At 37.7% G+C, this 144,179-nt stretch overlaps 2 protein-coding genes and 1 long non-coding RNA gene across 4 annotated transcripts; 1 reads left to right on the top strand and 2 right to left on the bottom strand.

Annotated features, from left to right (window-relative positions):
• Positions 1 to 33,007: 33,007 nt before the first annotated feature.
• LOC112444478 (uncharacterized) lies at positions 33,008 to 81,441 on the bottom strand. 2 transcript variants are annotated; one of them, XR_003032765.2, is made up of 4 exons: positions 80,788 to 81,441; positions 64,724 to 64,858; positions 38,503 to 38,640; positions 33,008 to 36,621 (listed from the first exon to the last, which is right to left on the bottom strand). It is a non-coding gene; the product is annotated as an uncharacterized lncRNA (long non-coding RNA). The 2 variants fall into 2 exon arrangements; XR_009492949.1 differs by lacking the exon at positions 64,724 to 64,858.
• A 123-nt stretch (positions 81,442 to 81,564) lies between these two features.
• On the top strand, positions 81,565 to 86,425 carry ZWINT (ZW10 interacting kinetochore protein). Its single transcript, NM_001040529.2, is given in 9 exon segments — positions 81,565 to 81,642; positions 82,776 to 82,866; positions 83,033 to 83,156; positions 83,317 to 83,483; positions 83,989 to 84,045; positions 84,581 to 84,723; positions 84,804 to 84,963; positions 85,071 to 85,153; positions 85,767 to 86,425. Coding segments are annotated over 8 exon segments (861 nt in total). The 5' UTR covers positions 81,565 to 81,601; the 3' UTR covers positions 85,149 to 85,153; positions 85,767 to 86,425.
• Positions 86,426 to 130,513: 44,088 nt separating this feature from the next.
• On the bottom strand, positions 130,514 to 132,168 carry LOC785617 (S-phase kinase-associated protein 2-like). Its single transcript, XM_059882154.1, is given in 2 exon segments — positions 130,514 to 131,429; positions 131,431 to 132,168. Coding segments are annotated over 2 exon segments (1,311 nt in total). The 5' UTR covers positions 131,881 to 132,168; the 3' UTR covers positions 130,514 to 130,568.
• Positions 132,169 to 144,179: the final 12,011 nt, after the last annotated feature.

A 144,179-nucleotide genomic window follows, 5' to 3' on the forward strand; every position in this document is an offset into this window, starting at 1 on the left:
GAAAAACAGACAAGCAAGACAAAACAATAATAGCTTAGCCATAAAACAAGGGCAAGGATTTTTAGTTCCCCCTCAAGGTCTATAGATAATATAATGAGCCATATCATTGAGTTGCTTTGCAGATAATACATTCCTCACCAGGTAGAAGTTAACTGCATGCTGACCCCCAGCACATAGACCCTAGGATTAAGTGAAGCCAGCAAACTGATAACTGAGATTCCAGAAACATCATCCTGTCACCTCACCATCAGTCAGAGACTTGTGCACAAGTTGATCACACACCCTGCAACTCTTTCCCTAAAACTAACTTAAAAAACCCTTCCCTGAAAGTGATCAAGGAATCTGTTCTTTTGAGTCTGGATTGTTGTTCCCCCACATTGGCACCCTCCAATGCTGTCCTTTCCTTCTCCATAATTGGATGTCAATATATTGACTTTGCTCTGAGTCAGATGAAGGAACCAAAGTTGGGTTAGGAAACATTATTAGTGATGTTTATGTTTGAACCAGTTTGAACCATTTATAAGAACAAGCAGTGCTCATATCATCTCATCCCAAATCTATATTCAACAATGTCATGCTTCTGAAACTACATGTTAGAAGTATTCAAGACCTCAGAAATTAGCAAGGTAAAAATGTGACACTTTTTCTTAGAGAACCAGCTGTTGAATATTAATATTTGCTAAAACACTCCTAGAAAATTGCCTTTAAAATGCTCAGTAAATGTAATATTAATTATTAGAGATAGCAACAATTGTTTTCTAGAAAGGATTATTCAAATAGTAGTGCTAACTGAAGAAACAATAATCACTAGGTATCAGTTTAAGTACTTTAAGTCAGACTGATATCAGAATCCTCTAATAATACAGTAAATATCGACTAGTTCAGTTTACTACTTCACTTCAGTTGCTCAGTCATATCCAAATCTTTGCAACCCCATGGACTGCACCACACCAGGCCTCCCTGCTCATCACCAACTCCCAAAGTTTACTCAAACTCATGTCCATTGAGTTGGTGATGCCATCCAACCATTTCACCCTGTCATTCCCGTTTCCTCCTGCCTTAAATCTTTCCCAGCATCAGGAAAGATACTTGGCATGTATGTTATATTCTTTTGGATAGAAGAAGCAATACGGACCAGATAATAGAATAATTTCACAAATTATTACATGATTGGCAGATACACTCATAAATTACTAAATGAATAACAAAGTTTTTACCTGAAAAACTCACTTTTGTCCATGTTCTGGTAATATTTTATCTATGACTTGATTTGTTTATCTGCCAAACAAATATGAGAATGACACAGAATATGTTGACTAGTTAGTAGATTGCATAATACAATAAAAAACTTAAATAAATGTTAGTGAATTGCAATTACCAATCACGTTTAAGTCAATGAAATGGAATAGGAAAGATATTTAAATATCTTATACTCACACATAATGTACAATTCAAGTATGGGCATGATGTATTTCAAAAGCCAGATATCACTATAACAAGTACCATGTAGCTGCTGCTGCTGCTAAGTCACTTCAGTCATGTCCAACTCTGCACGACTCCATACACAGCAGCCCATCAGACTCCCCCATCCCTGGGATTCTCCAGACAAGAACACTGGAGTGGGTTGCCATTTCCTTCTCCAATGCATGAAAGTGAAAAGTGAAAGTGAAATCGCTCAGTCGTGTCTGACTCTTAGCGACCGCATGGACTGCAGCCTACCAGGCTCCTCTGTCCATGAGATTTTCCAGGCAAGAGTACTGGAGTGGGGAGCACATAGCTAGCTAGGCCTTAAATCAAGAGTCAGCAAAATACAGCCTAGACAGCAAATCCAACCCACAGCCACTTTGTAAGTAAAGTTTTATTGATATATGGACATATCCTTTCATTTTTGTATTGTCTACAGGTGCTTTCTCACAGCAAAAGCAGAATTAAATAGCTGCAAATGAGACAATCTGACCCGCCCCCAAAAAACTAAAATATTTTGGCCCTGACCCTTTATAGTAAATATTTATTAGCCCTGCCTGTGTTAGATGCATGAATCAAGTTAAATTGCACAGTATGAACATTATGAAACAGTATGAAAAGGCAAAAAGATAGGACATTGAAAGATCCCCAGGTCGATAGGTGCCCAATACAATACTGGAGATCAGTGGAGAAATAACTCTAGAAAGACTGAAGAGATGGAGCCAAAGCAAAAACAACACAGAATTGTGGATGTGACTGGTGATGGAAGTAAAGTCCAATGCTATAAAGTGCAATATGCATAGGAACCTGGAATGTTAGGTCGATTCAATTCAGTTCAGTTCAGTTCAGTCGCTCAGTCGTGTCCAACTCTTCGCGATCCCATGAATCGCAGCATGCCAGGCCTCCCTGTCCATCACCAACTCCCGGAGTTCACTCAAACTTACATCCATCGAGTTGATGATGCCATCCAGCCATCTCATCCTCTGTCGTCCCCTTTTCCTCCTGCCCCTAATCCCTCCCAGCAATGGTTAGGTCCATTAATTAATGCAAGTTGGAAGTGCTCAGACAGGAAATGGCAAAAGTGAATATTAACATTTTAGGAATCAGAGAGCTAAAATGGACTGGAATGGGTGAATTTAACTCAGATGACCATTGTATCTTCTACAATGGGCAAGAATCCCTTAGAAGAAATGGAGTAGCCCTCATAGTCAACAAAAGAATAATTGCAGTACTTGCATGCAATCTCAAAAAGACTGATTTCTGTTCATTTCCAAGGCAAACCATTCACTACCACAGTACTCCAAGTCTATGCCCCAGCCAATAATGCTGAAGAAGCTGATGTTGAATGGCTCTATGGAGACCTACAAGACCTTCTAGAACTAAAAAGATGTCCTTTTCATTTTACGGGACTGGAATGTAAAAGTAGGAATTCAAGAAACACCTGGAGTAACCGGCAAATTGGGCCTTGGAGTACAGAATGAAGCAGGGCAAATGCTAATAGAGTTTTGCTAAGGGAACCCACTGGTCATAGCAAACACCCTCTTCCAACAACACAAGAGAAGACTCTACACATGGACATCACCAGATGGTCAACACCGAAATCAGATTGATTATATTCTTTGTAGCCAGAGATGGAGAAGCTCTATACAGTCAGCAAAAACAAGACCGGGAGCTGACCGTGGCTCAGATCATGAACTCCTTATTGCCAAATTCCGACTTAAATCGAAGAGTGTAGGGAAAACTACTAGATCATTCAGGTACGACCTAAATCAAATCCCTTAGGACTGTACAGTTCAGTCCAGTTCAGTTGCTCAGGCATGTCCAACTGTTTGTGACTGCATGGACTTCAGGACACCAGGCTTCCCTGTCTGTCACCAACTCTTGGAGTCAACTTAAACTCATGTCCTCTAGGTCAGTGATGCCATACAATCATCTCATCCTCTGTCATCCCCTTCTCCTTCCGCCTTCAATCTTTTCAAGCACCAGGGTCTTTTCCAATGAGTCAGTTCTTCGCATTAAGTGGCCACAGTATTGGACTTTCGGATTCAGCATCAGTCCTCCCAGTTAATATTCAGGACTGATTTCCTTGGGGTTGGACTGGTTGAATCTCATTGCAGTCTAAGGGACTCTCAAGAGTCTTCTCAAACACCACAGTTCAAAATCAGCAGTTCTTTGGCACTCAGCTTTCTTTATACTCCAACTCTCACATCCATACAGGACTACTGTAAAAACCATAGCTTTGACTAGATGGACCTTTGTTAGCAAAGTAATGTCTCTGCTTTTTAATATACTGTCTAGGTTGGACACAGCTTTTCTTCCATAGAGCAAGCATCTTTTAATGTTATAGCTGCAGTCACCGTCTGCAGTGATTTTGCAGCCCCCCAAAATAAAGTTTGTCACTGTTTCCCCATCTATTTTCCATGAAGTGATGGAACCAGATGCCATGCAATTAGTTTTCTGAAACTTGGGTTTTAACCCAACCTTCTCATTCTCCTCTTTCACTTTCATCAAGAGGCTCTTTAGTTCTTCACTTTCTGCCATAAGAATGGTGTCATCTGCCTATCTGAGGTTACTGATGTTTTCCCGGTAATCTTGATTCCAGCTTGTGCTTCATCCAGCCCAGCTTTTCTCATGATGAACGCTGCATATAAGTTAAATAAGCAGGGTGACAATATACAAACATTACATACTTATTTCCCTATTTGGAACCAGTCTGCTGTTCCATATCCAGTTCTAACTGTTGCCTCCTGACCTGCATACAGATTTCTCAGGATGCAGTTAGGTCGTCTGGTATTCCCATATCTTTAATAATTTTCCACAGTTTGTGGTGATCCAAACAGTCAAAAACTTTGGCATAGTCAATAAAGCAGAAATAGATGTTTTCCTGGAACTCTCTTGCTTTTTCCATGATCCAGCAGAAGTTGGCAATTTGATCTCTGGTACCTCTGCCTTTTCTAAATCCAGCTTGAATATCTGGAAGTTCGCAGTTCACATACTGTTTAAGCCTGGCTTGGAGAATTTTGAGCATTACTTTACTAGCGTGTGAGATGAGTGCAATTGTGTGGTAGTTTGAGCATTCTTTGGCATTGCCTTTCTTTGGGATTGTAATGAAAACTGACCTTTTCCAGTCCTGTGGCCACTGCTGAGTTTTCCAAATGTGCTGGCATATTGAGTGCAGCACTTTCACAGCATCATCTTTCAGGATTTGAAATAGCTCAACTGGAATTCCATCACCTCCACTAGCTTTGTTTGTAGTGATGCTTCCTAAGGCCTACTTGACTTCACATTCCAGGATGTCTGGCTCTAGGTGAGTGATCACACCGTCGTGGTTATCTGGGTCATAAAGATCTTTTTTGTATAGGATTTTCCAGGCAAAAGTACTGGAGTGGGGTGCCATTGCCTTCTCCGTATTCTTGCCACCTCTTCTTAATATCTTCTGTTAGGTCCATACTGTTTCTATCCTTTATTGTGCCCATTTTTGCATGGAATGTTCCCTTGATATCTCTGATTTTCTTGAAGAAATCTCTAGTCTTTCTCAGTCTATTGTTTTCTTCTATTTCTTTGCATTGATCACTGAGGAAGGCTTTCTGATCTCTCCTTGCTATTCTTTGGAACTCTGCATTCAAATTGGTATATCTTTCTTTTTCTCCTTTTCCTTTCACTTCTCTTCTTCTCTCAGCTATTTGTAAGGCCTCCTCAAACAACCATGTTGCCTTTTTGCACTTCTTGTTCTTGTGTATGGTCTTGACCCCTGCCTTCTGTATGATGTCATGAATCTCCATCCATAATTCTTCAGATATTTTGTCTATCATATTTAATTCCTTTGAATCTATTTTTTGCTTCCACAGTATAATCATAAGGGATTAGATCTGATGTGAGAATTGGACTATAAAGAAAGCTGAGCACCAAAGAATTGATGCTTTTGAACTGTGGTGTTGGAGAAGACTCTTGAGAGTCTCTTGGACTGCAAGGAGATCCAACCAATCCATTCTAAAGGAGATCAGCCCCGAATATTCTTTGGAAGGACTGATGCTGAAGCTGAAACTTCAATACTTTGGCCACCTGATGTGAAGAACTGACTCATTGGAGAAGACCCTGATGCTGGGAAAGATTGAAGGAGAGAGGAGAATGGGATGACTGAGTATAAGATGGTTGGATGACATCACTGACTCGATGGACATGAGTTTGAGAAAGCTCCAGAAGTTGGTGATGGACAGGGAAGCCTGGCATGCTGCATTCCATGGTTTCACAAAGAGTTGGACAGGACTGAATGCCTGATAAATGACTGAACTGAGCTGAAACCAAGTTAGCAGAGTGATTTGGTTGCAAGGAAAATGGTGATTTTCTCTTATAAATTTAGTATCTGGATAGGTAGTAAGAGCCCCACTTTTCTCTAGTGAAATCACACTAGAAGCATAGATTTCATGCATATTTTAGCAGGAAGATACCAGAAGGTGTGCAAATACAAGATAACAGAATGATAAAGAGGTTCAAAATAATTTTTCCAAGTGTAGCTAAAAAAGCTTGAGGTGTTTTTTTTTTTTCCTAAACAGTAGTGGGGGGAATTGTTAAATAGGATAATTTTGGCAAATAAATTGCATCAAATTTGGTGCAGTCTATCACCAAATGATAGATTGGTAAATAAATGATTCGTTTCAATCTTATATAACTTAAAGTGTAAAGCCAGAGATTATGAATTTTTATAGTAAGGTATATTTTGAGTTGAATCAGCAAGAATGTTCAAATACTTAGAACTATCTGAAAATGGAAAAGGTTGGTTCTGCAAAAAGTAAGTTTCTTCCCAGAGAAAATCCATGCAGATAGATTACCTGGCAGGTTATAATCAGGAGATTTACAAACATGATAATGATAACATAGCCATATCTGCAGTTGAGTTTTTAGAGGTTCAGATTAAAATAAATATTAATATGTACTATACTGCAAAAACCTTCTAGAAATTGAAAAGAAACTTGGCCTTGGGCTATGCATAGATAAAATTATTCCTAGTTAAATTTTAAACTCCTAGTTAAAATTTTGGAGCTATTATTATTTTTTAATGACCAAAATAATGATATTCCCTTTTTTGATAATGTAATTTTAAAGTAGCCTTTTTCCCCTCATTACTTAAAATTTTATTTCAGATTTTTTTCAACTTTTAATTTCAACTTGTCATCTCAAATGTGGCTCATCAGATGGATAATCTGCTCATTTGGTACACACAGTAAATGTAAATAAGGAACTTTTAATGAATAGTATGTGTGATGGACAGGGAAGCCTGGCATGTTGCAGTCCATGGGGTTGCAAAGATTTGGACATGACTGAGTGACTGAACTCAACTGAACTGAACTGAGGGAAATGACCACTATATTGACACATGTGTATAAAATAACCTTAATAACTATAAAACATAGCCTTAATAACTGGATATATAACTTGATTTTTTTTGTTTGTCTTTGCTGTGACGGTGCAAATAGCACTCATGCCATTGCTCAGCTTTGTCATGGGCACAAACATAATTAATTAAAAAAAATCACTTATACAGATGTTATTGATAAGGCCCATGTAAAAACTGAGTGAAAATAGAACACAAAAGCTAAAACACTCTGTAATAAATTTAAATACAATGGAAAATGATAAACTTTACTTTTAAAGTCAGTTTGAGAGAAGGAAAAATATTACATTAAATAAAGTAACATTTACATCTAGAAACAAAGCAATTCAGCATTTGGTACAATCACCATCCTAACATAAGTATATTAAATACCATAAGTGGCAACAATTGACTGTGCTGCAGCTTGTTTCTTTTTTTTTTTCCCTAAAAATAAAAGAATGCATTGAATTTAAAGCTGGGTTTCTAGGAGTTTTTGAGTATCACTAGGAATAGTATTCAGAGAAGGCAATGGCAACCCACTCCAGTACTCTTGCCTGGAAAATCCCATGGATGGAGGAGCCTGGTGGGCTGCAGTCCATGGGGTTGCACAGAGTCGGACACAACTGAAGCGACTTAGCAGCAGCAGCAGTAGGAATAGTATTATGCAAAGGATAACAAGAAGGCTTATTTGAAATGATTTGTTGATCAGAAGGGTTTCCTAGTGGCTTCTCCCAATGCAAGAGACATAGGAGACACAGAGTTCAATCTGTGGATCAGGAAGATACCTTGAAGTGGGAAATGGCAAGCCACTCCACTATATTCTTCCATGGAAAATTCTATGCACAGAGGAGCCTGGCGGGCTATAGTCCATGGCACCAGAAAGTGTCAGACACAACTGAGTGACTAAGCATGCACACACACAGTTGGTTGATCAGAAAGCCCATTGAGGGAACTCCCCCAAAGTGTGTGTGAGAAATGGCCCATTTGTTTTCCTTTTATTAGTTCAGAAGAGGAAATAGTTTTCTTGCCTATATCTCCAAGGAAGGCACTAAGCCCCACAAAGTAAACACAGGAGAACATCAGAAAAACTTCATGAATCTGTCATTATGTAAAAACACACTGTTTTTGAAAATTTGTAATTCATGGGCTAGATGTTTCTTGATAGGTATATTTTTTAAGTTCAGAGATTTAAAAAAAAACTGCCATGAACTTTTTTTTTTTTTTTCATTTTTACTTAAGTCTTTAGGTTTTGTAAAAATGAGCAGTCTCTATTTCTTTCCTGAAAATTTGTCTCCAGTGCTGACATGAGCACAAAGACCTTATATGCTGTCTTAGGAAATATTTTGTGTCTTAAGAATAAAAATTTTCATTAGAGTTAGTCAATGTATCACAGATATTATCCTTCCTGGCAAGAGGAACACAGAAGCACAGATACTGTTGGGCTATTGTTCTCAATGGAAAAATAAAGGTTTTCAAAATGTTAGTCACTGCCATAGTGGATGTTTAAGTCATTTTTACAGTCTGTTTTGATGGATTCTGAGAATCTGTATTATATTATTTATTCCTATGGCTTTTTGTTAAAATCATATTCATAATTTTAACTATCATTCATTGAATACTATGTACCAATGTTATGAACCAGAAAGTAATCTATATTTAACCCTCATAATAATCCTGCAAAGTAGAAATTATTATCCCATATTGTAGATGAAAAACAGACTCAGAAAGGATATAAATTGCCTGTATCACAAAATTAGTAAGTGGTGCAGTCAGAATGCAAACAAGATCTCCCTGGTTGCAAACAAGATCTCCCTGGTTACAAAGTCAGTGATTTTTCTTCTATAACATGCTGAGGTTATAAACCTTTTTGGTTTGGGATAAAATGCACTATGTGCAAGCATGTTAAGTCAGTTCAGTCCAACTCTTTTGGACCTTATGACTGTAGCCTGTCAGGTTCCTCTGTCCTAGGTATTCTCAGGCAAGAATACTGGAATGGGTTGCCATGACTTACTCCAGGGCATCTTTTCAACCCAGGGATTGAACCCTCATCTTTTATGTCTCCTTCATTGGCAAGTGGGTTGTTTACCACTAGTGCCACCTGGGAAGCCCAAAATGCACTAAATTTCACATTAATAAGTATACCTATAAAGTGGACATGACTATTAGCGTGATAATAATTATAAGTGAGTCTGCCTTGAAGACTGTGAAAGTAAGACAGAGCAGTGACCCATGAGAGACAGAATTGCATGTACAAAAGGGACATGTGCCATCTACCTGGGCTCAGTAGGGGGCTTTCAAATGGTTTCTACGTAACAATCCCTGTGTTACACACATTTGTATTTCTTAAGGTTTTCCTTGATAACTTTTGATCAGCTTCTGATGATGAAGAGTTTTTTATGAAACCTAAGCCTAGAAACAATGTCAGCTTAAAGCAAAATTGTGAGTTTCCAGTTAACAAAATTAGCTAATATTTTAACTAAATGCCCTAGAATTAAACTAAATGCCAATCACTGCATTTCACATATATTAATTAATATAAAATACAAAATAATACATATAAAATTCTATGTCATAGATATGATCATTATTCCTATTTTTTAATCAAAACCAAGGCACAAAAAGTTAAATATCTTACCAAAGGTGACATTACTTGTAGGGGAGTCAGAATTCATACCTCAGCTTTCTTGATCTAGAGTCAATATTTAACCACTATTTTTATTTATTTATTTATTTATTTTTGTGCATGCTACACAGCTCATGAGATCTCAGATCCCTGAATAAGAATTGAACCCAGCCCCCAGCAGTGAAAATGTCCAATCCTAACCACTGGACAACCAGGGAGTTCCCTAAACCAGCATTTTAGATTGCTATATATTTATGGCATGTTCAATGCTCTTCCAGTCCTTCTGTTGCTTAGTGATGTCACCATGCACCTTACTTTTCAAGACTCCTCCTCTTAGATACTTTTCCATATTCCAGAACTAATCCTGTTTCCTCTTCTCTTCCTATCACAGAAAAGGTGATGTTGGCACAGAAGCTGAGATAAATGAATCCACACTAATACAGTTACATGCTCAACTTGTAAAATATTCTGGACTTACATAGATAAGTGGAGGGGTTTAATTTCTTCTTTTAAAGAAGCAATGCTGAATTTTAACTTTGTTGTTGCCCTGCCACTATATCATGCTCAGCTCTTTGCAACCCCATGAACTGCAGCTTTCCAGGCTTCCCTGTCCTTCACTACATCCCAGTGTTTGCTCAGATTCATATGCATTGGGTTGGTGATGCTATCTAACCATTTCATCCTCTGCTGCACCTTTTGACTTCAATCTTTCACAGCATCAGGGTATTTTCCAATGAGTCAGCTCTTCACAGCAGGTGGCAAAGTATTGGAACTTCAGCTTCAGTATCTGTCCTTCCAATGAATATTCAGGGTTGGTTTCTTTTAGGATTGACTGTTTTAATCTCCTTGCTATCCCAGGGATTCTCAAGAGTCTTCTCCAGCATCACAGTTTGAAAGCATCAATTCTTTGGCACTCTGCCTCCTTCGTGATCCAATTCTCACATCTGTACATGACTACTGGAAAAACCATATATTTGATTATACAGACTTATGTCAACAAAGTGATGTCTCTACTTTTTAATACGCTAAGTTTGTCATACCTTTTCTTCCAAGAAAAGAGCATATTTTAATTTTATGGATTTTGGAGTCCAAGAAAATAAAGTCTGTCATTGTTTCCATTTTTGCCCCATCTATTTGCCATGAAGTGATGAGATGGGATGCCATGATCTTAGTCTTTTTAATGTTGAGTGTTAAGCCAGCTTTTTCACTCTCCTCTTTCACATTTATCAAGAGGCTCTTTTGTTCCCTCTTTGCTTTCTGCCATTAAGATGGTATCATCTGTATATCTGAGGTTGCTGATATTTTCTGGAAATCTTGATTGTGGGTTGTGATTCATCTAGCCTGGCATTTCTCATGATGTACTCTGCATATAAGTTAAATAAGCAGGGTGGCAATATACAGCCGTGATATACTCCTTTCCCAATTTTGAACCAGTCCTTTGTACCATGTCGGGTTCTAACTGGTGCTTCTTGACCTGCATACAGATTTCTTAGGAGGCAGGTAAGGTAATGATATTTCCATTTCTTTAAGAATTTTCCAGTTTGTTGTGATCCACACAGGCAAAGGCTTTAGCATAGTCACTGAAGCAGATTTTTTTTTCTTCTGAAATTCCTTGCTTTTTCTGTGATCCAACAGATGTTTTCAATTTGATCTCTGGTTTCTCTGTCTTTTTAAAATCCAGCTTGCATATACGCGAGTTCTCCATTCACGTACTGTTGAAGCCTAGCTTGAAGAATTTTGAGCATTGCCTTGCTAACAACATGAAATGAGTACAATTGTACAGTAGTTTGAACATTCTTTAGCATTGACCTTCTTTGGAAATGGAATGAAAACTGAACTCCAGTCGTATGGCCATTGCTGAGTTTTTGAAATTTTGTGGCATATTGAATGCAGGACTTTAAAAGTATCATATTTTAGGATTTGAAATAGCTCAGCTGGAATTCCATCACCTCCACTAGCTTTTTTTGTTGTAGTGTTTCCTAAGGCCCACTCGACTTCACACTCCAGAATGTCTGGCTCTAGAAGAGTGACAACACCATCATGGTTATCCAGGTTATTAAGACCTTTTTTTTGTACAGTTCTGTGTATTCTTGCCACCTCTTTTTAATCTCTTCTTCTTATGTGAGGTTATTACCATTTCTTCCTTTATTGTGCTTGCATTAAATGCTCCCTTGGTATGTCTACTTTCTTGAAGAGACCTCTAGTCTTTTCTATTCTATTGTTTTTCTCTGTTGAGATCCTTTAATGGACCAGAACCTGGTAGTCCGGAGTCGATGATAAGAAAGTAAAGGAGAGAAAGAGGCTGATATTCCTTGGTTTATGCAGAAAACCAATAAAGTCCCTGATACAGGGCTTGCTCTGTTCACGGAGGCCTCAGGCACCCTCTTAATGGGGTGAAGGCTCAGAGCGCTTTCTCGAGAGGGTCTTAGAAGCCCAGGCAGGAAAGTGAACTCAGAGGGCCTCTGCACTCCAAAGAAATAGCCTGAGAGAGAGAGAGAGAGAGAGAGAGAGAGAGAGAGAGAGAAAGACACGAGGACCAAAGCTCTGATGGAGCAAAGGTGTTTTATTCAACATTGTGTAGGTATTTATACTGTCTTACAAGATAGCTATTTTCAACAGAGATAAAAATAAAAACTTACAAGTTATCAAGGAAACATGAGGTCATCCATATGAAAGAGAGAGGGTTGTAAATAATCACTTTTACCATATGGTTCATAAAAAGGAAGAGGGTACTTATCACCCTATAGAAAAACTAATGAAGGAAATGCCTGGATTCTTCAGCCCCCTGAAAAGGCTTGCCTCTCCTCTTAATTAATTCAGGAATTAATTCCTGAATATTCAGGAATTAATAAGGAACAGAGAATTCCTGACAGATCCAAAACAGCACTCCTGTTAAATGCTTCCTGACATTTTCTATTTCTTTTCATTGTTAACTTAAAAAGGCTTTCTTATCTCTCCCTGCTAGTCTCTGGATCTCTGCATTTACTTGGGTATATCTTCCCCTTTCTCCTTTGCCTTTCACTTCTCTTTTTTCTCAGCTATTTGTAAGACCTCCTCATTCAATCATTTTGCCTTCTTGTATTTCTTGTTCTTTGGGATGGTTTTGGCCACTGCTTCCTGTACAATGTTACAAACCTCTGACCATAGTTCTTCAGGCACTCTGTTTACTAGATCTAATCCCTTGAATCTATTTGTCACATTCACTGTATAATCATAAAGGATTTGATTTAGGTCATATCTGAATGTTCTACTGATTTTCTCTACTTTCTTCAATTAAAGTCTGAATTTTGCAATAACAGCCTAATGATCCAAGCTACATTCAGCTCCAGGTCTTGTTTTTGTTGACTCTATAGAGCTTCTCCATCTTCAGCTGCAAATAATACAATCAATCTGATTTCAGAGTTGACCATCTGGTGATGTCCTTATGTAGAGTCGTCTTTTGTGTTGCTGAAAGAGTGTGTTCGCTATGAGCAGTGTGTTCCCTATGAGCAGTGTGTTCTGTTGCAAAACTCTGTTAGACTTTGCCCTGCTTCATTTTGTATTCCAAGGCCAAACTTTCCTTTTACACCAGGTACTCTTTACTTATTACTTTTGCATTCCAATCCCCTAAGAAGAAAAAGGACATCTTTTCTTGGTGTTAGTTTTAGAAAGTCTTATAGGTCTTCATAGTATCATTCAACTACAGTACACCTTAAATACTATTTAAGTGCACATTTCCTTATATTCAGGTAATTTGTAAGGAATCTATATAAACATGCTCAGAGTACCTGTTTAAGATGTGCTGTAGGTCTTCACAGAACCATTCAACTTCAGCTTCTTCAGCGTCAGTGGTTGGGGCATAAACTTGGATTACTGTGATACTGAATGGTTTGCCCTGGAAACAAACTGAGATCATTCTGTCATTTTTGAGGCTGTCCCCAAGTACTGCATTTTGGGCTCTTTTGTTAAGTATAATGGATACTTCATTTCTTCTAAGGGATTCTTGCCCACAGTAATAGATATAATGGTCATCTGAATTAAATTCACCCATTACAGTCCATTTTAGTTCACTGATTCTTAAAATGTCCATGTTCACTCTTGCTATCTCCTGTTTGACCACATTAAATTTACTTTGATTCATGGAGCTACCATTCTAGGTCCTATGTAGTATTGTTCTTTATAGCATGGGTTTTTGTTCACCACCAGACACATCCACAATTTGACATCATTTCCACTTTGGTTCAACTGCTTCATTCTTCATGGAGCTATTAGTAATTGCCCTTTGCTCTTCCCTAGAAGCATATTGGACACATTCTGACCTGGGGGGCTCACCTCCCGGTGTCATAACTTTTGGCCTTTTCATACTGTTCATGGGATTCTTGAGGCAAGAATACTGGAGAGGGTTGCCAGTACATCCTCCAGTGAACTATATTTTGTCAGAACTCTTCACTATGACCACTCTATCTTGAGTGGCCCTGCAGCGCATGGCTCATAGCTTCATTGAGTTATGCAAGCCACCTTGGCACAACAAGGCTATGATCCATGACATAGATCACAAGCTATGCTTCAAGCTAGGCTTTAGCAGTACATGAACCAAGAACTTCCAGGGGTACTAATGTGTTTAGCAAAGGCAGCAGAACAAGAGATCAAATTGCCAACATTTATTGAATCTTGGAGAAAGCAAAGGAATTCCAGAAAAAAAAAAAAAAAAAACATTTACTTATTCTTCATTGACTACATTAAAGCCTTTGACTGTGTGTATTACAACAAACTGTGGAAAATTCTTAAAGAGATGGGAGTAGCAGACCACACTGCCTGTCTCCTTAGAAATCTGTATCAGGTCAAGAAGCAACAGTTAGAACTAGACACGGAGCAACTGACTGGTTCAAAATTGGGAAAGGAGTATGTCAAGGCTGTATCTTGTCACCCTGCTTATTCAACTTATGTGCAGAGTACATTATGCAAAATGTTGGGCTGGATGCATCACAAGCTGGAATCAAGATTACAGGAGAAATAAAAACCTCAGATATGCAGATGATACCACTCTAATGGCAGAAAATAAAGAGAAACTAAAGAGCCTTTTGATAAATGTGAAAGAGGAGAGTCAAAAAGCTGGCTTGAAACTCAACATTTAAAAAACTAAGATCATGGCATCATGTCCCATCACTTCATGGCAAGCAGATGGGGAAAAAAGTGAAAGCAGTGACAGGTTTTATTTTCTTTGGCTCCAAAATCACTCCAGATGGTGACTGCAGCCACGAAATTCAGACGCTTGCTCCTTGGAAGGAAAGCTGTGACAAATATGTACAGTGTATTAAAAAGCAGCATCATTTTGCAACAGAGATCCATATAGCCAAAGCTATGTTTTTTCCAGTAGTCATATATATATGTGAGAGTTAGACCATAAAGAAGGCTGAGGGCTGAAGACTTGATGCTTTCAAACTGTGGTTCTGGAGAAGACTGTTAAGAATCCCTTGGACAGCAAGGAGATCAAATCAGTCAATCCTAAAGGAAATCAGTCCTGAATATTCATTGGAAGGATTGATCCTGAAGTTGAAACTCCAGTATTTTGGCCACCTGATGCAAAATGCTGACACATTGGAAAAGACCCTGTTGCTGGAAAGATTGAAGTCAGGAGAAGGGGGCAGCAGAACATGAGATCATTAGATAGCATCACCAACTCAATGAACATTAATTTGAGCAACCTCCAGGAGATAGTGGGGGACAGAGGGGCCTGGCATGCCCATGGGATCACAAAGAGTTGGACAAGACTTAATGACTGAACAACAAGAATAAATTTAACAGATATTTCCAAGGCTAAAAAACAAAATGCTGTTAATATTTTATGGAAATAGTCATAGATTGTTTTTTCAGAAGGACTTCTTTTCCTTGGAGATTATTGCTGCATGAGAGATTCTGCTTATATGAAGCAAATGTGTAGATTTTTAACTAGTTCTGTGTTATAATATGTGTTCTGCAAAAGAAAAACTTGTTTCTGAACTAAAATAAAATAACAAAATCCTAATTAAACCTTCAAAATTGGCATTTGAGTCAGAGACAACTTTTTATTGTTTCCTAAATGTTTTGTTTTTTGCTGTTATTTAAGAATTCATCCTTTGACCAGGGGACTTAAGACCTTCCAACAACAAATGCAAAATCAAATGAGTTGAGTCCACATGGAGGGTAAGACCTCAGTGAGATATTGAAGTTTTGACCAAATCTTCAAAGATCTTGCAATCTGTGGATTTCCAATTTGGCTTTCCACAGATAGACCTTAATTTACTTACTCTTTCCATCATTCATTCATTTTTAATACTTTATTCTTTGGGTGATTAAGTGATTGGTTCTCAGGTCTATTGCCATTTAAATATATTAAGTATTGACCCTTGAGCTTTAGGATGATACTTTCTACTTCTTTGCTCAATTACCAAGATAGCTGTAGAGATTTGTTTTTCTCCTAAAGATAATTACTAAAATCTGGAGATCTTGAGTCAGTTTCTTTACTACTTTAGTAGCACATTCAGATATACTAGCCAAGGCCTGTTGGATTAAACTGTTAGATTTATTGTCTAGATAACATTCCTTTAGAATCAGACAATTCAAAAAGATTGAAATTTAAAAATTATTTCAAAAGATAAATAGTTATAGGTTGGAAATAAACTACAAAAACTAGGAAACTTCAGTAACTGGATCTCCTAGAACACATTTACATCAGATGGTAAAATATCTAATCTTGTTTTTATAAACGAATTTCAAAGATACAGAGCTGCTTTGTAAAGTTTTACTATAACAACCAGCAGCAACCAACCTTTGTGGTGGACACAAAATTATCTACTACCATTTACACTTCCTTAAATTAAGCCCATTTCTACTTAAACAAAAATAATCCATCTGTGGTAAAACACAGTTTAATATATGAAAATACATTAATCTAGAAACCACAAGAGATATTTCCTTTGGGAAACTTCATAATACTTTCCTGTGAATTATACTCTTTATGGTTTTCAGTTTATAATATTACCAAATTGTAATAATGTCCTTTTTCAGTCCCAAAGCATAAGACTTTAGTTGTTGCTGGAACCCATGCATTGTCTAACTTTGTGTTTGCAGTCTTCCACAGTGACTTTGGAAGCATACATATAAGATCAATGCTGTCAGGTATCTAGAATCAAAACCCAACCCCTCTGCTCACTGGCCATCTAATACAGATAGATACATTACTCAAATCCTCTGAGGATAGCTGATTCAACTGTAAAATGGATATAGAATTACCACATCAACTATGTGAAAGGATTAGCTGATAAAACATATGCTGAGAATACTTTCTGACTCATAATAAATTATTTTTGAAGCAATATTTATAAGTATGCAATTTTAAACCAATAATACGAATCCACGTCCTCAGTTCAGTTCAGCTTAGTCGCTTAGTTGTATCCGACTCTTTGGGACCCCGTGAATAACAGCACGCCAGGCCTCCCTGTCCATCACCAACTCCTGGAGTTCACTCAAACTCACGTCCATTGAGTCGGTGGTGCCATTCAGCCATCTCATCCTCTGTCGTCCCCTTCTCCTCCTGCCCCCAATCCCTCCCAGCATCAGGGCCTTTTAAAATGAGTCAGCTCTTCGCATCAGGTGGCCAAAGTACTGGAGTTTCAGCTTCAACATCAGTCCTTCCAAATAAAACCCAGGACTGATCTCCTTTAGAATGGACTGCTTGGATCTCCTTGCAGTCCAAGGGGACTCTCAAGAGTCTTCTCCAACAGCACAGTTCAAAAGCATCAATTCTTTGGCACTCAGCTTTCTTCACAGTCCAACTCTCACATCCATACATGACTACTGGAAAAACCATAGCCTTGACTAGACGGACCTTTGTTGACAAAATGATGTCTCTAATTTTGAATATGCTATCTAGGTTGGTCATAGCTTTCCTCCCAAGGAGTAAACATCTTTTAATTTCACGGCTGCAACCATCTACAGTGGTTTTGGAGCCCAAAACAATAAAGTCTGACACTGTTTCCACTGTTTCCACATCTATTTCCCATGAAGTGATGGGACGGATGCCATGATCTTCGTTTTCTGAATGTTGAGCTTTAAGCCAACTTTTTCCCTCTCCACTTTCACTTTCATCAAGAGGCTTTTTAGTTCCTCTTCACTTTCTGCCATAAGGATGGTGTCATCTGCATATCTGAGGTTATTGATATTTCTCCCAGCAATCTTGATTCCAGCCAGCGTTTCTCATGATGTACTCTGCATATGAGTTAAATAAGCAGGGTGACAATATACAGCCTGGACGTGCTCCTTTTCCTATTTGGAACCAGTCTGTTGTTCCATGTCCACTTTTAACTGTTGCTTCCTGACCTGCATATAGGTTTCTCAAGAGGCAGGTCAGGTGGTCTGGTATTCCCATCTCTTTCAGTATTTTCCACAGTTTATTGTGATCCACACAGTCCAAGGTTTTGACATAGTCAATAAAGAAGAAATAGATGTTTTTCTGGAACTCTTGTTTTTTTGATGATCCAGTGGATGTTGGCAATTTGATCTCTGGTTCCTCTTCCTTTTCTAAATCCAGCATGAACATCAGGAAGTTCATGGTTCATGTATTGCTGAAGCCTGGCTTGAAGAATTTGAGTATTACCTGACTAGCATGTGAGATGAGTGCAATTGTGTGGTAGTTTGAGTATTCTTTGGCATTTCCTTTCTTTGGAATTGGGATGAAAACTGATCTTTTCCAGTCCTGTGGCCACTGGTGAGTTTTCCAAATTTGCTGGCATATTGAGTGCAGCACTTTCACAGCATCATCTTTCAGGATTTGAAACAGCTCCACTGGAATTCCATCACCTCCACTAGCTTTGTTCGTAGTGATGCTTTCTAAGGCGCACTTGACTTCACATTCCAGGATGTCTGGCTCTAGGTCAGTGATCACACCATCGTGATTATCTTGGTTGAAGATTTTTTATGTACAGTTCTTCTGTGTATTCTTGCCACCTCTTCTTAATATCTTCTGCTTCTGTTAGGTCCATACCATTTCTGTCTTTTATCGAGCCCATATTTGCATGAAATGTTCCCTTGGTATCTCGAATTTTCTTAAAGAGATCTCTAATCTTTCCCATTCTTTTATTTTCCTCTATTTCTTTGCATTGATTGATGAGGAAGGCTTTCTCATCTCATCTTGCTATTCTTTGAACTCTGCATTAAGATGCTTATATTTTTCCTTTTCTCCTTTGCTTTTCGCTTCTCTTCTTTTCACAGCTATTTGTAAGGCCTCCCCAGACAGCCATTTTGCCTTTCTGCATTTCTTTTCCATGGGAATGGTCTTGATCCCTGTCTCCTGTACAATGTCACGAACCTCAGTCCATAGTTCATCAGGCACTCTATCAGATCTAGCCCCTTAAATCTATTTCTCATTTCCACTGTATAATCATAAGGGATTTTATTTAGGTCATACCTGAATGGTCTAGTGGTTTTCCCTACACTCTTTGATTTAAGTCTGAATTTGACAATAAGGAGTTCATGATCTGAGCCACAGTCTGCTCCTGGTCTTGTTTTTGCTGACTGTATAGGGCTTCTCCATCTTTGGCTGCAAAGAATATAATCAATCTGATTGTGGTGTTGACCATCTGGTGTTGTCCATGTGTAGCGTCTTCTCTTAAGTTGTTGGAAAAGGATGCTTGCTATGACCAGTGTGTTCTCTTGGCAAAACTCTATTAGCCTTTGCCCTGCTTCATTCCGTATTCCAAGGCTAAATTTGCCTGTTACGCCAGGTGTTTCTTGACTTCCTACTTTTGCATTCCAGTCCCCCATAATGAAAAGGACATCTTTTTGGGGTGTTCATTCTAAAAGGTCTTGTAGGTCTTCATAGAACCATTCATCTTCAGCTTCTTCAGCATTACTGTTTGGGGTATAGACTTGGATTACTGTGATATTGAATGGTTTGCCTTGGAAATGAACAGAGATGATTCTGTCATTTTTGAGATTGCATCCATGTCCTAAGATAATTTAAATGCCAGAATTATTGTCTCATGAAGTCACTTTGTATCAAAATCAACTGAAAAATTAGCCCTATAATCATTCCTTGTATTACTAAGTCACAGCATAAAGAAAGGATCTATTCTTGAATTAACATGTATATTTATTTATACAATTAATAATAAGATCTTTCATTCAGATTTATATATGAATCTCAGGTGTACTGCTTAGCAGCTGTGTGTTCTTGTATAGGTGGCTTAATCTCCCTGTAACTCAGTTTCCTCATCTGTGTTTCAGTTTTATTAGCATCAAATATAAATGTACATATCTCAGAGTAATAAGGTTAATTTTATGGGATATAATACACAAAAAATGCTTAGCACACTTTCTGGCAGTCAGCACACATAGCAGTACTCAGGAAATTTTAGTTCTCTTTACATGATTAATATATAAATCCCTAAACTGTAGTCTCTAAAAATGCTTGTCTTTGTACTTCTCATTGCATTTTGTACTATATCATGAATATATTGGGCATTTGTACATATTTCTTAACTACTTTTCCCCTCCCCACTCCAATGAACAGAGTATCATGTTGGAAAACAGCTGAATGCTTGTTTTTGTTTTACTGAATTTATATAGTGCTAAGTTGATATTTCCTCACTTTCCAAATGCTAGCACTCATCTGCTGCCTTTATGTTCTTTGGGATTCTATCCAAGACCCTGTCCTCCACACATGCCCAGCAACACTCTCCCAAACCTAGTCCTAGTCACAGCCTGTACCTTTGGAAAAAACTTTCTGAAATATACCTCTAATTCACTCTACAAATATTTCCCTTCTACTGAAACTCTGACCTCAGCTAACTTAATGGAACAATATAGGATCTGAAGTTAGTTCATATTAAAGTAATGACAAGATTGCTTTGTCATTACTTTAATATGAACTAACTTCAGATCCTATATTGTTCCATTAAGTGATTGCTTTGAATTCTTTGTGGTGGATCTTTTTAAAGTATAAAGCTTTTCTCTATAACAAATAAAATTATATTGTGGAATTTAAAACAGTATGACTAATTAACTACTGATCCTTTTCTAAAAGTAATAATATATAAATTGTTTGGGTGTACAAGAAAGGCATGGAGAAGGGCAGGGCCACCTGCTCCAGTATTCTTGCCTGAAGAATCTCGTTGATAGGGGTGCCTGTCGACAGAGCTATGGGCCATAAGGTCACAAAGAATTGAACATGACTGAAACAACTGACCACTGCACAGTACATAAGAAAGGCAATTGTCATATCTTTTTTTTTTTCTTAATATATATTCCCTTTGAACTTCTGGAATTTAGTATTTTTAATAATAACAGCTGGGAGATTTAAGGCTATAATAACATATTCCTATTTCTAATTTCATTTTCTATTCATAACTCAAAGTAACTTGGTAACGTATACTGTGAGTTTTCTCCATGTGTCAGACAGTTTAAAAATATGTTTGGAACAAATCAAAGATATATTTTATTAATAAGTAACTGAGTTGACTTGTGGGCAATAGATCTAATTTTTTTCTTCTTTCATTCAGTGATATTTTTGAATATTCATAGAATATATCAAATTAGAAAATGAAAACACTATTTTTTAATAGCTTGTTGTTATTGCTTTGTTTCTTCAATTTGCCTCTTAGTTTTTAAGGTAAGTTTAATATGTAGATGGTACAATGTTTGCAAGTCAACTTCTAGAAACAAATTGATTGAGGTTAAAAGCCAGAGTCAAGATACTTGGCTTCCTTTGCATCACTTTTGTCCCTTGTAAAACTGGAATTAAATGGTGAAAAAAACATGGTGTACTTTTTTTAGGGTTGTCATGCTGGCATATAGTTTATAACACAGCTTGAAACTTTGCTGTGCCAAATAATATTAGCTATCATCAATAGGATCATTATTTTCCCCCAAACCTAAGTCATTTGCTGGCAATCAGATTATTCATCATTTCCTTCCAGGTAAAAATAAATATTTAAAACTTGAGAACAAATTTTAAACATTTAGTTTTCAGACCTAATATAAAAAGTCTAAGGGACAGAGGTGGTAACTGAATACAGATAGGCATAGAAAACATGAATGTTCTAAATGTGTGAGAACCTGGAACATAATGGGATATAATATTAGTGCTTTAATTGTGGAATAAAGGTGAAAATTATACTTATTATGCAATAAAATAAAACCACTTAGGTATTCTTACTTTGAGAATCCCATGAACAGTGTGGACAGACTAAAAGATATCATAATGGAAGATGAGCCCCTCAAGTCAGAATGTGTCCAATATGCTTCTGGGGAGGACTGAAGAAATAGCTCCAGAGAGAATGAAGAGGTTGAGCCAAAGTGAAAATGATGCCCAGTATGGATGTGCCTGGTGCTAAACAAAGTCCCATGCTATAAAGAACAATACTACATAGGAACCTGGAATGTTAGGTCCATGAATCAAAGTAAATTGAATGTGATCAAACAGGAAATTGCAAGAGTGAACATGGACTTTTTAAGAATCAGTGAACTAAAATGGACTGTAATGGGTGAATTTAATTCAGATGCTCATTATATCTACTACTGTGGGCAAGAATCCCTTAGAAGAAATGAAGTACCCATTATACTTAACAAAGAGCCCAAAATGCAGTACTTGGGGACAGCCTCAAAAATGACAGAATGATCCCAGTTTGTTTCCATGGCAAACCATTCAGTATTACAGTAATCCAAGTTTATGTCCCAACCACTGATGCTGAAGAAGCTGAAGTTGAATGGTTCTATGAAGACCTACAGCACATCTTAAACAGGTACTCTGAACGTGTTTATATAGACTCCTTACAGGTTATCTGAATATAAGGAAATGTGCATTTAATAATGTTTAAGCTGTACTGTAGCATTGTACTACTGCTTTCAGAAACACATAGTTCAACTAGATGCTGTGGCAGTAATTCATGTTCACAGGAAAACTGGTGCATAGGTTTTGACAAGTTTGAGGGAGGAAAGGAAATAAAATTTTTATTTTGTACTGTAAGTCACTTCTTCTAAATTGTATTTCTTAAAAATCAGCTCCCAAGGTACCATAGTTTTAGCAGGCCTCTACATGAGCCTTAGTTGTCTGTTCTTTTAACTTTATTAATTATTTTATTCCTTCCTCCTTTCTATTGTGTCTTATATCACCACATTTTGAATCTCCCTGCCTCTTCTTTTAATCTCTCCTTTTAATACCCTGATGCAGCCACAGAGTGTGTTTATATATGTTTTATTCAAGTTCGCAAGGCAGTAAGAGTTCCAGCTGAGTTCATGTAGTATCTGATATAACAAGGTTAAAATTAAAGAAAGAGCTCAACTATATTCCTTTTAGTGAAGGACAACAGAGATGGATTTTACTATTTCCTTGTAAAATACTGCACATAATAATAGCAATTATTAGGATCCAATCCCAAAAGATCCCCCCCCGCAAAAAAAAAAAAAAAATCCTAAAGAAAGGTAATGCCAAAGAATGCTCAAACTACCGCACAATTGCGCTCATCTCACACGCTAGTCAAGTAATGCTCAAAATTATCCAAGCCAGGCTTCAGCAATACATGAACCATGAACTTTCAGATGCTCAAGCTGGTTTTAGAAAAGGCAGAGGAACCAGAGACCAAATTGCCAACATCCATTGGATCATCGAAAAAGCAAGACAGTTCCAGAAAAACATCTATTTCTGCTTTATTAACTATGCCAAAGCCTTGACTGTGTGGATCACAATAAACTGTGGAAAATTCTGAAAGAGATGGGAATACCAGACCACCTGACCTGCCTCTTGAGAAATCTGTATGCAGATCAGGAGGCATAAGTTAGAACTGGACATGGGACAACAGACTTATTCCAAACAGGAAAAGGAGTATATCAAGGCTGTATATTATCACCTTGCTTATTTAACACATATGCAGAGTACATCATGAGAAACGCTGGGCTGGATGAAGCACAAGCTGGAATCAAGATTGCTGGGAGAAATATCAATAACCTCAGATATGCAGATGACACCTCCCTTATGGCAAAAAAGTTAAGAGGAACTAAAAAGTCTCTTGATGAAAATAAAAGTGGAGAGTGAAAAAGTTGGCTTAAAGCTCAACACTCAGAAAACTAAGATCATGGCATCTGGTCCCATCACTTCATGACAAATAGATAGGGAAAGAGTGGAAACAGTGGCTGACTTTATTTTTCTGGGCTCCAAAATCACTGTAGATGGTGATTGCAGTCATGACATTTAGTTCAGTTCAGTTCAGTCGCTCAGTCGTGTCCGACTCTTTGATCCCATGAATCACAGCACGCCAGGCCTCCCTGTCCATCACCAACTCCCGGAGTTCACTCAGACTCACGCCCATCGAGTCACTGATGCCATCCAGCCATCTCATCCTCTGTCGTCCCCTTGTTCTCCTGTCCCTAATCCCTCCCAATGTCAGAGACTTTTCCAATAAGTCATTTCTTCGCATGAGGTGGCCAAAGTACTGGAGTTTCAGCTTTAGCATCCTTCCTTCCAAAGAAATCCCAGGGCTGATCTCCTTCAGAATGGACTGGTTGGAACTCCTTGCAGTCCAAGGGACTCTCAAGAGTCTTCTCCAACACCACAGTTCAAAAGCGTCAATTCTTTGGCGCTCAGCTTTCTTCATAGTCCAATTCTCACATCCATGCATGACCACTAGAAAAACCATAGCCTTGACTAGATGGACGTTTGTTGGCAAAGTAATGTCTCTGCTTTTGAATATGCTATCTAGATTGGTCATAACTTTTCTTCCAAGGAGTGTCTTTTAATTTCATGGTTGCAGTCACCATCTGCCGTGATTTTGGAGCCCCAAAGAATAAAGTCTGACACTGTTTCCACTGTTTTCCCTTCTATTTCACATGAAGTTTTGGGACCAGATGCCATGATCTTCGTTTTCTGAATGTTGAGTTTTAAGCCCACTTTTTCAATCACCTCTTTCACCTTCATCAAGAGGAGTTTTCGTTCCTCTTCACTTTCTGCCATAAGGGTGGTGTCCTCTGCATATCTGAGGTTATTGATATTTCTCCCAGCAATCTTGATTCCAGCTTCTGCTTCTTCCAGCCCAGCATTTCTCATGATGTACTCTGCATATAAGTTAAATAACCAGGGTGACAATATACAGCCTGGACGTACTCCTTTTCCTATTTGGAACCAGTCTGTTGTTTGGAACCAGTCTGTTTTCCGTGTCCAGTTCTAACTATTGCTTCCTGACCTGCCTACAAATTTCTCAAGAGGCAGGTCAGGTGATCTGGTATTCCCATCTCTTTCAGAATTTTCCACAGTTTATTGTGATCCACACAGCCAAAGGCTTTGGCATAGTCAATAACGCAGAAATAGATGTTTTTCTGGAACTCTCTTGCTTTTTCAATGATCCATCAGATGTTGGCAATTTGGTCTCTGGTTCCTCTGCCTTTTCTAAAACCAGCTTGAACAACTGGAAGTTCACGTATTGCTGAAGCCTGGCTTTGAGAATTTTGAGCATTATTTTACTAGCGTGTGAGATGAGTGCAATTGTGCAGTAGTTTAAGCATTCTTTGGCATTGCCTTTCTTTGGGATTGGAATGAAAACTGACCTTTTCCAGTCCTGTGGCCACTGCTGAGTTTTCTAAATTTGCTGGCATATTGAGTGCAGCACTTTCACAGCATCATCTTTCATGATTTGAAATAGCTTAACTAGAATTCCATCACCTCCACTAGCTTTGTTCGTAGTGATGCTTTGACACTTTAACTCTTTCGAAGGAAAGCTATGACCAACCTCGACAGCATATTAAAAAGCAGAGATATTACTTTGCCAGCAAAGGTCCATCTAGTCAAGGCTATGGTTTTTCCAGTGGTCGGGTATGGATGTGACAGTTGGACTATAAAGAACGCTGAGTGGTGATGAATTCATGCTTTTGAACTGTGGTATTGGAGAAGACTCTTTAGAGTCCCTTGGACTGCAAGGAGATACAATGAGTCCATCCTACAGGAGATCAGTCCTGGGTGTTCATTGGAAGGACTGATGCTGAAGCTGAAATTCCAATACTTTGGCCACCTGATGCATAGAACTGACTCATTTGAAAAGACCCTGATGCTGGGAAAGATTGGGGGCAGGAGGAGAAGGGGACGACAGAGGATGAGATGGTTGGATGGCATCACTGACTCGATGGACATGGGTTTGGGTGGACTCCAGGTGTTGGTGATGGACAGGGAGGCCTGGCGTGCTGCAGTTCATGCGGTTGCAAAGAGTTGGACGTGACTGCGTGACTGAACTGAACTGAACTAAATAATAGCTAACAGTGAACCATGTCGGATTCGTGATCTCTGAAGAAGATTTAGTTTAGGGACCAGGAACAAGGTTTGATAACTCAAGAGATTTTGTGTAGCAGAGTTTTGTTAAAGTGAAAAAGGGACAGAGAAAGCTTCTGACATAGACATCCGAAGGGGAATGGAGAGTGCCCCCCTCACTAGTCTTTAGCAAGGGAGCTATATACTTTTTAAATTAGTTATTACAATAAATCAAAAGAATGTCTCAACATTGTAAAAATTTTACCAGACCCATTCCCGCAATTTATATTTTAAGATAACAGGATTAAACCTGATCAATTAACAGACTCATTCCAGTAATATAAATTCTAAAATGTCAGGATTCAGTAGAGTTCAGTTCAGTCATTCAGTGCAATCCAACTCTTTGCGACCCCATGGACTGCAGCACGCCAGGCCTCCCTGTCTATCACCAACTCCCAGAATTTACTCAAACTAGTGTCTATTGAGTTGGTGATGTCATCTAACCATTTCATCTTCTGTTGTCCCCTTCTTCTTCCACTTTCAATCTTTCTCTGCATCAGGGTCTTTTCCAATGAGTCAGTTCATTGTATCCGGTGGCCAAAGTACTGGAATTTCAGCTTCAGGATCAGTCCTTCCAATTAATACTCAGGACTGATTTCCTTTATGATGGAATGGTTGGATCTCCTTGCAGTTCAAGGACTCTCAAGAGTCTTCTCCAACACCACAGTTCAAAAACATCAGTTCTTTGGTGCTCAGCTTTCTTTATAGTCCAACTCTCACATCCATATAGGACTACTGGAAAAACCATAGCTTTGACTATATGAAACTTTGTTGGCAATGTAAGCCCTCTGCTTTGAATATGCTATCTAGGTTGGTCATAACTTTTCTTCCAAGGAGCAAGTGTCTTTTAATTTCATGTCTGCAGTCACCATCTACAGTGACTTTGGAACCTCTCAAAATAAAGTCTGTCACTGTTTCCTCTGTTTCCCCATCAATTTGCCATGAAGTGATAGGACCAGATGCCATGATCTTGGTGTTCTCAATGTGGAGCTTTAAGCCAACTTTTTCACTCTCCTCTTTCACTTTTGTCAAGAGGACCTGTAGTTCTTCTTCACCTTCTGCCAAAAGGGTGGCGTTATCTACATATCTGAGATTATTGATATTTTTCCCGGCAATCTTGATCCAGCTTGTGCTTCCTCCAGTCCAGCGTTTCTTTTGATGTACTCTGCATGTAAGTTAAAGAAGCAGAGTGATAATATACAAACGTGATATCCTCTTTCTCTATTTGGAACTGGTCTGTTGTTCCATGTCCACTTCTAACTGTTGCTTCCTGACCTGCTTACAGATTTCTCAAGAGGCAGGTCAGGTGGTCTGGCATTCCCATCACTTTAAGAATTTTCCACAGTTTCTTGTGATCCACACAGTTAAAGGCTTTGCATATTCAATAAAGCAGAAATAGATGTTTTTCTGGAATCCTCTTGATTTTGTGATGATCCAATGGATGTTAGCAATTTGATCTCCTCTGCCTTTTCTAAAACCAGCTTGAACATCTGGAAGTTCATGGTTCATGCACTGTTGAAGCCTGGCTTGGAGAATTTTGAGCATTATTTTACTAGCATGTGAGATGAGCGCATTTGTGCAGTAGTTTGAGCATTCTTTGGCATTGCCTTTCTTTGGGATTGGAATGAAAACTGATTTTTTGCAGTCTTGTGGCCACTGCTGAGTTTTCCAAATTTACTGGCATATTGAGTGCAGCACTTTAACAACATCATATTTTAAGATTTGAAATAGCTCCACTGGAATTCCATAACCTCCACTAGCTTTGTTCTTCGTGATGCTTTCTAAGGCCCACTTGACTTCACATTCCAGCATGTCTGGCTCTAGGTGAGTGAATCTACCATCCTGGTTACCTGACCCACTCCCATAATATACATTCAAAGATATTAGAATTAGTCAGAAGATTTTCAAGAAGGAGAAACTGTCCTTATGCAGGATACATTGTTGTTATATAATCCTTAGCACAGAATTTGGAGAAGGCAATGGCACCCCACTCCAGTACTCTTGCCTGGAACATCACATGGACAGAGGAGCCTGGTGGGCTGCAATCCATGGGGTCGCTAAGAGTCGGACACTACTGAGCAACTGAACTGAACTGAACTGAACCCTTCCCAACATAAAGGAGCTTTTAAATTTAAATGCCCATAGCCTGGTGTTAAACATGTAGATCCACCCCATAATTGTGGGATTTTTCCTTTTAATAGATTTTTCCTTTTAATTTTTTTTTTTTTTTTAAATTGAGACTTAGCTCATCACTCTGAGTGAGTTTGAATGACCCTAAGATAAAACTTAAATCTATGGCCAGCATCAGACCAGGTATTATTAATTGGCCAGGTGAGAGGATCCCATCTAGTAATATCATGAAGATAGAACAGGAGTGAACACTCTTCTAAAATAAGTTTCCTAGGGGGTATCCAATCAGAGCCCTAGAGAACAGAAATCCACCAAGGTTACCCAAAAGTACTAGACACAGGTAATCGGCCATAACTAAACAATTGGATTGAGTTTTAAACTAGCATAGAATTGTGTCTATGATAGAAAACATTTGATTGATAGGCATGCTATGCTATGCTAAGTCACTTCAGTCGTGTCTGACTCTGTGCAACACCATAGACGGCAGCCCACCAGGCTCCCTGGTCCCTGGGATTCTCCAGGCAAGAACACTGGAGTGGGTTGCCATTTCCTTCTCCAGTCCGTGAAAGTGAAGTCGCTCAGTCGTGTCCGAATCCTAGAGACCCCATGGACTGCAGCCTACCCGGCTCCTCAGTCCATGGGATTTTCCAGGCAAGAGTACTGGAGTGGGGTGCCATTGCCTTCTCCGACTGATAGGCATAGGTCCATGGAATCAAGAACATAAATGATCATACAAATCAAATCAGCATCTTCGGCAAGATGTCTACTTCTTCTTTTTTTTGTTTGTTTAATTTTATTTATTTTTTAAATTTACAATATTGTATTGGTTTTGCCATATATTTGTCATCTTCTTCTCATCCTGGTGTAGTTTCCTGTGTTTGAGCATTGTTTTAAGATGAGTTTTAGGTCAGTAGGCCTCTCTATAGACCAGTCCAGCTTAGGGGCCTTTGGAAGTGTGAGTTAATCCAAGAGTCAATTTACCTTCAATTTCACTAGGCATGAGCTAGTTAAGAGTACCTGATAGAAAGGTCCTTCCACCCAGCTTGGAGACAGTTCATTAAATTATGTCTTCTTCCAGTCTTGGTTGTGTGTGAGGCATCTGATCTTCAACCAAAGACAGATTACTGAGATAAGTTTCAGAAACAACCCTACAGTGTCCTTTAATAATTAAATTAAATTTTACCATAATATACCCTAACAGCACAGAGAACCCGCTGTTCTCCATGTACTGAGTACTGGCAACCCGCTCCAGTACTCTTGACTGGAAAATCCCATGGATGGAGGAGCCTGGTAGGCTGAAGTCCATGGGGTCGCTAAGAGTCGGACGTGACTGAGGGACTTCACTTTCACTTTTCACTTTCATGCATTAGAGAAGGAAATGTCAACCCACTCCAGTATTCTTGCCTGGAGAATACCAGGGATGGGGGAGCCTGGTGGGCTGCCATCTATGGGCTCCCACAGAGTCAGACACGACGGAAGCGACTTAGCAGCAGCAGCAGCAGCAGCAATCCTAATAGCAAAGAACTATTCAGGAAATGAGTGTTAGTAGATACTGACCTCCATTAATAAACAGGGATTTAACATTCATTGAAACATCTCTTTCTCCTTAAAATCACCGTCATTTTTACCAAATATAATCAAATTAAGATCTGCTTGTAATATAGGTCTGGTCTCAATAAACTTGGCCTAATGATTTATATAACCATAATTGATCATAGACATTTTAGCTTTGCTGAGACTTTTATCGAGTCTTCAGACTTGACTTCAGACTGAACTTTTAAAATAAAAACTTTCAGGGCTAGGAAAGTCATGCCAAAGTCTTATCACAGATTTTGCTAACATATCTAAAAAAAAACATATCTAAAAAAAATTCCTCCTTTCTCATTTCATTTCAGTTCACACACTCAGTCATGTCAAACTCTTTGTGACGCCATGAACTGCAGCACAACAGGCCTCCCTGTATATCACCAACTCTCAGAGTTTACTCAAACTCATGTCCACTGAGTCAGTGATGCCATCCAACAATCTCATCCTCTGTCATCCCCTTCTCCTCCTGCCTTTAATGTTTCCCAGCATCAGAGTCTTTTCAAGTGAGTCAATTCTTTGCATCAGGTGGCCAAAGTATTGGACTAGTTGGATCTCTTTGCAGTCCAAGGGACTCTCAAGAGTCTTCTCCAGCACCACAGCTCAAAAGTATCAATTCTTCAGTGCTCAGCTTATAGTCCAACTCTCACATACATACATGACTACTGAAAAAACAATAGTTTGGCTAGACAGACCTTTGTTGGCCAAGTAATGTTTCTGCTTTTTAATATGCTGTCTAGAGTGATCGTAACTTTTCTTCCAAAGAGTAAGCATCTTTTAATTTCATGGCTGCAGTCAGCATCTGCTGTTACTTTCGTGCCCCCCAAAATAAAGTATGTCACTGTTTCCACTGTTTCCCCATCTATTTGGCATGAAGTGATGGGACCAGATGTCCATCAAGAAGCTTCCATAACCCTCTTATCCTTCTCCACCAGAGGGCAGAAAGAATGAAAACTAGAATAACAGAAAACTAAGCAATCTGATCACATGGACCACAGCCTTGTTTAACTCAGTGAAAATATGAGATATGTTGTGTAGGGCCACCCAAAATGGATGGATTGTGGTGGAGAGTTCTAACAAAATGTGGTCCACTGGAGAAGGGAATGGCAAACCACTTCAGTATTCTTGCCTTGAGAACCCCATGAACAGTATGAAAAGGCAAAAATATAGAACACAGAAAGATGAACTCCCCAGGTCAGTAGGTGCCCAATATGCTACTGGAGATCAGTGGAGCTATAACTCCAGAAAGACTGAAGAGATGGAGCCAAAGCAAAAATAAAACCCAGTTATGGATATGACTGGTGATGGAAGTAAAGTCTGATGCTATAAAGAGCAATACTGCGTAGGAACCTGGAATGTTAGGTCCATCAATCATGGCAAATTGGAAGTGGTCAAACAGAAGATGGCAAGAGTGGATGGAGATCGACATTTTAGGAATTAGAATTAAAATGGACTGGAATGGATGAATTTAACTCAGATAACCCTTATATCTATTACTGTGGGCAAGAATCCCTTAGAAGAAATGGAGTAGTCATCATAGTCAACAAAAGAGTCCGTGCAGTACTTGCATGGAATCTCAAAAATGACAGAATGGTCTCTGTTAGTTTCCAAGGCAAACCATTCAATATCACAGTAATCCAAGTCTATGTCCTGACCAGTAATGCAGAAGAAGCTGAAGTTGAATGGTTCTATGGAGACCTACAAGACCTTCTAGAACTAACACCCAAAAAGATGTCCTTTTCATTGTAGGGGACTGGAATGCAAAAGTAGGAAGTCAAGAAACACCAGGAGTAACAGGCAAATTGGGCCTTGGAGTACAGAATGAAGCAGGGCAAATGCTCATACAGTTTTGCTAAGGGAATCCACTGGTCATAGCAAACACCTTCTTCCAACAACACAAGAGAAGACTCTACACATGGACATCACCAGATGGTCAATACCAATTTCGCATTGATTATATTCTTTGTAGCCAAAAATGGAGAAGCTCTGTACAGTCAGCAAAAACAAGACAGGGAGCTTACTGTGGCTCAGATCATGAACTCCTTATTGCCAAATTCAGACTTAAATTGAAGAAAGAATGGAAAACCACTAGACCATTCTGGTATGACCTAAATCAAATCCCTTAGGATTATACAGTGGAAGTAAAAAATAGATTCAAAGGATTATATCTGATAGACAGAGTGCCTGAAGAAATATGGACAAAGGTTTGTGACATTGTACAGGAGATAGGGATCAAGACCATCACCAAGAAAAAGAAATGCAAAAAAGCAACATGGCTGTCTGAGGAGGCCTTATTAATAGCTGTGAAAAAAAGAGAAGCAAAAAGCAAAGGAGAAAAGGAAAGATATAAACATATGAATGCAGAGTTCCAAGGAATAGCAAGGAGAGATAAGAAAGCCTTCCTCAATGATCAGTGCAAAGAAATAGAGGCAAATAATAGAATGGGAAAGACTAGAGATCTCTTCAAGAAAATTAGAGATACTAAAGAGATGGGAATACCAGGCCACCTTACCTGTCTCCTGAGAAATCCATATGCAGATCAAGAAGCAACAGTTAGAACTGAACATGGAACAAGACTGGTTCCAAATTGGGAAAGGAGTACATCAAGGCTGTATATTGTCATCTGCTTACTTAACATAGTGAAGAGTACATCATGCAAAATGCCGGGCTGGATGAAGCACAAGCTGGAATCAAGATTGCCTGGAGAAATATCAAAAACCTCAGATATGCAGATGACACCACCCTTTTGACAGAAAGCGAAGAACTAAAGAACCTCTTGATGAAAGTGAAAGAGGAGAGTGAAAAAGTTGGCTTAAAACTCAACATTCAGAAAACTAAGATCATGGCATCTGGTCCCATCATTTCCTCGCAAATAGATGGGGAAACAATGGAAACAGTGAGAGACTTTATTTTCTTGGGTTCCAAAATCACTGCAGATGGTGACTGCAACCATGAAATTAAAAGACACTTGTTCCTTGGAAGAAAAGCTATGACTAACCTAGACAGCATATTAAAAAGCAGAGACATTACTTTGCCAACAATGGTCCATCTAGTCAAAGCTATGGTTTTTCCAGTAGTCATGTATGGATGTGAGAGTTGGACTATAAAGAAAGCTGAGCACCAAAGAACTGATGCTTTTGAACTATGGTGTTGGAGAAGACTCTTGAGAGTCCCTTGGACTGCAAGGAGATCCAACCAGTCCATCCTAAAGGAAATCAGTCCTGAATATTCACTGAAAGGTCTGATGCTGAAGCTGAAACTCCAATACTTTGGCCACCTGATATGACGAGCTGACTCCTTTGAAAAGACCCTGATGCTGGGAAAGATTGAAGGCAGGAGGAGAAGGGGGCAAGAGAGGATGAGATGGTTGGATGGCACCACCGAATTGATGGACATGAGTTTGAGTAAGCTCTGGTAGTTGGCGATAGTCAGGGAAGCCTGGTGTGCTGCAGTCCTTGGGGTTGCAAGGAGTTGGACACTACTGAGCAACTGAACTGAACTGTTGTCATTTCAGTGTTTATCCCATTAGCCTTTTTTGGTCTATGGGCTATGTTTCATTTTTGATGCTTTTGAACTGTGGTGTTGGAGAAGACTCTTGAGAGTCCCTTGAACTGCAAGGAGAACCAACCAGTCCATTTGAAGGAGATCAGCCCAGGGATTTCTTTGGAAGGAATGATGCTAAAGCTGAAACTCCCATACTTTGCCCACCTCATGCGAAGAGTTGACTCATTGGAAAAAACTCTGACGCTGGGAGGGATTGGGGGCAAAAGAAGAAGGGGACGACAGAGGATGAGATGGGGGGATGGCATCACTGACTCGATGGATGTGAGTCTGAGTGAACTCCAGGAGTTTGTGATGGACAGGGAGGCCTGGCGTGCTGTGATTCATGGGGTCACAAAGAGTCGGACATGACTGAGCGACTGATCTGATCTGATCTGAAGGGAATATTTCATGCAAACATGGGCTCAATAAAGGACAGAAATGCTATGGGCCTAACAAAAGCAGAAGATATTAAGAAGAGGTCGCAAGAATGAACAGAAGAACTGTACAAAAAAATCTTCACGACCAAGATAATCACAATGGTGTGATCACTCACCTAGAGCCAGACATCCTGGAATGGGAAGTCAAGTGGGCCTTAGGATGCATCGCTATGAACAAAGCTAGTGGAGGTGATGGAATTCCAGTGGAGCTATTTCAAATCCTAAAAGATGACACTTTGAAAGTGCTGCACTCAATATGCCAGCAAATTTGGAAAACTTAGCTGTGGCCATAGGACTGGAAGAGGTAAGTTTTCATCCCAATCCCAAAAAAAGGCAATGCTAAAGAATGCTCAAACTACTGCATAAATGCACTCATCTCACACACTAGGAAAGTAATGCTCAAAATTCTTAAAGTCAGGCTTCAATAGTACATGATCTCTGAACTTCCAGATGTTCAAGCTGGATTTATAAAAGGCAGAGGAACCAGAGATCAAATTGTCAACAGCCATTAGATCATCAAAAAAGCAAGAGAGTTCCAGGAAAACATCTTACCCAAACATATCAATTTTAGGAACTCCATACAGTTTCTAGGATATCTATATTAGTAACATTTACCATACAATATAACCTGAGACTTATACTCACTTGAGAATATTCCCCATGTAATTCTGTAAACAAAATGAATGTAATTAGTATAATATCTCTCTTTGGGATCTTTCAGGGGTTCTCTGAAGCATCTCAAAGTTAGCTAGAAATCTTCTTCATTAGAATGATTTAGAAAGCTTTGTCAACAAAATCAAAAAGGTTTAGAATACTCAGTCAGGTAGGATCATAGGTCATTGTGAAACAATAGCTATTCAGTTAGCCAAAGTAGCAATAAATGATTTCAGAACAGCTCATTTAAGAGAAACTTAAATCTATTATCAAAGGCATTCAATATTTGAAGAACAGGTGTTCTCTTAGAGAGAAAATCTAAATTCAAGTTTTTGCACCAGCTTACTTTACTTAAAAGGTAAACTTGATTAACTCTATTTTAAACTTGAAATAAAGTGAAAGTGAAGTCGCTCAGTCGTGTCCAACTCTTTGAGACCCATGGGCTGTAGCCCACCAAGCTCCTCTGTCCATGGGATTCTCCAGGCAAGAATACTGGAGTGGGTTGCCATTTCCTTCTCCAGGGGATCTTCCCGAACCAGGGATCGAACCCTGGTGTCCCACATTGCAGGTAGACACTTTAACCTCTGCACCACCTTAGTCCTAATCAAATACAAAACTCTTTCCTCATGGTTCACTTTTCACAAATCTTGTCACTTTCTGTACCCATTACTGTGTTTTCCATCCTAAAAAGCCACCTGTAATTCAGGCTTACTTCCTTTTCCCTTCACAAAATGCAATTCCATTCCTCAAACCTTCTTCACTGAAAACACACTTCCTACTTCCCTTAAGCAACCAATAAATGACTTTTATATTAGAATTTTATTACTCCTTGGAAGGAAAGTTATGACCAACCTAGATAGCATATTCAAAAGCAGAGACATTACTTTGCCAACAAAGGTTCATCTAGTCAAGGATATGGTTTTTCCTGTGGTCATGTATGGATGTGAGAGTTGGACTGTGAAGAAGGCTGAGCGCCGAAGAACTGATGCTTTTGAACTGTGGTGTTGGAGAAGACTCTTGAGAGTTCCTTGGACTGCAAGGAGATCCAACCAGTCCATTATGAAGGAGATCAGCCCTGGGTGTTCTTTGGAAGGAATGATGCTAAAGCTGAAACTCCGGTACTTTGGCCACCTCATGTGAAGAGTTGACTCATTGGAAAAGACTCTGATGCTGGGAGGGATTGTGGGCAGGAGGAGAAGGGGACGAACAGAGGATGAGATGGCTGGATGGCATCACTGACTCGATGGGCGTGAGTCTGAGTGAACTCCTGGAGTTGGTGATGGACAGGGAGTCCTGGCGTGCTGCAATTCATGAGGTCACAAAGAGTCGGACACGACTGAGTGACTGATCTGATCTGAAATACCAGTGATAATTTCTAAAACCTTTGTTTTCTTAGAGAAAACATTTTAGGATGGCACCAAATATCATTTATTTTTAATCCCAGATCTCTTTTGTTTCTCCATAAGAGGAAATTAGTGTTTAGTAGTAAATGTTTCAAAATCTTATTTTATTTGGAAATGACATAGCCATCCAATAGACTTCCAACACTTAGTTTAGCACAACCCTTAGAAGTTCAAGTTACCCCAATCTGGAGAGACTATTTTAGACACATAGTCCTAAAGAGCATAATTATTTTTAATAGAATCTATCTAAAGACTCATCTCATTTACATTTTTAGAAGTTTCTTCACTCGAGGTAATTTCCTTACTGACAAACTTGTACCAGATATAGTAATATTTAACTAATATTAAACCTAGGTACAATGAAAATATTCTGCTTAACGTTAATTACTCTTAGACATGTCTACATTATTTAGATCAACAAACATTAATATCAGATATTGACTATTTCCGAGTTCACATGAACCTGAAATTCGTTTACATTAATTTCTCTTGTATTTAGAATTATTTGATTTTTAAGGGCTTACTTTTTTTTTAAAGCCAATTGGATTACAGCTTATTTACAAACTGATCTCAGCAATCAGCAATATTATCAAAAAAACAAAGACACACACTGAGACATACATATATTCAAATAGAAGAGATTCTATAGCTTTGCTTTACAAACTTAGTTATGAATAAAAAATGGTTGGAATAAGATTTTAAAAGGCTTTGTTCCCCTTTTTCCCCCTTTTGGTTTCAGGAATTAGAGATGGTCTAGATAAGTGATCCAGAGAGCTCTGGTCTAAAGGTATAAGAGGACTTATTTTCTCAGGACAAGAATTCTTAAACAGATAACTTTTTTTTTTTCCTTCAAGCTTCTTCTGGAGTCTAAAGAATATTGTGACCACATTGTCAAAAATCATATTTTCTTTGTGTGTGTGTGACCATAGTTTTATAGCCAAAATTTAGACCAGATAGTGCTCAACTTGGCCCTGATAACAAGGGCAGATTGGTCCCAGCAGAGATTGTCCCTCTGGGGAAGTAGGGGTCTTAGTTTGATCAGTTCCAGTCTGTTGATTACAGGAGGAAGTCCTGGATGAAGGGGAACTTCGGTCCATTTTCTTATCCTATGTCAATAAAGATATAACACTTTTAGGCCATTTTTCTTGTCATTGGATCATAGCTATAGATTCACTAGTCCAAAAAAAAAAAAAGTTTTCCCCCACCCAAGGGGTTCCCAGGTGAAGTGTGTAACTTTACAGTGAGCAATTCCCATATTAGCTCCAGCAGTTTGTACCAGATGTCTGTGCACTCAAACCAATTCAACAAAACCAATCTGAACTAGAACTTCACCAGCCAGGAGTCACACTCCAAAGGAAACAAAAGATGCTCAGAAATCAAAAGCCAAGTGGCAAGAGTGCCCCCAAAAGATTACCAGAAATCAAAAACCCAATGGCATAAATCCAAACATGACTTCCCAGTTTGACTAGACCTGCAACCTGGCAAAGTCAGTGCTAACAGCCTTTTTTTTTAGTTTTGACATAGTTTCAAGCAATTTCTTGTTGATTTTCTGTGAAGAAGTTACTTTATCATTTCCTGTTTTAGAAGTTTCTAGATACCAGTCAAAGCATGGCTGGCCTTTTCTAATTGTGTATGCAAAAATATCAGTTTTAGAATATCAAAAGAACCCCAATTTGGCCATTTTAGGTTGAGATCTCTTTCAGTATAATTTCTCCAATTAACTAGGTACTTGCAACCAGTCCATTCTGAAGGAGATCAGCCCTGGGATTTCTTTGGAAGGAATGATGCTAAAGCTGAAACTCCACTACTTTGGCCACCTCATGCGAAGAGTTGACTCATTGGAAAAGACTCTGATGCTGGGAGGGATTGAGGGCAATCGGAGAAGGGGATGACAGAGGATGAGATGGCTGGATGGCATCACTGACTCGATGGATGTGAGTCTGAGTGAACTCTAGGAGTTGGTGATGGACAGGGAGGCCTGGCGTGCTGCGATTCATGGGGTTGCAAAGAGTCGGACACAACTGAGCGACTGATCTGATCTGATCTGCAAGTATGAGCTTCATACTTACTGTACACGAATCTGGCTAGAGTGTTAGTCAGAGGCTGGCTTTCTGACACCCCTTTGTTTCTGTTTTCGAGAGATTCTGTTTCCCATTTTAAGCTAAATTCGTCAGGGATAAAAATCACTAATGAACTTGTGTAGTGGGCCCATGCGCTGCTTGTGAGCTTAACTCTTCCAGGAGTCACCCCAGATCCATTTCAGCTCCTCTTACGTGTCTTGGGTTCTGCCTCTGGCAATCTAAGACCACCGTGGCTGCTCAGGTTGCTGAATGGCCAGTTCTTATGTGTGACCCCTAAACATGCAAGTATTTTAATTAATGAGTGGGTTTCCCTATGGGACCATTGCACAGTATAAGGAACTAGGCCTCCACCACTCCCATAAATTTCTCAGTCACCAGAGAAAATCAAAACCAGCCAAGAGGCGTCTTCTCCCTTTTCTCCAGAGCAAAGCTCTCATTTATTTTCCTCACTTTTATCCTGACAAATTCTATAATGGCAATCAAATTGAGGAAAACTGTCAGATCAGCCTCTTACTTAACTACTCGGCCAAGACCACTCAATCCCCTACAACGGAGCAACCTCAGCATTTTTCAGCTGAGCCCAGGGTTTTCCTTGATTTTTTTCCCAATTGAGCCCTCCTACCCAGTACCTTTCCACTGGGTGGGCAATTCTTCTGGCATCTTTCAGTCAGCCCCTCACCCTGTATCTTTTGACTGGGTGGGAATTTCTCTGTATCTTTCAACCGAGCCCTACTCATTGTCTAGATCATGAGTGGGTATGCCCCGAATATTTAACCTGACCGCCCCCCACCCCCAACACACACCAGTATCCTTTCTACTGGGAGGGGGCAGGTAACCTGCTCCACCACCAAATAAAACTCAGAATCTCAACCAATATGGGAGATTTGAAAACCAGGAGAGACTTACCCAAATTCGTCTGCACTCCCCAAGAAGGAAGATGCGTGCAAGGGGCCACTGCTGGTACCAAAGTTCCAGTTCCTCATGGAGTCCAGTCGAAGGAAGGAAGTCTACTCTGGGTCCCTTTGTGGTCACCATAATTGTCAACTAAAAAAAGATGTACAACTTGAGAGTTGTGAGTTAAGTTTTATTTGAGGCAAAATGAGGACTGCACCCTGGGAGGCAGCATCTCGGATAGCTCTGAGAGACTGCTCTAAAGTGGCAGTGGGGGGAAAGTCAAAATATAAGGTTTTGGTGAAGGGGGAGTTCAGTGCCATAAAGCACTCATTTTACAAAAGGTTTTTGTTAGTCATGAGGACCTGATATCACCATGAAGGGATTTAGTGCTTCTCTAGATATTAGGAAATGTAAGGATTGAGATCATAAAATCTATTCCTAAAAACATCCAACTATCTAAAGACCTGTCCCATCAGATTCCCTGGAGCACAAAGTACCTCACTACACCCTGAACTCCCTCAGGGGTTGTTGAAGGTCAATAGCTATAGCAGCATGAGGTTCAATCTCTGTAGAGGCAGATGGTAAATGCCTTTGTTGTTCAGTCATTGGCAATGCTCTTGGTAAGTGCCAATTTATAGTTGACCCTTCAAAAGCACTAAGAGCAAAAAAGACATTGAGAACTTCTCTACAATGTACAGAATATGTACATATTATCTGGATAATGTACATAATAATGTACATCTTATCTGGATGACTACAATAATTTTAATTGTGGTTAGGCTGAAGTCCATGGGGTTTCAAAGAGTTGGACATCACTGAGTGACTGATGGGAGGCAGTCACTGAGTTTCTGATGTTCATCATCACTGAGTTTCCTGATGTTCAAGCTGGTTTTAGAAAAGGCAGAGGAACCAGAGATCAAATTGCCAACACCCGCTGGATCATGGAAAAAGCAAGAGAGTTCCAGAAAAACATCTATTTCTGCTTTATTGACTATGCCAAAGTCTTTGACTGTGTGGATCGCAATAAACTGTGGAAAATTCTGAAAGAGATGGGAATACTAGAACACCTGATCTGCCTCTTGAGAAATTTGTATGCAGGTCAGGAAGCAACAGTTAGAACTGGACATGGAACAACAGACTGGTTCCAAATAGGAAAAGGAGTATGTCAAGGCTGTATATTGTCACCCTGTTTATTTAACTTATATGCAGAGTACATTATGAGAAACGCTGGACTGGAAGAAACACAAGCTGGAATCAAGATTGCCGGGAGAAATATCAATAACCTCAGATATGCAGAGGACACCACCCTTATGGCAGAAAGTGAAGAGGAACTCAAAAGCCTCTTGATGAAAGTGAAAGGGGAGAGTGAAAAAGTTGGCTTAAAGCTCAACATTCAGAAAACGAAGATCATGGCATCCGGTCCCACCACTTCATGGGAAATTGATGGGAAAACAGTGGAAACACTGTCAGACTTTATTTTTCTGGGCTCCAAAATCACTACAGATGGTGATTGCAGCAATGAAATTAAAAGATGCTTACTCCTTGGAAGGAAAGTTATGACCAACCTAGATAGCATATTCAAAAGTAGAGACATTACTTTGCCAACAAAGGTTCATCTAGTCAAGGCTATGGTTTTTCCTGTGGTCATGTATGGATGTGAGAGTTGGACTGTGAAGAAGGCTGAGCACCAAAGAATTGATGCTCTTGAACCGCGGTGTTGGAGAACTCTTGAGAGTCCCTTGGACTGCAAGGAGATCCAACCAGTCCATTCTGAAGGAGATCAGCCCTGGGATTTCTTTGGAAGGAATGATGCTAAAGCTGAAACTCCAGTACTTTGGCCACCTCATGCGAAGAGTTGACTCATTGGAAAAGACTCTGATACTGGGAGGGATTGGGGGCAGGAGGAGAAGGGGATGACAGAGGATGAGATGGCTGGAGGGCATCACTGACTCGATGGACATGAGTCTGAGTGAACTCCAGGAGTTGGTGATGGACAGGGAGGCCTGGCGTGCTGAGATTCATGGGATCGCAAAGAGTCGGACATGACTGAATGACTGATCTGATCTGATGGAGAGAATAAGAAATTATTTTTAAAAACCCAATCAGAAATAATTTTCAAATCCAAAACACCATGCATCCCCAAAGACTAACCCTTCAATTCCCTTTAATCTCATCTTAAAAGCAGCATACCATCACTTCTGGCATGTGTTACTGATCACACAGATCGACTTGATACATGGTGGGAGGGGATTATACAAGTGCATGGATAATGATCACTGGGAGCCATTTTAGGAGCCAGCTACCTCTGTCTGCTCTCTAGACAACAATTGTTCACTAATTGTATCACAAATTCCTAAAAACTCATCCCATTATAGCATCAGCTTTAAGTTCAAAATCTTGTGATTTAAATTAGGGGTAGCTACATATGTGCTTTAAGCTGCATTCCTTAAACACAGCTACTTGAGTATAGTTTCCTCAATCTGAAAACTGGTGAAAGTAGATAAATGAGTTATCTGCCTCTCCCATACCCATAACAAATGATAAAATAGCATAGAATAATCTTCATAGGCACTCCCATTCAATAAGGGACAATGAGAGGCTAGTAGAAGTCATTATCTCATGAGAGTTCTGAAACCCAGTCTGGGAAATATTTCCTTGGATTAGGAATTTCCCTGATCAGGATTTAATCATATATGTCCTCAGAGATGACACTCCGCAGTTCTTAGTTCCACTCTCTGGACAATTTTTCTATTCTTTAAGTCATCCCTCTTTCTTTATAAAGGTTGTCACATGTTTGAGTCTGAGTTGTCTACTAAGCCTACTCCCGGTTTAAAGAATTTGGAGATCCATCTTGAACTGTCTCTGTCTCTTTCAGTCCAAATTGTCAGTATTTGTACATATGTGATTTTCTTTAAAACTTTATGAATTATTGTGTCTCAACTCTATTAAAGAAACATGAACCCTTTAACTGCTTCAAAATAAGCTCTACTTTACCTTGTGCATCTGTTGAGAAGGGACAGTATCCAGCATAGGCTCTATTGTTTGGTTGACTGGATCAGTTGTAGAATAACTGTATATTTTAGAGGAACTTTTATCTAACTGAATAGCACTTCAAAGCATCACCTTTGAGCTTTCTGAAATCTAATCAAATAATTTTATGGTTACATCTTTGGCTTCACCTTTGGGCCATAATTTCCTGGCAGTGCCTTGGACTTGACCAGTAGTCAAAAGCCATTTCTGAATTTTAGCTTAATTTACCATCTATAGAGACAGAGGAGCTTTCCCAGTGGCTCAGATGGTAAAGAAACTGCCTGTAATGTAGGAGACCCAGTTTTGATCCCTGGGTTGGGAAGATCCTCTGGAGAAGGGCATAGCTACCCACTCCAGTATTCTTGCCTGGAGAATTCCATGAACAGAGGAGCCTGGAGAACCTCAGTCCATGGTGTCAAAAAGAGTCAGACACGACTGAGTGATTAACATGTTCACTTCACTTAAGGGCTTCCCTGGTTCAGATGGAAACAAATATGCCTACAATGCAAGAGATTCAGAATTTTAAAAGCCATGGAGTCCATTATTCTTTCATGGAGTCCATTATTTTTTCATTTATTTTATTTTTATGTGTGTGTGAGCTGGCACAACTGATAAACCTTTCGAGTCTCCTGAATATCTTAGCCAAAACTTTTTCAAAGCTAATTCTTGAACACAGCTTTGTTAATACCATCTGCTCTCTGATGTGGAAAAAAAGAAAAAAAAAAAGGCGAAGTATTTACTCTCATAGTATTCACATTTTATTGGATGTAGACAGATAATAAGCAAAGAAATACATGTCTTGAAAATTTTAGCAAGTAAAAAAAAGTATTGAATCAGAGAAATAAGATAGTAATAGGTAGTATTCATTATTTCAGCTGGGATAGTCAGGGAATGGATATTATGACTTAGAGTAATTAGGAAAGGCCTATTTTTGAAGAGGTATCTTTGAACTAAATGATAAAGAGAAGGCAGTCTTGTAATGGTTTATAATGTTTCAAATATATAAAAGTATGTCCAAAAACACTGAGGTAGGAAGGAGATTGGCATATTTTTAAAAAGAAAAAGGTTCATATATAGTTTTCCTATATAGATGTGGCTTTGATGCAGGGTTTAAAAAAAATAATAATAAGTCTTTCACCCAAGAGGACAAATTCAACTGATAATTTAATAAAATTTGCAATTTTAAGTATAGAAACTTTGATTTCCCTAGTATTCATCTCTGCTATAAAATCATTTTAGTTTGTCTTAATATATTTTTCTTTGTTTCACTGAATCTCAAAGCATATGAGTTTGTTTATATATTGCCGCAACTGGTATCACGAAGATTGCAGTCAACTGTCATTATATCATATTCTTTCCTAGTTTTGTCATTTTCCAAAATTTTATCTTCTAACAGCATAGAATCTGTATAGATTTGACAAGGCAAAGACTGAAAAATAGAAAGTAGAATTGTCATAATGATAATTTCTAGAATGGCTGTTTTAACTTTTCTTTTGTGATAATTTGTAAACATATGTGCACTAGAAGTATCTTCCCCAGAGAAAAGACTGACCTTCTATGTTCAAACTTAAAAAGATATACATATATACATCTTTCATCATCTTAGATTTTATTACCCTCTTGCATCCACTAGACAACATAATGATCATACTCACAAAAAAAGACTCAAACCAAAAATAATACTGTTTGCTATTTGAAGGAGAGCACAGAGAACCACATAGTTGTGATGGGAAGATTCTCACAGGTGTCTAAAAGGAAATAATAGTATGGATTTGCATTTTTCTCATTCTTTATTTCCAAATATTTGCTTCTGCTTGATCAACGTTAGCTTTCTCTTATTTCTGCACCCAGACACGTGCAAATACCTACACATGTGAATATTAAAAAATCTCCTTAAATATGTGAGTTATTAAGGGTAAGCAGATGGTCCTTCATGGCTTTTATAATGTTTAAATTCTATTTTGATTCATTCACATAACTATAAACTTCTCTATTAAAGCTAGATACTCCCCCCACCAAAGAAAAGCCATTAGCTATACTTACTAAGTCCATAAAAATTAACACGCTAACATTGAAAACATAATTGCTAAATTATTTATGGAACTCTCCTTAGCATAAATATTTTTAAGGTTGCCTATATATTTTCAGGTGAATTGGGCAGCAGATGAATCAATCCAATTAGAAAATATAAAAACCATTTACCAAGTCCCAGATCACTTATCAATAATATAGCAAGATGAGTGCAAAACAAGCTATTAATGTAGATTTGGACTTACTGGGAGTTGATGCAGAAGACAAGCTTGTAGATATTGAGATTTAGAAAGAAGCAAAAGTTTAGACATATTTGAATATAACCAAGGTTGAAGTTTATATAGTTATCACTTTCTGGAATAAAAACTTAAAATTCCAGGTCAAGAAAAAAAAGTAGCAGAAAATATTTGGCTTTTAAAAATGTTTTGATAATCTAGGGGGAGGATGTCATTCATGGGTACACTGCAAAAGTAAAATCAGACATTCAGGGAAGGATGGGAAACTTTGACTAGCTCAAAGTTCTTTTTGGGTACTGTTTACAAAGCTTGTAACTGGAGTCAGCATATAGAAACCTGAAAGTGTGAACCATAAAGTGAAAGCTATTTTTGCTGGTTGGAAGCCTGGAACACTTTTTTTTTTTTTTTTTTTATAGTAGTAATATGACTAGAGAAAATTTTAGGAGAGAAAAGGGTTGAATAATGGGTCTATGAACATCATTTTAGCAAAGAGCATCTGTGTCCAAAAGAGGAAAAATCCATATTATTTTCTATTTTGAGTTGACCAATGAAACAATCTCTAAAGTACAATTTAGTTATCCTTCGTTCTATCTTTTGAAATTAAATAACACAAGATGCTGTCCAACTTGTTATTTTCAAAGTATCCTTGATTTGGGAGCAATATTCAAAAAAGGCCAATTTTAGTTTCTATATTTAGGAGTACTTAAAGCCAGAGTATCAAATTTTAGGGCTAAAAAAATCATAGCTACTGGTGTCAAGTTATTAAGTTGTTTCTTAAATCATTATATATAATTAGAGTGGCAATATAAGTTATTGCCTAAACTGGGATTCTTTAAAAGTGAAAGTGTGAGTAATACATACTGAGCCAGAGTCAGGACATCTGGCATCCAGACAACACAGGTAAATAAAAACTGCCCACAGTAAATCACACATAAGGGTACCCTATACAGAATCAATTGCTTCCTCGTTGTGTATTTATTCTTCTGTCCTAATGCTTATGGCATGTCATTTTAAATGGCATCTCAATCTGAAATCTATTTGTAACTCAGTAGCTTCTCTTACTGTCTGTGTTTTTCCCTTCAGGTAAGTATATCAGTTCAGTTGCTCAGTCCTGTCTGACTCTTTGCAACCCCATGAACCACAGCACACCAGGCTTCCTTGTCCATCACCAACTCCCGGAGTCCACACAAACCCATATCCACTGAGTCGGTGATGCCATCCAACCATTCCATCCTCTGTCATCCCCTTCTCCTCCTGCCTTTAATCTTTCCCAGCATCAGGATCTTTTCAAATGATTCAGCTCTTCACACCAGGTGGCCAAAGTATTGGAGTTTCAGCTTCAACATCATTCCTACCAATGAACACCCAGGACTGATCTCCTTTAGGATGGACTGGTTGGATCTCCTTGCAGTGCAAGGGACTCTCAAGCGTCTTCTCCAATACCACAGTTCAAAAGCATCAATTCTTTGGTGCTCAGCTCTCTTTATAGTCCAACTCTCACATCCATACAGGACTATTAGAAGAAATAGCTTTTTCTAGACAGACCTTTGTTGGCAAAGCAATGCCTCAGTTTTTTAATATGCTGTCTAGGTTGGTCATAACTTTCCTTTCAATTAATTTCCTTTCCTTTAATTTCATGACTACAATCACCATCTGCAGTGATTTTGGAGCCCAGAAAAATAAATTCAGCCACTGTTTCCAGGTAAGCATATAATAGAACCATAATAACCATTCACAAGCACTTTCAACTTTCTCTCTGTCTTTGATTAGAAAACAGATGTATTTTCTATCAGACTAAGCTTGTTTGTTTTCACTTACTGGAAAAGAAAAGACACTGAGAAATACTTGGTTGCTTATTTCTTTCATTTGCAAAGGGCTAGAAATAGAACCGGAGAAGGAAATGGCAACCCACTCCAGTGTCAACCCATTCTAATGTTCTTGCCTGCAGAATCCCAGGGACAGAAGAGCCTAGTGGGGTGCCATCTATGGTGTTGGACAGGGTTGGACACGACTGAAGTGACTTAGCAGCAACAGCAGAAGAAACTGAACATTACTGGAGTCTCTATAAGAAGATAAAAGCAAATATTTCTATTTCTACATATCTGAAATTTTGTCACCATTCTCCTAGAAGCAATTCTCAAGAATGTCTTTTTGCCCTTAAAAGTCAATAATATAAAAATTTAGTCTCAGCTTTGCCAGAGAGAGAAATAATTCATTCAAAAATTTATGTTGATCTCTCATTCAAATATACTCCCAATGATAAAATTTATTTCTCTTTCTTCTACAAATGTATTATTCAGTAAAAAGAAATTCCTTGACATGTTAATGGTGACTTCCTGCAGTCTGCTTGAATATGATTGCTAAAATAATAATTTGTTAATAACAGATATACTTATTTGTGTATTTCCTTTTGATAAGTGCTCCACTATGTCCCACCCCAGTACTCTTGCCTGGAAAATCCCATGGACGGAGGAGCCTGGTAGGCTGCAGTCCATGAGGTTGCTAAAAGTCAGACACGACTGAGCGACTTCACTTTCACTTTTCACTTTCCTGCATTGGAGAAGGAAATGGCAACCCACTCCAGTGTTCTTGCTTGGAGAAACCCAGGGACGGGGGAGGCTGGTGGGTTGCCGTCTATGGGGTCGCACAAAGTTGGACATGACTGACGTGACTTAGCAGCCACTATGTTTGCTGTAGTTTTAAGAAGGAAAGTTTAAAAGTTTTAAGAATGAAAAAAAGAACTAAATAGCCTCTTAATGGAACTGATAGAGGAAAGTGAAAGACCTGGCTTAAAACAACATTCAAAAAATGAAGATCATGGCATCTGGTCCCATCACTTCATGGCAAGTAGATGGAGAAACAATGTAAACAGTGACAGACTTTAGTTGTTTGGGCTCCAAAATCACTGCAGATGGTAACTGCAGCCATGAAATTAAACGACGCTTGCTCTTTGGAAGAGAAATTATGACCAACCTAGACAGCATATTAAAAAGCAGAGATATTACTTTGCCAACAAAAGTCCATCTAGTCAAGCTATGGCTTTTCCAGTAGCCACGTAGGGACGTGAGATTTGGACCATAAAGAAAGCTGAGCACCAAAGAACTGATGTATTTGAACTGTGGTGTTGGAGAATACTCTTGAGAGTCCCTTGTAAGTGAATATTACAATATTCTAACCCCTCTCCAAATTTAAGCAATGAAATATTTAGAAAAACTAGAGGCCAGTTAAACACATACATTTAATTTGTAGCTGTAAATAAATATACATAAAAGAATTATATGAAATATGAATTTAAGTCAGAGTAATTATTTCCCAAAATATCTATCTCATTTTGAATTAGCAGTTTGTTCATTAGAAGAGATATGAATATAATAAAAACTCTTCAAAGAAATCTGCATAGAAACTCTTTATAGAAATGAAATCAAATAGATGTATAGAACATGGGGAGAGACACAATGGACAGTGAGAGAGGATTTGGACATGGTTCCTTCTGGAAAAAGGAAGAAATATCAGCTTTTACCCAAGTTGAAGAAAAAAAAAATCTCAGGGAGATATAGATTTAACACAAACTACTATTTTTTTGTACAGGTGTGTTATGGAAAGGAAATATGAAGAGCCTGTGTACTTTGCACATGGATGAGGAAATATAATTTCCATCTGGCATAGTCCCCAGAGACTATACCAAATGTCCTTTGATTCAGAAAAACATTATTTAGAGGAATTACAAATCTAAACATTCTTTTCCCTCTCCCCATTAATTCACTGTGTCACTCAGAATCAGGGTGATACTTGCTACTATTGAGTCCAATCTATCTGATCATCATACCTAAGGATCTTCCTCACACCCTTCTCTGCAATTTTTAACCAAATACCTTTTTCATATTACAGGTTAAAATTATTTCCTAAAATATATATCTGACCATGGCACTTCCTACTTAAAATCATTTAGTGGATCCTGATCATCTATGATTTTGAACTCATTATGATGAACTGCTGCATCTAAAAAACCTTCTAGGTCAAAATTCCTGCCATTCCCCCTAATGTTCGGTTCCTTTCATATCCAATTTGTTAGTATTGGGTATATTCTAAGCAATAAGCATACTCTAGAAATCCACTTACATGCCATTTTGTTTATTCATTCATTCACTGAATATTTCTTAGTTACATTCATTGTGTACAGAGAAATGGTGGGACAGGGTAAAGAAAAATGAATAAGGTAGTCACAATCTTTGTCCTTAAGAAACTAGGTAATCAACCAGGTACTTTTCCCCACACTGGATTGATGCTTCTCTTCTGGGTTCCCACAACATTCTAAGTATGTCTCTACCTTGCTGCTGCTGCTGCTAAGTTACTTCAGTCATGTCCGCCTCTGTGAGACCCCGTAGAGGGCAGCCCACCAGGCTCCGCCGTCCCTGGGATTCTCCAGGCAAGAACACTGGAGTGGGTCGCCATTTCCTTCTCCAATGCATGAAAGTGAAAAGGGAAAGTGAAGTTGCTCAGTCGTGTCTGACTCTTTGTGACCCAATGGAGCCTACCAGGCTCCTCCGTCCATGGGATTTTCCAGGCAAGGGCACTGGAGTGGGTTGCCATTGCCTTCTCCATTTCTCTACCTTAAGTCACATCAAAATACAGAGAAATAACCTATTTAATTTTGTATAATCCCAACAGACCATGAGTTCCTTGATGGAAGCATAAATGTTATTTGTATCTTCATCCCCTGCATATGACTTGGTTTTATAAAGTTTGTTAAATTTAGAAGTGCTTATATCATGGTTTGAAGGTATATACTATATTATTATATGTATTACATGTAATATATAGTATAATTTCAGCCTGCATTAAAAGTGTAGATTATAAAACAACAGATCATAGTTAGGATTTCACATTAAAAACTAAAATTAAATATAAAATTTGAAAAATCTTAGAGAAGAATGAAAGCATAAATTATACTGGAGAAGAGAAAACTATACTAAGGATCTATACAAACACACAGACAGAGTAAGATCAGAGAGAAATAACATGACACGTAGATAACATTAAGGAAGAGAGATAAAATAATTGGAATACAAACTACACTAAGAATTTAATTATCACATGCACCAACTTGAAGTATAGAATTGAAGTGTTATAGGATGGAAGAATGCTGATGAGAAAAAGTGTATCATCAGTCAGTGAGAGAAAAATAATGATAATTTAATATAGAAAATTAAGGCTAAGAAATGGCTACATGAAAATATGGAGACTTGAATTTGCTTGAGGATACAGAAGACAAGGAGGATATTGAAAATAAAAATGGATTTTTGAAGTAAATTAATAAATTATGGACAAAAGCTAATAAAAAAGATCTGTGATGATGAAACAGAATGGCTGGTGACTACACACCATTTGGGTTCTGAAGGGATTGAAAGTTATTAAGAGTAAAGCTAGAGGGGAGCAGCATAAAGATCAGCATAAACAAGGAGTGGATGTTATGCAGGCAGAAGTGTTAGAGCATCTTGTGGATCAAAACTATTCAGGTAGTATGCAGAAGCAGGGATGTGTACCATTAAGATGTCAGATACAAGGAGAGAGCCCTGAAGCCAGTGAGAGACAGAAGACAGAAGGCATTTACACAGGAGGCAGTCAGTCCAAAGTCAAGGAAAGATGCTGGGAAATGGCAGCTAAGTCAGGTGACTTGCAGAACTGAGGCAGGCTTCTAGGAGGATTCAATAGGGAGCATTTGGCTGCAGGGAGAATGAAAAATTGTATCATCTGCTCACCCTTAGTTGATGGTTGGCTTTTGAATTTTATAATTGCTACTGAGTATATAAAAAAAGAAAGAGCCTCTATGGGAATGGAAACATTTATTACTTTCAAGGCAGAATGCATCTGAGTAAGTAAGAAAGGGATTAAAAGAGTAACCAACAATGCAGTTTGAAGAAACTCCCCATAAAATAACCACAGGCCTCCCAAATGACAAGGTAGAACTTCTACTTGTGTCAAATGACTATACAGGGTTGGAACTAGTTTAAAGATGTAACTTTTCACTACCACCAGTAATTACGCAGAAGAAAGAAGGGATAATAAATATTACTCAAAAAGTAATATATTGTCACCAACAGTACAAAATTATGCAAAGTTTTAAAAAACAAAACCTTTCACTCATATATGAGGATACCAATTAATTAATAAAACAACTGTTGAATATTACAAATTGGCTTTTGTCTATCTTCCTATTGTCATCAATTTGAAAATCGATAAGGAAAAGGCTAAGAAAAATACTGCATCTCAGCATGTAACCTCTAGTAGAGAGTTAGAGGGTACAGATAAAACTGTGAAAACAACAACTAGTAACATTTTAATGTGCAGATTAAATGATCCTGAATAGAAATAACAATGACAAGAAAACAGCCCTGAGCTCATGTGACAATATACACAATAAAACTTTAAGAAAAAGTGACAACTGTGATAATGAATGTACTTTCCAAGAAGAATTAAACATATTTTCAAGTGACTAGACTTCAAAAAAAAAAAAAAAATCACTTCCTTAATATACTTACCTATTATTCTTAAAATATCTATGGGAAAAACTATAATTGTTATGTATAGGCATTTAGAAAATATATGGTGTCATTTTTGTATGCAATTTGGGATCATTCTTCAATGAAAAACAATTTCTGACAATCAGCTTTTAGGCCTTTGTTCAGGGGAAGCCACATTATCACATTAAAATCCAAAGGTCAGACATCTGTAAAGTATTGTGTTCAAAGCCAAGAAGCTGAGGAAGAAAAATTCTCTCTGCTTCAACTCAATATAAATTGCAGATTAAACAGTGTTTTAGATTGACATTGGTCATCCAATTTGAAATGTATTGTATTATATTTAGCATCTAAAATATCATACTCAGCACTGCATATGGTTTTAATTTTCAACTGCCCACCCTTGTACTTGGTATTGTACTTTCCAAATGGGCTTTTTGATCTTCAGATGATACGATTTTATACCTAGAAAAAACAAGCAAAAGTTTTGCAAAATTCATTGGAGCCAGTGGTTACTTATTTGCTTATTCATTTATATTTTAAAATATAGCTCATTTTGTGAGTAAACAATAATAAATGTAATTTTAACTAATTTATTTTTAGCAGATGGTAACTTACAAAGAAAAACACCTTTAGCATTCTGTGAGAACACTATTATTCGATGAGAACTATTTGAAAATGGAAACTTGAAAACCATTTCTCAGCAGAAGGGGCATATCAGAAAAGTTTCAGAGACCAATTTGAAGAGCCTTCCCTTGGATACAACTGAGACAATTAGACCATAATTAGCATGATAACTGCAATAACTGAAATTCATCAAATGTATTCATATCTAGGTGTACATAATGATATCAGAACATAGCCAAAACCAACAAATTAAAGAAACAAACCAAAATGAAATGAAAGGTTCAATGGTCAGTATTAGAGAATGATAGTTAACTAACTTATTTTGTTTAAAACTGAGAAATAAAGGAAATGGAGAAGGAAATGGCAGCCCACTCCAGTGTTCTTGCCTGGAGAATCCCAGGGACAGCCTGGTGGGCTGCCATCTATGGGGCTGCACAGAGTCAGACACAACTGAAGTGACTTAGTATATAGCATATAGCATAGCAATAAAGGAAAATAATTAAGAGTTTACCTTTCCTTAGTATAAAAACTATTCCTCACTGCAAACAAATAGTTGATAGAAAAGTTATTTTTATAAATTTATGACAATTACTTTTTATTTATTTAAATTTTATTTTATTTTTAAACTTTACAATATTGTATTGGTTTTGCCAAATATCAAAATGAATCCACCACAGGTATACATGTGTTCCCCATCCTGAACCCTCCTCCCTCCTCCCTCCCTATACCATCCCTCTGGGTCGTCCCAGTGCACCAGCCCCAAACATCCAGTATCCTGCATCGAACCTGGACTGGCGACTCGTTCCATATATGATATTATATGTATTTCAATGCCATTCTCCCAAATCATCCCACCCTCTCCCTCTCCCACAGAGTCCAAAAGACTGTTCTATACATCACTTTTTAATTAAGAAATGATCAAAATTGAACATCATTATTATCCAACTTCTAGACTCCTAGAAACATTCATCAATGACTGTCAATGACATATAGATACAATCAGACACCATATACCTCCTGATAGATACATCTGCCACCTAAGAAATATTCTTGCCAAAAAAGTGGACTTGTTTACTTGAATTTTCTTCCTCAGAAATACAGGAGACAATGTAAAGCATTTTCAAGGACTATGATTCCTGTTTGCTGTGTCTTCCACTATGATTTATCAGAAGAACTTGGATTCATGGCATGTGGGATGAATTTCTCCCTGTCATTTATTAAAAATAGAAAATTTTGAGCAGGTTGCAACTTCAATGAAGCACAATTTCCTCTAAGAAAGTAAATGAACACTTAGCCATTCCTTGTATTATGAAATGACAGGAAAATTAGAGGAGAAAAATATGAGTAGAGAGTGATCACACTTCCTCTGTGATTAATGCAAAAAAATAGAGGAAAATAATATAATGGAAAAGACTAGAGATCTCTCCAAGAAAATTAGAGATTCCAAGGGAATATTTCATGCAAAGATGGGCTCAATAAAGGACAGAAATGGTATGGACCTAACAGAAGATATTAAGAAGAGGTGGCAAGAATATACAGAAGAACTATACAAAAAAGACCTTCATGATCCAGATAACCACAATGAGTCATCACTCACCTACAGCCAGACATCCTGGAATGTGAAGTTAAGTGGGCCTTAGGAAGCATCACTACAAACAAAGCTAGTGGAAGTGATGGAATTCCAGTTGAACTATTTCAAATCCTAAAAGGTGATGCTGTGAAAGTGCTGCACTCAATATGCCAGCAAATTTGGAAAATTCAAAAGTGGGCACAGGACTGAAAAGGTCAGTTTTCATTCCAATCCCAAAGAAAGGCAATGCCAAAGAAGGCTCAAACTACTGCACAAATGCACTCACCTCACACTCTAGCAAAGTAATGCTAAAAATTCACCAAGCCAGATATCAATAATACATCAACCATGAACTTCCATATGTTCAAGCTGGACTTCTAAAAGGCAGAGGAACCAGAGATCAAATTGCCAACATCTGCTGGATCACTGAAAAAGCAAGAGAGTCCCAGAAAAACATCTGCTTCTGCTTTATTGACTATACCAAGGCCTTTGACTGTGTGGATCACAACAAACTGGAAAATTCTTAAAAAGAAGGGAATACCAGATCACCTGACCTGCCTCTTGAGAAATCTGTATGCAGATCAGGAAGCAATAGCTAGAATTGGACAGGGAACAATAGACTGGTTCCAAATAGGGAAAGGAGTCCGTCAAGGTTGTATATTGTCACCCTGCTTATTTAATTTATATGCAGAGTATATCATGAGAAATGCTGGGCTGGATGAAGCAGAAGCTGGAATCAAGATTGCCAGGAGAAATATCAATAATCTCAGATATGCAGATGACACCACACTTATGGCAGAAAGCAAAGAACTAAAGAGCCTCTTGATGAAAGAGGAGAGTGAAAAAGTTGGCTTAAAACTCAACATTCAGAAAACTAAGATCATGGCATCTGATCCCATAACTTCAAGGCAAATAGATGGGGAAACAATGGAAACAGTGACAGACTTTATTTTTCTGGGCTCCAAAATCACTGCAGATGGTGACTGCAGGTATAAAATTAAAAGACACTTGCTCCTTGGAAGAACAGTTATGACCAACCTAGACAGCATATTAAAAAGCAGAGATATTTTGTCCAGAGACATCTTTGTCCAGAGACGGACAAAGGTCTGTCTTTGGTTTTTCCAGTAGTCATGTATGAATGTGAGAGTTGGACTATAAAGAAAGCTGAGCACTGAAGAATTGATGCTTTTGAACTGTGGTGTTGGAGAAGATGCTTGAAAGTCCCTTGGACAGCGAGGAATTCCAACCAGTCCATCCTAAAGGAAATCAGTCCTGAATATTCACTAGAAGAACTGATGCTGAAGCTTAAACTCCAATACTCTGGCACCTGATGTGAAGAACTGACTCATTGGAAAAGACCCTGATGCTGGGAAAGATTGAAGGCAGGAGGAGAAGGGGACGACAGAAGATGAAATGGTTGGATGGCATCACTGACTCTATGGACATGGGTTTGAGTAAGCTCTGGAAGTTGGTGAGACAGGGAAGACTGGTGTGCTGTGGTCCAGGGAGTCTCTAAGAGTTGGACACGAGTGAATGACTGAACTGAACTAAACTGAGAGAGTGAAATTCTGTTAACTAAATTAGAGAAAATCACAGATCAAAAATTGGAAGGAAAGTGATGTTTAGTTATTAAAACTGCACTGCTTAGAGTTTAGCTTTAATAACCTACTAGATGCAACCAAATATTTCCATTGAGTTTAGAAGTTTAAAGATACTTTCTCATTCATTTCCCCAGCTGATCATCACAAAGTCCTTTAATTAAAAAAAAAAAAAGCCATTTTTCCTTCTACAAAAATAGATGAGGAAACTAAAACTCAAATGTTAAGTAATTAGTCCAATACTCACAAAACTACAGTTCACATTATTTCATTTAATTCATTTAATTTGTGCAAATTCATTTAGTATTTTTCATATTCCAGGAAGTATACTAGATATTATATATAAGATAGTGAGCAAAAAAAGTAATCTACTTTCATAGGATTTTATCTCACATTCTAGAGGGAGACATGGACAGGACAAATGTAAACAGAAAAATACACAAAAATTGTTACTTGCAAATATAAATTCTTTTCAAATAAAAAAATAAGTGCTATATGAATTAGCGAAGGAAATGCAACCCACTCCAGTATTTTTGCCTGAAGAATACCAGTAGACAGAAGAGCCTGGTCGGCTACAATCCATGGAGTCACTGGGAGTCAGACACAACAGAAACAACTTAGCACTCACTCACGCTATATGAATAGCTTATGAAAACTTTTATAAAGGTCTTATTTCGAGACTGAAGAGGTAAAGAAGAGCCAGAAGAAGAAGAGTGCTCGAGGCAGGAAGAACATCATGTTTCAAAGCCTCTCACTTCCTAACCATGTCTGCCACATTTGGTGGGGTATTGCTCCAGTACCTTGTTTCAGATGTGTTAAGATCCTCCTATCCATTAAACTATTGATGTCTCTGTTTCTGGGAAAACAAAAAGACTCTCATCTCCTATTTACTAGTCTAACCCAGCGCTATTAGTGGCACTGTATGTGTGTGTTTACAGGGGACAAGGTAAGTTGGAGAGTCATCCCTCTCTCTATCATAGGTCTCACTTTCTTGGACCATAACCTTTTAGTTAAGTTTACTGTGAAGTTTTGCATGAGACTATAACATGGGAAAGATTGAAAAGGAGAAAGGTGAAAATGGTCATGTCTAATACTTTTGGATACATGGTCAGGAAATCTAAGCTCCAGGAAACTTCCACTTGCACATGGATTTGCTGGACCAAATTGCCTAGACTGAAGGGACAGAGGCCACATCAATAACACTTTCCACATAAGGTGGCTCAATTCCATTTTGCAAAATGTGGCACTCAGTAAGTTCTTTTAATTATAGCAACAAACCTCTGTGAGGTTTCCTGATATTTGGCATTACTGAAACGAATTAGATGTTTCATAAAACTCACTGGAAACCTGTATAAGTTCTTTGAGATTTCTTTCTCTATATAACAGTTTCTTCCACCCCTGTCACAGGATAGATATTAAGGCATTTTGTATGAAAGTGGGAGAAATGGAAAAATGAGAGCAGCTGCTCAAAAAATGCTGCCTCCTTCTCATGGCACTCAAACAATATTTCCACAAGTGTTATATTTCAAAGGAATTTATATCTAAAGGAAATTTATTAAAATGTTTATGTGTTTCCAGTAAGCCTCATCTTCATAAGCCTCCATAAGCCTCAACTGAAGCTAAATGTAGCTTGTTGGAATTATAAGCACAACAGTACTTTATATATTACTGAGACTGAGTTTGAGATTTGAAACTCCAGTGTGGCAAACCTAGGGGAAATGACTTAAGGCAATCATAGATGGGACAAGTATCTCTTATTTATTGCATATAATCAGTTTTGCATACAGACCCTCAAATCTAATGACTGAAAACAAATTTGGCTAATTCCAGAATCTAGCCTCACAACGATTATGTTGAACATTCCTAGAATAGAAAAATGTTAAATAGGAAAGTGTTAGAGTCATGAACAAGCAGTTTGTAACACAAACCTAGAAGTTGGAAGGATCTGTGCTTTTGCCTCTGCCTAGAAATTATTGCCTCTTGTCTAGGTATTCTCATGAGATACCTTGTCTATGTAACAAATATTTATTCATCTTTCAAGAATCAGTTTTAGCATCACCCATATTTTGACACTAAAATATTTCTGCAATTATTTGAACAAAGGACTGGTGATGGTTAATTATGTGTTAAGTTGGAAAATGTTTTGGGATGAGAAATATTTAAATCAGCTATATTTGAGTAATCAGATGACCCTCCATAATTTGGGTGGGCCTTATCTAGTCAGCAGAATGACTGAATAGAACAAAAAGACTGGCCTGCTAGATTGTTTGTGAATTGATCCTGAACTTGACTATTCTGGGTCTTTACCTGCTGGCCTTCAGACTAGAACTACACCATCGACTCTCCTGAATCTGGAGCTTCTCAGCCCACCCTGCAGATTTTGTACTTCCTTGCCTCGATAATTTTGTAGCATGGAGACGCACTAACAAAAAAAAAATACTAACCATGCCCTTTGTAAACATGCGGGAAGTAAATGGGATGGACTGGGGAATCATCTCTCCTTCACTCTTACATTATTATCAGTAGCATTAGTATAGTACTGTATTGGAACGAACACTTTTATTATTATATTAAGGTAATTTTTATAATATTTTTAATATTTTTCTTTATATTTCTGTAACATTTTCAAATGACTATGTTTATGTTAATTTAAATTTGCAATTAAATAAAACTTGTAAAATGCTAACTCTAACATTTATTCCTATGGAAATTACTTCCCATATATGACAGGATATGATAGGCTATATATATATACACATATGCACATACACACATTACTTGGATACATTTATAACCCAAAAAATTAGGGGCCAACTATAAAATATGGTTTTATTAACATTCTTATTATGAACCTGACACTTTACAAGGTCCTACTGGTTAGGATTATGTTTGGTTGTGAGTAGCAAAGATTTGAAAAGTAGTGTTTTAGCCAAAATAGATATTCATTCTTTTATAAAAGAAAGGAACTAAGAATTTAGTTTAGAGTGAATATTGTCTGGTAGCTCAAATAGTAAAGAATCTGTCCGCAATGCAAGAGACATGGGTGTGATCCCTGGGTTGGGAAGTTCCTCTTGAGAAAGAAATGGCAACTTACTCTAGTATCTTTGACAGGAGAATTCCATAGACAGAGGAACCTGGCAGGCTCCAGTCTATGGAGTTGCAAGAGTCTGACACGACTGACACTTTCACTTTGTCAGGATAGCAGGCTTTTTTTCTCTTGTTCCCTGGAAAAGTCTCCACATGATCAAAGATGGCTTTTAGAGCTTTAGCCATCACATCAACATTCTAAGCAATAGGTAAAAGGGATGGTTCCTCTTCCCTTTTAAGGAAACTTTATGGAACTCTAAAAAATTTCTCTTTATACCTCAACAGCCAACCACTGCAAGAGATGCTAAGAAATACATCCTTTTATTGTGGTGGCAGTGTCTCTAATATTTGTTAAGTTAAAAGCAGAGATAAAATACTTAGAAGAATTGAGTAGGTTCTGCCATACCATTGAGAGAATTCAAAGAAGTAAATTCCGTACTATTATAGAGCAGTTCAAACCTGGTCAAGAACTCAAAACTATAATATATGAATCCACTTTAAAAGTTAAAGCATAAATCTTATAATATGGACCATGAAGGATGGATGACTTCAAGAAATAAAGAGCAAGCAGCCTGATATAAAACAGAAACTGCACAATTTAGGCCCTGAATAAATATTTGTTGAATAACTGAATTAGCAATCGAAGAGATAATTCTCAATATCCTGTTGAAAGGAAGTGCAGTTCAATGTGATACAAATCTGCGAAAAAACAGAGATTGGCAATTCATCTTGATACACTGAATCACCTTTAGTATGAGAATCCTGGCTCTCAGAACTGTGAGAGGCCTCAAAAGAATATCTAGTATAACCTTTACCTTTAGTCTAATAAAGAATTACAATTCTCATTTTAGAGGTAAAACCCAAATATATTAAATGACTCAGATATGAGAATACAGTTAATAAATCATCACTTGAGATCTAGAATACTTGCTTGTTTTTTCCATTTTATTGCTTATTCAGTGAGCTATATTTTCTACTTTTTTATTCTGATGTGTTAATCCTATTTGAGAATTTTGGGGAATAATCATGTACTAAAAAGACACTTAGCAAAGTTGTATTAATCATCATTTTTGAAGTGTGTGTTCTATTCTTTCTAAAAGATAATAATGGTAAGTTATTAATGAGTAAGAAATTTCCTAATGAACAAGATCCTTCCTTTTCCTATATACAACATTATTTCTATTTGACAAAGCTTATAGCATCTCCAGAGATAAGTCCAGCAACCCAACAAGTAGGAAAATAAATACACTTCATTAATCTTTATTACATATCTGTGAGGGAGGTTACTATTGGCATAAATTGCGTGTAGGGTAAAAAACAGAAAAAAAAAAAAGAAAGGTGAAATAATGACTAAAAAGCTTTTTGTTTTTTTTTTTTTGTCTCTGTTCTTCGTCTCAGGACTAGTAGGAGACAATGGAATGGAGAGCAAAAGAAAAGATAAACAAAATAACATGCACAGTGTTCGTATTTTTGGAAATGTTCTAAGTTTACTTATGGTATCTCCAGCATAGTTAACTCATTATCCATGTTCTTTTGTGTTGATGGTTTTATTTTTTACAGATGACTAGTAATTACAGTGTTAGTTGAAGGACAAATCATTAGACTTCCCTGAGCTTTTCATTGATATAATGGGAATAATTTATTTTGAGGACAAATAACAAAATTTCTTTAGCACAAAGGTGAAAATTAGAAGCACTATAAATTTTACTTGGCATTGTTTTTCTGGTAGACAAACTTTTCAGCAGACAATTCTGTATTGTCCTGTTCAAGTTTTATAGCAACTCCACTAAAGTTTCAGGATGTGTTTCTCATTGCACTCACTAGGTACCACTGTGAAATTTTAAAGAGGAAACACTAGCAGAAGATAAATGAACAGTAATAACATTATCAGTTGTTAAGAGTCTAAAGTTATTTAAAGGTCATAGAGCCTGTTTCCTTCCTTTCATACTTTAAGGCGTTTCAATCTGTGGAGGTGCAGTTCATTCAAAATCATGAAGCTGAGTTAAAGTGGATCCAGGCCTAGATAGTAGCCTCTTAATTAAGCATCCAGTTCTCCTTCTGGTTAAGGAAAAGATGTATATAATTTTAAAAATCACGAAGGTTATAAAAAATATCAGTAGAGGTATTACACTCTTGCTTTTCATTCCTTGCTACAAAGTGTTATTTGCCCCAAAGCAAAAGACCTTCTTCTCCTCTGTTATTTGAATTCTAACACATATTACCTGTGTTTTTCTTTTTCTTTACTCTGCTTATATTTTCATTGTGTTTCCATTAACCTCAGAACCTACAATTATGACACGTTAGAATGTAACCCACTCTCAAGAAAAAGAGATACAAGACAGCTATGGCAGGGATATAACTTCATTAGTGACAAGTAAAAAATTACATACTGAAGTTCAGCTTGAAAATTGTTCAAGTGAGAGAAATGCACACAAACACTCTTTGTCCTATTTCTTCATTAATTTGGGGATAATTACATTCATTTTTGCACACTTGCATTTATTTTCATGAGAAACAGAATACTGTTTCATATGTATTAAATGTACCATTACATATTTTTAAAATTTAAATTAAAATATGTTCTGATATCTGCTTTTTCCACTTAAATAAATCCCTTACATGTAAAAACATACATCCAATTGTCCTTTCTTCTTCATTATTGAGGAACTGAATGTGTATGTATTTACTAAAAAGAAGTAGTGATTAAGTAGAGGAAAGTTTTAAATTCAAGTTAAATCCACAGTCTTAAAACACTATTCTTTGTCTATATTATTGTTTACTTTTAATGTCCTTCCATGATCTATTTCTCTGTACAGGCAGTAAGGTAAAAGCATTCCAATTATGCATACACAGTGAGGAAACCAGAATTGAAAGAGACACGTGTACCCCAATGTTCATCACAGCACTGTTTATAATAGCCAGGACATGGAAGCAACCTAGATGCCCATCAGCAGATGAATGGATAAGAAAGCTGTGGTAGATATACACAATGGAGTATTACTCAGCCATTAAAAAGAATGCATTTGAGTCAGTTCTAATGAGGTGGATGAAATGGGAGCCTATTATACAGAGTAAAGTAAGCCAGAAAGAAAAACACCAATACAGTATACTAACGCACATATATGGAATTTAGAAAGATGGTAACAATAACCCTGTATACGAGACAGCAAAAGAGACACTGATGTATAGAACAGTCTTTTGGTCTCTGTGGGAGAGGGAGAGGGTGGGATGATTTGGGAGAATGGCATTGAAACATGTATAATACCATATATGAAATGAGTCGCCAGTCCAGGTTCGATGCATGATGCTGGATGCTTGGGGCTGGTGCACTGGGACGACCCAGAGGGATGGTATGGGGAGGGTGGTGGGAGGAGGGTTCAGGATGGGGAACACATGTATACCTGTGGCGGATTCATTTTGATATATGGCAAAACCAATACAATATTTTAAAGTTAAAAAATTAAATTAAATTAAATTAAAAAAAAAGAAAATGCAATTTTATTCCCAAATAACAAATAAAGCATGATACTTAAAAGGCTATAGGAAGATTAAAACTGACCTACTACTACTACTACTAAGTTGCTTCAGTCGTGTCCGACTCTGTGCGACCCCACAGACGGCAGCCCACCAGGCTCCCCCATCCCTGGGATTCTCCAGGCAAGAACACTGGAGAGGGCTGCCATTTCCTTCTCCAATAAACTGACCTAATCAATTATTAAATAGTTAAAGAACTGTGGCCTTCAGAGCCATGGTTAGATAACTGTAGATGGTTAAAAGCCATGGAAACACATTCCATTTCAAATTGATAAAGTAATGTGTTGTTCAACTTGGGTTGCCATAATAAAGTACCACAGACTTGGGTGGCTTAAATAAAAGAAATTTATTCTCATAGTTCTGGAACCTGGAAATCTAAGATTAAGGTACCAGCAAGACCATTCTTTTGTGAGGCCTCTTTTCTGGGCTTGCAGAAAGTCACCTTCCTTCTGTATCCTCACATGTCCTTTTCTCTGTATGTGACACTCAAAGAAAGGGTAAGGACAACAGTCCTATTAGATCAGGGCCTAACTTTATGATCTCATTTAAGCTTAATTGCCATATCTCCAAATCGTCACATTGACAGGTTAGGTCTTAACATATAAAATCTAGAGGAGACACAATGGAGTCCATAACAGAATAGACTTAAGAAACCATTATAAAGTATAACAATGGATCCCATTAATCAGTAGCAGTGATTACAGTTTGCATTTGGAGCCAGTAATCTTGGCTATCCAGATGTCATGGTATTGTCATTGTTCAGAATTGCCATGACATCCTAGGTATATGAAGAGTATAATGTGAAGCAATCTGAACTGTTCTTATTGTACAATTGATATACAAATAATAACATTGGTATCTAAAATTAAGGATTAAGGGACTTCCCTGGTGGCCCAGTGGTTAAGAATCCACCTTCTAAAGAAGGGGATGTGATATTGATCCCTGGTCACAGAATATCACATATGCAACAAGTGGACCCATGTACCCATCCTAGATCCCACGCACTGCAAGAGAAGCCACTGCAATGAGAAGCCTGTGTACCACAGCTAGAGAAAGACTGGGCACAGCAGTGAAGATTAAGTGTAGCCATTAATTAATAAATACATAAATACGAAAAAAATTAAGAACTCACTATATGCCAGGCACTCCACTAATTTATTTTTCTTTATTATCTTATTTAATCTTCCTAACAAGTCTATGAATTCTAAGAAGTAGAATTATTTTCAGTGATTTACATAAGAAAACTTAATGCTTAGAGAAATTAGGTCATTTGTCAAAAGTAGTACCTCTGCCTCCCTAAGGCCTAACTCTTCCTGTTACAGTTTGCCCAGACCCTAACACTTTGCTAAAGCCCTCAACCCCTATTTAACTGATGAAAATCCAAAATGTAAAGGTCAGTTTCTATAAGATTAGCTACTTATTTGTTGCTAAAGCCATCATAAGTTAAATCTAAGCTTTACAGTTTAAATTATCTTGCCAGATTCAACCATTAAAAATCAAATACATATGGTGTGACATATTTCTCCATAAGCATTAATAGTGCCCTCCCCGCTTACTAAAATTCAAAATCCAAGTCACAGACCCTGGACAAAAGGACTCCTCAATTCTATATGTGTTCTTCCCCAAATGTGAATATTTATCCCCTAAAACTATGAAAGTCGCTCAGTCGTATCCAAATCTTTGCAACCCCAACAGGCCAGATTAGTGGAATGGGTAGCTATTTCCTTCTCCAGGGGATCTTTCCAACCCAGGGATCGAACCCATGTCTCCCGCATTGCAGGTGGATTCTTTACCAGCTGAGCCACCAGGACATCTCCCCTATTTTGTAGGGGTAGGGCCTTGGAATCATAAACCAAACAGCATGGAGGTCATTCCATGAGCAAGTTCATTCTTATTGTGAAGTGAGAGTGAGGGGCAGGGCCAAATCTTCTCTGTTCTTCCCTCCAAATTCACCAATCAGATATTACTCCTTTCTCCTCTAGAATGAAATATGTGAGAAACGTAGTATTCACATGAAAGGGAGCATCAGGGCATTTACTCTTCAAAATTCTGCCTCAGTAGTAAATATAATTTACAGAGACTTATTCATATAAATGCCAAAATTTTATTTAACCAGAATTATGAAGAAATTGCATTAGAGAAATGGGAAAGGGATATGTCCTGTGTGTGTGTGTGTTTTCAGATCAAGTCATACAAGAGAGCTGCATCCTCATCTGCCGTAAATGGATAAAGGATGACATAGAAAAGAGAAAACTTAATTTTAAGCATATTTTATATATCTGAAGAGCTTCCTTTGTGGCTCAGATGGTGAAGAATATGCCTGCAATGCAAGAGGCCCAGGTTCAATCCTTGGGTTGGGAAGATTTCCTGGAGAAGGAAATGGAAACCCATTCCAGTATTCTTGCCTGCAGAATTCCACAGACAGAGGAGTCTGGTGGGCTACAGCCCATGGAATAACAGAGTCAGATATGACTAAGCAACTAACACTACTACCCTCATAAAGCTCTTTGAAAACCACTAGTTCCATGATTGTTTTATATGTATGAAAGGAAATATCAGAAAAAATACCTGAAGAGTTCAAAGTACTTTTTTCAAAGGAACTAAGTCAAGGGGGGGGGGGGGCAAAGTACTTACTAGGAAAATGTTTTTTAAGTTTTGTAGTATTATTTGACCCAAGTATATATGTATATATATCTCTGGTTTGATATAAAATTAAATACCATGGAATAATAGCAACGGAAATATCAAAATTTTGCCTGTTATTCTAATGATTGATTTAGCCAAGAAAAGGAAAGAATGAAGGAAACAAAAAGTAATTTAAAAATGACTGGTTCTGGTAGCAGATAGAAACTTATGTTCAAAATGAAGACAATGACATTGCATCTCTTTTTTATAAGGAAAAAACAGGAAATTTTGCAGCATAAATATTTTCAAAATGCATTTTTAAAGACCTAGGCCAGCTCTTAAGTCCTCCAGAGCTGCACTGTCCAATATGGTAACCATTGGCTACACATGGTTATTTAAAATTAGGTGTAAATAAGATTTTAAGTTCTATCCCTCACATTAGCCACAGTTCATATGCTAAAAAGCCACATCTGGCTTATGGCAATCTTTTGGATAGCAGAAATAAATATTTTCATTACTGCATACATTTCTATTGGAAAGCACTGCTCTAGGTCTTGCTGTTTACATGCTGAATTTGTACTAAGTCTTTCATGTGGTGCCTCAGATGGTAAAGAATCTTCTTACAATGCAGGGGACCTGGGTTCAACCCCTGGGTCGCAAAGATCCCCTGGAGAAGCGAATGGCTATCCACTCCAGTATTCTTGCCTGGGGAATTCTATGGACAGAGAAGCCTAGCAAGCTACAGCCCATAGGGTCACAAAAAGTCAGACGTGACTAAGCAAGTAACCTTCCATACTCTGAAACCCATTGTCTTGAGGAGAAATGAACAAACCTGCCAAGATATCAATGCCTTTAGAAAACCAAATATTTTCATATCATTTAGAAACAAGTTTGATATTCTAGCCCTGAACTGGAACTACTTCATTCATATTCTACAGATATTTATTAATATCTGTATAATCATGTGCCAGGCAGTTTGCTGGATATTGAGAAAACAGTGTTACTCAAGAACCTCAATATCCATCAGCAAAATGATGGTACAGGAAGCCCCAGAACCTGGTGCACCACAGAAGCATCAACTTAACAACATACAGCCCCAGAAACTTCTATGAGAAATTCAGAAATCAGTTAGGAAGATGTAGCACTAAGGCAAGTTCAAATCCAAGAAGAGTCACAATGAAACAGATAAGAAAAGCTATTTAATTCCAGCCATGCTACTCAAAGCTAGCACAGTTTGTAATTGGGAAGAAAAGCCCAGCTGTGGCTTCTCCTTTGGGAAGGAAAGAGAATGGTAGAATGTGTATTTAAAGTTCCAGATTTTAGAGGGACTGCTTTCTGTTTAACCTGACTCAAGGCACTGACAGGTAACTGGCATACCTTGGATGCCAGAGACTGCAGAGATTAAAAAAGAATTCAGCAGACTGTGGCAGCACTAGAGAGTTGTAAAACTGTAGACAGAAATAGCCTCAGTTCACCATGATCAGGAGTAAGCATCCAGTTTGTGTCTTCTCCCTAGTGAGAGAAAGAAAAGAGTAGAGCATGGGTCCAACGTTCTCACTTTTGCAGGTATGTGCAGTCTGAGACTGGTTTCTGTTTCATCTGACATGAAGTGCCGACAGAATAGTTACACCTTGACACCTGGGGGATACAGAGAGACTGGTGGCTTCAGGCAAAACCAGAGAAAAACAATAAACCTTTCAAACTGGAAAATGATATACACAAGTCCAGAGAAGGTGCATCCTTAGAAAAAGCTGGAAAGACCCAAAAATCTGTAGCTGGATTGATTGGTGAAAGTCTTTCCCTGTATGAAGCCAGTAGATAAGATTGGAAGAGTTGTCTTTTTGTGTTCAAATGTGTGGATTCCAACACAGCATTATAAGGCATATGAAGAAACAGGAAAATATGACCCAATCAGAGGAATAAAGAACATCTCCAGAAACTGACCTTAAAGAAAGTAGCACAGTATTGTTAACTATATTCACCATTGTTGTAAAGCACATCTCTAAAACTTATTTATCTTCCTAAAATAAATCTTTATACCATTGATCATCTCCCAGTTTCCCCCTCTTCCCACTCCCTGGCAAACAACATTCTGCTTTTTGTTTCTAAGTGATTGGTTACTTCATTGGTTTCATATAAGATATCTAAAGTTAGATTTCATATTATATGCTTTTTACCGCAATAAAAAAGAGATGTAAAAAAAGATGATCAGCATCTATCCAGGCTTTGAACAATTAAATAAGACTATGCATTACTGTCTAAAACAATGTCATAAGAGCTATTATAGAACAGTATAGGGTGATAAGGGAGAATAGAAGAGAGGCACTTAGCTAATGTCTAAGGCTAACAGGATCATCAAGAAAGGCCTTCCAGAAGAACTGGTATCAAAACTACAGATGAGAAACTAGTGACACTTTCTACACAAACATGCAGTTTAGAAGATGACCTAGTATTTATTTCAGTCAAAAGGAAGAGCATGTAAGAAAGGTTAAGAGCAACAGAAAGTATGTTTTAATTTGCAGTGGGGAGGTAAGGGGTTGGGGAGAATGGTGAAGTGATAAGGAGAGAATAAAGAGAAAAAACAATAAGTTATAATCAGGGACCATATCATATAGGGACTAGTAAAATATTTAAAGAGTATGGTCTCCCAAGTGTTCATCCAATAGACTGTACTTTTCATATTTGTTTTATTCACACTTTGAACAATACTCTCCACATTATATACAGTGTGTTGAATGTATTAAATATTCATTCAGTATGCACCAAAAGATTTAATAATGTAAATATATGCTTGGATTTGCATTTTATGACGTTCTACTTACATTTCAGAAAAGGGATTATAAAAGGCTACTGTAATATTAATTATGAACAGTCTCTGTGCTTGCATCTGAAAAGAACAATCATAATTCCATATATATTATGAAACATACTATATACCCATTAAGGCTAATTTATTTATATATAATTAGAGTTAAATGCCTGCATGTGTGTGTATAAATTTGTTTATGATGTGAGAATAATAATATTTTACTGATGCATTTATATATTTCTCCTTGGTTTATAGTTTTATTCTCACTTCCAAAATTTGTATAAGACCATTAGTGACTTGGGGCCAAGAGAGTAAACATACGCACTCTCAGCACATTCCTAGTTACTTCTTGCATTAAAAGTTTAGGTGCTAATTGTATACCAACAAGGCACAGTTATCAGTTAAATCAAATATCCACTAGATTGAGAACAGAAGTTCCAACAAAGGCACAGACTGCATTAACAGTTGGATGGGCATTATCCATGATATGTTTGTCCTTCATATTCAAAGATAATAGCCAGTGGATGTTTTTCTCTCAATATGTGAACGTATTTGGAAAACCACAAGTATGTGACCACCTGCTCACAGGTGAAAGCACTATTGAGACCTTCAGTTTTGGCAGCTCAACTCCTTTGACTCATGTCCTACAAATGCCATTGATTGGGAAAATATACAGAATCACCTATTGTTTTACATCAATTCAGTCAACTTGCTGCTGTTCCCCACTATTGCACAGCTGTATCAAAGGGTTTGCATGCTGCCTCAGGGGTTACAACTATAAGCTCTATAGCAGACAACTTTCAGGCTGTAATCAATTATGACTTTCAGAAAAAAAAATGTTTGAGAGTCACAGCATACATAACTGAAAGGGATGATAAATTTTAAGGAAAGCCTTTAATTTTATAAATAAGAAAACATAATTTTATAGAATTTAAATTGATAGTCAATAATGCTATGTTTTCTAGTTACACAGTTGAGGCTAGTGTTTTTTTCTAATATACAGTGCTGTTATTAAAGTAGTCCATTGACAACAGCATTCTTCCTTTCCTTTTTTCTTCCTTTATTATTTTTTATTTCTTTTCTTTTTCCTTCCCTTTCTCCTTTATCCCTCTCTCCTTCCTTCCTTCATTTTATTTAGGCAATCATTCACTTGGGCTTCCCAGGTGGCACTAGTGGTAAAGAACCTGCCTGCCAATGCAGGAGACACAGGAGATGCTGGTTCAACCCCTGGGTTGGGAAGACAGATCCCCTGGAGAAGGGCATGGCAATCCACTCCAGTATTCTTGCCTGGAGAATCCCATGGACTGAGGAGCCTGCTGGGCTACAGTCCATAGGGTCATAGAGAGTCAGACACAACAAGCATCTTATGACTCACTTGCTAATTCACTTAATTATATATATATATATATATATATATATATATATATTTTTGCCAAACAACTAGTGTTTTTCAAGATCAATGCTAATTGCTAAGCATACAAAACTGTAAGTTAAAACCACAGCTAAAAATATTAGCTAAGACTTCAGGAATATGAGAAAGTATAGACTCACTTTTCCCTGTTTCTTCCAAGTATAATTATATAACTTTAAAAGTACTTTATAGACAACAGTAAGATAAATCTGAAAGCTAGAAAGAAGAATGTGTACCAGCTAGAGGGTACAGGAGTTGAGAAATAACAACATGGTGAGTTACCTGTTTTTTTTTTTCCTCTCCCATACACCTTGGACTGGCAATGGAGAGACCTGCCACAAGAAATGATTAGGCATAAAGGGAAAAAAAAAAAAAGAAAGAAAGAAAGATAGAAAGAAAAAGAAGTAAGAAAGACAAATCTGTTCTTTCTCACCAAAGGACTGGGAAAGTAGAAACCCAAAAGAGACCTAGTAGGGAACCTCAAGCAGATTTCCACAGAGCCTCTGTTGATTATCCAACTTACCAACAGCAGTGGCAACAGCAAAGTCTCAGCCATCCCAGCTTCTGTTCCATACCTTATGGCAGGTGAGTGATGTTATCTCCCAGCACGGAAGAAACAAACTCTTAATGTTCTTATCCCCTGTCCAGAAGCAGGGCCCAGAGACTGGTCCCATCAGCTCATTTCTACTGCAATAGTAAAGCTCTGTGACTCCCTGGCTTCCATCCAATGGTATAAGGGAACTAGGGCCAGTGGTTTTTTGCCTCACACATAATATTGCTCAGTACCCCCACAGATGGCACCAATAGGGCTTACACAGGAGTCCTAGCAGCACCAGAAATCAAACAAGACAAAATATCACTGCAAGGGATCACAAACTAAATATTCAAGGGAATTACAACTCAGAGAAGTAGACTATAACTTATATACTATATAACTTAAATAGAACAACTAACTGCCTGCTAAAATAGAATACTTGGATAGGAAGAGGAATCCACTAATAAAATAAATGTTCAGGATACAATAAAAAAAATCATTATACCAAGAATTTGGAAAATCAGAATTTAATGAGAAAAGATAACCAATATGGAGATTAAGCTGATATTGAAATTATCTGACAAGCATTTTAAAAGCAACTGCCTTAAAAATTACAAATTGTCTCAAAACATATGAAAACAGAAAATCTCAGCACAGAAATAGAAATTATATAAAATAACTGAAAAGATTATAGAATCAAAAACTATTATTAAAAAAATTTAACTGAAATTAAAAAAAAAACTCAATTGTACACAACAGAGTGTAAATGGAAATGATAAAATCAACTGAAGATAAAGACAGATCAACAGAAATTTCTGTAGAAAAATTTAAGAAGAGCAAAAATTTATTTTATCACAGTACAGAAGAGAAAGAGTGTGGTACTGGGAAAGTATTTGAAGAAACAATGGCTGAAAACTTGCCAAAGTTGGCAAAAGACACAAATCTACATATGTAAACATGCAAAAACCTCAAATAACTCCAAAGAAATCCACACCAAGATATAACAAAATTAAAATTTTAAGTATGAAATAAAAAGAAAAAAAATTTTAAAATAGCCAGAGGAAAAGAATACATTACCTGTAAAAGAATAACAATTCATATTATAGTGGATTTCCTATCTGAAACCACGCACGCCAGAAGGAAGCACAACTGTGTGCTTTTTGTTTTTGTTTTTTTTTAAGGTGCTGAAAGAAAAGAGCTGTCAATTCTAAAAGGAACCAGAAATTCTATATCCATTGGTGAAACTATCCATCAGGAATAAAGAAGACATAAACATATTCTCAGTCAAAAGAATGCTAAAATAATTTGTGCTAGCAAATCTACACTTAAACAATTACTAACAAAAGCTCTCTAAACCTTCAAAAAAAGAAGGTGATAACAGAAGACAGTGATCTTTAGAAAGGAAAGAAGAACAATAGACAATAGTAAATATAATAGGCTATTCTTCATCACATAAACTTCTTTTAGCAAATAGTTTGATTACAATACAAGTTATAACTGTGAAAGTGTTAGTTGCTCAGTTGTGTCTAACTCTTTGTGACCCCATGGGCTATAGCCCGCCAGGCTCCTCTGTCCATGGAATTCTCCAGGTAAGAATACTGGAGTGGGCAGCCATTCCCTTCTCCAGGGGATCTTCACACCCCAGAGATCAAACTTGGATTTCCTGCTTTGCAGACAGATTCTTTACCCTCTGAGCCACCAGGGAGGCCCAATAACTATCTGACATGATAAATGTATATAGACAAGTATATTATTAAGATGGAGAAGGTAAAGGGACCTAAGGAGAAGCAAAAGTTTTATTTTTCACTCATAAAATTTTTTTCAAGCTGTTGTATTATTTTAATTATATAACCAAATGTATCTTATAAGATTAATCATAATTCTATTAATGATTTGTATACAGAGTATGGTTGAGACGTGAGTTGGATATATTCTGTTAATCTCTGTCTTTTAATTTGTGTATTTAGACATTTTAACATATAAAGTAATTATATGTATGTTGGGGTTTAATTTTGTCATTATTGTTTCTGTTTCTGTGTCTTTTGATGTAACTTCATTTGATATAAAATGTTAATACAGGCAATCAATATCTTTGTACATGTTAATTAAAATATTTTTATTTGGATATTTAAGACTGTCATACTAAGTGACAAAAATACTAGTAAATCATTACTTTTAAAATGGCATTGTACATTGTGACACCAAAATAATGAAAGCCTATATTATAGTCATACAATTAAAAACAAAATTTTACTTGCTTGGACACTAAAGTAACTATGTAAATTACTGGTTTTGAACCTGTGTATCTATGTGATATAAAGGGACATGCTTACTAGGATTGAGTGTTATTTTTTAATGCATTTCATTTAGTTGGAAATATAAATTTACCTAAGGATTTATGACTTTTCCACTAATATTCAACAAAAGAGTCCAAAATTGCAGTACCTGGCTATAATCTCAAAAACAACAGAATAATCTTCGTTCATTTCCAAGGCAAACCATTCAATATCACCATAATCCAAGTCTGTGCCCCAACCACTAATGCCAAAGAGGTTGAACGGTTCTGTGAAGACCTACAAGACTTTCTAGAACTAACATCAAAAACAGACGTCTTTTTCATCATAGAGGACTGAAATGCAAAAGTAGGTAGTCAAGAGAAACCTGGAGTAACAGGCAAGTTTGGCCTTGGGGTACAAAATGAAGCAAGGAAAAGGCTAACAGAGTGTTGCCAAGAGAACGCACTGATCATAGCAAATACTCTCTTCCAACAACACAAGAGACAACTCTATACATGGACATCACAAAATGGTCAATACTGAAATCAGATTGATTACATTCTTTGCAGCCAAAGATGGAGAAGCTCTATAGTCAGGAAAAATAAGACCGGGAGTTGACTGCAGCTTATGTCATGAACTCCTTAGTGCTAAATTCAGACTTATATTGATGCTAAGTCACTTCAGTCATGTCCGACTCTGTGCGACCCCATAGACGGCAGCCCAACAGGCTCCCCCGTCCCTGGGATTCTCCAGGCAAGAATCCTGGAGTGGGTTACCATTTCCTTCTCCAATGCATGAAAGTGAAAAGTGAAAGTGAAGTCGCTCAGTCGTGTCCGACCCTCAGCGACCCCATGGACTGCAGCCCTCCAGGCTCCTCCACCCATGGGATTTTCCAGGCAAGAGTACTGGAGTGGGTGTCATTGCCTTCTCCAAGACTTATACTGAAGAAAGTAGCAAAAACCATTTGACCATTCAGGTATGATCTAAATCAAATCCCTTGAAATTATACAGTGGAAGTGAAAAATAAATTTAAGGGATTAGATCTCATAGAATGCCTGAAGAACTATGGACAGAGGTTTGCAACATTGTACAGGAGGCTGTGATCTAAACCATCCCCAAGAAAAAGAAATGCAAAAAGGCAAAATAAGGAGGTTTTCAAATAGCTGAGAAAAGAAGAGGAGCAAAAGAAGAGATACCAAGGGAACATTTCATGCAAAGATGGGCTCAATAAATGACAGAAACTGTATGGAAATAACAGAAGCAGAAGATATTAAGAGGTAGCAATAAAACACAGAAGAATTATAGAAAAAGATCTTTATGACCCAGGTAACCACAATGGGTGTAATCACTCACCTAGAGCCAGACATCCTGGAGTGTGAAGTCAAGTGGGCCTCATAATCATATTTAAACAGAATTAAAAATTTCAAAGGGATGAATAATTTCTTTAGCAATATTGTAGAATAGATGTATAAGGATAAAATGGCAGGGGGCGGGGAGTAAAATCCCTAGATTATGTCTTTGTTCCTCTTGCTTTTCCAAGCCACCCACTTTGGTTTCCTTGGTGGCTCAGACCTTAAAGAATCTGCCTGCAATACAGGAGGATCTGAGTTGGATTCCTGGGTTGGGAAGATCCCCCAGAGAAGGGAATGGCTACCCACTCCAGGAGAATTCCATGGATAGAGGAGCCTGGCAGGGACTACAATTCAAGGGATCGCGAAGAGTTGGGCATGACTGAGCCACTAACATTTTCCAGTTCCACTGTGTGCACCTATGAAATACTAGCTATCCCTGGATGAATCTCCTTGGCTGTGGAGTGATTAAAAAATATATATATATATATATTTAGGACTTATCTTAATCTATGAAGAGAAACATATAACGCTTTTTGAACTGAAAGGGAAAGATATATATAGATAAAATGAAATTATCTCCCTTCAAAATTAGAGGAAAGCAATGGGAATTATCAAAACATGATTATAAGTGCAACAGATACATAAAAATGAGTTTGAGAATTAAAAATAATCCCTTTAGCTTTCAGGCTTCCATCATGTTGTTTTGTTTCATTACTGTCAGAAAACAAAGAGTAAGAAGCTGGAGGGTTAGACAGTGATTAGAAAAGATTCAATATGCTTTCATGGGCATTTACTCCTAGGGAGATATCTTTCCCAGGAGGGTGTTGCAATTTACTTCTGATGATCTGTATCCAAATTGCATGTTTGCTAAGCATCATTAGAAGAATGAGGTTGAAATAGGGAATTGAACAGGGTGTAAGAAAGAATCTATCCATCTGTAACTAGCAAACCAAGGCAAGAATTATCTTATGATCTGAAATTCAGATGCCCAACATGGAGATTCTTCCTAAGAGAAGTAGTGTGTTTATCTGAAAATTCCAGCAAAGCACAGTTGTAGCTAACACTAAACTGTCAGTGACTCAGAATTATAGTTCATGGAAAAGAAGTAATAGCTTTATGAGCTCATGTTAAGTCTTTGGAAGGGTATCTCTGAGTTGTTTTAGTGAAACTTCAAATTTGAGTTTACATATAAAGACCAAGTTGATGTTGAAAAACGAACAATAGGAAATAGTGAAAGGTAAAAATTGTAAATTATGTTAAACACTCATGGAATGGGAGTAGATAGTTTATTGGAAAATAAGCATTTACTGAGTAGTTATATGACAGACTATTTCTAAATAATTTCTGCAGTTATGCATGCTTTGGCTTTATTTAAATATGACTCCTAAAATTGTAATTATGTCCACTATGTCTTGGACATAGATTAAGATGATTCCTCAAAATTCTTTTACTCGTTTTTTCACACACACACACACACAAAAAAATAACCCTGCTCATAATTATCCCTATTTAATAAAAGAGAAGATAGAATTCAATATTTCATTTAAATTACCCAAGGTCACAAATGTAGTTGGTAGTTGGACTGAAATTGAACTTGAATCTCTTTATTACAAAGACCGTATTCTTTGCCTTTTGTCATGTATTGTGCTATAAGAAACCTGATTTTCAGCATCTTCAGGGGACAAATAATTTTCTCTGATGAAATATGACTCTCAACTAAGTTCAGGATTTGATCATCTAAAATGCATGACCTAGTCCACCCACCTTTCCTGCAAAACATTTACAGAAAATACAGTTGAAAATGTACAATTTTGAAAATGCTGGTCATTGAAATGCTATAATTGAAGAGAGTCTGTTTGGTAGGAAGTTAGTCATAAGCAAGGAAGGATGAAGGCAATGCCAAAGAATGCTCAAACTACCACACAATTGCACTCATCTCATACGCTAGTAAAGTAATGCTCAAAATTCTCCAAGCCAGGCTTCAACAATACGTGAACTGTGAACTTCCAGATGTTCAAGCTGGTTTTAGAAAAGGCAGAGGAACCAGAGATCAAATTGTTGACATCTGCTAGATCATCAAAAAAGCAATTGAGTTCTTAATTCTGCTTTTTTGACTATGCCAAAGCCTTTGACTGTGTGGATCACAATAAACTGGGGAAAATTCTGAAGGAGATGGGAATACCAGACCACCTGACCTGCCTCTTGAGAAACCTATATGCAGGTCAGGAAGCAAGAGTTAGAACTGGACATGGAACAACAGACTGGTTCCCAATAGGGAAAGGAGTATGTCAAGGCTGTATACTGTCACTCTGCTTATTTAACTTCTATGCAGAGTACATCAAGAGAAATGCTGGGCTGGAGGAAGCACAAGCTGGAATCAAGATTGTCAAGAGAAATATCAATAACCTCAGATATGCAAATGACACCACCCTTATGGCAGAAAGTGAAGAAGAACTAAAGAGCCTCTTGATGAAAGTTAAAGAGGAGAGTGAAAAAGTTGGCTTAAAGTTCAACATTCAGAAAACTAAGATCATGGAATCCGGTCCCATCACTTCATGGCAAATAGATGGGGAAACAGTGGCTGACTTTATTTCTCTGGGCTCCAAAATCACTACAGATGGTGATTGCAGCCATGAAATTAAAAGATGATTTAACTCCTTGGAAGGAAAGTTAAGACCAAAATAGACAGCATATTAAAAATCAGAGACATTACTTTGTCAACAAAGGTCCGTCTAGTCAAGGCTATGGTTTTTCCAGTAGTCATGTATGAATGTGAGAGTTGGGCTATAAAGAAAGCTGAGCACCAAAGAATTAATGCTTTTGAACTGTGGTGTTGGAGAAGACTCTTGAGAGTCCCTTGGACTGCAAGGAGATCCAACCATCCTAAAGGAGATCAGTTCTGGGTGTTCACTGAAAGGACTGTTGATGAAGCTGAAACTCCAATACTTTGGCCAACTGATGCGAAGAGCTGACTCACTTCAAAAGACCCTGATGCTGGGAAAGATTGAGGGCAGGAGGAGAAGGGGATGACAGAGGATGAGATGGTTGAATGGCATCACCAACTCAATGGACATGAGTCTGGGTAAACTCCGGGCGTTGGTGATGGACAGGGAGGTCTGGCATGCTGTGGTTCATGGGGTTGCAAAGAGTCAGACAAGACTGAGCAACTGAACTGAACTGAACTGACGGAAGGATGGCTTGGCTGAAAGATATGCAAGCTGTTTCTAAAACCCATCCCAGACACACCCAGGAGAGCTGACAGATAAGTTAAAAAAATAATCACAAGTACTTTTCCAACTCCTGCAGGTGCAACCTAGGCACACAGTGGATACAAAGTAACCACAGGGGCTTCTCCAATAACCTTAGGCATCTAAGAGCCCATTTAGGGTGCATACATATTCTACACCTGATTATAAGAGACTGAATTATGGGAATACATAAACAACACAAGCTACTTTTATGTATCTTGCAATTGTCAATCTGCCTTTTGCATTCCCTGTCATTGACTGGTGGTAGGTAGAAGCCCTATTTTGCACAGGGCTTTAACCAAAGTCTCCTTTAACCAAAGGAGACTGGAAGTGTAAAAAGGGGAAAACCAAGAGAAAAAAGACTGTTCCTTTAGGGTTAGCCTGCTCCCAAACCTTGGGAGTGTGTGTCTAATAAAGGATCTGTCTGCTTGAGCTGCACTGAGCTGTAATTTGTGTTTCAAAGTTCTTAGTCTGTGTTTCTAAATTTTTATTGCAATAAGGCAAGAAATAAGGCAGAAAACTAAACCAAACTGACAAATCTAAAAAACTATTTGTACTGAAATATGCCCTCTCTCAACTGAAATTTTTAATAAATAAGGTTTTTTAAGTTTCAGAAATCATAAGCAAAGCATATAATTTGGAGGATAAAGCATTGCTACCACATGTAAGTAGAACAGGACAAAAACAAAGTAATAAAGCAATTTAGAATCAATTTTAAAAACATTCACTGAGAATCAGGCAGAGAATAAATATAATTACCAGGTGGCACTAGTGGTAAAGAACTCACCGACAATGCAGGAGATCTAAGAGACATGGATTTGACCCCTGGGTCAGGAAGATCCCTTGTAAGAGAGAGCATGGCAATCTACTCCTCTGTTCTTGCCTGGAGAATCATATGAACAGAGAAGCAGGGGGTGGGGAGGGACGGCTACAGTTTATAGGTTTGCAGACTCACACAAGTGAAGTGACTTGGCACACAGGTAGAGAATAAGATGCTGATGACTTAAGGAAAACAAACCTTCAACAAAGGCTGAATTTTATTGATGACAATCTCTCAGGTCTAACTCCAATTAGTTCACTAGCTAACTTTAGTGTCAGATATATTTCAGATTTAGGTCTGCAACTTACTACAACAGTTGTGTGGCCATGGTAAATTTACTTCAATTAAGTTTCTTTTCTATTAATCTAGAGTAATAAAAGTTCAGAGTTTCTGTGTGGCCATTAAATGAGGTTTTTTTTTAAGTCCAGCTTAGTGCCTTGGGTTAATAAATGTGAATTTCACCCATTCATAACAAAATTCCCACAGATGCCAGGTTTAAGGAGGACTTAATCCATTTTTCTTTTCCAAATTTCAAAATTTACACATCAGTTTAGAAGTTGTGATTGCTTTTAAAACACAAAGATGATTAGCTCCTGCAGTATTAAGAATGAGTAGCTTTCTTACACTTTTATGAAGGAAAAATTACCTAATTGTGAAGGAGCAAATTATCTAGTTTTGTCAAGGAAATATTATTGTGTCCTGGTAATGAAGTATTTAAACTTCTTGCCTGTTTTCTTTTAAACAAGGTGAAGTTATGGTGTTAAATACTTTAATTTGAATGTTAAATGCTTTAAAAAGTCTAACTAGTCCACTTCTGTGTTTGTGTTTAATTACCTAGAGAGAGAAGTGTTTACCTAAAGTTCAGTCTCACCAGTCCAGAGAAATACTGGAGACATTGTTGATTCATGCTCTTATGCAATAACTATATTAAGTATTCTCTGAAAATTATTGGCAGCCAACCTTTGAAATAACACACAGTTGTAAAAATAAAAATAAATTAAGAAAAAAAAAGAGAAATCAAAATGACCATTCGTAACTTCCAACCTAATACAATGTAAATCTTAGGAAATCCCAGCAGGCCTTTTGTTAGATTTTGATCAGCGATTCCTAAAATGTATATGGAAATGAAAAAGATCTAGAATAGTCAAGAGGAACTAAGATCCCACAAGATGCACAATGTGGCAAAAAAAGAAAAAAAAAAAAAAACAGACCAACAGAATAGTCAAGTCATATTTGTAAAAGAAGAAATATTTGAAAGACATACACTTCTCAACTTCTAAAGGTATTATAAAAAGGTGCAATAATCAAAACAATGCAGTTCTGCTATAAGAATAATATTGATCAATGAAATAGAATTGAGACTCCATGAAACACAAATACATTTTTAGCAAATTAATTTTCTGTGCCAAGAAGTGCCAAGACAATTAAATGAGGAAAGACTAATTTTTTGACAAGTACTGCAGTAACAACTGAATTTCCATGTACAGAAAGATGAATTTAGACTCATATCTCACATTTGAGTTTAATGTCAGTGCTATTTTCAGAACCATTTCACATGCACTACACACAAAAACAAAACTTTAAGGCAAATGAGGAAATTTTTTATTACTAGGAACATATGCTTTAACATTTTTTTCCACTTGTTAAGTGACCAAAAGATGTTTCTATCTTAATAATGAAAATATAATGCTCCTATCAATTATATGCTTAAGGGAATTTGCTTTACATCCTTGCTTGTTGTGCTATTACTTTCTGCAATTGGGGAGATGAGTTGAGCAACATAAAATTTTTATATATAATTTATGGAGGGCATTAGAGTTTGATAAACAGCAAATACCTCTTTAAATTCATAAACAGCTTATACACTTGCAACTTCTTTACTGCAAATGTGACTTTTTTAAGCCTTGGAAAATTTTTTATCCTGTTTGGTAAAATTAATGTCAATGTAAACTTTTGTACATAAATTACAAAATTGAAATTAATGTAAATGAAAAATTTTGGTACATAATTTACAGGATACATTTATCTATTGATGGAATTGTTCTAAAATTTCCATTATCCAGTATGGTAGTCATTAGGCATACATTGCTATTGAAAACTTAAATGTGGCTAATGTGACTTAGAAAATTATTGAACTGTAAGTTAAATTTAAATAGGTACACATGGCTGTGGCTACTGTATTAGACAACACAGAAAGAGAAGAAAACTTAGAATCATATGTTTTTTATTGACCTATAGTAATTTTCATTTGGAGAAGGAAATGGCAAATTAGGTCAGATCTCTGTACTTCCCTGGCAGCTCAGATGGTAAAGACTCAGCCTGCAATGTAGGAGAGCTGGGTTTGATCCCTGGGTTGGGAAGATCCCCTGTAGAAGGAAATGGCAACCCACTCCAGTATTCTTGCCTGGAAAATCCCATGGACAGAGGAGCCTGGCAGGCTACATACAGTCCATGGGGTCGCAAAGAGTTGGATACCCCGGAGCGACCAACAGTTTAACACTTTCTAGAAATCAGAGCCAAGTGGAGGGTTAAACAGAGCTGCAAATTTAGGTTTTGTTTGCTTGTTTGGGGCCACACCATGCTATTTACAGGATTTTAGTTCCAGATCAGAGGTAGAATCTGGGCTCTTGGCAGTACAAGCATAGAGTTCTAAACACAGGAAACCCAGGGAGTGCCCCAGAGCTGGGAAATTTGCATTATGCAGAGTCCAAAGTCAACTTACACTCAAATTCAATTTGCAGTATGTCATTTTGATTTGCTATTTATCTTTTAATGATTTTGTCTTCAGTTTACAGTACAATATTTAAATATAGATATGAAGTGAGGTCATTTCAAATATTTGAAAAGGATTTTATTCAACAGGCAGTATTTTCATGGGAATTTTAGTTTAGGTAGGTAGTTAGGCATGAGTAACTGGGGCGGCCAAGCCAAAAAAGATTCAAGTAGGTCTCTAAACCCCACCCCAGAGAGGCCCCACTGCAGCCCAGGAGAGCTCACAGATACACTATTAATACAAAATAACAACACTTTTCCAACTCTAGTGCATTGGCCCTAGGCACATATTGGCTCTGGCACATGGGTCTGGATGCACAGGTGTGTCCTCAAGTGACCTTAGGCAAGTGGGAGCCTGTTAGAGGTTCATAAATATGCTATGCATACATAGATTATATGTATATTACATATATAATCTTCTTAGACTGAATTATGGGAAAGACATGCTCAATAAAGCCTGCTGTTACATAACTTGTACCTGTCAATCAAAACTGTCATCTGCCTAGATGAATATGCAAAAACTCTGTCTTGAAAAACTCTGTACCACATCATTCCTGCACCAGTGCCTCTCTTGGCTTGTTCCACCTCTCCCTTGAAATGTTCTTTCTGTTCTTTCTTCAATAAACTTCTTTTTGTCATGGCTAAGACCTCAGATTTGCCTTTATGTCTTTACCAAAGCATAAGGTTGTTAGAAATTATACCACAGCTCAGGGTCTAATCTATTAATTCCATTTAATTTCATCGGTCACATGGCAGTTTTCACTTCTACAAGTTTAAGTCTTACTATATGTTTCGTGTTTTTGATTAACTTTTTAAGAACTCTGAGACCCATTTAAAGTGTAATTTTTATATATCAAATTATGCAAACTTCCCTATAATCTAACTTTAGAACATTTTTATTTACTCACTAAAAGAAACCCCACATTCATCCCTCTTCCCCTGCCAGCCCCTAGACAACCACTAATCTGTTTCTTTATATATGGTTATTCTAGACATTTCACATAAACAAAATCATACAATATATGCCCTTTTTTCTCACTTGGCGCTTGGCTTTCAGGTACTTTCTAGCTTGTTTCAGGTGAATGCATGCATGCTAAGTCGCTCTCGTCGTTTCTCTTTGGGACCCTATGGATTGTAGTCCACCAGGCTCTTCTGTTCATGGGATTCTTCAAGCAAGAATACTGGAGTAGGTTGCCATTCCCTTCTTCAGGGAATGTTCCTCACCCAGGGATGGAACCCCCATCTCTTAGGTGTCCTGCATTGGCAAGCAGGTTCTTTACCTCTAGAGTCACCTGGGAAGCCCAAATACGTGCTCTTTTTTGACTAGCACTTGGTAAGTTTAACATTTTGAGGAACTTCTAAACTGTTTTCCAAAAGCAGATACATCATTTTACATTTCTACTAGCAACATGAGCAGTCCACTTTTTTCACATCCTTCCCTCTTGCCATCTTTTTGAACATAACTTTTAATACTCTTGATTCTAAGAGCTAGTTCTATTCTGATCAGTGATTTCCTCCTAAATATGGGTTTTCTTTTCCTGATTTTTTGCAAGCTTGGTAGTTTTTGATGCCAGACATTGTCAACTGTACCTTATTGGCTGCTGGACATTTTTGTATTCCTATAAATATTATTGAACTTTGGTCTGCTATATACTTAAATGATTTGTTAACCATTTGATCCATGGGGACGTGCTTTTAAGATTTGTTAGGTGGCCCTAGACAAGTGAAGGCTTCCCCAGTGGCTCAGTAGTAAAGAATCATCCTGCCAATGCAGGAGGCAAAAGAGAGGCCAGTTCGATCCCTGTGTAGGTAAGATCCCCTAGAGGAAACAGCAATCCATTCCAGTATTACCTGAGAAATCGCGTGTACAGAGGAGCTTGGACGGCTGCAGTCCATAGGATCCCAAAGAGCGGGAAACAACTGTGAACACATGCACTAGAGGAGTGAGGTGTCTAGGGCGAATGCTCTACTTACTATTAAGGCAAAACCTGTCTGTGTACTCTAATAACCAATGCCCCATGGATTAGGAAGTTTTCCAGCGAGATCGGTGAAACGAATTACTATTTCTGTGCCTAAGTGAATCCTTAAATCCCCTTCTGGGTAGTTTCCTCAGCCAAAAGATGCTCAAAATTCAGTAGAATCCTGGAGAAAATTCTACAGAACTCCAAGTTCTCTGAACAACTCTCGCCTTTATGTTATACTATGAAAAGAACATTACCTGTCCTGCTGCTGCTGTTGCCAAGTGGCTTCAGTTGTGTCCGACTCTGTGCGACCCCATACACGGCAGCCAACTAGGCTCGCCTGTCCCTGGGATTCTCCAGGCAAGAACACTGGAGTGGGTTGCCATTTCCTTCTCCAATGCATGAAAGTGAAAAGTGAAAGTGAAGTCGCTCAGTCGTGTCCAACTCTTCGCGACCTGGTCTCCCCCAAACTTGCAGCTCCTTCCTGTCAAAGCAGGCAATTCGCTGGGCTCTGCTTAAGTGTTCTCTCCCTGCACTGCAGTCTGGAAAACCTTGTAAACACAGTAAGCTTTTTGAACTGATAGCATTTGTTTCCTCAGTCTTCAGGGTCACTGTTACTCGTTACTGACTCCAACTGTCTTGGAAACAGACCCAGCGTTCTCCTTCAACAGCAGTAGAATTTTTTTTTTTTTTTTTTTCCTTTTTCAATAAAGGAACTGTTGAAAGGTACCCCTAAAAGCCATACAGAGAAATGTTTTCCTCTGCCGCTTAGTCTGAGGAGAACTGGGCCGCGCGCCGCGGAACGAACTCAAGCCACACCTCCCCCACCTCAGCTCCGCCTACGGGTTACTGCGCAGGCGTAGAACTGCGCGCCTGCAGCGCTCAGCAACAACTGCGCCTGCGCCAAACAACAGGGCCCGCCAATGCGTCAATCTGAGCCTGCCAATGAAAGCGCTTAAAGGTCCTTGAATCCCGCCCACTGACCGGATATCCAATCGCCTGTTCCGGCGCGCAGCCTGCGGTGGATTCAAAGTAGTTCCAGAGTAGAGCTGGAGCGCAGCCTGGAGCAAAATGGGGGCTGCAGAGTCTGAAGTGGAGACTGCAGCCCGAGAGTAAGTGTCTCCCGCCCGGGGGGTGGAGGGGGGACAGCTGGGGGCGGGCTGGGACGGTCCTTGCGCACCCCCGAGTAAAATCAGTTAATGCCCCTCGACCCATTATAGCTGTTGGGATTCGGCTCTCCCGTGAAGTGATAGTGACCTCAGACTCCCTTAGGTTGGCTCTCTCCAGGAGTAAGGCATATGAGAGACTGTTCCCCACCACGAACGCACACTCCCCAGAGATGTGTACTTAAAGGGGACGGTTACATCCCTGTCAAGCCCCCACATCCCTTCGCAGGTCGACCATCCTAACAGGGGACTTTCCACCCCGGGAGATACCCTGTGAAATCCGTTTAATTTCTGCCACTCTTGTCCCAACATACACTGTTGCTATGAGTTATTTTATCCTGGTTACCGCTTCCTAATGGAGTGCTCCAGCCCCCAACAAGGAAGAACTCTGGAGAGCCTAAACCCAGGGATCCAGCTCTCTGTCCTTAGCTCCTGCTCCAGTATTCTGAGACGTTGCTCCAAGGCTGTGTTTCTGCGCTGGGCGCTGTCCCATCCCCTGTATATTTCTTTGATTTCAGAAACTCAAATGTCTTCTTTCTTGCTTTGCGCTGACTTTCTCTAGCTTCAATGAGTGGTTCTGCTATCTAGCTGCGGTGCCCGGCTTCTCATTGCAGTGGTTTCTCCTTGCAGAGCACTGGCTCTAGAGCGATGGCTTCAGGAGCTGTGGTGCCCGGGCTTAGTTGCTCCGTGGCATGCAGAATCTAACAGGACCAGGGATGGACTCTGTAACATCTGGGTTGGCAGGCGGATTCTTATCACTGAACCACTAGGGAAGTCCCTTCAAAAGGTTTCTATTCGGTGAAACAGACCCTATTTAAAATCACAGCTCTTTCCCCACGCTTATTATTCCCCTTGCTTTGCTTATTTTTCCTCACTTATTATTTCACTTATTACTTCCATGTGTCTTCCATGCACACACATTCCTGGTCTCAGGTGGCCCTTCAAGCCTGTGTGTAGCTGCTAGTCAGGACAAGACTCAGCATTGATACACATAATCACATATGTGCAATGTGCACACAAATTCACTAGAACTAGCACCTTAGGAGTCTGCAGTTTTTCCTGTTTTCTTGCCCCTTCAGGGTCCTGGCCAAGGTAGCAGACATCCTGGAGCCTGTTGGTTTTCAGGAGGAAGCTGAACTGCCTGCCCAGATCCTGGCTGAGTTTGTGATGGTATGTGCAAGATGGGAGCTATCCTTTCACCAGCCAGGGGCTGCTCCTGAATCCTCTTGTTGAGATACTGGGCAGCATTAATGGTGAGCAGACTGTAAGGTAACCTTGTTGGCCTGCAGTACAAGGAGGTAAGAATGTTCCCTGCCGATACCCTCCTTCTGAACAGGACTCTCGGAAGAAAGACAAGCTCCTTTGCAGCCAGCTTCAAGTAGTAGACTTCCTGCAGAATTTCTTGGTTCAGGAAGGCACTGCCCAGGACCAGAACCCCTTGGCTTCTGAAGACACAAGCCGTGAGTGGGCTCAGGGTTTGGATAGGGGCTTCCCTGAGTGAAGAAGAAAGGGAGGCATCAGTCAGGTCAGCTGTTTGGCTGATGTGATGACTGAAGCCCCAGTGCTGCAGGCAAGTGGGTCTACCTCACTTATATACTAATTTTTGATGGCTCTCCACAGGGCAGAAGGCACTTGAAGCCAAAGAGCAATGGAAAGAGCTGAAGGCCACATATCAAGAACATGTGGAGGTTATCACAAATTCCCTGACCGAGGCACTGCCCAAGGTGGAGGAGGCCCAAATAAAGCAGGCACAGCTCCAGGAGGCCCTTAAACAGCTCCAGGCCAAGGTGAACCAGTGATGAGAGGAGGGAAGGTCAAGCAGAGAGGAGGAGGAAAAGGGTGAATGTGCTAGGTTGGACCCACTGGTTATCTTTTAAATTTCAACTATATGACTGAGTGTACCACATCTTCTTTATCCATTCATCAGTATTATTCAGCCATTAAAATAATATAATGCCATTTGCAGTAACATGGATAGACTTAGAGATGATCATACTTAAGTAAGTCAGACAAAGGAAAATATATGATGACATTTATATGTGGAATCTAAAAAAAAGATACAAATGAACTTACTGTAAAACAGAAATACACTCACAGACTTAGAGCAAGAACTTATGGTTACCAGAGAGGAAGGAGGCTGGGGACAGATTGGGAATTTGACATGGACACACTGCTATATTTAAAATAGATAACCAACAAGGACATGCTATAAGAGAAAACTAATTTAAAAAAATGAAATGTAACAATAAAAACACACTCCTCCTCTCATTCACTTCCTTCACTTACCTGCAGAAGCAAATGGCCATGGAAAAACTCAGAATAGCCCAGAAGCAGTGGCAGCTGGAACAGGTAGGTCCATTTCCCTAGGAAAATATCTCTTCCCACCACCATGATATTGCATGGGCCAAGTCCTCTGCCTAGAAAATTTTCATCTCATTTCCTCCTGTGTGGCATTATATTATGGGACCCACATGGACTTTGATCCTAGCATCACCACTTACCACTGCATGATTTTGAACTGTCACCTTACTTTCTCTGCTTCTGTATCTTCATCTGTGAAATGAAGAAAATAATAGCATCTACCCTGTAGAGTTGTTAGGATGATTGAGTAATTGGTACAGCAAGTGTTTAAAGTAGTGCCTGGCACATAGCAAACTAAATAAGTCTTATCATTCTTTGTGCCACTTTCCTCCAGAATGCCTCACCTTGGAACAACTCACTTTGATCCTTTTTTTCTAAGCTCCTGGTCCTGCCTAAAATGAGTGGAGTCCCTCTATTCATCTATGTATCTGAAACCCCAGCTAGGTCTAATCTGGAGGGTTGGGAAAATGGCTCCAAGACCTCAGGATCTGAGGAACCATATCTGCATTCTCACTCTTGGTAGGAGAAGCATTTGCAGAATCTGGCGGAGGCTTCATCAGAAGTGAGGGAGCGTCAGACAGGAGCTCAACAGGAACTTCAACGACTATATCAGGAACTTGGAACCCTGAAGCAGCAGGCAGGGCAGGAGAAGGACAAGCTGCAGAGGTGAGGCTGGGAGCATGGGCTGCAGACCTAGGGTTGTCCAGCAGAAGTTCCCTCTCTTCATAACCACATCCTCCTTCTAGGCACCAGACCTTCCTCCAGCTGCTATACACCCTGCAGGGTAAGCAGCTATTCAATGAGGCAGAGGCAGAGATACCACAGGAGTTGGATCTTCCTAAGGATAAGCTCCAACAGGTGACCCAGCCCCAGGAACAGAACACTCAGGACACCATGGGAAGAGAGGTCGGTGTGTCCTCCAACATGAGTGAGAGATGGAATAGTTGGGCAGGGAGATAGAGAAAAAAACGGAAAGATAGACCTTACTCACTGCCCATACCTTTTTTCCCAAGGCTGACAACCCACAGCCTGTTGGAGATGCAGGCTTACCATGGCTTCCTGGCAGACAGCAACATAAGGAAGAATCCTAGAGCAGGTCAGACTCCAACTCAGGCCGTGGTTTCCGCGGACTGCAGTATGGCAGGAGGGAGGGTCTCTGGTCTATCTATCTCTGTTTCCTAGCTCCACTGTTCATGGAAAGAATGGGATGTGGGAAGGAACAAGGAGTTTATTTTATGGTTGAAGTTTAGTACTTTATCCCCATGCCCAGCCTACCCTAGACTAGTCTGGCTCTTCCTCTTCTCCAGCCCTCTGACCTTACCCTCACGGCAGGATGGACTTAAATTCTTTGAGTGCAGTTTGATTTTTGACTACACACCTGGTCAGGGCAGGCCCTGGATTCTGTTTATTAAAAACCCTGGAGCTCTCTGAGCTGCCTGTTGGTCGGCTTATCTTCACATGTTGGTTGGAAGAGCCACACTCAAAGGCCAACAACATGATAGATACTTGGACAGGTGTGAGTGGAGAGAATATAGATCGGGAAAGGGCCCTGGCCTGGGGCATCAGAGGTTGCTTACCCAAGTGGATACGCCACAAATATGCTGAGCTTAATTCAGGGAGAAGGTGAATGCTTTATGCAGGTGATTAGATTTGGAAAGCTAACTTTAATTACTGATCATAATGTTTACTGAGTCTCTGATTTGTGCCAGGCCCTGATTTGCTATGAACTGAAGTTGCAGAAGTGGACTTAACTGACCAGTCACTGGCCACTTGGAGCATAATGATAATGAACAAGTCAATAGGATGGTTTCAGTATGTGTGACAACAGGGTTGCAAACTGAAACAGTAATAAAGAGCAATAGTGAAAAAGTATAGAGACCCGCCCCCCCAACCTCTATATTGGTCTATGATATGTGAGTTGGTATTTCTATTTGTGCTGGTATGTTTGTGTTTCTATATTTTTGTTTGTTGCTTTCATTCTCCATTCCTCTATGTGTCTCACTGAATGTATGAACAGTGGGATCACTACTGTGTTTGAGGAAGTGATTACATCCCTGATCTGTAGCCTATTCTAGGATGTCCTAATGTTATATTCCTGATACATTTTTTGTGTTCTACTGTTTTTTTTCCTTGACTCATCCTTTCGGATTGTCATTCATCTTCAAATATTCGCATGCTGAAAGACTGGCTTTTGTGATTCTCTGTTGTATGTTTTGTTCTGGTTCATTGATTTGTAGTAGTATCTTGATCATTTTCTGGCTTCTGTTTTTAGGTCAAGAATATGTTTTTTTTTGGTAAACTTTTTATCAGGTAATAAACTTCTGTATTTGGACCTTTATTTGTTTTCTCAAATAAACATTTAAAGTTATCATTTTCTTCTGGCTTCCTATTAGTATTTTCACAATCATTCAATTCATAGAATTTTCTATTAAAATTATTTCTTTGATTCATGAGTTTCTTAGAAAAATAATTTTCAAATTTTTTACTCTATGTGAGAGGATAATCTTTCTAGGTTTATTCTAATTTAGTCAGAAAATGTCAAATCTATAATAAAAACTTTGAAATTTAGTGACGGAAGCAGTTGTAGCCTTGAATGTGATTTCTTTAATGTTTCATGTTGTTTTTTTTTCTTTTTTTTTTTTTCATGTTGATTTTTTAAAAGAATGTCTTTTAGAACTGTCGTTTCAATATATTGCAGAACCAATACAATATTGTAAAGTTTAAAAATAAAATTTAAAAAAATTAAAAAAGTAAAAAAAAAGAACTGTCATGTATGATGTTTTTTGTATGTTTATTAGATTATGCTTCTTAGGTTTTTCAATTTGTATCATCTATATACTTAATTTTTTATTTTCCAAATATCATCTTCTGAGAGAGATGTATTCAGATTTCCAAATGATAGTGGATTTGCTTATTTCTCTTATAAACATCTGGATAATTTCAACAAAGCTAATCCCTATCATTCTATCTTTATAATTTTAAATTCATAAAATTAAATTTGCTTCAAATATTCTACCCTATTTTGAAAAGAAAACTATCTTCCCATTTTAGAATCTTTCTGTCCTTAATAAGCCCCATCCTGTCTTATAAAATTATGCAACTTGTATTACAATTTTTATGTCTCCTCTTTGGGCCAAATACGTGTAAGTTTTGAAATATAAACAATGTGAAATTAAGTCAACTAGTTTCATTATTGTTGTTAGCGCGGTATTTCAATGAACTTTTTGGTACTTTTTGGAAAGACTGAGAAATTTAGTGAGTTTTGATACACTTTGCTTTTGAAAGCCCGAATAACCTAGGCATTAAGTCTGAAAGCTAGAGTCTCAGGAATCAATATCTTGAGGGCTTTTTAAATTGTCTTTTTGTGGGGATGAGGGTGTAAATTCTTCTATTTATGTTGTTGAATTTGAGTAACGGTTAACATAGTTATAAAAAACTTGTTAATCTTCATGGAGCTCTCCAATGTACAAAAATTAGATTTCAGATGCCGTATTCAAATGAATATCTAAAATTTAAATTGTCAAGTGAACTTTAGCAAACACACCTATGCAAGGTATGCATAATTCATTTCATCATGCATTTTATACTGATTATACCTACATGATAATTATTTAAATGAGTTGATTACTTTGTACCTAAAATTGTGTTCTGAGATAGAAAAAATAAGAAAATATAGAAATGTACTTTCAGAAGATAACAGAACTTTTCGAAATAAAAGATTATCACAAATAAACATAAAAGAAGCACTATATATATATATGACCTAGTGTACAAATTTTGAATGTATTGTAAAAAGTCATAGGAAAAACACACAAGAGTTGGAATACTCAAAATAGGGTTTATTTTATGAAAGAATGAAAGTTTGTTTAAAATATCTTGTAGAATCTCCATGTTATGAAGTTATATTGTAAAAACTTTGAGTCTAATCTTAATAACCAATCATAAACAGCAATCTTATTAATAAAAATACCAGTTTTAATAATAGATATATTAAATTTTAATCCTGTTTATAAAACTAAGTAGACAAGAAGTTATGCTTTACGTGAGTATTTCAGGGAAAATACTTCTCTTTAGGGACAGGGGCCTATCCACAGTCTCCATGTATATAAGGTTTGGATTAACCTGGCCAGATATTCTAGAAATAAAAAAGGAGTTTGAACTAATTTATTTACTGAAGTTCAGCATTATCTGTGGTTGTTTGATTTGGTTACTCCAATGATAATACAGTCTCGGGCAAGATATGCTGGTTTCTTGGTTGAACACTACTCTTGATGATGACTGAAATGCCTAACTGTTTCAATGTGTCATTTTCAACATAAGAAAGATGGGGGAAAGGAAAGAAATGGTAAATTTGGTTGAGGATTTTAGGCATGAGATATATAACATTGGTGTGTGGGAGTGTGTGTGTACTTACATAAACATATAAAGCTGGCAGAGTTAATGTAGATTAGCTGGAGGAAGTGAGTGACTGGATGATGGATATTTCACTTCTGTTTTCAGATCGTGTCATTAATCATTTGGTCTATGTAATTTCTCTCTACAGGAACATACATTCTTTGTATCCACAAATAAACATGTATCAGTACCTTCACATTTTAAAAGTACTTAGTAAATGTTCATTTGACCATCTTCAGGGAAGATTTTCCAAAGAGCTGCCTTTGAGTTCAATTTCAAATAAATTATCCAGAGGTAGATTTCGTCATTTGTTTAATGTCAGCTATGTGCTGAATGTAAGTTCTGAGAATTTAAAAAAAGAAAAATGATAAATAATCTGAGTTTAAAGACAGGAAGGAAAAAACTAATTCTTACCAAAAAAAAATTATGTCTGTTATTGTTAAGGACTAAGAATTAAAATATTTTGACAGCACCCAGAATTGAAATATTTTGACAACACTAAGCAGAAAGTGAAGTCGCTCAGTTGTATCCGACTCTTCGCAACACAGTGAACTGTAGCCTGCCAGGCTCCTCTGTCCATGGTATTTTCCAGGCAAGAATACTGGAGTGGGTAGCCATTCCCTTCTCCAGGGGATCTTCCTGACCCAAGGATTGAACCCAGGTCTCCTGCATTGCAGGCAGACTCTATCGTCTGAGCCACCAGAAAAGGCCTAACTAAGCAGAAGGAACATCATAAGTAAAGTACAGAAAGTGAGAAACTGTCAATTTCAAGAATACATATGGCCTAGCCAGTGCTTGGAACATAGAATATAAGGGGAGAAATGGGAATAGTGAGTTAACTGAACCATTTACCTTTACCCTGCTGGCTATAGGAAGTCAATACCTTCACCTGGAAGCCACAGAAACCTGTTGAAATTTTCTTACATAGATAAAAATTTCTCATGTATTTTAATCTATTGCAATAGAACTCTCAGAAAGTAACACCGTTGGCGAGAACATTTATGAATTTAAAGCAGAATATACATTTAGAAAACAGTACAAATTTTTCCATCCTCTTGAGGTAAAGATGTCTGCTAAGTTGCTTCAGTAACTTCTGACTCTGCGACTGCATGAACTGTAGCCCACCAGGCTCCTCTGTCCATGGGATTCTCCAGGCAAGAATACTGGAGTGGGTTGCCATTTCCTCCTCCAGGGAATCTTCCCAACCCAGGGATTGAACCCGTGTCTCTTATGTCTCCTGCATTGGTAGGCAGGTTTTTTATGACTACTGCCGCCTCAGTGCAGTTCAGTCACTCAGTCGTGTCCGACTCTGCAACCACATGAATTGCAGCAAGCAGGCCTCCGTGTCCATCACCAACTCCTGGAGTTCAGCCAGAATCATGTCCATTGAGTCAGTGATGCCATCCAGCCATCTCATCCTCTGTCTTCCCCTTCTCCTGCCCCCCCAGTCCCTCACAGCGTCAGAGTCTTTTCCAATGAGTCAAATCTTCACATGAGGTGGCCAAAATATTGGCGTTTCAGCTTTAGCATCATTCCTTCCAAAGAACACCCAGGACTGATCTCCTTTAGGATGACTGGTTGGATCTCCTTGCAGTCCAAGGAACTGTCAAGAGTCTTCTTCAACACCACAGTTCAAAAGCAACAATTCTTTGGCAATCAGCTTTCTTCACAGTCCAACTCACATCCATACATAACCACCGGAAAAACCGTAGCATTGACTAGACGGACCTTTGTTGGCAAAGTAATGTTTTGAATCTGCTTTTCAATATGCTATCTAGGTTGGTCATAACTTTCCTTCCAAGGAGTAAGTATCTTTTAATTTCATGGCTGCAATCACCATCTGCAGTGATTTTGGAGCCCAAAAAAATAAAGTTTGACAATGTTTCCACTGTTTTCCCCATCTAATTCCCATGAAGTGATGGGACCAGATGCCATGGTCTTCGTTTTCTGAATGTTGAGCTTTAAGCCAACTTTTTCACTCTCCTCTTTCACTTTCATCAAGAGGCTTTTTAGTTCCTCTTCACTTTCTGCTATAAGGGTGGTGTCATTTGCATATTTTAGGTTATTGATGCTTCTCCCAGCAATCTTGATTCCAGCTTGTGCTTCTTCCAGCCCAGCGTTTCTCATGATGTACTCTGCATATACATTAAATAAGCAAGATGACAATATACAGCCTTATACTCCTTTTCCTATTTGGAACGTGTCTGTTCCATGTCTACTTCTAACTGTTGCTTCCTGACCGGCATATAGGTTACTCAAGAGGCAGATCAGGTGGTCTGGTACTCCCATCTCTTTTAGAATTCTCCACCTTTCATTGTGGTCCACACAAAGGCTTTGGCATAGTCAATAAAGCAGAAATAGATGTTTCTCGAACTCTTTTGCTTTTTCGATGATCCAGCAGATGTTGGCAATTTGAGCTCTGCCTTTTCTAAAACCAGTTTGAACATCTGGAAGTTCATGGTTCTCGTATTGCTGAAGCCTGGCTTGCAGAATTTTGAGCATTACTTTACTAGTGTGTGAGTGTGTGAGATGAGTGCAATTGTGCGGTAGTTTGAGCATTCTTTGGCATTGCCTTTCTTGGGCATTGGAATGAAAACTGGCCTTTTCCAGTCCTGTGGCCACTGCTGAGCTTTCCAAATGTGCTAGCATATTGAGTGCAGCACTTTCACAGCATCATCTTCCAGGATTTGAAATATCTCAACTGGAATTCCATCACCTCCACTAGCTTTGTTCCTAATGATGCTTTCTAAGGCCCACTTGACGTCACATTCCAGGATGTCTGGCTCTAGGTGAGTGATCACACCATCGTGATTATCTTAGTCGTGAAGATATTTTTTTGTACAGTTCTTCTGTGTAATCTTGCCACCTCTTCTTACTATCTTCTGCTCCTGTTAGGTCCAAACCATTTCTGTCGTTTATCGAGCCCTTTGCAGGGATCAAATTGCCAACATCCACTGGATCATGGGAAAATCAAGAGAGTTCCAGAAAAACATCTATTTCTGCATTATTGACTATGCCAAAGCCTTTGACTGTGTGGATCACAATAAGCTGGGGAAAATTCAGAAAGAGATGGGGATATCAGACCACCTGACCTGCTTCTTGAGAAATTTGTATGCAGATCAGGAAGCAACAGTTAGAACTGGACATGGAACAACAGACTGGTTCCAAATAGAAAAAGGAGTACGTCAAGGCTATATATTGTCACCCTGCTTATTTAACTTCTATGCAGAGTACATCATGAGAAACGCTGGACTGGAAGAAACACAAGCTGGAATCAAGATTGCCGGGAGAAATATCAATAACCTCAGATATGCAGATGACACCACCCTTATGGCAGAAAGTGAAGAAGAACTCAAAAGCCTCTTGATGAAAGTGAAAGTGGAGAGTGAAAAAGATGGCTTAAAGCTCAACATTCAGAAAACTAACATCATGGCATCTGGTTTCATCACTTCATGGGAAATAGATAGGGAAACAGTGGAAACAGTGTCAGACTTTATTTTTTTGGGCTCCAAAATCACTGCAGATGGTGAGTGCAGCCATGAAATAAAAGACACTTAGTCCTTGGAAGGAAAGTTATGACCAAACTATAGCATATTGAAAAGTAGATTCAAAACATTACTTTGCCAAAAAAGGTCCGTCTAGTCAAGGCTATGGTTTTTCCAGTGGTTATGTATGGATGTGAGAGTTGGACTGTGAAGAAGGCTGAATGCCGAAGAATTGATGCGTTTGAACTGTGGTGTTGGAGAATACTCTTGAGAGTCCCTTGGACTGCAAGGAGATCCAATCAGTCCATTCTAAAGGAGATCACTCCTGGGTGTTCATTGGAAGGAATGATGCTAAAGCTGAAACTCCAGTACTTTGGCCACCTCATGCAAAGAGTTGGCTCATTGGAAAAGACTCTGATGCTGGGAGGGATTGGAGGCAGGAGGAGAAGGGGACGACAGATGATGAGATGGCTGGATGGCATCAGTGACTCGATGGACATAATTTTGGGTGAACTCCGGGAGTTGGTGATGGACAAGGAGGCCTGGCATGCTGCGATTAATGGGGTTGCAAATAGTTGGACACGACTGAGCGACTGAACAGAACTGAACTTGCATGAAATGTTCCTTTGGTATCCCTAATTTTCTTGACGAGATCTCTAGTCTTTCCCATTCTGTTGTTTTCCTCTATTTCTTTGCATTGATGGCTGAGGAAGGCTTTCTTCTCTCTCCTTGCTATTCTTTGGAACTCTGCATTCAGATGTTTGTATCTTTCCTTTTCCCCTTTGCATTTTGCTTCTCTTCTTTTCACAGCTATTTGTAAGGCCTCCTCAGACAGCCATTTTGCTTTTTTGCATTTCTTTTCCATAAAGATGGTCTTGATCCCTGTCGCCTGTACAATGTCACAAACCTCCATCCACAGTTCATCAGGCAGTCTTGTCTATCAGATCTAGTCCCTTAAATCTATTTCTCACTTGCACTGTATAATCTTAAGGGATTTGATTTAGGTCATACCTGAATAGTCTAGTGGTTTTCCCTAGTTTCTTCACTTTAAGTCTGAATTGAGCAATAATGAGTTCATGATCTGAGCCACAGTCAGCTCCCGGTCTTGTTTTTGCTGCCTGTATGGAGCTTCTCCATCTTTGGCTGCAAAGAATATAATCAATCTGATTTTGGTGTTGACCATGATGACTTCCATGTGTAGAGTCTTCTCTTGTGTTGTTGAAAGAAGATTTTGCTATGACCACTGTGTTCTCTTTGCAAAACTCTATTAGACTTTGCCCTGCTTCATTCTGTATTCCAAGGCCAAATTTGCCTGTTACCCCTGGGGTTTCTTGAATTCCTACTTTTGCATTCCAGTCCCCTATAATGAAAAGCACATCTTTTTTGGGTGTTTGTTCTAAAAGGTCTTGTAGGTCTTCATAGAACAATTCAACTTCAGCTTCTTCAGTGTTACTGATTGGGGCTTAGACTTGGATTACTGTGATATTGAATGGTTTGCCTTGGAAATGAACAGAGATCATTCTGTCATTTTTGAGATTGCATCCAAGTACTGCATTTTGGACTCTTTTGTTGACCATGATGGCTACTCTATTTCTTCTAAGAGATTCCTGCCCAGAGTAGTAGATACAATGGTCATCTGAGTTAAATTCACCCGTTCCAGTCCATTTTAGTTAGCTGATTCCTAGAATGTTGACGTTCACTCTTGCCATCTCCTATTTGACCACTTCAAGTTTGCCTTGAGTCATGGACCTAACATTCCAGATTCCTATTCAATATTGCTCTTTACAGCATTGGACCTTGCTTCTATCAGCTGTCACATCCACAGCTGGGTATTGTTTTTTTCTTTGGTTCCATCCCTTCATTCTTTCTGGAGTTATTTCTCCACTGATCTCCAATAGCATAATGGGCACCTACCGACCCAGGAAGTTCCTCTTTCAGTATCCTATCATTTTGCCTTTTCATGGGGTTCTCAAGGCAAGAATACTAAAGTGGTTTGCCATTCCCTTCTCCAGTGGACCACATTCTGTCAGACCTCTCCACCACGACCCGCCCGTCTTGGGTGACCCCTCACAGCATGGCTTAGTTTCATTGACTTAGACAAGGCTGTGGTCCGTGTGATTAAATTGACTAGTTTTCTGTGATTATGGTTTGTGTGTCTGCCCTCTGATGCCTCTCAAAACACCTACTGTCTTACCTCAGTTTCCCTTAACTTGGACATGGGATATCTCTTCACAGCTGCTCCAACAAAGTGCAGCCACTGCTCCTTACCTTGGATGAGGGGTATCTCCTCACAGCTGCCCCTCCTGACCTTGAATGTGGAGTAGCTCCTCTCGGCCCTCCTGCCCCTGCGCAGCCACCACTCCTTGGACTTGGGGTTGCTCCTCCCGGCCGCTGCCCCTGACCTCAGGCATGGGGTAGCTTTTCCCAGCTGCTGCCCCTGACCTCGGGTGTGTAGTAGCTCCTCCAGGCCACCGGCCCTGACCTCGGGCGTGGGGTAGCTCTCTCGCTGCCGGCCCTGACCTCGAACATGGGGTAGCTCCAGTCGGCCGCCGCCCTTGACCTCGGGCGACGGGTAGCTCCTCTCTGCTACGCTTCTGTGTGGTCCGTTGCAGCCAGCGCGCTTTGCTGTGCAGTCTGGAGGCCCTAAACATGTCTTATCATTGCTAATTATTGGGACTTGCTATAATGACAGCAACTAAAGCGCTGAAATACACTTAACCAATTAGATGATTAAAGCAACATTGGAGTGGCAGCAGAATGGAACCTCTATTTTAGAATGTTGCTACTTAAATACAATAACAATGATCGTAATTATTAGTTATTGCATATTATACCCACTAAAATAATCACTACAGGAGTTCAGTGATGGCATTCCTGGATGATGACAGCAATCCAAACAAGTACATGCCAACTAGAAACTAATAAACCACCTATCCCAGAGCTCAGTGCTTTTTGGTATATTAGTCACTGAAGGTTGACTATTTCAGAGCATCAGAAAACATTTTCAGCAATGAAACATCACTTCCTGTGCCTGAGTCTTATTCTACTTGCCAAGATTTTAGGTATAACAATTGAAAATAGGTGGTGAAAAAAACCTACTATAAAATATTTGTATTAAAGAACAATGACCTACTTTGCATCAATTAAAAAATGAATATGGTTTTTAAACAGTACCATATGACTGCTTAGTAATGTTAGTTTCAACAATTATGTTGAACAATATTTAGATGTTCCTGGAATGTAAGGAAAAGAGAAGCTTTCCATTAGGTGCCTATATCACTCTTGGCTCTCAAAACAGACTGTTAACCCTTTAGAAAAGAGTAAGACAAATCTTATTTGGTTGAAAAAAAGTTTGGTATCATTAGAGATTTTATTTATTTCCACCCTATCTCTAGACTTACATCAGAAATTTTCAGGAACTAATTCAGTAACTAACTCCTAGTGTATGGTGGTGCTGGTGATCTCAGGAAGTAGAGTAATTATTGAAAAAAATGTTATAACAGTGGAAAGGAAGGGCCAGCGCATTCTCAGTTAATTCTAAATAATTGTATATATTTTGTGTAGGAGAGAAACTAAAACTGGAATTTCATGTCCCTCAAGGCAAAACTTTGTTTCATATCTAAGATGATTTTTTTTTGGGGGGGGGGAGGTATTAACACAATGTTATTGGTATGTCATGGTAGATTATAATTTAGCAATCACATTGTCCAGCTCAAGCAGGTGGCGCAGACTGGCAGATGGTGATGGGGATTAATTTATAAGGCTCACAGTTTCTTGAAAATGTCTTGCCTGTTGTTTTTATAAAATTTTGTTTATGTGTTTGTATGCATGTACCTAATAATATTGATATAATGTGTGCTATTTTATATTTTGACCCAAGTGGTTTATTATATATAGATTCAAGATTGTGCTAACTCATAATTTTTTCTGTTCCATGTCCAGTCAACAAACATTTTTGAGTACCTATGTGCCAGGTACTGTTCTGTTTCTATTATTAAAATATATTTCCATAAAACATTGCATAAATTTAAGATGTAAGACATGTTAATTGGGTAGGTTTATGGAGAAGGCAATGGCACCCCACTCCAGTACTCTTGCCTGGAAAATCCCATGGATGGAGGAGCCTGGTAGGCTGCAGTCCATTAGGTCGCTGAGAGTCAGGCACGACTGAGCGACTTCACTTTGACTTTTCACTTTCATGCATTGGAGAAGGAAATGGCAACCCACTCCAGTGTTCTTACCTGGAGAATCCCAGGGATGGGGGAGCCCGGTGGGCTGCCGTCTATGGAGTCACACAGAGTCAGACACGACTGAAGCGACTTAGCAGCAGCAGCAGCATACAGTGTAATGTGATTGTCATTTTAGTGATTTGTACTTCTATCATGTTACATAATCATTTATTTTTAGTGATTAGAATAAGTTCTATTCTCTTAGCAAATGTGATGATTGTAATATTAATAAAATATTGTTGTCTATATTCTTATATTACTTAGCTCTCTAGGGCTTGTTTACTACTTGTTAAAAGTCTCTACACTTTAAACCAGGTATAAGCTACTTCTCTACCCGCCACATCACCTGGAAACCACCATTCTTCTCTTTTTACCAGTTCAGCTTTTTAGATTCCACATGTAAGTGATATTGTGTAATATTTGGTTTTCTCAGTCTGAATTATATTGCTTTGACATAATGCCCTCAGGGTTCACTCATGTTGTTGCAAATGACAGGGTGTCCCTCTTTTTCACTGTTGAATAATTCTCCATTGTGTGTGTGTGTGTGTGTGTGTGTATCACATCTTCTTTATCCATTCACCCACTGATGGGCACTAAGGTTGTTTCCATATTTTGGCTATTTGAATGATACTGCAAAAGATGTGGGAGTGCATATATTGATTTAATATCCTTTAATATTAAACAAATGAATTTAATATTCATTTCCTGGGGGTATATGCCCAGAATTGATATTGCTGAATCACATGGTAGATCTATTTTTAATTTTGTGAGGGACCTCCATGTTGTTTCATGTATTGGCTGAACCAATTTATATTCCACCAACAGTGTATAAGTATCCTTTTCTCTACATCCTCATCAACTCTTGTCTTTTGTGATTACAGCCATTCTAATAATTGTGAGTTGATATCTCAATATGATTTTAATTTGCATATTCCTGATGATTGGTGATATTGAGCATCTTTCATGTACCTATTGGCCATATTTGGAGAAATGTCTATTTAACTTCTCTAAGCATTTTTAAACACATTGAGTTTTTCTTTTTTTTTAATTGAATTTTTAAAATTTATTTCTGATATTAACTCATTATCAGATATGTGGTTTGCTGAAATTTTCTCCCATCCTGTAGGTTGCCTTTTTTATTTTGTTATTATTATTTTTTCCCCAAATATGGAAGCTTTTAAGTTTGATATAGTCCCATTTGTTGATTTTTGCTTTTGTTGTTTGTGTATCTGATGCCACATGTATACATATATATGCTCAGTCACTCAGTCATGTCCAACTCTGCGACCCCATGGGCTGTGGTCCACCAGGCCCCTCTGTGGGATTTTCCAGGCAAGAATACTTGAGTGGATTGCCATCTCCTTCTCCAGGGGATCTTCCCAAACCAGGGATTGAACCTGTGGCTCCTGCATTGCAGGCAGATTCTTTTGGTGCAATAGCCAAAAAATCATTGCCAAGCTCAGTATTAAGCTTCTTGCATACATTTTCACTGCAGATGGTGGTTGCAGCCATAAAATTAAAAGATGCTTACTCCTTGGAAGGAAAGTTATGAGGAACCTAGATAGCATATTCAAAAGCAGAGACATTACTTTGCCAACAAGGTCCGTCTAGTCAAGACTATGGTTTTTAGTAGTCATGTATAGATGTGAGAGTTGGACTGTGAAGAAAGCTGAGCACCGAAGAATTGATGCTTTTGAACTGAGGCGTTGGAGAAGACTTTTGAGAGTCCCTTGAACTGCAAGGAGATCCAACTAGTCCACTCTAAAGCAGATTGGTCCTGGGTGTTCTTTGGAAGGACTGGTGCTAAAGCTGAAACTCCAGTACTTTGGCCACCTCGTGCAAAGAGTTGACTCATTGGAAAAGACTCTGATGCTGGGAGGGATTGGGAGCAGGAGGAGAAGGGGACGACAGAGGATGAGATGGCTGGATGGCATCACTGACTCGATGGACGTGAGTTTGGGTGAACTCCGGGAGTTGGTGATGGACAGGGAGGCCTGGCGTGCTGCAGTTCATGGGGTCGCAAAGAGTCGGACACAACTGAGCAACTAAACTGAACAGAACTGATGCCTGAATGGGTTAATGAATTATAGCAGTTATAGTTATTTTAAATATTCGTTTCCTTTAAACTTATAATGTAGTTAACTGGTTAAAACAACGTTCTGATTTAAAGTTATTCTGTTTTTTCCCCGACTGATACCAGTGTGTTACATACTTTCACATGTTTTCCTGTTCCTGATTAACTTCTTTTCATTCCAGCTTGAAGAACATCTTTTCAGCATGTCTTGCAAGTTAGGTTTAATGGTGCTAACTTCCTTCAGCTTCTGTTTGTCTTTGAAAGCTGTTGTTTCTCCCTCATCTCTGAAAAATAACTTTGTCAGATAAAACATTCTTGGCTGACAGTTTTTGTCTTTCAACAACAATGTATTTCACTTCATTCTCTTCTGGCCCACCTAGAGTTTCTACTGAGAAATCTGTTGATAGCTTACTGGGAGTTTCCTAGTATGTTGCCTTGGTCACTTTGTTTTTTACCCTGCCTGCCTTTAAGATTCTTTCTTTGTCATTTATTTTTGACAGTTTCATTATGTGTCTAGGAGAAGAAGGTCTTTTTGCATTGAAATAATAAGATGACTCTGTTATGTTCCTGGATTTGTATGTCCAGTTCTTTCCCCAACTTGGGGAAGCTTGAGAATTTCAATCTCTTTGGTAGACAACTGCTTACATTCATTATTTTTACTCTAATTTCATAGAATTGCCTTTTAGGTTCTCTTGTAGCTCGTTGAATTTCTTCATAACAGCTATTTAGAATTCTTTATTAGTTTGCAGTAGTTTGTGCCTTTGAATTTAGTTGCTGGAGGATTACCATTTTCTGTTGGTTTTACCGTCTTTGATATTTCACAGTGTTTAGAGGTATGCATTTTTCCTTTAGCATTTGAAGTAGCAGACATCTTCGTAAATAAGACTTTCTATTGTCTTTGAATCTTATGGTTCAACAAGCTGGCTATTAGAAGCCATTTTTTATCCCAGAAGGTGGCACTATAACATGTTTGTGGTTTCTTTTATAGCCACTGGATCATAAGGGTGCACCAGGGAGTGGGGACAAGGAGTCCACAGCAGAGATGAGGTGTGGACTTAGTATCTGGGGTTTTGGGGATTCCACAGGGCCAGTGGGGGAAGTGGGGAATGTCCAGAGGTTCATGGGAGTTCTCCTTTGAAATCTAGAAGCAGACAGCAAGAAACATGACACTTTGATATTCTTGTCATCTCCCTTTTCTTTTCTCCCCCACTTCCCCAGTCACAGAGGTCCTTCCTCAGAAATTCAGGTACCACTGGAGAGAAATATGTCCCTCCAGCCTGAGCCTGCATAGCTGATATTGAAACTACTCTCCCAGTAATGAATGGAATGATTTTTGCCTTTGTGTTACCATCTCTATATCTCTAGAAACTTAGTTCCCAACAACTAAGGTATAATTTAAAGAAACTGTCTTTATGAAAAGACTTTTCAATTAAATGATATTTTCTGTTAGACATGTTATAGTATTTAATTTCATTTTGGGAACTTAAATTATACAGCTATTTGATGTTGTGTTTTGTGTGTGTGTGTTTTTTTTTTTCTTCCTAGCAACATATGTTGAGCTTAAAATAGTTTTTTTTTTTTTTAATATATGAACATTACATATATTCTAAAATGTAAAGTTAGGCATCATTTTATGTTTATAAATTTAGTTTGTGTTGTTTTTTAAAGAGTCATTTATTCAATCATGAAGACACCTGGAAGCTACAGGAAACTCATCCCATTTTGTTGTAGTACTGATTACTGTCAACAGTTTGCTATTTTTTACCTAAGTATCCTGTTTATTTGTAAAGAAGCTAAATGACAGCCTGGTTAAGTTTAGAATTTTGTATTAGGAGCAGAGTTTTCACTTCGTGCTGTCTTAAAATTCACAAGATGCTTGCTTCCAGGATGCGTGTCACTTTGACAAAAAAATTTTGTGACGAACAGTGTACTTGTTTTGCTCAATTTGGATTGAAGTTTGTCTAATATTTCCCATATTAGTAATTATGTGAATTATGCATAATCTAAAATATAGAAAAATAGAACATCTAAAGTCTAGTTATCATTGTTTTAGTTGAGGTTTGTGTGTTTGGCAGAAATCTAAATAAATAATTTCCATCCTTGTAACAAATCCTCCAGAGATTTCCATAAAGTTTTGTACTTTAGCTCTCAGTCCCTTGATTATAATTTCTCTAATCCCTTGAGATCTTTTTTAAAAATTAATTAATTTATTTTAATTGGAGGCTAATTACTTTACAATATTGTAGTGGTTTTCGCCATACATTGACATGAATCAGCCATGGATGTACATGTGTCCCCCATCCTGAACCCCCCTCCCATCTCCCTCCCCATCCCATCCCTCAGGGTTGTCCCAGTGCACCAGCCCTGAGTGCCCTGTCTCATACATCGAACCTAGACTGGCAATCTTTTCCACATATGGTAATATATATGTTTCAATGCTATCTCTCCAATCATCCCACCCTCGCCTTCTCCCACAGAGTCCAAAAGTCTGTTCTTTACATCTGTGCCTTGAGACATTTTATATTAATATACAGTGTCCCTTTTGCATGACTATCTCTGATGTTACTCTTGTGCTGTTGAATAAGAAACACCAAACTCCTTTTCTTGCTCCTATTTTGTTGATCAGTGGTTGCTTGCTTCTTTGTAGACGGTTTTTGCTGAACAGCCCATACGTAGGAATACAAAGAGAATATAGGTTACTAGGAATACAAATTACTTATATAACTTGTGCTATCCTAAATATGTCTAATATGAGAATAGGCTTGTGAAGGCAACCAGAGTCTGTTTGAACATTACTTTGCCCTTCATGAAATGATCTTTCAAAAATCCACTTGAATTACCTGGATTGAAAGACTGAAGACCTCAGAGAAGTGAGTTCAGTACTTAGGGTGTAATCATAACACAATTCAAGTATCCTTTCATCACTAACATCTTTGAATATCTGGCAAAAGTTTTATAACTTGAGTTTAAATGAAAATTTGCTGCCATAATATGGTGTGCTAGATTCTAATTGGCTTTGATCTCTATAGATGTAAATTATTCTATACTAATGGTCACTCTCAGCACCCACTGATATAATAGACATCAGTAGTCAATTCTGGCTCTTGTGTAATGTCCATAAAGTGACGGATCATTTTTCCCCCCTCCACTCCCATATTACCCCATTCATTTCCTACTAATTGTTAGACATCTGGCATATATGATAAATATTTTTGCTCTGCCTATTAAAATCTGTGAAAATCAACATGCCATAAATACACTGGGCTTTCCTGGTGGCTCAGATGGTAAAGAATCCGCCTGCAACAATGGGAGACTTGGGTTCAATCCCTGGGTTGAGAAGGGAACAGCGACCCACTCCAGTATTCTGATCTGAAGAATTCCATGGCAGAGCCTAGCGGGCTACAGTCCACGGGGTTGCAAATAGTCGGACACGACTGAGCGACTTTCACTCACTCATCAGTACACTACAGAAATACATGAAGTGGGGAGCCAACTCCATGAGGTGAAATAGATCTAGGAGATGTCCTGGAAATAGTGGAATATGAAACAGACCTTTGTAAGAGGTATATTTTGCCAAGAAATTTTAGAGTGAATTATATTCTAGGTAAATAAGCTGAGGGGGGAAAAATATATATATATATATGTGTGTATATATATATATATATATACACACACAAAATAATTTCTTCAGGAACAGAAAAGTGGTAATGTGGCTTAAGGGAAAATGTATCTGGATTTGTGGCTGGGACAGAACTGTGGTTAGACTGCAGAGAGAGCTGAACAAGTTACAGTAAGTAATGTCTAAGAAGTTTAAATGTTAGAAACAAAGGCAAATAGCTATTGAAACATTAAATTTTTATCTGTTCACCTTAGTATTGATTTTGTCATCTACCTGATTGTCTTTTCAGTGAAAAAAAGCAGATTTTTGTCAGCTTACAATTTTGACAGATTAGCAGTCAATTCTTGGATATTGAACACCTCCATGCTATCAGGCATTAACTAATTCATCATTATGATACCACTTATAGACCAAACAACTCAGGATCAGGTGCTTTGCCCAAAGACAAAATACCAGCAGTAGCTTTGTTATTCAAATTCTCAGCCCTTATGCTCAAAATTGGCTTTCCTCATGGGTCAGATGATAAGGAATCTTCCTGCAATGCCGGAGACCTGTGTTTAATCCCTGGGTCAGGAAGATCCCCTGGAGAAGGAAATGACAGCCCACTCCAGGACTCTTGCCTGAAAAATTCCATGGACAGAGAAGCCTGGTACACTACAGTCCATGGGATCACAAAGAGTCAGACACAACTAAGCGACCAACACTCACTTTCATACTTAACATTTCTTTCCACGTGTTATAGTTGCCACACACACACACATTACTTTTTTAAAGTTACTATAAGAATCCAAATATGTAAGAAAACTACTAAGCCTATAGTTCTTAAAATTTATGTGCAGTAGAATAATATGGAGGTTTTTGTTTTGTTTTAATGTTGACTTAAGCCATCTCTGGAAGATTTTAATTCCCAATTTCTGGTTTAACTTTTGCATGTTTAACAAGTACCTCAGATTATGATGTGGTGAATTTAAGAACTATTTTGTGAGAAACACCATGCAGTTTTTCATTAAGACTAGCTTACATTCTGTTATGGCTATTAGTGCTTAAAATTGTGAAGAAACAAATATACCCACTTTAAAAAGGATTCGAGATCCAGAAAAGAATATAGACTACCTGTACACTAGGAAGAATTGAATATTTTTAATAATGATGGGAACATTAGGTTCTGTCAGAAGTCTGAAGTCAAATATGAGGTATAACCTGAAACAGAAAGACATGCTAAAAGGAGAGTAAGAAGACAGTGTGGGCAAACTTCTGCTTTAGTGGGTTTTGACAGAATAATTATTGAAACTCATATGTACAGACACACACATACATACCCGATAAATAGCTAACCCTGGCTCATGACCCCATCCTACATACCACCATACCTCCCATTCTTTTTCTTCATATGCTGGCTGAAAGGAGAGGACAATGAGAATTGGGACGAAGACAGAGACAAACTGGAGGGAACATGGATCCTCGTCACTTGGAAGAAAGCAAACTGACAAAGGACAACTGTTGGGTCACTGAGGTTAAAAAAAAACAACAAAACAACTTTACTATATGAAAACTCTGAAACACTAAAGTACTTATATCAGAGAGCTTAAGCCTGGATCTAAATCTGGTTTCTTTAGGCAGATATTTCAGTAAGATTTCCCTTAAACTTTGGTAACAATACTCAAATATTTACTTTCCTACAAGCCACTTTTTTAAAGATCTTAATCTCAATTAAATAATAATATATATTTAATATAGTATGTACTATATGTATAATATATATATTATATATTTTTGAAAGATCTTTTTGAAATATCTTCATCTCAATTAAATAATGATAATAATAATAAATTATAATAATATATAATATAATATAATATATAGCAATATATTATATACCAATATATATTATTAATAATTAATATATTATATATTAATATATATTATTAATAATTAATATATCATATAAATATATAATTATTTAGATATATAATATATATTATAAATATATAAATATAAAGTGTAAATATATAATATGTATTTATGAAGTATACATATATAATTACATATTAATATATATTAATATATAAAATTATATATTAATATATATAATATTTATGGTATATATACAATATGTTATATATATATAATATACAACATACATTATATATAATATATAATATAATATATATGTAATATATAATATAATATATAATTATAATATGTATAATATATAATGTAAAATATATACATTACTATATATACTAATGTATATAGAAATTATAAACATAATCTATATTATATATAATACATATATGATACATATTATAAAATTATATACATAACATATATATATAATCTTATATATTATATATAATATATATTATCTATGTATTATATATATATTATTATATAATTAATCATATATATTATATAGTATATAATATATATATTAATTACATATTAAATAGTAATATATACTAATGTACATATAATATACATATTATATATTATAATTAATTATATATTATTTATAATTAATTATATACCATTATATAATATATAATTTATATATACAATTTATATATAATATATATGTAATTTATATATATTAGTATATATATTAATGTATATTATATAATATAAAATATATAATATTAATATATACTATATAAAATATACAATATATATAATATATAATAAAATAATATATAGAATTATATACATAATACATAATTATATATAATTTTATGTATTTTAAATATTATATATATATCATACTATATATATTTAATATTATATTATGTATGCTTAATATTTTATTATATATAATATATATAATATATTTATGACTATAATACATAAAATAATATAATATGTATAGTATATATAATATATATATAGTATATAATATGTATATAATATATATAAAATATTTGTTTTATACATAGTATAATAATATATATAATTAATATATATTACTTAATATATATAATATTGTATATTATCCTTTATATTATATACATATATAATATATATTATAATATATATTATAATAATATTAAAATTTATTATAATATTATATAAATATTATATAGTATAATATACTGTATAATATATAACAATATACATTATTGTATATATTATATAATATATAATTAAAATATTTATATTACATGTATTATGTTATATATTATTTTATATTATTATATATGATATATATAATATATCATATATATGTTATAATAGATAATTATATATGTATATTATATATTTTTAGTATATATTACATTATATTATATTATTGTATATGTTATATAATACATATATAACGGAGAGCCTGATGAACTGTGGACTGAGGTTCCTACAGGAGACAAATATCAAGACCACCCCCATGGAAAAGAAATGCAAAAAAGCAAAATGGCTGTCTGAGGAAGCCTTACAAATAGCTGTGAAAAGAAGAGAAGTGAAAAGCAAAGGTGAAAAGGAAAGATATAAGCATCTGAATGCAACGTTCCAAAGAATAGCAAGAAGAGATAAGAAAGCCTTCTTCAGCAATCAATGCAAAGAAATAGAGGAAAGCAACAGAATGGGAAAGACTAGAGAGCTCTTCAAGAAAATTAAAGACACCAAGGAAACATTTCATGAAAGACGGGCTCGATAAAGGACAGAAATGTTATGGACCTAACAGAAACAGAAGATAGTAAGAAGAGGTGGCAAGAATACACAGAAGAACTGTACAGAAAGAACTTCAAGACCAAGATAATCACGATGGTGTGATCACTTACCTAGAGCCAGACACCCTGGAACATGAAGTCAAGTGGGCCTTAGAAACCATCACTATGAACAAAGCTAGTGTAGGTGATGGATTTCCAGTGGAGCTATTTCAAATCCTGAAAGATGATGCTTTGAAAATGCCGCACTCAATATTCCAGCACATTTGGAAAGCTCAGGAGTGGCCACAGGACTGGAAAAGGTCAGTTTTCATTCCAATCTCAAAGAAAGGCAATGCCAAAGAATGTTCAAACTACCACACAATTGCACTCATCTCACATGCTAGTAAAATAATGCTCAAAATTCTCCAAGCCAGGCTTCAGCAGTATGTGAACCGTGAACTTCCTGATGTTCAAGCTGGTTTTAGAAAAGGCAGAGGAACCAGAGATCAAATTGCCAACACCCGTTGGATCATGGAAAAAGCAAGAGAGTTCCAGAAAAACATCTATTTCTGCTTTATTGACTATGCCAAAGCCTTTGACTGTGTGGATCACAATAAACTGTGGAAAATTTTGAAAGAGATGGGAATACCAGACCACCTGACCTGCCTCTTGAGAAACCTGTATGCAGGTCAGGAAGCAACAGTTAGAACTGGACATGGAACAGGCTGGTTCCAGATAGGAAAGGAGTATGTCAAGGCTGTATATTGTCACCCTGCTTATTTAACTTCTATGCAGAGTACATCATGAGAAACGCTGAGCTGGAAGAAACACAAGCTGGAATCAAGATTGCCAGGAGAAATATCAATAACCTCAGATATGCAGATGACACCACTCTTATGGCAGAAAGTGAAGAGGAACTAAAAAGCCTCTTGATGAAAGTGTTAGTGGAGAGTGAAAAAGTTGGCTTAAAGCTCAACATTCAGAAAACTAAGATCATGGAATCCGGTCCCATCACTTCATGGGAAATAGATGGGGAAACAGTGGAAACAGTGTCAGACTTCATTTTTTTGGGCTCCAAAATCACTGCAGTTAGTGATTGCAGCCATGAAATTAAAAGACATTTACTCCTTGGAAGGAAACTTATGACCAACCTAGGTAGCATATTGAAAAGCAGAGACATTACTTTGCCAACAAAGGTCCATCTAGTCAAGGCTATGGTTTTTCCAGTAGTCATGTATGGATGTGAGAGTTGGGCTGTGAAGAAAGCCAAGCACTGCAGAATTGATGCTTTTGAACTGTGGTGTTGGAGAAGACTCTTGAGAGTCCCTTGGACTGCAAGGAGATCCAACTAGTCTGTTCTAAAGGAGATCAGTCCTGGGTGTTCTTTGGAAGGAATGATGCTAAAGCCTAAACTCCAGTACTTTGTTCACCTCATGTTAAGAGTTGACTCATTGGAAAAGACTCTGATATTGGGAGGGATTGGGGGCAGGAGGCAAAAGGGACGACAGAGGATGAGATGGCTGGATGGCATCACGGACTCGATGGACATGAGTTTGATTGAACTCTGGGAGATGGTGATGGACAGGGAGGCCTTGCGTGCTGCAATTCATGGGGTCTTAAAGAGTCAGACACGACTGAACGACTGAATTCAACTGAACTGATAAACATCAGGCTCAGCTACAGCATACAAAGCAGAGAAAATGCTAAGTGTTACTTTTGAGATTAAAATTCTATATCCTGATAGCTCCTTTGGGAAATTTCTTCTGTTTACTCGTTGCCCCATATTATCTACCGTGAGTCTATTAATTATGTGTGTCCATACTAACATTTGTACTCCTTCTTTTTACTTGTCACATAACTTGCAATATGTTATCTCCTACTTACTTGTCAGTTTCTTCACTCTAGCTTGAAGAGTCTGTGAGAAGGTGAGTTAATCATCATTATAAATGGTTCTCAAAATTTGCTTTTAAGAAGCACTTGCAATATTATTCAGTTCAATTCAATTCAGTTGCTCAGTCATGTCCGATGGGCTGCAGCACGCCAGGCCTCCCTGTCCATCACCAACTCCTGGAGTTTACCCAAACTCATTTCCTTTGAGTTGGTGATGCCATCCAACCATCTCATCCTCTGTCGTCCCCTTCTCCCACCTTCAATCTTTCCCAGCATCAGGGTCTTTTCCAATGAGTCAACTCTTCGCATCAGGTGGCCAAAGTCTTGGAGTTTCAGCTTCAACATCAGTCCTTCCAGTGAACACTCAGGACTGATCTCCTTTGGGATGGACTGGTTGGATCCCCTTGCAGTCCAAGGGACTCTCAAAGAGTCTTCTCCAACATCAGAGTTCAAAAGCATCAATACCTCGGCACTCAGCTTTCTTCACAGTCAAACTCTCACATCCATACAGGGAAAACCTGGAAAAACCATAGTCTTGACTAGATGAACTTTTGTTGGCAAAGTAGTGTCTCTGCTTTTTAATATGCTGTCTAGGTTGGTCATAGCTTTTCTTGCAAGGAGTAAGCATCATTTAATTTCATGTGTTTTTGGAGCCCCCCAAAATAAAGACTCTCACTGTTTTCCCATCTATTTGCCATGAAGTGATGGGACCAGATGCCATGATCTTAATTTTCTGAATGTTGAGCTTTAAGCCAACTTTTTCTCTCTCCTCTCACTTTCATCAGAAGGCTCTTTAGTTCTTCTTCACTTTCTGCCATAAGGGTGTCATCTGCATATCTGAGGTTATTGATATTGAGACTCTTGAAAGTCTCTCAAGGAGACCCTTGAGAGTCCCTTAGACTGCATGCAGTATCATAATTTAGTCTTATTATTTTGGATCCAAGTACACTTAAAGATCTCATGCTTCAATGGCAAGTTTTTGTTTTGTTTTGTTTTAGAAGACTTTAATCATTTCCTTTAATCTGCTTTCTAATTTTCAGAAGTCACATCTTATTTTTTTGCATTTTAGTATTTTCTTTATAATTACTTTCCCTAACCCCTTTCTCTGCCTCCATACCTTCCCCACCCTACCATCAGATATGTACACATGAGGATAAGAACTGTTTAAGATGATGAGTTTGGGGGATGGTGGATTTTCCTAACTGTTTTCCCTGAATTCATTGGTGGTGGTTTAGTTGCTAAGTTGTGTCCAACTCTTGTGACCCCTTGGACTGTTAGCCCACGAACTTCCTCTGTCCATGGGATTTTCCAGGCAGGAATACTGGAGTGGGTTGTCATTTCCTTCTCCAGGGGATCTTCCCAAACCAGGGATCGAAACTGGGACTCCTACATTGCAGGCAGATTCTTTACCAACTGAACTTGAATAATGTTTATGTATAAACATCATCTAATATTATCTTCTTAAGAACTTGAGAGAGTAGTAAGTTTCAAACAATTGTCATCTTTATGTTAAAAGCATTATAGTGAAACTGTTGATTTTCAACATTATGCTATTTTCATTTAACTTTTGAATATCTCAGGATAACTGAGTTGTCATAGCAATACCTGTTAGATGTGCAAAAGCAAGAAGAACTTTAAATATTTTGATTTTGTCTGTTCTTAATTTGTACTTTCTTATTTCCATTAGTTATTTTCATTAACAATTTAATGGGATAGATATTTACTAGCAGTTAGAAGTTGTTTCATAGACAGTAAAGCTATTACAACCTTATAATTTTTATCTTAAATGTATGAACTATATTTGAAATACTTTGACCTTAAAAGCATTGTATTTATCACAACAATCTTTGGCATATCTCAGAGCAAAAAGCTGATATTTACTCCTCTGTGTTTCTTCTACACCTGGAGCATACATTCTACTCAGTGCTCACCGTATTTTATGTAAGTACTATTAACTTGTCTAATTTTGTACACCACTTTGTACAAAAAGTACATATTATTTATATTATGTACATATATTATTGATATATAAGTGAAAAGTACATATATTATTTATATTATGACTATAAATTACAGTGCATATTGCATGATAAGTATACAAAAGTTGTTTCTTAGCTTGTTTTCCTTTTAACTATTGAACCTTATATCCCCGTGGCTTGGACTGAATTCATCAGACGATTTGTCAACATACACTCAAACTTGCAAATAGGGCAAATAGTATTTGTTTGTACCTGTCTGGCTTATTTCACTTAGCATATTGCCTCCAGGCCCATCCATGTTGCTGCAAATGGCAAAATTTCATTCTTTTCTATAACTGAGAGTAATCCGTAGTATACACATACCACATCTCTTCATCCACTCACCTGTTGATGGACACTTAAGTCACTTCTGTATCTTGCAATTGTAAATAATGCTACTATGAACATCGGGGAGCATACATCTTCTAGAATTAGTGTGTTGTTTTTTGGAGTGTATACCTAGGAGTGAAATTGCTGGCTCATATGGTAATTCTACCTTTAGTTTTTTGAAAAATTTCCAGTGTTTTCCAGTGGCATCACTAATTTACATTTCAACAGTATACAAGGATTCTCTTTGAACCGCATCCCCACCAACATTTGTTACTATGTTCCTTTTGATGATAACCATTCTGACAGGTATGTGGTGATATTTCATTGTGATTTTGATTTGCATTTCCCTGATGGTTAGTGATGTTGAGCATATTTTAATTTGCTTCTTGGCAATTTGCATTTCCTCTTTGGAAAAATGTTTATTCAGTTCTCCTGCCCATTTTTTATTGTTTTTTTGTTTTGTTTTGTTTGTTTGTTTTGATGTTGAGTTATATGAGCTATGTATGTATGTTGTCTATTAACTCATTAGTCATATCATCTGCAGATACTTCCTCCCATTCAGTAAGTTGTCTTTTTGTTTTTCTAATGGCTTCCTTTGCTGTGCAAAAACTGTTCATTTATGGTCAATTAATCTACAACAAAGGAGGCAAGAATATACAATGACAAAAAGTCTCTTCCATAAGTGGTACTGGGAAAACTGGACAGCTACATGTAAAAGAATGAAGTTAAAATGTTCTCTAACATCATATACAAAAATAAACTCAAATGTATTAAAGGAATTAATATAAATATCAAACCAGACCATAAAACTCCTAGAGGAAAACATAGGCAGAACACTCTTTGATGTAAATCATAGCAGTATTTTTTTGGATATGTCTCCTAAACCAAAAGAAATAAAAGAAAAAATAAACAAGTGTTTCAAATCTGCTGAGGACAAGATACTTCCCTGTGTAATGGAATGAACACCAAAGGCATTTTGTACATTTTCTTTTATGAATTAGGCAAACCATGGCCTATTCAAAGCCATTTGTACTTTTTTTTGTATATAACTTGAAAAATAATATTTAAATGTTAAATATTGAGCATGCTGTTGGGTCATATTCTGTCAGTATATGAGTTTGTTAACCACTACATTTTTCTTTTCTCAAAATCTAAAGTTTGCATATTTTTTCCTACAATCAAGGACTCCTAATGGTGCAAAGGAAATTTCAAATATGCAGGCCTTAAGAACTACCCTATAAATCACTGGCACTTGTACATAATAGTTCATGCAATAAGAACTTACTTTTCTTGTTTTCCACCAATTGATCTCTCTCATTTTTGACGCCATTGTGTATGTATAATTACACCACGTAAAAGCAGTGGTTAATATACAAATCCCTTATCTTTTAATGATAAAGTCTATATTTTACACTGAAAGCAACATGTGTTAGTGCAGGGAATGGTGACCTGGCTTTCGAGAAACATGAGTTCATGTTCCAAGCTTGATAATAACCAACACTATTATTTTGAGGACTCAAATGGCTTATCTGTAAAATGATAATGTTGGAATAAATGTTTTTAAAGGCCCTTATATGTCTAACTCTTTATGTTTCTATAGTGCACACTATAATTTAAAATTTGAATTGGAGTCAGTCAGTTTAGTCAGTTCAGTCACTCAGTCATGTCCGACTTTTTGTGACCCCATGAATCACAGCATGCCAGGCCTCCCTGTCCATCACCAACTCCCGGAGTTCACTCAAACACATGTCCATCAAATCCGTGATGCCATCCAGCCATCTCATCCTCTGTCATTCCCTTCTCCTCCTGCCCCAACTCCCTCCCAGCATCAGGGTCTTTTCTAATGAGTCAACTCTTCGCATGAGGTGGCCAAAGTATTGGAGTTTCAGCTTCAACATCAGTCCTTCCAATGAACACCCAGGACTAATCTCCTTTAGGATGGACTGGTTGGATCTCCTTGCAGTCCAAAGGACTCTCAAGAGTCTTCTCCAACACCACAGTTCAGAAGCATCAATTCTTCGGTGCTCAGCTTTCTTCACAGTCCAACTCTCACATCCATACATGACCACTGGAAAAACCATAGCCTTGACTAGATGGACCTTTGTTGGCAAAGTAATATCTCGGCTTTTCAATATGCTATCTAGGTTGGTCATAACTTTCTTTTTCACTGTAATATAAATAAGAAGAATATTTTCATATATACCTAACTCAGGAACATATCTACCTGAACTAGATCACCAGGAATCTCCTGCAAAAATAAGAAAGAGGACACTGAGATATATTATTAGAACCTAAGACAACAGAGTCACATTCTTAGATAAAACAGGGTTGTTTCAGATTGTCTGTGAACTGTACCTTGGAGGTAAAGTGTCCATCAAAAAAAAAGAAAAAAGAAAAAAAATCGCAAAGCATACAAAAGATGGGAAAGTGTAGTCCATTCAAAGGGGGAAAACAACAACAACAACAACAAAGATTGTGCCTGAAAATGATCAGATGGTGGCCTACTAAATGACTTTAAAACAACTGTCTTAAAGATAATTAAAGAACTAGAGAAAGTTGTGGAAACTATATTCAAGTGATACACTGAAAGTGAAAATCACTTAGTCGTATCCAACTCTTTGGACCATTCAGTCCATGGAATTCTCTAGGCCAGAATACTGGACTGGGTAGCCTTTCCTTTCTCCAGGGGATCTTCCCAACCCAGGGATCAAACCCAGGTCTCCTACATTGCAGGCAGATTCTTTACCAACTGAACCACAAGGAAAGCCCAAGAATACTGGAGTGGGTAGCCTATCCCTTCTCCAGTGGATCTTACCCTACCCAGGAATCAAACCAGAGTCTCCTGCATTACAGATAAATTCTTTCTCAACTAAGCTATCAGGGAAGCCCAAGAAGTGTTACGTTAACAAGATGGACACTTCAATAAAGATATAAAAATAAAAAAAAAAATCTAGAACGGGAAAAAATGCAAAAACTGAAATGAAAAATATGTTAGAGGCATTCAAAGACAGATCTGAGAAAGCAGAAGAAAGAATAAGTGAAATTGAAGATGACTGAATTAAGGTATACAGAGCCTGGGACTTGTAGGATATTGTGGGATCCTCAAAAGAAGAAAGAAAGAAATGTGCACAAAGATTATTTGAAGAAATAAAGACTAAAAGCTTCTAAACTTTATCAAAAGACACAAATATTATTAATAACAGATATCTAATAAGCTCAGTGAGTCCAAGTATGATGAATTCAGGCAGACCCACATTGAGACATACTAAAATCAAGCTGTTGGAAAACAAAATATTTGAACAAAGCAAGGGAAAAGTAACTCATAACATATCATCTTATAAGAAATTTCTTATCAAAATTTTGAAGGCCATAAAGCAGTGGGCTTACATATTTAAGTGCTAAGTTAAATGCTATTTAAGTTTCATATTTAAAATGCTAAATAAAAACTGTCAAGGTCCTATATCTGGAAAAATATATTTAAAAATGAGGGGAAATCATTGTATTTTCAAATAAAAACTGAGATGGTCATTGCCATGAGATCACTGCTACAAGAAATTTGAAAAGAGACCTATGTGTGAAATAAAAGGACAGTAGATAGTAACCAAAAGTTACATGAATAAATAAAGATCCCAATAAAAGTAAATTCATGGGCAGTTATAAAGCTAGTATTACTAACGCATATATATGGAATTTAGAAAGATGATAACAATAACCCTGTGTACGAGACAGCAAAAGAGACACTGATGATTAGAACAGTCTTATGGACTCTGTGGGAGAGGGAGAGGGTGGGAAGATTTGGGAGAATGGCATTGAAACATGTAAAATATCATGTATGAAACAAGATGCCAGTCCAGGTTCAATGCACGATACTGGATGCTTGGGGCTAGTGCACTGGGACGACCCAGAGGGATGGTATGGGGAGGGAGGAGGGAGGAGGGTTCAGGATGGGGAGCACATGTATACCTGTGATGGATTCATTTTGATATTTGGCAAAACTAATACAATTATATAAAGTTTAAAAACAATAAAATTTTTAAAAAAAAGAAAAAAAAAAGCTAGTATTATTATAACAATGGTTTATAACTCCACTTTTTGTTCTCTGGATGACTTAAGAGGCTAATGTCCTAAAAAAAAAAAAAAAGACATTTATCAGTCTAAAAGCTAGTATTATAACTTTGTTTTGTAATAACATTTCCTCATACACAATTTAAGATACACATTCAGCATCAGTCCATCCAATGAGTATTCAGGCTTGATCTCCTTTAGGATTGACTGGTTTGAGCTCCTTGTTTCTGCAACACCAGTTTGAAAACATTAATTCTTCAGTGTTCAGCCTTCTTTATTGTCCAACTCTCACATCCATACATAACTACTGGAAAAACTATAGCTTAGACTATACAGACCTTTGTGGGCAAAGTGATGTCCTGCTTTTTGATAAACTGTCTGTCATAGCTTTTCTTCAAAGCAGCAAGTGTCTTTTTAATTTCATGGCTGCAGTCACCATCCACAGTGATTTTGGAACCCAAGAAAATAGAGTCTGTCACTGTTCCATTGTTTCCCCATCTATTGACATGAAATGACTGGACTGGATGCCATGATCTTAATTCTTTGAATGTTGAATTTTAAGACAGCTTTTTCACTCTCCTCTTTCACTTTCATCAAGAGGCTCTTCATCAAAAAACCAAAAGTTTCTCTTTGCTTTCTGCCATTAGGGTGGTGTCATCTGCATATCTGAGATTATTCTGATACTTCTCCCAGCAAGCTTGATTCCAGCTTGACCTTCATCCAGCCCTACATTTCACATGATTTACTCTGCATGTAAGTTAAATAAATTTTCCACAGTTTTTTGTGATCCACACAGTTAAAGGTTTTAGTATAGGCAATAAAGCAGAAATCAGTGTTTTCCTAGAATTCCCTTGCTTTTTCTATGACTCAACAGATGTTGGCAAGTTGATCTCTGGTTCCTCTGCCTTGTCTAAACCCAACTTGTACATCTGGAAATTCTCCATTCATGTACTGCTGAAGCCTAACTTGAAGGATTTTGAGCATTTCCTTTCTAACATGTGAAATGAGTACAATTATGTGGTAGTTTGAACATTCTTTGGCACTGCCCTTCTTTGAGATTGGAATGAAAACTGACCTTTTCCAGACCTGTGGCCACTGCCAAGTTTTCCAAGTTTGCTGACATGTTGAGTGCAGCACTTTATCAGGATTTGAAATAGCTCAACTGGAATTCCATCACCTCCACTAGCTTTGTAATGCTTCCTATAGCCCTCTTGAGTTCACACTCTAGAATGTCAGGCTCTAGGTGAGTAGTCACACCATCATGATTGTACGCTTAACTCATCACCAACTCAATGGACATGTGTTTGATCAAAGTCCAGGAGACAATGAAAGACAGGGAAGCCTGGCATGCTGCAGTCCATGGGGCCACTTAGTGACATAACAGCAACAACAATTTGTTTGGGAGGTGGTCCTAGGAAACTTTGTATTTGTGTGTGAAATAAGAGAGGGAAAGGACGCAAGTCAATATGTAGTATTTAATGAGCATTAAATGTGTCATAGGTAACCACCTACTGTGATTTCTGGCTGATGGTATAAAACATGATTCAGAGTTGTCCTAAATGGCAGGAAAACTGAGATAAATACATAGTATTTTTCAGTTGCCATACTTTGAGGTTATTTCCAGAGGTAGGAACTTCTTAGTATTAATTAATACTTATCCTCATCCCTGTGCATGAGTAGAATATGTTCTTACAGCCAGAGCAAGCTATTAGAGTTAGGCACAGGAAAAATTAATGCTAAGATTTTTATGAATAGAATGCCAGCTGTTTCTTCTACATTCTACCACTTGTACTCCTCACATCTATCTGTGCCTCACATTATATTCCTCACATGTTATAATTGCTTTTGTAAAATCATGGCCAGTCAAAATTTTACATACATATTCATAAGAGAGTTTCTAAGATAAGATATAGTGAACCCTGAAATTTTTCTCTGATTACTTAAGAAAATAAACTCTTTATTTTGAAACAATAATTGTAAAATCATATGCAGTTTTAACAAATAATGTAGACATTCCATATTTCACCCAGTTTCTCCCAACTGCAATTAGTTTAGAATTTATAATTAATAATCATTTTTCTTTTATACTAAATTCCAGACTTTCCTCAACCTGCTCAGTTAATGCATCTCATGACTTCAGCTGCTTGCTCAACAAAATAATTTAGATATTTAACCCTGAAGTATGTGAACATCTGGTTATTATGCTCTTTTCAGTCCATCGTTCCTACTATTGTCCACTTAAAGTCATCACTCAATGTGGGATCACAAAGAGGTACCTCAATGAATATCCTGAGCTCATATATGCACTTCTTTGCCCTTGCTACATTGCAATCCCATTTCCTGATCCTGAAAATTAGTTACTTCCAGCAGTATATCCACCTACATGTCTACTGGCAAGAGAAAAGGTTTAAGTGATTGTCAGGCTTTATATTTAGCAATATTTATCTTCTAGGAGGAAAAATGCCTCTCCAGCATCCCTCCAAAACAGAACCTCAATTCCATAGATTCTAATTCTGTAGGGAATAGAAGTATAAATTATCCATTGGATCACTAAGAATGACAATGAAATAGGTTACTTCTTCCTCCACGCTTTGCTCCCTTAACTTATATACTTGAACATCAGTGATATAAAACCACTGAGGCATAGAACTGCAACATCATAGGTGTCTTTTCCAAACTATCAACTCTTAGCTTCATTTTAAAGAAGCCTTGCCAGTATTCTACTGGGGAAGAAATTTCTAGGTAACAAAGTATACAGGCTAGAATGAGTAGATCCTATTGTTATGGACATCTGGCATTGTCAAAGCATCCACCCAAGTCCCCTACCATATCTCAAAATCTCAATACTCTTCTATTAGAACCCAAATTTAGCATAAGTGACTTATTAGAGTAGAAGTTCAATTTCATTATAACTTCTCATTAAAAAATGAATCTTAATCTTTATTTTCTACACACTCTATGCTTTGGCTGTAGAAGAGAAAGTGAAGTTATTAAATTCTACCAAGGAGATCTTCTGTCTTATACAATATGCACTGAGTTAAAAGGCTAGCCTAATTTTTCACAGAACTAGAACAAAAAAATTCACAATTTGTATGGAAACACAAAAACTATAAATAGCCAAAGCAATCTTGAGAAAGAAAAACAGAGCTGGAGGAATCAACTTCCCTGACTTCAAATTATACTACAAAGCTAGTAATCAAGGCAGTATGATACTGACACAAAAACAGAAATATGGACGAATGGAACAAGATAGAAAGCCCAGGGATAAACCCATGCACCTTTGAGCACCTTATCTTTAACAAAGGAGGCAAGAATATACAATGGAGAAAAGATAGCCTCTTCAATAAGTGATGGATGCTGGGAAAACTGGACAGCTACATATAAAAGAATGAAATTAGAACACTTCCTAACACCATACACAAAAATAAACTCAAAATGGATTAAATACTTAAATGTAAGGCCAGAAACAATAAAGCTCTTAGAGGAAAACATAGGCAGTAAGCTCCTTGACATAAATCACAGCAAGATTCTCTCTGACCCACCTCCTAGATTAATGGAAATAAAACAAAAAATAAATAATAAATAAAATTTAAAAGCTTTTGCACAGCAAAGAAAACTATAAACAAGCTGAAAAGCAACCCTCAAAATGGGAGAAAATAATTGCAAACAAAGGAACTGACAAAGAGCTGATCTCCAAAATGTATAAACAACTCATATAGGTCAATATCAAAAAAATATATAACCCAATCAAAAAATGTGCAGAAGACCTAAACAGATATTTTTCCAAAGAAGACAGACAGATGGCCAATAAACACAAGAAAAGTTGCTCAACATTGCTTATATTTAGAGAAATAGAAATCAAAACTACAATGAGGTATCACCTCACACCAGTTAGAATGGTCATCATCAAAAAATTTACAAACAATAAGTGCTGAAGAGAATGTGGAGAAAAGGGAAGCCTCTTGCACTGTTGGTAGGAATGTAAATTGATACAGCCATTATGGAAAACAGTATAGAGACCCCTTAAATAATGGACTAAATTTACCATATTACCCAGAGTTCCAACTACTGGGCATATAACCTGAAAAAACCACAATTCTAAAAGACAAGTCTACCCTAATGTTCATTGCATCAGTATTTACAATAGCCAGAACATGGCAGAAATGTACATGTCCATCAACAGATGAAAGGCTAAAGAAGTTGTGGTACATTTATACAACGGAATATTAGTCATAAAAAGGAACAAATCTGAGTCAGTTCTAGTGAAGTGGATGAACGTATACCCTCTTATACAGAGTGAAGTAAGTCAGGGAAAAAAATCAAGTATATATTAATGCACATATGTGGAATCTAGAAAAATAGTACTGATAAACCTAGTTGAGAACGGACTTGTGGACATAACAGGGGAAGATGAGGGGGGATGAATTGAGAAAGTAGCACTGATGTATATAGACTATCATGTGTAAGATAGATAGTGGGAAGTTGCTAAATAATGCAGGGGGCCTAGGCTGGTGCTCTGGGCTGACTTAGCTGAATGGGATTTGGGAAGGGGAGGGAGGCTCAGGAAGGAAAGGATGTACATATAATTATGACTGATTCTCATTATTGTATGGCAGAAACCAACATAAAATTTCAAAGAAATTTTCCACCAATAAATAAATATATCCCAGGGTGGGGAGGGGAGAAGGTAAGTCTGAAGCTATTACTTGCTTTTAATTAATTAAATTCAATTTCTAGCAATTGGGGCTTCCCTAATGGTTCAGCAGTAAAGAATCCACCTGCCATTGCAGGAACTGCAGGAGACACAGTTTCGATCCTTGGGTCAGGAAGATCTCCTGGAGGAGGAAATGGCAACCCATTCCAGTATTCTTGCCTGAAAAATCCCATGGAGAGGGGAATCTGGTGGGCTACAGTCTGTGGGGTCACAAAAGTCAGACACGACTGAATAACTGAATATACAAGAAATCTCTGGCGATTACTTTTGACTTGAAATCTTATAAGCGCTAAAGATATTAGAAAAGCTGATGTAGTCCCTTCTATCATACTTCACCCAGTTCATGAGAGATGAGTCTTAGAACTATTTTGCTGCAATATACGATGGACTAACACCATGCTGCTTACCATTAGCAGTGGTCACCCTTAGTATTTTGTTGAAAGATACCACAAACCCATTCTAAAAAAAAAAAAAAAAAAATCTGATTTCAAAAACCACGGGTGGCACCAACTGTCTTTGCACCAACTATCATTGAGTTGGTGGCACCAACTCACTTAAAAAGGCTCTGATACATAAATTTGATGCATGTAATTTGTTTCGCAGATGATCCCAAGAAACATTGTGAGGAATTAGGTAGTTTGGATATGGAAAGGAAGGAATCAAGTACAAGTATGCTAGTGAACATGCTACTTCCATAGGTAACTGATTCTCAAACTTCTCTTAGAGTTCTAGGGAGATGGTGTATATAGTTTTCTCATCTGAATAATGAGAAAGCTGCGTCATTGGTTGAAAACTGCTTTCTTAAATGTCATCATCTTGCAATTTGGGACTGCCTCACATTCTTTGCCAAGATAACACTGGGCAAAGAGTCATCACTCTTCATAGACAGTATGATAGATTCTTTTGGTAAGAAATGATTAACATGTATAGAAAAGGTATGAGTACATATGGGTATCATATTATTAGTATCACATCACTCTGAACAAATTAATGAAAACTCTTCTGGACAGAAAGTTATTTATTTAATATAACAAAGAAATTGGAGTTATGCTTTATTTTATGCTCTGTATGCATTCAACTATATTAACCATCACAGTACTTTTGAGGTAGGCTAAAATTTCTAACATCACAAATGAAAACAATAATCCTAGGATAACTGAGAGCAAGTAACTAAATATAGATTTTTCTGAATTCAATGGCCAAATTCAGGTGGTGACCAGGTCAGACTATTTTTATTATATGATATTAAATTATATGATTAATTATCAGTGTATTTTTAAATATATAATTGAGCACCATGAATAACTATGGAAAACAATAGTTTTCTATTCAGCTTAATAAATAGGAAATCTGAATTTCAGATATTTAGTCTCAGCTGGTGACTGGTAATACAAGAAAATGGATCCTGGTAGAAAAGATTCAGTCTCTACAACTGAGAACTTTGTCCATTTATCCACTGAAGTCACAGATTTACCAAGGTGAAAAAAGACTTCAGAAAATATAAAATGCAAGTGGCTGTGAAAGGATGTATTTATTTATAGCAAGCTTTCTGAGAGAGAATGAACAACATACCAATTATTTTAGTCAAGCTCTGTGTGTTTTCTAGTTTTAGGAGTAAATGTTCTCCAGAGATTTTGTCTTTATAATCAACATTGTTTTCAATCCTCCTCATTGTCATCATCACCATACTCTCAGAAGAATGTTTCAGTTCAGTTCAGTCGCTTAGTCTTGTCCGACTCTTTGCGACCCCATGAATCGCAGCAGGCCAGGCCTCCCTGTCCATCACCAACTCCTGGAGTTCACTCAAACTCACGTCCATAGAGTCAGTGATGCCATCCAGCCATCTCATCCTCTGTCATCCCCTTCTCCTCCTGCCCCCAGTCCCTCCCAGAATCAGAGTCTTTTCCAATGAGTCAACTCTTTGCATGAGGTGGCCAAAGTACTGGAGTTTCAGCTTTAGCATCATTCCTTACAAAGAAATCCCTGGGCTGATCTCCTTCAGAATGGACTGGTTGGGTCTCCTTGCAGTCCAAGGGACTCTCAAGAGTCTTCTCCAACACCACAGTTCAAAAGCATCAATTCTTCGGTGTTCAGCTTACTTCAGAGTCCAACTCTCACATCCATACATGACTACTGGAAAAATCATAGCCTTGACTAGACGGACATTTGTTGGCAAAGTAATGTCTCTGCTTTTGAATATGCTATCTAGGTTGGTCATAACTTTCCTTCCAAGGAGTAAATGTCTTTTAATTTCATGGCTGCAGTCACCATCTGCAGTGGTTTTGGAGCCCCCAAAAATGAAGTCTGACAGTTTCCACTGTTTCCCCATCTACTTCCCATGAAATGATGGGACCAGATGCCATGGTCTTCATTTTCTGAATGTTGAGCTTTAAGCCAACTTTTTCACTGTCCTCTTTCACTTTCATCAAGAGGCTCTTTAGTTCCTCTTCACTTTCTGCCATAAGGGTGGTGTTATCTGCATATCCGAGGTTATTGATATTTCTCCCAGCAATCTTGATTCCAGCTTGTGCTTCTTTCCAGCCCAGATGTACTCTGCATATGAGTTAAATAAGCAGGGTGACAAGTGATGACAAAACATAGTAAAGAAAGACATCTGCATCTATGCAATTGAATCTGAAATTTAGCAATGAGCCTTTGCACTCTACCTAAATTTTTAGTGCTTTTATTGCACATTTTCAAACTTGTGTTTCTATTGACTCCAGCTCTGCTGGAGAAATATATGTATTTATAATTTGGACCAATAATTCATTTTACTAACTCTCTTTTATTTTGATACTTAATAAATATTAATAATTTAATAAATGTTCAATTAAATATTTAAATATTAGCAATAAAGGTATTCACTCTTAAAGTAAATTCAGTGCTCAGGAACTGTGATGCTGTGTTCTTAACACTTGGGATATAGTGATGAAAGCAAAGAAATTTTTTGACCCCAATGTACTATAATTTTAGTGGAGGAGACTAAACAGATAGCTAGGAACTATGAATTGGAATGTCATATCATGCCATAAAGGGAAAAATAAAGGAAAAATTAAAGGTTTATAATTAAAGACTTTTATAGTACATAGATGGTAAATATGGATAAGGTGATATTTGAGCAAAAACAAGAAAAAATGGCACATAAATTTAGTATGACTGAGGAATTAGTGTCCTGAAAGGAGAAAGTAATAAAGCAAAGATATTTCGTGTCTTTGTGCAATAGTTTAAAGACTGTGATGATTAGAGTGTAGAGAGGTGGAGAGAAATATAGAATAGCTGAAGACAAGCTCAGGACTAGCTCATAGAGAGCTTTGTAGTCCATGAGCAGTTCTTAATTTCATTTTTAATGAGTTAAGAAGTTGGTAAGAATTTTGAACAAAGGAATGATATGATCTGATTCATACTTTTAAAAGAGAAGATAGAGAATAAAATGTAGGAAGACAAGGGATAATGGTGTTTGGATTGGTTAGTACCATTGAAGGTAGTGATAAATTGTCAGATTAGTCATATTTTGAGATTATAACTGACAGGATGTGTTTGTCCTTGATTCCTGACATGTACATAGCTATGTTAATGTTTTATAGTAAACCGAGGACTTCCTGTGGTCCCACTTATTTTGTTAGAATTTATCTAGCCAAACTCTTGGCATCCCTTCAACATTTCTCATTTCACTGGGTGGCTTATCCAAAGTAATAAATATGACAAGATAAAACAGTTAACAGAAAGAAACGGATCAGAGTCTATCTCAAAACTGAGAACCTTGCGACTGAAGAGAGAAAGATGAAGTTGCTCTGGCCTAGAACAACTTCAGATTGTGACTGTTAAGCCTATCTCTCATCACTTAACTAGCAATTCCCTTGTCTTGGTTAATGGCAATGAAATTTGCTGGGTATCAAGTGTAGCCTTGATTGACCTTGATATTCAAGGCTTGATAAGGAAGTCAAGATGAAATGCAACCAAACAGGCTCTGTTAGGGAGAGCCAGATGAACTTCAGATGTAAATCAGCTTCCAACTGTCCTCATCAGCATTGTGGCAGCTGCCTCAAGGTATATCTGCTCTTGATACTGAGCTGTTCCAGTTTTCAAGATCAGAGAGTCCTGGAACTTGAATGCTAGTAATATCGTAGAGGCTATTTTATCTGATACAGAAGAAAATTAAGATGTAAACATCAAAGATAATCCTGTATCACCACCAGCTGAATAAATGTAGAGCTGGAACTAGTTTATACCTTCAGTGCCATAGGTGGACTTTCCCTTAAGAACACATCTGACTTTGTAAATATTTAGTAAAACAGGGGTTTAAAATAAAGAGAAAATGGAACTGGATTCCATCTATAATACCAGGACAGTAATCATTCATGTGAGTTTGTTATTCTTAGCTTTGACAAGAACAATTTCATCCATCTATTTTGAGAATTTTAGAGAAAAATAGTTTAAGTGATGATGGAATATAGGCCAAGCTGATGACAGAAGGCTTTTGAATTTCCTCTAATGGACCCACTGAATATATAACTGCAACAGAGCAATATCACTCTAGTATCTGGAGAAATCCAGATACTAGATGAATGACAAAGGAGCATCTAAATATATAAAGTAAATATCAATGAATCTGAAGTGAAAAATAAATAGTAATAAATACTAGTAGGCGATTTCAATATGCCACATTAAAAAATGGATAGATCATTAAGACATTAAATCAATGAGAAACTATACTTTAACTACATATTAGATCAAACATATACATAACATTCTAACAGCAACAGAATACACATTCTTTCTGAGGCACACATGGAACATTCTTCAGGCTAGATCATATATTAGGTCCAAAAAACAAGTGTTAATAACTTAAGAAAATTAAAATTATATTAAATATCTTTTTTCTGGCCACAATGGTTTGAACCTCTAAATCAACTACAGGAGAAAAACTTTAAAAAATCCACTAATACGTGATGCTTAAACAGTATGCTAGTCAACAACCAATAAGTCATTGAAGAAATCAAAAGGGAAATAAAAAAATATATTTTTAGACAAAGGAAAATGGAAACACAAATTACCATAACTTATGAAATACAGCAAGAAGAAAAATTCCAAGAAAGAACTTTATAGCAATACATGTCTATATTAAGAAAAAAATTAAGATCTCAAATAGCATAACATTACATCTCAAGGAACTACAAAAGAAGGATAAATTAAGTCCGATATTTGTAAAAGGAAGTATAAAACAAAGATCAGTACAGAACTAAATGAAATAGAGACTAGAAAGATAATAGAAAATATCAATGAAACTAAGAAATTGTTTTTTTTGGAATATAAAATTAACAAATCTTTACTTGAACTAAAAAAAAGAGACAACACTTAAGTAAAATCAGAAATAAAAGAGAAAATGTTACAACTGATACCTCAGAAATACTAAGGAGCATAAAAGACTACTGTGAACAATTATAAGCCAATTAGTTAGGTAATCTGAAATAAACAGACAAATACAGAGAAACATATACAGAGAAACCTAGTAAGAATGAATTGTGACTGTAGGGCTTCCATGGTGGCTTAGATGGTAAAGGAACTGCCTGCAATGTAGGAGAACCAGGTCAGATCCCTGAATTGGGAAGAATACTTGGAGAAAAGAATGGCAACTCACTCCATTATTCTTGGAGTGAGGAGCCTGGAGGGCTGCAGTCCATAAGGTCACAAAGAGTCGGACAAAACTGAAGTGACTTAGCACACAAACACAAAATATGGAAACAACATAACCATCTGTTGAAAGATAAATGGATAAAGAATATGTATACACATATATGCACACAATGTAATATTATTCAGCCTTATAAAAGAAGGAAAGTCTTCCATTTACAACAACATAGATGGAACTGGAGGATATTATGCTAAGTCAACTAAGCCAGACAAAGACAAACAGTGCATGGTATCACTATGTAAAACTGTAAAAAAGCTGAACTGATAGAAACAGATTTGAATGGGTCTTGCCATGGCTGAGTGGATGATGGCAGATAGTAGAGAGGGAAATAGGAAAAGTTTGGTAAAAGTGTACAGACTTTCACTTATAAAATAAAGTCTGATGACCTAAGTATAATGTAATGACTCTAGTTGATAATATTGTATAATTGAAATTTACTAATAGAACTTGGTTGTTCTCTCCCTTCCTGCACCCCAGGTTGTTCTCTCCCTACCTGCCCCCCAAGGTAAATATGTGAGGTAATGAACATGTTAATTAACTCAATGGTGGGAATCTTTTCACAAGGTTTGCATTAACTAAATCATCACACAGAACCCTTTAAATATATTACAATTTTATTTGTCAATTATACCTCAGTAATGGAAAAAAGAGGAACAAAAAAGTCACAGTGTTCAAAACTTCCACTCTCCTAGAAACTATATAAAATCCCCAGAAAATTCATATTAAATTTTAAAAAATCATTCTAATTTTTTTTTTAATAATTGAAATGTGAAGTGAGTTTGTATACAGCAGGGATCATTGGGTACAAAATTTTTGCTAGCCTAATTTTTTGCCTCAACTGTGATAAATGAAAAAAATAACTATATCAGTATAATTTTCCCAAACTCTCCATGAGAACACTTTACTTCCAGGCCAGGATTTCTATCTACCAATACCAATTACCTAGAAGATATTTTTTCAAGTATGTTATGTAGAAAAACATGAAAGAGTTTCTTTATCTTTTGAATATTCATGTTCACTCTGGTTTATCAGAACTATTGTGTGCCTTCATGATGTAACATGCCACATGCAAGTCAAATGGGGCTTTCAGTTATGAGTTTTTTAATTTGTTTCTTTAAGTCATATTTGTAACCACCAATAATGGTATCTTATTTTGCTTTTGTGTGTTTGTCCATGATTTGTATTTCAAATTGTAGTGTTAGGTAAATCAGTTGCAAAAAATCACATTCTTACAAAAGAGATGAGTAGCCAGCATTCATCAAAGAAACCTGAGAGTGGAGATGACAGGAAGGAAAGCTGGAGTACATCAGCAATCAAGGACATGATGACATTCTATAAATAAGTACTCAAAAGTGTGTGTTTCCTGTGTGATCTCCCAGCATATTCCTTCTTATTTTATTATGTCTTCTTTACCTTTAAGTAATGATCTATTAAAGTAATATCCAAAGGCAACCACTCATGCTTTTCTTAATCAGCAACATTAAGAATTACAAATGGACTGCAAGGAGATTCAACTAGTCCATCCTGAAGGAAATCAGTCCTGAATATTCATGTAAGGACTGATGTTGAAGCTGAAACTCCAATATTTTGGCCACCTGATGTAAAGAGCTGACTCATGTGAAAAGACCCTGATGCTGGGAAATATTGAAAGTGGGAGAAGAAGGGGATGACAGAGGATGAGATGGTTGGATGACATCACCGACTCAATGGACATGAGTTTGAGTAAATTTGGGGAGTTGATGATGCACAGGGAGGCCTGGTGTGCTGCAGTCAATGGGGTCGCAAAGAGTCGGGCACGACTGAGCAACTGAACTGAACTGAATGAAGTATAACTGACCAGTAAAAAACCGTGCATAATTAAAAAGAAATTACAAATGAAGGTCATAACTAATATTCATTAATTTATGCTAATAGCTATTTCTTAGACACCTACTTTAATGAATCAAACTTTGTACTAAATATATTACATTCTTTTTGCTGTTAATAGGTTCAAAATGTGTCTATATCTTAAAGAGAGGGAAACTGAGGCTCAGAGAAAATAAGTAGCATCTTTAAAATAAGTAGCATCTTTAAAATAACTTTTTTTTTTTTTTTTTTTGATGAAGCAGGGATTCAAATTCAAGACTCTGACTCCAGTACCTAGTTTGTTTTTCTCTACATGATGTGGGCTCAAATTAAGTCTAAATACAAAAGAAGTAATTCCTTAAAAAGATGAGTGCTGATGCTGCTAAGTCACTTCAGTTGGGTCCGATTCTGTGCAACCCTATAGACGGCAGCCCACCACACTCCCCCATCCCTGGGATTCTCCAGGCAAGAACACTGGAGTGGGTTGCCATTTCCTTCTCCAATGCATGAAAATGAAAAGTGAAAATGAAGTCGCTCAGTCGTGTCCGACCCTCAGCGACCCCATGGACTACAGGCTTCCAGGCTCCTCCATCCATGGGAGTTTCCAGGCAAGAGTACTGGAGTGCGGTGCCATTGCCTTCTCCGTAAAAAGATGAGTATTCAGTAGTAATAATTTAATAGAACTGCTAATAGTAAAGCTATTATTTTCTAAGCACCTTCTGGAAACTTATTTTTGTGAGGAAAAGTATATCTAATACCACTTTTTAATTTTAGGAGCTCATTAAACTAAACTTCCTAAGTGGTAATTCTACTTTCAGAATTCCTTACCTCTTTTCTTTCAGTATTCTTCTGCCTACATGCTAGTGCAGAGATTAAAACAAACTAGTAAAATATGGTGGCAAAGTGCTATTATTAAAAACACGTGAAAGAGGGTGATGAGGGAGTGCTAGCTGTGGAGGGGTGTTTTCAAAGGATGATGTGTTGATCTGAAAATTTTTTAAATAGGGGCTACAAAAGTTTGTTATCCTGAGGAACTGAAAAGATAGAGTTATCTCATACTGACATAGAGCAAAATGGTGTGAAGTGGAGATTTGGGCTACATACCTAGGAATTCAAAAGCAAAAAGAAGTGATTATTTAACAAATCAAATATAAAGGCTATATCCATTAAATGACTGTGTAATTACTCAAATGGAAATCATCTGTTAAAATACATAACCTTTATCAGAACCTTGAGGTTTCATTGTAGAATCACCAAATAAGAAAAAAATTATTTGGACTGTAATTTTAATATGTTCATTTAATTCTAAAGGAGATCAGCCCTGGGTGTTCTTTGGAAGGAATGATGCTAAAGCTGAAACTCCAGTACTTTGGCCACCTCATGCGAAGAGTTGACTCATTGGAAAAGACTCTGATGCTGGGAGGGATTGGGGGCAGGAGGAAAAGGGGACGACAGAGGATGAGATGGCTGGATGGCATCACCAACTCGATGGGTGTGAGCTTGAGTGAACTCCGGGAGTTGGTGATGGACAGGGAGGCCTGGCCTGCTGCAATTCATGGGGTCGCAAAGACTCGGACACGACTGAGCGACTGAACTGAACTGAATTTACAAACTTTGACTAATGTTGCGTGCAGGAATTTTTTTTTTTTTAATTCACAGCTTCAATATTTGTCTTTGTTATGTCAATTTCTTCTGTTACTTGGAAAGAAAAAATGCAACCTCTGTGCTTCTGCTCAATTTGCTGTGAAGTTAAAACCACTCTAAAAAATGCTGCCTGTCTAAATTCATTTACCTGAATTTTATATTCATTACATTTTGTATTTAAAAAAACTGGGAGTCATATATTTGACAAAGTAAAATTTTGTCCCTATTACATAATAATCACTAGTTCAGTTCAGTTGCTCAGTCGTGTCTGACTCTTTGCGACCCCAAGGACTACAGTGTGCCAGGCTTCCCTGTCCATCACCAACTCCCAGAGCTTGCTCAAACTCATGTCCATTGACTCGGTGATGCCCTCCAACCATCTCATCCTCTGTCATCCCCTGCTCTTACTGCCTAAAACTTTCCCAGCATCAGTGTCTTTTCCAATGAGTCAGTTCTTCACAGCAGGTGGCCAAAATATTGGAGCTTCAGCTTCAGCATCAGTCCTTCCAATGAGTATTCAGGATTGATTTCCTTTAGGAGGAACTGGTTTGATCTCCTTGCAGTCCAAGGGACTCTCAAGAGTCTTTTCCAACACCACAGTTCAAAAGCATCAATTCTTCGGTGCTCAGATTCCCTTATGGTCCAACTCTCACATCCATACATGACTACTGGAAAAACCATAGGTTTGACTGGATGGACATTTGTCAGCAAACTTAATATCTCTACTTTTTAATATGCTGTCTAGGTTGGTCATAACTTTTCTTCCAAGGAGTAAGCATCTTTTAATTTCATGGCTGCAGTCACCATCTGCAGTGATTTTGGAGCCCAAAAAAATAGTCTGTCACTGTTTCCACTGTTTCCCCATCTATTTGCCATGAAGTCATGAGACTGGATGCCATGATCTTCATTTTTTGAATGTTGAGTTTTAGCCAGCTTTTTCACTCTCCTCTTTCACTTTCATCAGAAGCTTTTTAGTTCTTCACTTTCTGCTATAGGGTGGTGTCATCTGCATATCTGAGCTTACTGATATTTCTCCTGGAAATCTTGATTCCAGCTTGTGCTTCATCCAGCCCAGCATTTCTCATGATGTACTCTGTACATAAGTTAAATAAGCAGGGTGAAAATATACAGCCTTGACATACTCCTTTCCCAATTTGGAACCAGTCCATTGTTTCATGTCAGGTTCTATCTGTTGCTTCTTGACCTGTCTGTATACAAAGATTCTTTCATGTAACCTCACAGGACAAAAAATTCTTACTACCTGCTTTAAATTTTCAAAATTGCTTTTAGTACTTTTCTTAGAATATTCCACAATTATTTCTATGTAGATTATATTTTTTTCTAAAATCACCATAACAATCCCATTGAAAGATTTTTGGCATGAAAAATATGTATTTTTGTACTTGATTAAAAAATATGTATATATATCAAATCTAAACTGAGATAACTGAAAAGTGAAATATCATGGTATAATTTTAGTTTTCAACTTCATAACATAAACTGTTCTTGCTATTTACATTGGCTACCTCCTAATTAATTATTGTTACTTGTGTGAATATTTTATAACTTAACTGAAATATATTTAGCTACACATATTAGCGGAGAAGGAAATGGCACCCCACTCCAGTACTCTTGCTTGGAAAATCCCATGGGCAGAGGAGCCTGGTAGGCTACAGTCCATGGGGTCGCTAAGAGTCGGACACAACTGAGTGACTTCACTTTCACTTTTCACTTTCATGCATTGGAGAAGGAAATGGCAACTCACTCCAGTGTCCTTGCCTGGAGAATCCCAGGGATGGGGGAGCCTGGTGGGCTGCCGTCTATTGGGTTGCACAGAGTTGGGCACAACAGAAGTGACTTAGCGGTAGCAGTAGCACACATATTAGTGTAAAGTTGGATTAGTTTTCACATATGTATGCACTCATGAAATCATCATCCCAATCAAGATAAATGTATTAATCATCATGAAACAATTGTAATCCCTCTCTCTCCCTATTAAGTATTAGTCGCTCAGTCATGTCCAACTTTTTGTGACCCCATGGACTGTAGCCCGCCAGGCTCCTCTGTCCATGGGATTCTCTAGGCAAAAATACTGGAGTGGGTTGCCATTTCCTCCTCCAGGGGATCTTCCCAACTGTACATAAAGGAGACTTCATTAATGTGCATTAGAGGATACCCTAGTTTAACTGTCATAGAAAACTGTCTCTTGAGCCTTTACATTCTATACCAATTCTACACCTCTGGTTGGCCAACTGTTTGTTTCTTTATTTAGGTTTTAAGGTGAATGACCTGGGGCTATTTGTTTCCATCAACCTGACTGCAAATATAAAGGTACAGTTGAAATGTCTATTTTTCTTGCCATCCTCAGAAGACAGTGCTGCAGATCTACTCTATGATTCTCATTCTTGTCAGCTTACAATACAAATAGCTTATTATTTTTGCAACCTATGTCTTATAATAAAGCAGTGCTGAAAAATTAAATAGAAGAATGTTCAGTTGCCATATAGGCTACGAAAATGATTTGCTGGTAGTGATTTTTAAGCTTGATTCTAGATAGATTTATGAAGAATGGCACTTGGAAGACATGGTTCAAATTTTGCTATTTAAGGTATCTTGAAATTATAGGCTCACTCTCCCTAAAATTTCAAAAAGCGTAGAGCTGAGGCTCTTAAGGGTATAGCAGTGATAACAGCTTTCATAGTCATTTCTAAAAAGCAACACTTCATAGTTTTCTGTCTCCAGTGGTTCTCTAATATACTTGTAGAAGGAAGGCAACAGAAAACCAAGAATAAAAATAGCTGAGCTCTCCACAATTGGGCTTCCTGCTTACTTTCCCTGTTCAAAAAAAGAGGAGACACCATCTTGCAATAGAGGCTTCATAGGCAACTGGGCTTCTCCAGTGACAGTAGGCATTTGATGCCCCATATCTCTTGCTTCTTCTTGTTGCCAATGGTTGGCCTGGCGATGGTGGTGAAATGGGAGCAATTAATCTGTAGATGAGGGAGGGCTTCCTTTAACAGTTGAAGGGTACCATCTGGTACAATTCCAAAGACTTGTAGTGTTTTTAATGTGGGAATTTCTCCAAGTTCAAGTAAAGTTTCAGGTATTATGTCATAGCACCGACTGAGTGATAGGTGTTGGAGGTAATCGAGTTGGTAAAATTCTGGAAAGCAGTCATTTTTCAGCATGACACTATCACTTAAGTCTAGGTGGACAAGGTTGGGACATCTTCTAACTAAGGTAGAGACATCTGATCTCTGCAGATTCTTTCGGTACCCGCTGAGCTTCAGCTGGGTGATAGTCTCTGACACATGTGCAACAGCCACCTGTACAGGCTTTTCAGTGAAATCATAGCACCAAGAGAGGTTCAGTTCATCCAATCTGGAACAGTTGCTCAGCAAAGTCTTCAGGGCAGATTCAGAGAATCCAGAACACCCAGAAAGGTTTAGTCGTGGTAAATTTGTGTTCTGAGCAAGATTATCAACAACCGGATCTGAAAGTCGGAGGCCTTCCAGGCTGAGATTCTGCAACTTGGAGCAGTGAGACAGAAGGCCGTGCAGGGTAGACGCATAGATCACAGAGTTCGACAGGTCTAGGCGCTGTAGTCGGAAAGGGCTGAAATGATCAACTGACGGTTGGTCCATAAATGATCGTGGACAGCGGAAGGCAACCACCCCTCGGGACAAAAGCCGACCAACCACATCTGGGTAGAGGTTTCTGCCCACGAGGTCTACAGTCTTGCCAGAGAGACTCGTCAAACGCTAGATGATACCATCTCTTACAAACACTGGAGACTTTCAGGAGTTCAGGGAGGCACAGAAAGGAAAAGATTCCTAAGAGCAGCTCGTCTGGAAGGGAGTCCCAAGAAACACCTGGAAAGTTCTCTCGGTTTAGCTTAGGTCTGCGGACAATCACAAAGTCCTTGTCATTCCCTTTGCTTTTCAGCCGTTTTCGTGGGGGGCTTTGTGGGTGGCCCAGGTTTGAAAGCAGTTCCTGGGGGATGTTCTCACTGTCTACCTCCTCCTTCTCCAGGGCGGAGACCCCCGTGCCTGAAAGCAGTTCAGAAGTCTTGCTAGAATACCATCCTCACGTGAAACTGGTGGTAACGTTGCTACTCTGGTCAGGTATCTCCTGGAGGTGTTTCCTGTGCATGGCGTCTGCAGGTTCGGGAGTTTTAAATGCATGCATTAATTGCAGAGGTGCCTGCCTCCCGGATTCCCGCTTTGGCGTGCGTAATTTCTGTCAACATAGGTTTGTTTGTATTTTCTGTTATATTATGTATTTGAATTAGATAATATATACTTTTTTTCTTTTTGGTTTGACTTCTTTGACTCAACTTAATCTCAAAATTTGAGATATACCATATTGTTGTGCTTATTCTTTTCTATTCCACTTAATTGTATTTTAGTTTTAATTCGTTATATAGACATACCTTAATTCTTTCATTAAGTCATTTGTTAACTGACACTTGCACTGTTTCTGGTTTTTAGCTGTTATGAATAAATACGTTGTGATCTTTTTTTGTAAAATCTTTGTATGTACATGTGTCTTCATTTTTTTAATATAAATTTATTTATTTTAATTAGAGGCTAATTACAATATTGTATTGGTTTTGGCATACATCAACATGAATCCACGATGGGTGTACACCTGTTCCCCATCCTGAACCTCCTCCCACCTCCCTCCCCCTACCATCCCTTTGGGTCATCCCAGTGCACCAGCCCCGAGCATCCTGTATCATGCATTGAATCTGGACTGGTGATTTGTTTCACGTATGATATTATACATGTTTAAATGTCATTCTCCCAAATCATCCCACCCTCGCCCTCTCCCACAGAGTCCAAAAGACTGTTCTATACATCTGTGTCTCTTTCCCTGTCTCCAATACTGGGTTATCATTACCATCTTTCTAAATTCCATATATATGCATTAGTATACTGTATTGGTGTTTTTCTTTCTGGCTTACTTCACTCTGTATAATAGGCTCCAGTTTCATCCACCTCATTAGAACTGATTCAATTGCATTGATTCAAATGCATTCAACTGATTTAAATGCATTCTTTTTAATGGCTGAGTAATACTCCATTGTGTATATGTACCACTGCTTTCTTATCCATTCATCTGCTGATGGACATCTAGCTTGCTTCCATGTCCTGGCTATTATAAACAGTGCTGCGATGAACATTGGGGTACACGTTTCTCTTTCTATTCTGGTTTCCTCAGTGTGTATGCCCAACAGTGGGATTGCTGGGTCATACGGCAGTTCTATTTTCTATTTTAAGGAATCTCCACACTGTTCTCCATAGTGGCTGTACTAGTTTGCATTCCCACCAACAGTGTAAGAGGGTTCCTATTTCTCCACACCCTTTCCAGCATTTATTGCTTGTAGATTTTTGGATAGCAGCCATTCTGACTGGTGTGAAATGGTACCTCATTGTGGTTTTTATTTGCATTTCTCTGATAATGAGCGATGTTGACCATCTTTTCATGTGTTTGTTAGCCATCTGTATGTCTTCTTTGGAGAAATATCTGTTTTGTTCTTTGGCCCATTTTTTTGATTGGGCCATTTATTTTATTGGAATTGAGCTGCAGGAGTTGCTTATATATTTTTGAGATTAATTATTTGTCAGTTGCTTTGTTTGCTATTGTTTTCTCCCATTCTGAAGTCTATCTTTTCATCTTGCTTATAGTTTCCTTTGTTTTGCAGAAGCTTTTAAGTTTAATTAGGTCCCATTTGTTTATTTTTGTTTTTATTTCCAATATTCTGGGAGGTGGGTCATAGAGGATCATGCTGTGATTTATGTCGGAGAGTGTTTTGCCTATGTTATCCTCTAGGAGTTTTATAGTTTCTGCTCTTACGTTTAGATCTTTAATCCATTTTGAGTTTATTTCTGTGTATGGTGTTAGAAAGTGTTCTGCTGCTGAGTCACTTCAGTCGTGTCCAAACCTGTGCGACCCTGTAGACAGCAGCCCAGAAGGATGCTCTGTCCCTGGGATTCTTTAGGCAAGAACACTGGAGTGGGTTGCCATTTCCTTCTCCAATGCATGAAAGTGAAAAGTGAAAGTGAAGTCGCTCAGTTGTGTACGACTCTTAGCGACCCCGTGGACTGTAGCCTACCAGGCTCCTCTGCCCATGGGATTTTCCAGGCAAGAGTACTGGAGTGGGGTGCCATTGCCTTCTCTGAGAAAGTGTTCTAGTTTCATTCTTTTACAAGTGGTTGACCAGTTTTCCCAGCACCACTTTTTAAAGAGATTGTCTTTAATCCATGGTGTATTTTTGCTGCCTTTGTCAAAGATAAGGTGTCCATAGGTGCGTGGATTTATCTCTGGGCTTTCTATTTTGTTCCATTGATCTATATTTCTGTCTTTGCACCAGTACCATACTGTCTTGATGACTGTGGCTTTGTAGTAGAGCCTGAAGTCAGTCAGGTTGATTCCTCCAGATCCATTCTTCTTTCTCAAGATTGCTTTGGCTATTCGTGGTTTTTTGTATTTCCATACAAATTGTGAAATTATTTGTTCTAGCTCTGTGAAAAATACGGTTGTAACTTGATAGGAATTGCATTGTATCTATAGATTGCTTTGGGTAGTATACTCATTTTCACTATATTGATTCTTCCAATCCGTGAACAGGTATATTTCTCCATCTATTAGTGTCCTCTTTGATTTCTTTCACCAGGGTTTTATAGTTTTCTATATATAGGTCTTTTGTTTCTTTAGGTAGATATATTCCTAATTATTTTATTCTTTCCGTTGCAATGGTGAATGGAATTGTTTCCTTAATTTCTCTTTCTATTTTATCATTATTAGTGTATAGGAATGCAAGGGATTTCTGTATGTTGATTTTATACCCTGCAAATTTACTATATTCATTGATTGCTGCTGCTGCTGCCAAGTCGCTTCAGTCATGTCCGACTCTGTGTGACCCCATAGACAGCAGCTCACCAGGCTCCCTCGTCCCTGGGATTCTCCAGGCAAGAACACTGGAGTGGGCTGCCATTTCCTTCTCCAACACATGAAAGTGAAAATGAAAGTTAAGTCGCTCAGTCGTGTCCGACTCTTTGCGACCCCATGGACTGCAGCCTACCAGGCTCCTCCGCCCATGGGATTTTCCAGGCAAGAATACTGGAGTAGGATGCCATTGCCTTCTCCGATATTCAGTGATTAGCTCTAGTAATTTTCTGGTGGAGTCCTTAGTGTTTTCTATGTAGAGGATCGTGTCATCTGAAAACAGTGAGAGTTTTTCTTCTTCTTTTCCAATTTAGATTCCTTTTATTTCTTTTTCTGCTCTGATTGCTGCGGCCAAAACTATGTTGAATAGCAGTGGTGAAAGTGGGCACCCTTGTCTTGTTCCTGACTTTAGGGGAAATGCTTTTATTTTTTCATCATTGAGGATAATGTTTGCTGTGGGTTTGTCATATATAGCTTTTATTATGTTGAGGTATGTTCCTTCTGTTTTTGCTTTCTGGAGAATTTTTATCATAAATGGGTGTTGAATTTTGTCAAAGGTTTTCTCTGCATCTATTGAGATAATAATATGGCTTTTATTTTTCAGTTTGTTAATGTGGTGTATTACATTGATTTATTTGTGGATATTGAAGAATCCTTGCATCCCTGGGATAAAGCCCACTTGGTAATAAGGTATGATCTTTTTAATGTGTTGTTGGATTCTGATTGCTAGAATTTTGTTAAGAATTTTTGCATCCATGTTCATCCGTGATATTGGCCTGTAGTTTTCTTTTTGTGGAATCTTTGTCAGGTTTTGGTATTAGGGTGATGGTGGCCTCATAGAATGAGTTTGGAAGTTTACCTTCCTCTGCAATTTTCTGGAAGAATTTGAGTAGGGTTAGCTCTTCTCTAAATTTTTGGTAGAATTCAGCTGTGAAGCCGTCTGGACCTGGGCTTTTGTTTGCTGGAAGATTTCTGATTACAGTTTCAATTTCCGTGCTTGTGATGGGTCTGTGAAGATTTTCTATTTCTTCCTGGTTCAGTTTTGGAAAGTTGTACTTTTCTAAGAATTTGTCCATTTCTCCCAAGGTGTCCATTTTATTGGCATATAATTGCTGATAGTAATCTCTTACGGTCCTTTGTACTTCTGTGTTGTCTATTGTGATCTCTCCATTTTCATTTCTAATTTTATTGATTTGATTTTTCTCCCTTTGTTTCTTGATGAGTCTGGCTAATGGTTTGTCAATTTTATTTATCCTCTCAAAGAACTAGCTTTTAGCTTTTTTGATTTTTGCTATGGTCTCTTTTGTTTCTTTTGCATTTATTTCTGCCCTAATTTTTAAGATTTCTTTCCTTCTACTGACCCTGGGGTTCTTCATTTCTTCCTTTTCTAGTTGCTTTAGGTGTAGAGTTAGGTTATTTATTTGACTTTTTTCTTGTTTCTTGAGGTATGCCTGTATTACTATGAACCTTCCCCTTAGCATTGCTTTTACAGTGTCCCACAGGTTTTGGGTTGTTGTGTTTTCATTTTCATTCATTTCTATGCATATTTTGATTTCTTTTTTGATTTCTTCTGTGATTTGTTGGTTATTTAGCAGCGTGTTGTTCAGCCTCCATATGTTGGAATTTTTAATAGTTTTTCTCCTGTAATTGAGATCTAATCTTACTGCATTGTGGTCAGAAAAGATGTTTGGAATGATTTCAATTTTTTTGAATTTACCAAGGCTAGATTTATGGCCCAGGATGTGATCTATCCTGGAAAAGGTTCCGCGTGCACTTGAGAAAAAGGTGAAATTCATTGTTTTGGGGTGAAATGTCCTATAGATATCAATTAGGTCTAACTGGTCTATTGTATCATTTAAAGTTTGTGTTTCCTTGTTAATTTTCTGCTTAGTGCTCTACCCATAGGTGTGAGTGGGGTATTAAAGTCTCCCACTATTATTGTGTTATTGCTAATTTCCTCTTTCATACTTGTTAGCATTTGTCTTACATATTGTGGTGCTCCTATGTTGGGTGCATATATATTTATAATTGTTATATCTTCTAGGATTGATCCTTTGATCATTATGTAGTGTCCTTCTTTGTCTCTTTTCATAGCCTTTGTTTTAACGTCTATTTTATCTGATATGAGTATTGCTACTCCTGCTTTCTTTTGGTCTCTATTTGCGTGGAATCTCTTTTTACAGCCCTTCACTTTCAGTCTGTATGTGTCCCTTGTTTTGAGGTGGGTCTCTTGTAGAAACATATCTAGGGGTCTTGTTTTTGTATCCATTCAGCCAGTGTTTGTCTTTTGGTTGGGGCATTCAACCCATTTACGTTTAAGGAAATTATTGATAAGTATGATCCTGGTTGCTATTTACTTAACTGTTTTGCATTCAAGTTTATACACCCTTTCTGTGTTTCCTGTCTAGAGAAGATCCTTTAGCATTTGTTGGAGAGCTGGTTTGGTGGTGCTGAATTCTCTCACCTTTTGCTTGTCTACAAAGCTTTTGATTTCTCCTTCATATTTGAATGACATCCTTGCTGGGTACAGTAATCTGGGCTGTAGGTTATTTTCTTTCATCACTTTAAGTATGTCCCACCATTCCCTCCTGGCCTGAAGAGTTTCTTTTGAAAGATCAGCTGTTATCCTTATGGAAATCCCCTTGTGTGTTATTTGTTGTTTTTCCCTTGCTGCTTTTAATATTTGTTCTTTGTGTTTGATCTTTGTTAATTTGATTAATATGTGTCTTGGGGTGTTTTGCCTTGGGTTTATTCTGTTTGGGACTCTCTGGGTTTCTTGGACTTGGGTAATTATTTCCTTCCCCATTTTAGGGAAGTTTTCAACTATTATCTCCGGAAGTATTTTCTCATGGTCTTTTTTTTTTTTCATCTTCTTCTTCTGGGACTCCTATGATTAGAATGTTGGGGAGTTTAACATTGTCCCAGAGGTCTCTGACATTGTCCTCATTTCTTTTAATTTGTTTTTCTTTTTTCCTCTCTGATTCATTTATTTCTACCATTCTATCTTCTACCTCCCTAACCCTATCTTCTGCCTCCTTTATTCAACTATTTTTTTCCCTCCAGAGTGTTTTTTTATATCATCTATTGCATTATTCATTATATATTGACTCTTTTTTATTTCTTCTAGGTCCTTTTTAAACGTTTCTAGCATCTTCTCAATCCTTGTGTCCAGGCTATTTATCTGTGATTCCATTTTGTTTTCAAGATTTTGGATCATTTTCACTGTCATTATTCAGAATTCTTTATCAGGTAGATTCCCTATCTCTTCCTCTGCTGTTCGGTTTGGTGGGCATTTATCCTATTCCTTTACCTGCTGGGTATTCCTCTGTCTCTTCATCTTGTTTATATTGCTGTGTTTGGGGTGGTCTTTCTGTATTTTGGCAGTTTGTGGAGTTCTCTTTATTGTGGAGTTTCCTTGCTGTGGGTGGGGTTGTACTGGTGGCTTGTCAAGGTTTCCTGGTTAGGGTGGCTTGTCAAGGTTTCCTGTGTAGGGAAATTTATGTCAGTGTTCTGGTGGGTGGAGCTGGATTTCTTCTCTCTGGAGTGCAATGAAGTGTCCAGTAATGAGTTATGAGATGTCAATGAATTTGGTGTGACTTTGGGCAGCCTGTATATTGAAGCTCAGTGCTATGTTCCTGTGTTGTGGGATAATTTGTGTGATATGTCTCTCTCTGCAACTTGTTGTCCCTTGGGTGATGCTTGGTTTCAGTGTAGGTATGGAGGTGTTTGATGAGCTCCTGTTGATTAATGTTCCCTGGAGTCAGGAGTTCTCTGGTGTTTTCAGGATTTGGACTTACGCTTCCTGCTTCTGGTTTTCAGTCTTACATTTACAGTAGCCTCAAGACTTCTCTATCTATACAGCACTGTTGATAAAACATCTAGGTTAAAGATGAAAGGTTTCTCCATGGTGAGGGACACCCAGAGAGGTTGACAGAGTTACATGGAGAAGAGAAGAGGGAGGAGGGAGATAGAGGTGACTAGGATGAGATGAGGCAGAATCAAAAGAGAGAGCAAGCTAGCCAGTAATCACTTCCTTATGTGTGCTCCACAGTCTGGACCACTCAGAGGTGTTCACGGAGTTACACAGAGAAGAGAAGAGGGAGGAAGGAGACAGAGGTGGCCAGGAGGAGAAAAGAGGGAATCCAAAGGAGAGAGACAGATCCAGCCAGTAAACAGTTTCCTAAGTGTTCTCCACAGCCTGGAACACACAAAGAGATTCACAGAGTAGAGTAGAGAAGAGAAGGGGGAGGGAGGAGATAGAGGCCACCTGGTGGACAAAAAGGAGAGTCCAAAGGGGGAGAGAGCAGTCGAGCCAGTAATCTCTCTCCCTAGTAAAAATCGGTCCTGAAGATTGGGTTCTTAAAGGTACAAAATTGATAACAAATACCAAAAAGCAAATATTAAGAATCTAGGGTAGAGCTTGGGTTCTCAAAAATACAATATTAAAGGGAAGAAAGAAAAAGTCACACAAATTATAAAATATATTTATATGAAGTTCATTTTCGGATAGTTCCTTGATCTGGCTTATATTTCTCAAGATCTACAGGCCCCTTCCTATGTAGTTGGTACTAACTACAGGGTTTTAATCTAATGCACCTTTCACTTGCAAGGAGGTTCCCTCTGTTGTAGCTTCTTATGTTTGCTGGTCTCTTCATTGTCTAATTTCCGCCCTGACACAAGGGGGCGGCAGTGGACACTGTTTTAGGCTCACTTGTTCAGGTGCTGTGGGAAAGGAGGGACTGCTACTTTTGCTAAGTCACTTCAGTCGTGTCCGACTCTGTGCGACCCCATAGATGGCAGCCTACCAGGCTCTGCCGTCCCTGGGATTCTCCAGGCAAGAACACTGGAGTGGGTTGCCATTGCCTTCTCCAAGGGAGGGACACTGCAAACAAAAAACACTGGCGTGTGCTCACATTGTCTCAGCCACACTGGGTTTGCCCCCGCTCACGGCATCTGTGCTTTCCCTGTCTACACTGCTTAGGCTCTAGGTTGCTCTGCCAGGAACGGGCTGAGGCCAGCCCTGGGTTTTATGCACTTCCCAGGTCTAAGCCGCTCAGGTTCAGGTACTTGGGTAGTCCTCAGAGGTGCAGACTTGGTTGGGCCTACGTTTTGTGCCCTTCCCATGTCTGAGCAGCTCAGATGACCAGGTGTTTGTTTGGCGAGCACGGTTGCTGTGATTTATCTCCTCCCCTGTCCCTGACGCTCGGTTTTCTGGGTGTACAACTGACACACCTTCTCAGGTGGATGTCGACAGTCTAGAATCCCAAGAAGTCTTGGTTAGCAATGAAGCCTGCTTGCAGTTTTGTAGATAATGCCTCTCTGGGGCTGTGATTGCCCACTTCTGGCTCTGGCTGCCCTCGCCTGTGTGTTTCAGGAAGGGGATGGCCGGTCTGCAGCTGGCTAGCTCTGCTCAGTCCTTTGTTCTGTGCGCGGGCCTGGTGGTATCTTAGGTTAGGGCTTTTTGCGTGGTAGCTGTCCCACAGTCTGGTTTGCTATCCCAAGTTAGTTCCCTCAGATTGCCCTTGGGGCATTCAGGCTGGTCCTTACTCTAAGCAATGCAGCCAGCGCCTCCCTGCCCAGCCCCCGCTTGCTAGTGGCGAATGTAGGCGTCTACACTGCTTCTCCGCTGGGGGAGTTACCATTGGGCACGTAATCTGTGGGTTTTAACTATTTATTTATTTTCCCTTCCGGTTACGTTGCCCTCTGTGGTTCCAAGGCTCACCACAGACTCAGCAGTGAGTTTTTCCTGGTGTTTGGAAACCTCTCTTTTTTAAGATTCCCTTCCCAGGATGGAGCTCCGTCTCTACCTCTTCTGTCTCTCTTTTTATCTTTTGTATTTTTTGCTACCTCCTTTTGAAGACAATAGGCTGCTTTTCTGGGTGCCTGATGTCCTCTGCTGGCATTCAGAAGTTGTTTTGTGGAATTTACTCAGCGTTCAAATGTTCTTTTCATGAATTTGTGGGGGAAAAAGTGGTCTCCCTATCCTATTTCTCCGCCATCTTAGGACCACCCCCGTGTCTTCATTTCTTAAGGGTAAATTCTTGTAAGTGTGCAGGTTGGTACATGTGCCTTCATTTCTTAAGGGTAAATTCTTGTAAATGTGCAGGTTGGATTATATGGAAGTGTCTGGAACTTTTGAAGAAATCAACACATTGTTTTTCAGTGTTTCTGTTGCTTTACAATCCCACAGTAATGTAAAAGAACTGCAATTATTCCTTGTCCTCAATGCTTGGTATGATCAGTCTCATTAATTTTAGGCATTTTATAGGAGTGTTATAGTATGTCTTGGTGATTTTAATTAATGATTAATTTGCAAATAATAATGTTGAGCATTTTTTCATGTGCATATTTTCCATCCATATATTTTATTTGGTAAAGTAACAGCTCAAATAATTTGCCATTAAAATAATTTACTGTTTGTTTTCCTCATTTTCTGAGTCTTTGTATATGTGAATACAAGCATTTATTAAATATAATATCTTCAGATAATTTATTCCAATCTGCAATTAATATTGTTATTACTATTATATTATCTTAGCTGTCTTTTGAAGAGCAGATATTCTTGATTTTGATATATCCTAATTGATTAATAGTTTATTTTTATGATCTGAACATTTGATATAAATAAGAAAAATTTGCCTAATCCAAAGTCAAAAATATTTTATCTAGTTTAGGTGGTGGAAAAGAGAACTATCTTATCCTTGTATGACTTTGTTGATATTCCCTCTGCTCTTTTTGAGTGCCTTTTCTCTAGAGTCCAGCAGTCTCTTCACATATATTGTTGTACTAATTGAAAGACACGAGAAGGACTCTTGTTCACATCTCTACAGCTAGTATCTCTCTATACAGTTCCCTCCTCTCCTGTATTCTGCCCTACATACTCTCCCTCCCCTTGGCCTCCCTAGATTTCTAGCCCCATCTCTTCATTTCAAGTGAACTTCCAGGATGGGTGTTGTATGTCTCTGAGACACAGCCTGGAAACTACCTTGAGACTGTAAGTTAAGGCAGTCATAAGGATCACTTCATTATTTATCCCATCTCGTGGATCTTTGCCCTATATTGTCTGTTGAACAATGTCTTAATAAAAACTGTTTCATGTGCATGTCTAGTTTTTCATTTATTTTAAGTGACAGGGTAATTCCTATCCCCATAACTATACCTTGACCAAAAGTGAAGGATCCAATAATATCAATCTGATGTTTATTTAACTTGCTCTTTTATCATCTGTTGTCTTTTATGTAGTCTTTTGGCTTTTCCATTCTTAATCCTGTAATATTTCTTCATTGACATTATTAATATTAATTTGAGAATAGTTAATTGTTGTTGATATTGCTAAATCTTCATAAAACAACTAAATAGTTTACTTGACCACTTTTTGGAGGCTTTGGGTGGAGAATATTCTCCATGGGTTTCTTGTATTTCTGCATGTTTTGTGGGGAAAGAAATTAACTGAGTTTTTATTGACTGTATTTTCAATGATATTTGCACAGAGAACATCTTTGGAAAGGAGATATAATGTCCCTTAGAGCAAAGAGCATGTTTACCTTTAGTCTTGGAAGATAGCGATAAAATCTAGAGCAAAGGGTAGTCATGTTTACTGCCCACTATAAGACATTCAGATTTTCTAACTTCAGTGTTCCTGTCTTGTAATGATATCCCTTGCCAATGCACCTGTCAACTGCTTCTTTCCATGTAGCCCTCTGGGAATTAGGGCCTATGGGACCAGTAAAAGAAAATGTTAGTACTCTGACTATTGCTGTTTCTGGGAGTAACAGAGTTCTTTGTCTCTGATGAAGGAGTCTTAAGCCTTCTGCCAACATTCATGACACCATGGTAGGTGAAATTCTTCTTTGAAAATAGATAAAATCTCAGATTTTTTTAGTTTTGAGAAACTTTTGTGATAATCTACAAGTCTAAGTTGAATGGAATTATTAATTGAGGTTAGTTTCTGGTTGTTTTGTCATTATTAATGTGTGACAACTATGTAGAACAGGCATTTTAGACACACTGGTGTATTATGACGATTATTCTAACATCTCTTGAAAATGAGCAAATGGAATAAATAAAATATTTGGTCACACTCTCCTGAATTGATAGTCCAATTTAACATCAAAGCATAGAAAGAAATGTGCATACCTGCTAAGTAAGTCCTGAGGAAGTTTTTACTGCTTGTCTTAACATTATCTCTAGAATGAACTGAAACATAGAGGCAGGAAGAAACAGCCTCTTGGATAGAGAAAAGTGACTGTTTTCTTGTTCAGTTCCTTCCATTAGCCCCCTTTTTCTGAGGAAATGGAAAGTGTGAACCTGGCTCCCAGGTAAATCACATCTATTCTTGAATGGTTTATAACAGATCAAGCAAGGTGAAATCAACATCAACATGAAAGATGGACAAAGGTAACTTACCTAAGGAAGTATTTTATCCTTGGGGCCATTATTTTCAACTATTGTGTGCTTCTGTATTGTCATCTATAAAAGTAAAAATACATCTGTGAAAGACAAAATATAATACAGTTGGTCCTTAAATAACATGAATTAGAGCTTCGGGAGTCCACTTCTGCATAGAGTTTTTTTCATTGGTAAATATTATAGTACTACATGATCTGTGGTTGGTTGAATCTTTGGAAATGAAATGAAAGGTATATTATTTTCATATGGCTGTAGTACAATAACAAAATACCAGAAACTTGGTGGCTTTGAACAACAGGAATTTATTGTCTCGTACTTCTGGAGGCTAAATTATGAAATCAAGGTATTGGTAAGACGACACTCCCTCTGAAAACTGTAAGAAAAATTTCTCCTTTCATCTTTAAGCTTCTGACAGCCCCAGATGTTACTTGATAGGTGGCTTCCTAATTCCAACCTCTGCCTCTATCTTCAAGTGGTATTTCACTATGTCCCTTCATCATCGTTCTTCTGTGTGTCTGTGCCTATATCCATATTTTTTAATAATGACACCATTGTATTGGATTAGGGTTCACCCAAATGATTAATTTTATTACCTCTATTTTAAAGATCATATTTCCAAATGAAGTCATATTTGAGGTACTGGAAGGTAGGGGTGATTAGGACTTCAGATATCTTTTTTTTTTTTTTTTAACTCGATACATTCAATCCATTATGAAAGTAATTATGCTGCATATGCAATAAACAGTATGGATGTTTTATTGAAAGTATGTATCTAAGAAAAAGAAATATGGCCCTGAAAACTTAACATTACCTAAAATTAGAATATTGTAGGATGGTCTTGACAATGCACAGAGGATATTTTGCTTTTTAAAGTGATACCACCCTGTAACAACAGTTTAGAGTTTAATTCATCTGGATACATCCTCTTGAAATTATATGACTGATGATTACAAGAGAGGGGCAAAGATGAAGAGAAATAACAGTTTCTGTATTCATTAAATTTTTCTTAATATATAATATCATATTATGCTAAAATTAACTTAACCTGATTGACATAAAATAGAACTTCACAGGGCAACTGGATCATGTTGAGTGCATTTATGCAAACTGGGCTTTTTGTAGGTGAT

This window comes from Bos taurus, chromosome 26 (assembly GCF_002263795.3).
Source record: "Bos taurus isolate L1 Dominette 01449 registration number 42190680 breed Hereford chromosome 26, ARS-UCD2.0, whole genome shotgun sequence".
NCBI classification, from domain to species: Eukaryota; Metazoa; Chordata; class Mammalia; order Artiodactyla; family Bovidae; genus Bos; species Bos taurus.